The sequence below is a fragment of the Delphinus delphis genome, chromosome 20, assembly GCF_949987515.2.
Source record: "Delphinus delphis chromosome 20, mDelDel1.2, whole genome shotgun sequence".
In the NCBI taxonomy this organism is placed as follows: Eukaryota; Metazoa; Chordata; class Mammalia; order Artiodactyla; family Delphinidae; genus Delphinus; species Delphinus delphis.
The window spans coordinates 8,523,412-8,647,022 of NC_082702.1; the positions used below are offsets into that span (position 1 = coordinate 8,523,412).

The window sequence follows — 123,611 nt, forward strand, 5'->3', positions numbered from 1 at the left end:
AGAGACTTAGGAAATACTTGGTTGAATCATTTATTCAGTAAAATGGCTGAATGTCAAACTTAAAAAAAATTTAATAGCATGGTTGTTGTTGTTCATTGTCAAGGCAAGCACCACCCGATTCTCCTTTAGTGCAATATGGCTGGCAGCTCCCCTCCCCTGCTCCCATCTCTTCAATTCATGTGAATACCCAGATACTCCCATACACAAACCTGTGGGAGAGGAAAAAGCACAGGTCCAGGAGTCAAGATAGCTGCATCTGGCCCTGTTTCTGCCACTGACTTGCTGTGTAACTTTAGGCAAGTCCCTTGCCCTCTCTGGGCCTCAATCTCCTGATCTGCGTATATTGAAAGGGTTGGACCAGATGACATCTCTGGTTCTTTCCAGTTCTACAACCTATTTCACTTTCCTAAATTGAGATGAGTTTTCTCTGGGGGTTTGGGGGGAATTCTGAGACTCCACCGGAGATAATGGGACATGTCTTCAGGGTGGGAGGCCCTGACCCAAGGAGCTGACCCCCTCAGAGTCACACTGCCCCCACCCATGGGAACCAGCATTACCAGAAGAGTGCCTTGCCCTGTGGCCACCAAGTGGCACATTCACTAAGCACCAGAAGGAAAAAGCCTGCTCCAGGAGGCATCCAGGATTCAGGCACAAACACACCTCACTCCCCATCTCCTATAGCATCTTCCAGCACAGCCATACTGGCCAGGCCTTCAAGGTGAGGCCTCAGTACCTTTGCTCCTGCCTTTTTCCCTGCCAGGACTGCCAGCCTCCCTCCTGGCTGTTTAATCATTCACATATGTTCAGCATATGTTATGATTCAGTAAGGGCTTTCTTCCAAGTATTCCCATTTTCTCTTTGTGACCTCCCACGCAGTGGGTCGCTGTCCTCAATCTGTGGGGCAGAAACTGAGGTTCGACTGAGGCCATATAGCTTGTGGGTTAGGCTGGGTTCAAATCCAGGTCTTTGGATCCTGACTCCTCCATTGATTCGGTGAGTGTCTCTGTGCCTCAGTTTACTCATCTGGAAAACGGGGATAAGAATAGTATCTGCCTCATAGGGTGCTTATAAGGATTCAAGTGAGTTCATATATGTAAAAGGCTTCAAACAGTGCCTGGCACATGGCAGGGATGCTGCTGCTGCTGATAAATATTTGATTACAGAGCTCATGCTCCTTCCACCACGGCATGTGGTCTCTGGCAAGAGGTTAGCGTCCCCAGCTCCTAAGCCTGAGCTCACGTCCTACCTCGAAACTCACCCATCAGAGCATCTCCCATGCACCAGGCCCTGCGTTTGGTACCTTCACACACATGTTGCATGAATTCCTTTCATTGTAGAATTAAAATTGTAGAACATCATCTGCAGAAAATGTAATTTAATTATTTAAAATTTAATTTTAATTCACTGTTTACTTTTATTTACTACATTTTAATCAAAATTTAGTAAAAAAGTATAATCTAATCACTAACATTTAAGTTTAGTGTGACTACTGAATTTTAATTTAACTTTCATCAAGAATTTAATTTTTTTTTTTTTTTTTTTGGCTGTGTTGAGTCTTCGTTGCTGCACGCGGACTTTTCTCTAGTTGTAGTGAGCGGGGGCTACTCTTGGTTGTGGCGCACAGGCTTCTCATTGCGGTGGCTTCTCTTGTTGCGGAGCACAGTCTCTAGGTGCGTGGGCTTCAGTAGTTGTGGTGCGTGGGCTCAGTAGTTGTGGCTCGCGGGCTCTAGAGCGCAGGCTCAGTAGTTGTGGCACACGGGCTTAGTTGCTCCGCGGCATGTGGGATCCTCCCAGACCAGGGCTTAAACCCGTGTCCCCTGCATTGAATTTCAGTCTTTAAGATTTCACTAGTTTTTCCACTAATGTCCTTTTTCTGTTCCAGAATCATCCAATCCAAGTTGGGTTTTTTGTTTGTTTTTGTTTATTACAAACCTTGCTGCTTATGACTATTCTTGTGCACATCTCCTAGTGCACATGAGCAAGTTTCTCTACCGTCAATTCCTGGATTGCTGGGGCATGGGACACATCACATCTTTAATTTTATTCAATATATTCAATTTGTACTCCACTGTGATTGTACCAAGTTTACCCATGACCAGTACTGTGAGTTCCCCTTGCTCTGCGTGATAGAAAAAAATGTAAAAATTTGCCAAACTGGTGGGTGTGACCTAATATCTGTGGTTTTAATTTGCATTAAAATCTTGCTATAATTAGGCCCCTTTTCCTATGTTTCCTCTTGTATGAAGGCCTCTTCATATCTTTTATTTGTTTATTGGGCGGTCGCATTAACTTGTAGTCTTCTAAAATAATTTCTGAATGCTACTTCTTTGTGTTATGTGTTGCAAGGATCTTGTCCCTGTCCATAAAGTGATCAGTGTTTGTCAAAGGACAGGAAAATGTCAGTTTCCTTCAGGAGCTTAAGTCCTGTTCTTTGAACTCTCATCTACCCATTGGCCAGGGTCCTCATTTCTTCCACCAAGAGATCGCACTGCTGAAGCTCAGTATTTTTTAGTGTTTGCTATATAAATGAAGAATCCCTCCTAAAACGAAGGCAGGTTTTTAATCCCTGTCTTTGCATAACCTACAAGGCCCTACATAATCTGCCCCTAGTTTATGCTTTCCTTTACTCACGTCGTTCTAACCACACTGGTCACTGCTGTTCAAATGGATCCCACATCTTCCTGCCTCAGGGCCTTTGCACTTGCTCCTCCCCCAGATATTTTTATAGCTCCCTTCCTCATGGCCTTCCAGTCTCTGCTCAGTGTAACTTTGCCAGAGAGGCTTTTATTGCTCTATATAAAGTAGCATCCTCTGACAGTCTCTACCTTCTTTCCTTATATTTTTCAAAAAGGATAACCACATTGCATTCTAAATGTATTTGCCTGTCCCCCACTAAAGGTCTGCTTGCTGTTCAGTACCAAAGCCGTTAGCTGCATTGGGCTATGAAGCCTTTGAAATGTGGCTGGTTTGAACTGAGATGTACTGTAAATGTAAAATATACACCAGATTTTAAAGTCTCCCCCAAAGTAAATTATCTCATTAAAAAATTTTGTACTGATTACCTGTTGAAATGACATTTAGGGTTAAATTGTATTATTAAAGTTAATTTCACCTTTTTTTTTTAACCTTTAAAAAATATGCCTACTAGGAAATGTAAAATTATGTGACTGGCACTTGGGACTTGTATTATATTTCTACTAGACAGTGTTGCTCTAGAACATAAACCAGAGCAGGGATGTTTGACTCATATACTGCGGTATTTCAGAACAAAACGGAAACTCAATAAACAATATTTGTTGAATGAAGGAATCCAAAAGTGTCACGCCAGTCCTTTTCCTCTCCTCTCTGCTCTACCTACCCCAGGGATCAATATTTTAAAACATCAAAACTTTATTGGGGGGCTTCCCTGGTGGCGCAGTGGTTGAGAGTCCGCCAATGCAGGGGACACGGGTTCGTGCCCCGGTCTGGGAAGATCCCACATGCCGCGGGGCGGCTGGGCCCGTGAGCCACGGCTGCTGAGCCTGCGCATCCGGAGCCTGTGCTCCGCAACAGGACAGGCCACAGCGGTGAGAGGCCCGCGCACCGCAAAACAAAACAAAACAAAACAAAAAAAACCCTTTATTGGGATATAATTTACATGAAAGTCACCCATTTTAAGTGTAAAATACAACGATTTTTAGTAAAGTCACCACGTTGTGCAGCCATTGCTACAACCCACTTTCAGAATATTTCCATCACCCCAATCAGTTCCCCTCGAGTTTACTAGTCGATACCCATTCCCACCCCCAGGCAACCACGGATCTGCTATCTCCACAGGTTTTCAGTGCGCAATTTCTAAAGAATGAATTCCCCTTCTAAGTCGTTCCACAGTTCAGACTTCTTGGCCTAACCCCCGCCCCCTTCCACCCCGGGCCATTGCTCCTCCCGGTTTCCTTCTGTCCGGCAGCACAGCTCAGGACATAGCCTGATCCACAGATGGTTCAGGGTTTGCTTAAAGAAAGGCAGCGCAGATCGCGTCCCGCTTCGTGCTTCTGCAGCCCCACATCTTCCCAACCCACTGCCAGGCAGGCCTCGGTGGCCCCTCGGGAGCACAGGGGACTGCCTCGCTGGGCCCCACGATTCTGCGAGGGCGGCCCCTGCTCTCAAGCACCCCCCCCCCCCCATCGCGGGAGGCTGCAGCTCAGAGCGGCCCGCGGGGAGCCGGAGTTCCCCATGCTGCGTCAAAACGACGCTCTCAAGGAACAATGGTCGGAGCTGCCCGACTCTCGGCCTTGGTGTGTGGGTCGTGGGGGGCCGGCCCTTCCCCCCGCCTCTCCTTTCCTGCTGCGCCTTCACACTCTCCCGCCTTCAACCGCCCTCCTCCCAAAATGGCGACCAACCGCCTCCTTTCCCGCTCGCCACTGGTCACCTGACCACGCCAAGCCCCGCCCCCTCGCGTGGCCCCGCCCTTCGGTGGCGGCCTAATAGCCTCAGAGAATGCGCGGCCGGGCGGCACGCGCCGGAAGCCCCGGCTGTGCGAGGCGGCTCGCGGCCACGCACGCGCGCCCGCGCTGCGGGTGCGGGGCGCCCCGGGAGCGGGCCCGGCTGCGCGTGCGCGCCCGGCCGGCCGACGGGCTGCGCGGGGGAGGCGGGGGCCGCTAGGAGGCCCGCAAGGCGCGAGGCCCGGCGCGCGAGCCCCCGGGGGCGGGTAAAACCCGGTTGCTGCTGCCCTTGCCCCGCTCCCCTTCCTTCCTACCCCGTCCTTTCCCTCCCCTTCCTCATTCTTCAGCCCCTCCCCCCTTTTAAAATTTAATTCGTTTATATTTCTTCTTCAGGGGGGCCCAATCTCCCTTTCGAGGGGCGCAGCAGGCGCGGCGGGTGCCCCTCGCACCGCGTCACGCACCCCTCGCACCGCGTCACGCACGCACCTTCTGCATCCCCGCAGCCCCTTCCCCCTTGGAGAAGACTCTCCTCAGAGGCCCCTGGCCGACTTTTCTTTCCTACCCCGTCCCCCCAGGCCCCAACTGCCCCCTCACAGCTCCCCAGCTCGCGCCTCGGGCCCTACCCGACCTCCGCACTTTCTGCATCTCGGCCTTGCATTCGCTCTCCGCTTTCTAGGCCCCTGGTGCTAAAATCTCCTTTCCTCCTGAAGAGACACCACCCCACACACGCCTTTAGGGGACCCAGATTTGTTTCCTTTTAGGATCTTCCAGCAAAACCAAAAAGCCCTCCCAGACTCCTTGATTACGCCCCTCCCCCTCCTTTTAGGAGCTTCCTCTAGCAAAAAAATTATTTTTTCTTTCCCAGATTTCTCCTCCATTGAGGATCACTTTCCAGCAAAAATTGTTTCTTCCCACCAAGAGTCCCCCTGTTTGGAAAATCTTTCCACTGATAACCAACTCAGTCCTTCCATTTTCTCTCTCGTATAATATTTATTTTTCCAACCCTCTTCCCCAACTCACCATCGCAAACCCCTTTTCATCATCAGTTCCACCTCAATTAGGCTTCTACCAGCAAAGCTCTCCAGGTTCCTTCCCAAGGGAGGAAAAATAAGGAAAGAAAGAAAAAAATAACTCCTTTAACAACAAAATCCCTTTTCCTACCTAGATCTCCCCAGTTCAGTATTGCTTTCTTCTTTCTTCCAAAAATTGCCAATCTCCCTCAATTTCACACCTGTGCCCTTGCTTCTTTGGGGACCCAAGTTCTGACTGCCCCTGCCTTTCCACCACCTGCTTTCAGGGCAAAAGAAGTTGGATGAGTGTCCCGAATTTATTATCCAGCATTCCAGGAGGAAATATCTAATGGTCTGTCACCTGAACCCCCTTCCCTGTGGGACCTAAACTGGGCCCTCCTGTTCCCTCGAGATTCTTTCATTCACTCGCACTTCTCCTGGTGAGTTTCCTCCCTTTGCACTTGTCCGAGGACATCCACTTTGTCAGATGGATTCCTTTCTTTCTCAGAAGGGTTTCTCGTCAATCCAAGTGTCTCTGTACCAATCATGAAACCATTAGAAGTTGCTGCTTTGGGAGGTCAGATGAGGAAAAGGGTTATTTATTGTACATGTTGACTGCTCTGTAGGAATGCAGACATTTATTAGATTGGTGTATGTTTTATCATTTATTGCAAAGAAACCCTTTTTTTTCCCTCTAGCTCAGAAACTTACATACCTACAGGGGATGGGCAGGTAAAGGCCCAGACTGTGGCGAACCTAAGATTGTGTTCCCCATCTAAGCGATGGCAGCCAGTGGAAATGGCCAAGTGGAAATGTCAGGGCAGTGTTGCCAGAACTTTTACGTTCTTTTTTTTTTTTTTCCAGAAGAAACCAGAACACTGTCTTTATGTGAAGCTTTTTGATCTTTAAATGTTGACAACCAATTTAATAGGTATTTAAAGACCTTTATTTAAATATAATTAAATATCAGACCTTTATTTAAATATAAGACCTTTATTTAAATATAAGTAAATATAAATATTTAAATTAAATAAATATAAGACCTTTATTTAAATATAAGACCTTTATTTAAATATAAGTAAATATAAATATTTAAAATTTAAATTATTAAAGTATTTAAAGACCTTATTAAAGACCACACCAGGGTGTGAGACCTTGCAAAACATGTTACTGGCCACCAGTTTGGAATTTGGGGTTTAGGTTAGACACATATACACACCTATTTGGGCCCATGCATACATGCTGGACTTTTTCTCTTCAGAGCAGCAGTTCTCAGACTTTTTTATCTTAGGACCCCTTTACACTTAAAAATTATTGAAGACCTCAGGGTATTTTTGTGCATGTGAACTGTATCTGCCGATATTTGCTGTATTAAAAGTTTAAACAAATTTTTAAAAATTAATTCATTTAAAAATAGCAATAGTAAACCCATTATATATTAACATAATTGACATTTTTATTAAAAAACTATATTTCAGAAGGTAAAAATTTAGGAAGAATAGTGGCATCGTTTTACTTTGGGGGGGGCTGCGTTGGGTCTTTGCTGCTGTGCGCGGGCTTTTCTCTAGTTACGGGGGGGCTACTCTTCATTGTAATGAACAGCCTTCTCATTGCAGTGGCTTCTCTTTTTGCAGAGCACGGGCTCTAGGCACATGGGCTTCAGTAGTTGCGGCTCATGGGTTTAATTGCTCTGCGGCATGTGGGATCTTCCCCGACCAGGGCTCGAACCCATGTCCCCTGCATTGTTAGGCGGATTCTTAACCACTGAGCCACCAGGGAAGTCCCGTTTTACATTTTTAGAGTCATCTGGAGTCTTATATCTGCTTCTTCATTCAGCCTTTTGAGATAAGTCCTGTAGCCCCTGGAAAGTTTCACTGAATAGGAAGGGCAGATAACATCTGAATATTGTTATGAAAATAATTTTGACCTCACACACTCCCTGAAAGACTCACAAGGACCCCAGGGGTCCTCTCATTGTCCTCACTACGAAAATGTCTATTCTAGATTTTAACGATTATCTGCATTTTCTGGTAGGAAGAGCTTGTGGAGTGAGAAACTTTGATGTCTCTTTTCCTCGTTTAGTTAATTCTATGTAAGAAGTCTCTCTGGCAAGTGGAATCATAGCCTTCTGATTCCTCTATGTCGTTCTGTTTTCCAGCATAAGCTTTATATCTGCTTTTTAAATGAGCGATCAGAGGAAATGAGTTAAACTTATGGTTAAAATTATATATTGGTTACATGGCTAGAGGAGGAGTTTTCCTTGGTTGTTCAACTGAAGGATGTAAGTGCAGAGTATAGGGCAGGAATCCCAGCATCAAGCGTGGAATCACAGCACAGTGAGTGGTTAAGGGTGAGGGCTTTGAAGTCAGACTTCCCAGGGTTGAATGCTAACCTTGATTTGGGACAAGTTACTTAACTTCTGTGGACTTTATTCACCTCATCCATAAAATAGGGTTAATAATATAGTTTATGCCTCAAAGGGATGTTGTGGGAATTAAATGAAGTGATATATAAGTGATTGCAGTAATGCTTGGAACATGATAAAGCTTTGGTAAATGTCTGCTGCTATTCTTAGTATTATGATGGTGGTTATTATGGGGGCCAGGCTGGAAGTAAGTGGGGACTGTGGGACCTGGAGGCCATTGCCCCATCCAGGGATGGCCGTTGTCCCTCACTCTATCCTATTATTACCTATCCGGGAATATCAAATCTAATCATTTTCAAGGGAAGCCAGAAATTCATATCTCTAGGTGTAATCTCCCCATTAAAAAAAATGTTGGTGACTGATCCAATTTTTTTTTGGGTATTCAGGAAATCTGATCCAATTTTTTTTCTTTTCTTTTTTTTTTTTTTTGATCCAGTTTTTAAAAACACTGTGTAGGTTAAACAAAACAAGCCTGTAGTTTACAACAATGTTTGGAGTGGGAAAATAAGGAAAGAATTGGCATCGGCGGGGTAAAAGCTGCAAGTCTCTCCTACCTCCCAGCTCCCAACAACCTGATGTTACTGAGACATGATCACTGTCTCCCTGGTAACACTGATGCAGAGAGAGGAAGAGAAGGTGGCTCTTGGTGGGGAGGGAGAGGTGGCAAAGCTGACACACCAACAGGTTAGGGCTGCTCAAAGAGGAAGAGGGGTTGCCCAATGGAATCCTGTCACTCATAAGGAAAGAGATGCTGAGAGCCTTCTTTTATCAGAGTTCTGTGACCAGCAAGATGCTATAAGATGTATAAGATGCTATAAGAAGTATAGACACATAAGGCAGAGTCAAAGTCATCCTAGAGCTTATAGTCCGGGGGAAAATAGAAGAACCTGAAAGATAATTAAATTTTGAAGCCATTCAGGATGAGTGTTATGTGGGTTGTCAGACAAGTGCTTATCAGAGTTCAGAGGAGGGGGAAATAATCTCAGACTTAGTTATGTTGGGAGTATTCTCTGCAGTAGAGGGGGCGTTTCAGTCTGATTTGGAAGCGTTTCATTTGGTAAAGCCGAGTAAAGAGAAGGTGGTCAAGGGAAATGGCACAAATCAGTGTCATAAATTCGGATGTCTTGAGGGGCTGGGCAGGGCATATAGATGAGTGGGATGGGCAGGTGTGAGAGGTTAGGGAGTGGTGAGGACTGTGGCAAACTGGAGAGTGCATGCTGTGTCTAAAGGCAGCTGTGGCTTCTCAGCTCTAGCCAGTTGTTGCTTTGTGGACTCAGTGTTGACAGAGCATCAGATATTTTCCCCCAGGTTTTTAAATAGAAGTTGGACAACCTTATTTTCAATGCAGTGTCCCAGGTGGTAGCCACAAGCCACTTGTAGCTAACTTAATTACAATTAAATAAAATAAAGAACTTAGTTTGTCAGTTGCACTAGCTGCATTTCTAGCTGCTCATTAACTGCATGTGCTGAGTGGCTATCATTGGACAATGCAGATTTAGAACATTTCCAGCAGCACAGGAAGTTCTTTTGGACAGTGATACTCTGTCCAAAAAAACTCTGACAGATTTTTCAACTTGATAACTAATTGAAAAATACTGAAATTTACTGCAGGCTGAGTAAAACATTTTTATAGAACAGGTAGATATTGAAATTGTTCTCTCCCTTCCCTCCAAACAAGGCCTCAGTAAATATTATTTACCTAATTGTGGATTTATGGCTGCGGTCTAGGATCTATGGTGGGTTACTTTCCCAAGAGGTTGTAGCATTTCGCGGGAGAATCTGTTTCTCCTCCTACCCCACCAGTCGTGGAATGATAGGCCTTTTTTATTTGTATTTTTAAATTTTTATTATTATTTTTTTTTCTTTTGCAGTACGCGGGCCTCTCACTGCTGTGGCCTCTCCCGTTGCGGAGCACAGGCTCCAGACGCGCAGGCTCAGCGGCCATGGCTCACGGGCCCAGCCGCTCCGTGGCATGTGGGATCCTCCCGGACCAGGGCACGAACCCATGTCCCCTGCATCGGCAGGCGGACTCTCAACCACTGCGCCACCAGGGAAGCCCCGATAGGCCTTTTTTAAAAGAAAAAAAAATTAAAATTGCTTTGGATCCCCAGTGTCGACTTAAATTGTTTTTTAAACTATTAAACAAGGCCTAAATGATGATAAAATGAGGCACAAGTTCCTAAAGCTTACAGCTCTCGTGCCACCATAAAGCCAAAGTCAATTTGCCAATCAGATAGAAACAAAGCAACCAAACTAATGTAACTCAAATTACAAACATTAATTTAATGGGAGGGATGCTATTTTGCTGGAATTTAACTGCTTCCTTGAAACGAATACTTTGCAGTATTTGTTTGCCACACCGGGCCCTTTTGGGTTTAGCAGTCTCTGTGGTATCTCAGATCTCCCATCCCTTTTTTCAGTTTGAACTGCAGCAAAACCTCCACTTGTACCATGATGTCCGCTGTCTTTAGTTGAGCCCAAAAGCATTATCATGAGCTAAATCCACCTGTATCCTCTTCTCATTAGCCTGCAGCAATTAAAGTAGCCCTAGTCAGCGTTGGTGGCATTAGGGCAATTATAAACAAACCCCGGGTATTGAAACCAAATGGTAGTATTACTGGGTTATAAAGTGGTAATCCAATAATCCAGATATACAGATTTTCTTGTTTTAGATTGTTCTCAAAACGAAAGCACAAAATAACAAACTTCTTGTAAAGAGTAGTTGGACGCTTGGGAATGTCTCCAGGGGACCAGAAACCCTGCCCTACAGAGACTAGCGGGGAGCTCTGTGCATAGAAGGTGCTAAAACTTGTTGAATTGAATTTATCTGTTGACAGAACAAGAGCAAGTTCGATATTGGTTGTGGGGGGGGGGTTGCTTTACTATCTGGAAAAGGATGTAAATATCAAAGCCCAGCCTTTGGACTTCTGGCATGCCTGCCTGAGGTTGTAACTGGACCAGTTTGTTCTATGGACTGTAGGAATATGTTGGAAGGAAGGCGATTCAGCATTGGGGAAATCCCGAGGCATAATCCTGTCTCCCACCCTGCCCCCATTGGCACCTTTTGTGTTTTCTAGTATAATTGGTGCAGTGCAATCTACAGATTATAGGGAATCAGTGTTGTGCAGCGGGTAAGAACACAAGCTCTAAAGTCAAAATATCTGGGTTTAAGATCTGGTTCAACTACCTGTTAGGTGCGTGACTGTGGACAAATGATTTACCCTCTCAGAGTCCCTTTTCTTCTCTGCAAAGTGGGAGTAATGATAGAACCGACCTCGGGGTCATTGTGAGGGGTGAGTGAATTAAGGCACGAAGAGCACTTGGCGTGATACCTGACAAGGAGAAAATGCTTACAGTTTTACTTTATAAGATGTTGCTTTATGTTACTTTTAAATAATGGTTTATGTTTTATATTATTTGCTTGTTTTTATAGTTGGGAGGTGAAGGAGATGGGTTCTTTTCCCCTTGGAGTGCTGGGAACACTTTATAGCAGCACTGTAGAAGAAACTTTGGAATTGGCAGAGAAATTCACTTTGCCTTAAAATATAAACTTCTGTCATCCACATTCCCTTGTCTGCAATTTAGAATCCCCGAAAGCTCTGAAAATGCTGAGGTGGCTCAAACCTCTTTGTGGCCATACCTGAACTCACATATTGCTCTTTACTGTCTTTATTTTTTCTGTTCAGTCTGAGTTGTCAGGGTTTCAATGCAGAAAGAATGATTTGGTCACCAGGTGCTGCCCTGGACCCACCGGCGGTTACTTACAGTGTGGCGTATGCATTGATTTACCTTTCTGAATCCCTCAGATTCTGAATTCTGAAACTCACTTGGGTCCCGGAGTTCTGGTACAGGATTTCAGACCTGCACTGAACTTTAATTTGAGCGCCCTCAGTAGGCTACTTACACAGACACACAGGTGGACACATAATGTGACACTCAGACATTGCGCTTGCAGCTAGTCTATTACATTGCAACATGAAAGGTTTAAAAACAATCGAAACCTATGGCCTAGGAAACTAGCCCAAACTCCAGTTATTCTAGGATCCACTCGATTTATCAGTGAGTCGTCAAGCGTTTATTAAATGTCTAGCTATGGACAGAATTACGCGTGATAGCCCAGAATGGAAACAACCCAAATACTCATCAGCAGATGAATGGATGAAGAAAATGTGTTCTATCCACACGGTGGAATAGTGTTCATCCATAAAAGGGAATAAAGTGATGATATGTGTCCCAAGGGGGGGATCAAACTCGAAAATGCTATGCTTCGTGAAAGCAGCGAGACAGCAAAGGCTGCATATTGTTTGATGCCATTTATATGAAATGGATGGCCCTCTCCATACTTGGCATACGTCATAATTTTTTGTTGAAAAACTGGACATTTTGAATATTATAATATGGTAACTCTGGGAATCAGATTCTCCCCTGCATCTCCACCCCAGGCTTTGCTGTTGTCCACTGTGGGTTGTAATTGTTTGTTCGTTTAGTGACTTCTCTAGGCTATTTTTATAAAGATTGTATTTTTTGTCATGCGTGGTCAGTGAAGTCTCTCTTCTGAGATTTGACAGAGATTTCCTTAAGTGTCCAAAGAAAAACAAACAAACAAACCCCACATCAAACAACTCACAGTCTCTGCAGTTGAGATCTGGGTGAGTGTTGGGACAGGCCTTCAACATTCAGCAGGCAGCTTACAGCTTACGTTGGGTCTTCACTGCTGTGCGCAGGCTTTCTCTAGTTGCGGCGAGCGGGGGCTACCCTTCGTTGCGGTGCATGGGCTTCTCATTGCGGTGGCTTCTCTTGTTGCGGAGCGTGGGCTCCAGGCACGCGGGCTTCAGTAGTTGTGGCACGTGGGCTCAGTAGTTGTGGCGCACGGGCTTAGTTGCTCCGCGACATGTGAGATCTTCCCGGACCAGGGATCGAACCCGTGTCCCCTGCATTGGCAGGCGGACTCCTAACCACTGCGCCACCAGGGAAGTCCAATAGCTCTTTGCTTTTTATTGCTGGATAATATCCCATGATATGATGTACCGCAGTTTGTTTATCCATTCTTCTATTGAGAGACATCTTGGTTGCTTCCAGTTTTTGGCAGTTATGAATAAAGCTGCTATAAACATTTGTATGGACATAAGTTTTCAGCTCATTGGGGTGGATACGTAGAAGTGTGATGGCTGGATGGTATGGTAAGGCCCTGTTTATGTTTAGCTTTGTAAGAAAGTGCCAGTGTGGAACCCTTTCAGAGCCCTTGTTCCCCAAAGCATCTCACTCTCCAGCTTTTCTCCCTGGCTTTCAGTGCTGTCTGTTGTCGGCCTCAATTAATATCCTTTGCCCCAGGCTGCAGTGACTGGTTGACTGCCTTGAATGTTTTTGACAAATGCCTTCCCCATGGCCACTCTCTGCTCTGAGCAAGTTCTGAGTTAGACACAACTCAGAAGGCAACTCACAAAGGCAACACCTTTTCATTAGACCTTCAGAAGCTATTTGACAGGTCAGGACAGACAGCCTCAGTTCTTTGAGAACAAGGTCCTGTCTGCTCCCTCCCACACCAGGAACCCACAAGAGAAGATGGGTGCTGTCTTCAGAATCACTGCTGAGCTGGAGTGGGGAAGTGGTGGGGGGCGGTTCCTTCACCTTTCTCTTGATAAGTGTTTGCTTGGTTGCTGTAAACCTTACTATTTTCCACAGTTCAGGCAAGGTAGATTTTTTCACTGTTTCTATGCTGGCATGGATGGGAAGTTTTTAAATTAGTAATTCAAGCTTTTTACCCTTATAGGTCTTTTCAGATAGTCTGTTTCCTCGAGTCAGTTTTGGTAATTTATATCTTTCTAGAAATCTGTCCGTTTTTCTCTGAGTTGCCTAATTTGTTGGCATGCAGTTGTTTATAGTATTCCTTTACAATCCTTTTAATTTTGTAAGATCATGAGTGATGTCCCTTCTTTAATTTCTGATTTTAATATTTTGAATATTTTCTCTCTTTTTCTTTTTAGGATAAATTCTACTAGTTTACATGTTACATAGTTTATTCCTTTTCTCTTGCAGTTACGGTTAGATTCTTTTAGTGTGAATACTTAAAGTATGAAGTTAATCTTCATCTTTCCTTTTGTTTTTACTAAATGATTCAAAACCTGTAGTAGTCTTTGAGCCAAAGTCTACAAGGTACAGTCTTATGGCTTGTCTGGAAAAGTCTGTGTGGACTCTTGAATACTGCTTTTCCTGCGCGTTGAGTTCTGCGCTGACTCCTGCCTTTCCTCAGTCTGCAGGTGGTGGTAGACCTTGTCTTCTAGCCTCGCTTCTGTTGAGAAGTTGTAAATGACCTGCCTCGTCTTCCTGGTAGTCTTTAGGGTTTTCTCTTGGTCTTTAGGGTTCTGCAGTTCTGCTTGTGTGTCGAGGAGTGAATTCATTTTTATTTGTCCTGCTCTGGCCTTGCAGTGCTTGTTCATGATTAACCATATACCTTCAAGAATCATATCTTTAAGTCTGGAGTCCTGTGTTTCCGCAGTTCTGGAAATCCCTCCACCATTCTCTCTAAGATACCATGTCTTCTCCATCCTCTCCTCTTCCCTTTCAGGACCCCTTTTAGGCATATGTTGGACTTTTGCATTTGCTTCTTCATTTGTATTTTCCATTTGTTTCTCTCTCTGCACTGAATTCTGGGGCGGGGAGGAATTATCTTCAGATTGCTCTGCCCGTTCATTATTTGTCTCTTCAGCACTGTTTAATCTGCTGTTTAACCCTCCCAGTGAGTTTTAAATTTAAAAGCCTTTCATTTCTAGAAGTTTCATTTGTTTCTTTTAAAACATGTCCTTGCCCCTTCTGTCCTCTTCTTTTCTCTGCTAGGTTTTGTTGTCTCTCATCCTATTTTTAACTAGTTCTTGTGATGCTTTTCAAGGCTTGTGTGCAGTGTTTTTCTTTCATTTATTTAGTTTTCCTGTGGATGGCTTGGCTCTTCCAGGGTCCCAGGTCTCCCTTTCCTGTGAACTCAAGTCCCTGTTTCCTTTTCCATGTGTTTGTTACAACCTCAGGTCCCAGCCTCCAGGGTAGTGCTCTTTAAGAGAAATGTAATATGAGCCATGTATATAATTTAAAATTTGCAAATAGCCACATTAAAAAATAAAGAAGTAGATGAAATTAATTTTAATAACGTATTACATTTAAGCCAATAGATCCAAAATATTATCATTTAAACATGTAATCAATATGAAAATGAATTATTTGGGGTACTAAGTCTTCCAAATCCAGTGTATTTGACACTCACAGCAGGTCTCAATTTGGGGCCACATTTCAAGTGTGTCATCACCACATGTGACTGGTGGCCGCCATATTGGATGACAGTTCCAGGCCCTGTATTGGAGTCTGACTTTCCCCTTGGGCCAACTTGTGCTCGCACCTGTGGCTTTGAGTTTCCTCATTGTTGCTGGCACTTGGGGTCTTACCTGTCTCTTGAGCTTGACTCTGTATTAAAAATGGTCTTTTCTCATATCTCTGTGTGTTTATAGTTGGAGAAAGAGGTCAGTTTAGTCCACTATGTTGCCAAAATCCTTTCATTTATTCCTTACAACAATCTTTTTTTTCTTCTTTTTTTTTAAATTTTTATTGGAGTATAGTTGATTTACAATGTTGTGTTAGTCTCAGGTGTACAGCAAAGTGACTCAGTTATACATATACATATACCCACTCTTTTTTGAGATTCTTTTCTCATATAGGCCATTACAGAGTATTGAGTAGAGTTCCCTGTACTATACAGTAGGTTCTTATTAGTTATCTGTTTTATATATAGTAGTGTGTATGTCAATCCCAATCTCACAATTTATCCCTCCCCCACACCATCCCCTGGTAACCATAAATTTGTTTTCTACATCCATGATTCTACTTCCATTTTATAAATAAGTTCATTTGTACCCCCCCTTTTTTTTAGATTCCACATATAAGTGATAGCATATGATATTTGTCTTTCTGTTTCTGATTTACTTCACTCAGTATGACAATCTCTAGGTCCATCTATGTTGCTGCAAATGGCATTATTTTGTTCTTTTTTACTGCTGAGTAATATTCCATTGTATATATGTACCACATCTTCTTTATCCATTCCTCCGTTGATGGACATTTAGGTTGCTTTTTCCTTACAACAATCTTATGATGGAGGTACTCTTACGCTCAATTTACAGATGAGGAAACTAGGGCTCATGGAGCTTAAGTGACTTGCCCAAGGTCATGTGGCTGTTAAGTGGCCAAGGAAAAAACCCCCATACAGGTGTGTTTGAATTCCAAGTCCACGCTCTATCCGCCATGCATGTTGCCATCTCATAATTGTGATTCCTCCTCGTTCATTCTCAGGAATTAAACACCACCAAGAGCTCTCTCCTCCTTGACTCCTTACACGGCCTTGCTTGTCTAGAGAGTAGCTCTTGGCCAAGACCTGGTAGTGGAGAGCCATGGACCAGTGCAGCCTGGGGGACAAGGGCACCCTTCCATCTGAGATGCACCTCCCTTCGTTTCCCGAGAGCCAGGCGCTCAAATGCAGTGACACCCTCAACCGGGATCTGGGGCCCGGCTCACGAGACCTGCTATATGACGGCCTGAGCTGCTTGGACCTAGACCCCAGCCTCCCGATGCCCGATGCGCCCAGCGAGGTGCTGGAGGACAACTTGGATGCCCTGTCTGTGTATTCAGGGAAGGACAGTGACTCCATGAAGCTGCTGCAGGAGTATGCAGATCCAGAATCTCAGACTTCCTTACAAGGTGAGGCTGTCCACCCGGGTCCCTGGCCTGGCGGGCTGTTTGAGAGTTCCTGTGGCTGGTGAGGGGTTGAGTGTACCCGGAATGGTTAAGAACATTTTTCTCTTCCACGGGCGAATAGGGAACAGTCACTTTTTTCCTACTTGGAAATTGTTCCCAACTTCCTAGTCAAGGAAACTGAACACTGATCCTGGGGAATAACGTTGAGAAACTTGGATGTTTGGGGGTATCCTAATCTCGTGTGTGGTGTGGGCAGACCTTTGAGTTGATGGGACACTTTCCCATCCATCACCACATCTCAGAGGCTCCTTTCGCCTCTGAGATGTCCAGAATGACCCAGTATCCTGTCCACCTGCTCCTTGGTTGTCTAACCTACCTAAGCCTCATTGTCTCCACCTGTAAAGTGGGGGACAATAATACCCACTCTGCTTCCCCCCCAGAGTGACAGCAGTAAGAAGCAAAAGAAGAAATGAAAGTAAAAGCACTTTGCAGGCTGTGAAGCACTGGACAGATGGTAGTGGTTTTTACCAATACTGTTAGAATACCTTCCGACAGTCCATTGATGCAGTTCTAAGTCTTTCTCTTCCACAGCGGAGGAGCAAAGGGAGAACTAATGGAATAGTCAAAGACCTTGGTTAAATCACCTTTTGGTTTACCTTCAGACTTCCGCCATAGGATAAAGTTGATTTTTGTTTTTAACCCACTTCATGGGTTCTTGGGTAAGTTGCTTAGACGAGTTGACTAAGAGCTCTTTGATATTTATAATCACACCACACGCGTGGAAGGCCACATCCGGAACAGCCCTGCAGAACAAATGTCAATGTTAATTGGGATCAGCAGCTCAAGAAATGTCCTGCATACTCGCTAGAATGAAAAACTACTGAGGCCCGCACTCCACACAATGTAGACAAGCCATTAGCCTTGTCCCCGTGTTGGAACCATGGCTAAATGTGAAATCCTAGAAACCAAGGACATCCTTGGTATCGCAGATGCTGGGCGAGGCCTGGCTACAGTAATTAAGGTTCTCAACCTGAACCACAGAAATTACCTAAAAATGCTGCTAGGGTGAGTACATGTGCGTTTTGCTGGGCAGAGAAACTGTGATTTTTCACCAGATTTTCATATGGGTCTGTGTCCCCCAGCGAATGTTGCAAAACATTAATCTAGTTCAATTTTTCCTAATTTGTTTTAAACTTGAGGATTTTTTTTTTTTGGTTACCTTATTAAAAAAAATCCACTGAACGTTAAATTTTAACTCTTTACACTTCTCTAACTTAAATTCAGATTCATACAAATGGATATGCTTATATTTTTTAATTAGAAAAGTAATACATATTTATATAGAAAACTTAGAAAATAAAGAAAAGTAATAACAAGAAAAATCCCCCCCATGGCTCCCACACGTGGATTTTTAAAAAACGTAGGTGAAGCCACTAGGGTACACATGGTTTTGCAGAGATGTATTAAGTGTCTAATTCATTTGAAGTTTCTAAAACTTACTGTGTCTGCTTTCTTATATGAAGGTAGACTATTCGGTTGTCATTGTGATGGTTATTCCATTGTATTGTCGGACCATATTCTTGCCTGATAGACTGTTATAGTGGATCTGTGAATAACTTTTCCATTGAGTTTTCTCTTGGATGAGTTCTTCGCACATATTCCTCCCTGTAGGCTTGCTGGTCGGAGAACACACACACTTTTAGAGCTTGTGCACATGCTTTCTGGGAAGAGCAAGTGGCTTCCCGGGCCAGTGACTCAGTGTGCCTGTTTTTCAGTGTCCCTGCCAATTTTTTTTTTTTCTTTTTTTGCGGTACGCGGGCCTCTCACTGTTGTGGTCTCTCCCGTTGCGGAGCACAGGCTCCGGACGTGCAGGCTCAGCGGCCATGGCTCACGGGCCCAGCCGCTCCACAGCATGTGGGATCTTCCCGGACCGGGGCACGAACCCGTGTCCCCTGCATCGGCAGGCGGACTCCCAACCACTACGCCACCAGGGAAGCCCCCTGCCAATTTTTTTTAAACCACATTTTGTTCTCTAGTTTAACAGTTGCTTTAATGAGCATTTTATTTATTTATTTATTTTTAGAGAAAAACTTCTGTTTATTTATTAGGCTGCGCAGGGTCTTCGTTGCTGCACACGGGCTTTCTCTATTTGTGGCGAGCGGGGGCTACTCTTTGTTGCGGTGCGCGGGCTCTTCATCGCGGTGACTTCTCGTTGCAGAGCACAGGCTCTAGGTGCATGGGCTTCAGTAATTGTGGCACGTGGGCTCAGTAGTTGTGGCTCGCAGGCTCTAGAGCACAGGCTCAGTAGCTGTGGGGCACGGGCTTAGTTGCTCGGTGGCATGTGGGATCTTCCCGGACCAGGGCTCGAACCCGTGTCCCCTGCATTGGCAGGCGGATTCTTAACCACTGCGCCACCAGGGAAGTCCTAATGAGCATTTTATTTTATTTTTTTAATTTATTTTAAATACTCATCTTTTTTTTTTTAAAGAATTAATTATTTATTTAGTTGCACTGGGTGTTAGTTGCGGCAGGCGGGCTCCTTAGTTGTGGCATGCGAACTCTTAGTTGCCACATGCATATGGGATCTAGTTCCCTGACCAGGGATCAAACCCAGGCCCCCTGCATTGGGAGCGCGGAGTCTTATCCACTGTGCCACCAGGGAAGTCCTCTAATGAGCATTTTAAAAGTAAGTTAGCAAGGCAAGGACTTTCCCACATGAGAGTCCTATTTTCCCTCATTTAAATTGTTAGAATCATTCGACCCCTCGACCCAGCAGTTTTTCATATGAAGAAGATGTAGACCAGGCAGGTTAAGTGACAAATGGCCAGAGACAGAGTTGGGATGAGAGTCGAGGTTCCTTTCTGCTGTGTCTCTCAAGCTACATCTCAGCCACAGAGAATTAGCATTTGGGGTCCTTCGGTGCAATATCCACGCCCTGACCCGTTGGATTCTTGGGGCCAGCCTCTGCTGCGTCCTAGATGAAGGGCAGTTTCTAAACTTGCTGTCGCATGGGGCAGTCTAATCCGTCTTAAGGGGTAGAAAAATCTTCCATGATTCATCCACCCAACAGTTACTGCGTGCCTACAAGTACAAGAATGGGAATCCCAGGAGCTGGGAACACAGCAGCAAGCCTGCAGAGTTCTTAGTTCTTGTATCCACTGTCCTTACGTTTCTAGTGATTTAAAATCAGCTTCCCTATACTTTTCTTTTTGTACCTCTTTTTAATATAAATTTATTTATTTATTTTTGGCTGCGTTTGGTCTTCGTTGCTGCATGTGGGCTTTCTCTAGTTGCAGCAAGCGGGGACTACTCTTCGTTCCGGTTCATGGGCTTCTCATTGAGGTGGCTTCTCTTGTTGTGGAGCACAGGCTCTGGGCGCGTGGGCTTCAGTAGATGCGGCACGCGGGCTCAGTACTTGTGGCGCATGGGCTTAGTTGCTCCGCGGCACGTTGGGAATTTCCTGGACCAGGGCTCGAACCCATGTCCCTTGCATTGGCAGGCGGATTCTTAATCACTGCGCCACCAGGGAAGTCCCTCCCTTTACCTCTTATTCATCAAATCTAGCTCTGCCCCTTGTAGCAAGACAGAAGCAACCTGCTCCCTCCTCCACATCCTGTCCCTTCAGCTACTTGAAGATGTCTCCCTCTCCCACGTGGACATTCCCAGCCCCTTCACCTGTTCCTCTGATGACGTCATTCGTGGAAATACCTTTTATCATTTACCCAAGGAGTACAGAAACATGGAAAATTCAGATATACAGGAAAAGGAAAATTAAGTTGATCCATGATCCTACCAATCAATCCCATTCTGTTTGTTTCTATTCAAATTTATTTTTCCCTTTTAAAGACTAGATCATTCTGTTTTTCAACAGTCCTCTTGTTAGTGGCACAGCACTTAGTGGTACAGCATGAACATCCTTTCACGTCGTCGGATATTTTCCTACAGTTTTATCTTAAATGCCTGCGTCATAGACCATTGAGACCAGAATGCAGTCACCCACCTGCCCTTGTGTCAGTTATTAGGTGGTTTCTCACATTTCACCAGGAAAAACAATGCTGCAGTTAACTCACTTGCAGTTAACTGCAAGATCTCCGTTAATTTGTACAGATCTGCGTTAATTTCCTTAATTAAAAAACCCAGAGTGGAATTGGCTGGGAGAAAGGACTTAAACTTTTCTAAGATTTTGCATTGTACATTTCTGGATTGCACTTGCAAGTGTGCTGTTGATGTTACCGTCATGAAGCCCTGCCCGTCGTGTCACTCTGTCCTGGAAGCGCTCAGACTGTTGCTGTCCCTTCTCTTACCCCCCAAGTGTGGCTTCAAGATTGGGTGCTGCCCTGGAGGGGTGCCCTGACCAGGGTCCCTTCTCCCCCTCACCTGGTGCTAAACCTGGTCGTCTCTGCGAGTGAAGCTGCTGAAGTTGGGGTTCTTGGCCAATTCCCTGAGTTGGACTCAGCTTCTGAAGTTGGTCCGAGGGTGGTAGAGTGCTTCCGCCCGGGCTCCAATGTCCCCGGATATCATAACCTGTGCTTTCTCCCTCTGTCTAGACCTGGGGCTAGGCGTGCTCAAGGTGCCCAAAGAGGCTGACAAAGGAGGCAGGGCCACGTCTGGGAGCACAAGGAAAGGAAAGCGGCAGCACAGTTCCCCTCAGAACCCACTCCTGGACTGCAGCCTCTGTGGGAAGGTGTTCAGCAGTGCCAGTTCTCTCAGCAAGCACTACCTGACGCACAGCCAGGAAAGGAGACACGTGTGCAAAATCTGCAGCAAGGCCTTTAAGCGTCAGGACCACCTGTATGTAGGAGTCTGGTCAGGACGTCTGTTTAGGGGGCTGCTGGGGGCTGGGCGTGTTCCTGGTTCTTTTGCATCCCCTCCCATCCACCTGCACCGCCCCCCACCGTCGGGTGTCCCAGGTGTGTGCGACCTGTGCTCCTCCCACGGCCAGTGTTTGGGGGCGCAGGGCCTACACTGCCCCGGACAGCCCGCCCTCCCCAGCCTCCAAATTCACTCCAGTGAGGAGAGCGCTGCTGCGAGTTGCAGACAGGACTCTGATGCTTTAAAAACACACTCCAGAGGCAATTTTGTCACAGAGAGAGTTGGGCTAACTCTGTAGAGAAATTTTCAGAGTCCCTGGTAGGTGTCTGAGCAGAACAGATATGCACTCCATGAGGAATATATGTTGGGAGAACACCAGGGCGTGAGGGGTTCTGAAATGCCTGTTTCTAGAACATGGCAATGGAGTGTTCACTCTTTCTTTTCCCTTTTTAATTCCCCCTTTTTTTAACTCGATTTTTTTTTTTAACTTGACTTTAAAAGGCAATCTCAGTATAAGAGTTAGGAGCAGAATTCTGTTTGTTCTTCATGTCTTAGAAATGATAAGCTTTTCTTGCTGCTGAGGGAAGAGAGACAGACTTTCAAACCAAGAGACTTGTAAGTGGGAGAGGACGATCCCTTGCATTTTTACAGCTCGCCCAGCCTTTACTGAGGGCTTCGATGAATCCCGCTTTCATTTCATCCTCTCCCCTCTCCCCATTAAGAATGGGAAATAATTTACTCCTGTCACAAGCTGGTAACAGTTAGGGCTAGAAAGCGGGTCTCCGGATCCCCTCTCTGCTGCTTCCCTCAGATGGAGGCCAACGGTCCACATTTGGGAAAGGGTTTTATTATTTATTGGGCCACGTTGATTAGAACCATCCGGAGTAGGATTGTTGGGAACCCAGAGGGTGATTTACCCATTTGTTTATATTTATAATATATTAATGTAGATATAAGTATGATGTAAATATAATACATACTTGCATTCTTTTATATTTGCAGAAATTATAGGCAAATTTGGTGGGTTTTTTTTGTTTTTTTTTTTTTTGCTGTGGGGCTCCCAGGTAGCTGTCTAGAGGAATCCTATGGGAAGGCAAAGACTCCTTTGTTCAAGGAAGGATCATCCCCAAGTTAGCATTTCCTCAAGTGTGTTCTCAGAACTCTGGTTCTCTGGTTCTTGGGGATGCTAAAAGGGGCTATTTAAAAAAATGGTTTTGTGGGCAAATGAGTTTGAGAGACATGGAAATTTAAACAGATATCTCTTTATCTACTCTGTGGCTTTTCAGTTGGCTACTATGAACCTACAAGAAGTAAACAGTGTTTTTTCAAAACTTATTTGCCAGCTGAGCCCAAGTCCTCAGGGAGCAACTCTGGAGACTAGTGTTCCTTAGGAACCCACTTTGGGGAACTCCGACTTGGCTCCCACTGATTTTTTTAATCTCAGATTAGGGGTTTGCTTAAGGGTGAGGGAAAGAGCTCCCCCTTCCAGATGGCTTTGACTGTAGCAGGGGTCTTTCCTCATAGGGTCTGAGCACAGTTTCTGAGTTGCGATGCTGCTGCCCCCTGGGGACACGCCTGGGTTCCTGCAGTGGGTGACCCACGCCGAGACACCCGCTAACTTCCTCCTCATGTGATTCCAGGACGGGGCACATGCTCACCCACCAGAAGACCAAGCCCTTTGTGTGCACTGAGCAGGGCTGCAGCAAGAGCTACTGCGACTACCGCTCCCTGCGCCGGCACTACGAGGTCCAGCACGGCCTGTGCATCCTCAAGGAGGCCCCCCCGGAGGAGGAGGCCTGCAGGAACTCACCCCACGCGCACGAGGTGGCCAGCCAGCCCGCACCCGCAAGCCTGTGGTCCCTGGTGCCCCCGGAAACCCCATCCCCCAGCTCCCTGTTGCCCAACCGAGACCTCCTGCGCTGTATCATGAACAGCATCGTCCAGCAGAAGATCCCTCTTTCCGGGCCAGCCCCGGGAGGGCCTTCAGACAGCGGCGAAGGGAGTAACACGGCCTGTTCCTGCCTGCCCTCGTCAGGGTCCTCCTTCTGCGGCCCAGCCAGCACCCCGGCGGCCCCAGGAGCCCTGGGCACTGAGGTTCCCGAGGAGCCCTGGCCCCCACGGAAGGAGCCTGCGACGGACGTGTTAACAGCCGTCCACTCGCGGGCAGCGGAGAACAGCGGCCCTGACCCAGCCGAACCGGAGCTGCCGCTGCTCCAGCCCCCATCATCCCTGGAGGGCTGGCCCGAGGGCGCTCCCCTGCCCACCTGCCTGCCTCTGTTCCGTGGCCAGACTGTCCCCACCAGTTCCCAGCCATTAAGCCACAGTTTCCAGTGGCTCCGAAACCTGTCGGGCTGCCCTAAGAGCAAAGGAAACAGTATGTTTGTTGTCCACAAGCCCTCTGCAGTGCCGTCCCGGGAGGGCTCCGAGCCTGGCCCCGGGCTCAGCAGCGACTCCCCTGCGGGGGAGCCCTCACCCAGCCGGGGCACCAGTCTGGAGGACACGCCGCCCTTCCCTCCCACGCTCCTGAAGGCACCGGAGGAAGCCTCGGGTGACCCCAGATATGCCGGCACCAGCGGGGAAGACGACTCCTCGGCTTCCAAGAAGAGCAAGTTTGACTGCAACTCCTTCTCGTGGCAGAACCCTGGTGAGTCTGGCCCCCAGGACGGCCTGAAGCCCAGCGGCCTCCCGTCGGATGCCACGCCGCTCTTGCGGCAGCTGTTCCTGAAGTCTCAGGAGTCTCTGGTGAGCCACGAGCAGATGCAGGTGTTCCAGATGATCACCAAGTCCCAGCGGATCTTCTCCCACACCCAGGTGACCGCCGCCTCCTCCAAGCTTCCCACGCCCGACGGCAAGCAAGTTGCCCTGAAGTCACTGCAGGGGCTGTGGCCACAGCAGCCCCCGCCTATGGCGCCCACTGTTGACTCTCTCCATGCTGGCCCCATGAACCCTGAGCCAGAGGGATCCCTAGCCTGCAGGAGAAAATCCACACCCGCTTTCCCCACAGAGGCCTCCCCCAGCAGCGTGAGCCAGGATACAAAGGGAAGACCAAAAGTGGCTGCCGCTCCACCTGCCCTCACAGCGTCATCCCTGGACCCGCCTGGGAACCCAGACATCTCCTCTCTGGCCAAGCAATTGAGATCCTCGAAAGGGACCTTGGACCTGGGGGACATCTTCTCCCCCGGGGGCCTGCGTCAGACCCAGCTAGGAGGGGAGGAGCCATCCAGAGCCCGCCTCCCAGGGAAGCAGGCCCAGGCTGAGAGTGGCATGGCTTCCGGGGCCACGAAAGGTGAAAAGGGCCCAGCCTGCTCCCGGGGCGGAGGCTACAGGCTCTCCTCTGGCAACTCCAGGGCCCAGCGCTTTTCAGGCTTCCGGAAGGAGAAGGTGAAAATGGATATGCGCTGTGCGGCTTCTCCAAGCCAGGTAGCCATGGCTTCCTTCTCGTCATCGGTCGGGCCTCCAGCGGATCGCCCCTGGGACTCCAAGTCCAAGCTGACGATATTCAACAGGAGCCAGGTACCAGGGCCCTCTCACGGGACCTGACCGTGCAGGAGGCAGAGTCTCGTCCTTACCTGTTTCCGTGTTTCTAACTTGTCCAGGCACTGTATTTGACCTCAGCAAATCCTCAGATGCAGTTTGTTTACAGAGGGGGGAATGAAGGTCCAGAGAAGTGATGGTTCCTCCCATCACCCTCAGCCCTGCAACACACACACACACAAAACAGAACAGGGTTTTAGAGTTGTCAGAGACACTTTGTGTCATGCTTCTTCACTAAACTTTTTCTATTTGCTTCCTTTCTGCCTTTCGCTTCCTTTTGGATTTGCCTCCTTCACTTCTTCAGAGAATGTAAAGGCAGAGCTCCTTTGCCCTTGACATTCATACGTGAAATGCTATGTCTTTTCTGGCTGTGAATCACAGGTCCACAAGTCCGACTTGGCCCCTGCTGCAGGCCTGGCGCCAGTCTGTCCTTGTGGAGCAGCTTGGGTCCTCCCACATCGTGCCCACGAGGTCCTGGGCGCAGAGAGCTTGGCCACTTCTCTTCGTGATGTTCCGAGGTCCAGCATCCTTCCTGTTACACCACAGCTACCTCTTCCTCTTTTTTTTTTTTTTAACAGCTTTAATATTCACGTACCATCTAATTCACCACTTTGAAGTGTACCATCCAGTGGTTTTTAGTATGTTTACAAGGTCATGCCCCCATCGCCACTCTTTGCCAAAACCCTTTCATCACCGCAAAAAGAAACCCCACACCTTTGGTTGTCACCTGCAATCTCTCCATCCCTCCCAGCCCCTGGCAAGCATGCATCTACCTTCCGTCTCCATGGATTTGCCTCTTCCGGACACTTCACGTGATTGGAATCATAACGCTACATGGCCTTTTGTGTCTTTTGCTTCTTTCACTTAACAGGATGTTCTCAAAGTTCATCTGTGTTGAAGCATGGATCAGAACTTCATTCCTTTTTATTGCTAAGTAATTTGTCCATTGTATGGATACACCGTATTTTATTTATCCATTCATCAGCTGATAGATATTTGGGTTGTTTTCACTTCTTGTCCATTGTGATAACGCTGCTATGAACATTTGTGTACAGATTATTGTTTAGACATATGTTTTCATTTCTCTTGGGAAATACCTAGGAGGGGAATTGCTGGGCTATAGGGTAATTCTATTTGAGGGAGTGCCAGACTTTTCCAAAAAGCTGTGCTGTTTTATATTCCTACCCAGAGTGTATGAGGCCTCCAGTTTCTCTGCATCCTCACCAACACTTGTTATTGTCCAGTTGGTTCTTTTTATTACAGCCACCTTAGTGGGTGGGAAATGATAATCTTATTATGGTTTAATTTGCATTTCCCCGATGGCTAATAATCCTGAGCACCTTTTAATTTGTTTATTGGCCATTTGTGTATCCTCTTTGGATAAGTGTCTATTCAGAGTCTTTGCCCATTTTTAAATTGGGTTGTGTTTTTATTATTGAGCTGTGAGAGTTCATTATGTATTATAGATACATAAATATACATAGTCCCTTATCAGATACATGATTTGCAACTTTTTTCTCTTATTCTGTCTTTTCACTTCTTGATGATGTCCTTTGAAGCACAGAAGTTGTAAGTTTTGATGAAGTCCAATACGTTCTGTCTTTTGTTTGGTTTTGGAGTCATCCAAGAAACCACTGCCTACTCCAGGGTCACCAAGAATTACACCTGTGTTTTCTTCCAAGTCTTATAGTTTTCACTCTTGCATCTCATTTCTGATATGTTGACTCAGATGTATTTTCGTCTTCAGGGTGGAAATATCTACCGGCTCCCCGACCCGATGAAGGAGGAGAACATGGCAGGTGGCTGGTAAGTTCAGAAGCCCCTCGGGAGTCCTCTGGTGGCTTTGATGTGCTGGCTGTGGGGGAGCGAGCTCTGGATGCTTCACTCCTGAAGGGGCGAGCACCAGGCCACGGAGAACCGGGGGCATCATCTCCATTTCTTAGGGTTCGTCCAGAGCTGTCAGAGGATCAGTGTTTGGGGACAGAGTCCCATTCTCCCTTTTTTCCCCACAGTAACCAGCACAATGGCGGTCCCACAGACTGGGCAGAGCCAAGGAGCACTTACGTCTGCAAGAATTGCAGCCAGATGTTTTATACAGAGAAAGGGCTGAGCAGCCACATGTGTTTTCACAGCGACCAGTGGCCGTCACCTCGAGGGAAGCAGGAGCCGCAGGTGAAGGGGCGCGAAGCTGCCATTCATCTCAGGATGGAGCCGTCCTCCTGCGGGGAGCCTGGCTGGGGGCCAGGAGTCAGGGCTCTGCTGCTCTGGAGGGGCCCCTTGCTCCCTACCTATTGTGTCTCTTAAAGGGCTGGCTCTTCTCTGTGTGTAGGTGTGTGGCATGGAGTTTTGCAAGCCACCAAGACAGGTGCTGAGGCCGGAGGGCGACAGGCAGAGTCCCCCGGGAGCCAGGAAGTCCTTGGACAACATGACCGCAGCCCCTTTGGTGGTCCCTGTGTCGGTGCCTGTGGCTCCAGCGAACCATCCCCCGGGGAGCAAGGTGGGTGCACTTCCTTCCAGCTGCTTTCCACCTGCCAGTGGGAGCTGTGAGAAAAGCCCCCAAATCCTGACTCCAGAAGAGCTTGGTTTGCGTGTTCATTCATCCATTCAACCTGCAGTGAACTTCCTTTGTGTCTGGCCCTGTGCTGGGCAGGGCTGGGGACACTGCAGCGACCACAACAGGCCTGCCCCCGTCTCCTGGGGCTTCCAGCCCAGCGGAGTAGATAGACCCATCCCCGGACACTGACGACCCAGAACGGGCCGGGCTGGGAGAGGGAGCTGTGGGAGCCCCGGGGGCACCAGAGACCCTGCCTGAGGAAGCGGGTGTTGCAGCTGAGAGCTGGAGGATGAGGAGGGGTAAGATGGGCAGAGAGGAGGGGAGATTGCGTGGAGGTAAGAGAGAGTGTAGCAAGCTCAAGCCATCGTCTCTTCAGCCTGTGCTGGAAGACCCCACCTGGAGAAGTTCATGCTGGACTCGGGGACGGGGTGCATGGAGCCCACTGTTGGTCTCGCAGGAGCTGCTGTCATTTTGAGGAGAACAGGTTTTCCTTTTGTCATGCTGTTGCACCCGTCTGGCCCCCACACTTTAAGTGCCAGTCACTTCAACAACGGACATGAGTTTCCAAAATGGTCTGAGTGAGGGCCTCTCCTTGGGGGGTGTGGGTGCCTGAGAAGGCTCCAGCGTCAGAGGTCGCCCGGCTTAGGGTCTGGAGTCTGGCTCAGGCGTGGTGGCCCTGCCCGGCTTCCTGCGCTGAGGACTCTGCTGGGTGTGCGTCTGGCTGGTCAGTACCCTTTCCCACTCTCAGGCCATCTTGAGGACTGCGCTGTGGGGCCGGTGGCCTCAGGTGACCCCCGTGGTTCTGAAGTCTCTTCTTCTCCAGGGACAGGAGAAGGACGGGGAAGAGAGAGACAGCAAGGAGAGCAGGCAACACAGGAAGCGGAAGAAGCTCCCCCGGCCCAAGGCACTGCTCATCCCTCCTCCGCCCTCCATGTCTGGGGAGCCGGGCCCGGGAGGATGCCGCCAGAGCTGCCTGCGCTCGCCCGTGTTCCTGGTGGACTGCCTCCTGAAGGGACTGTCCCAGTGCCCTCCCTACACGCCGCCCCCAATGCTCAGCCCCATCCGGGAGGGCTCTGGGCTGTATTTCAACACTCTCTGTTCCACATCTGCTCAGGCCCGTCCCGACAGGCTCATCAGCGCCATGCTTGGTGAGTGAGGTTGATCACCCCACGACGGGCCTGCGGGGGGCCAGACCCCCGCCCCCTGTAGAATTTGGTCCAGGCATTCTTTCTGGCCTACGCCTGGGTCTGGTCTGGGGGTCCCGTTGCTGTTCAGAACTATCCCAGGACCATCTGGGACCAGCAGCCTTCTAGGTGCTTATAATTTTGTAGCCAGAAAGAAAATAGACGCCATTTAGCCTAACCACCCTTCTGCCTGCCCTTTCGAGTAATTTTTTAAACAGCTTTATTGAGATATAATTCACACGCCATATGAATCACCCATTTAAAGTGTACAGTGTTTTTTTTAGTGTATTCTTAGGATTGTACACCCATCCCACAATCTAATTCTAGAGCATTTTCATCACCCCAGAAGATTATGTCCACGAGCGGTTACACACAGGCCCTGTAGCCCCCAACTCCTCAGCCCTGGGCAACCACCCGTCTACCAACCTGCTTTTTCTATGGGTCTCCCTGTTCTGGACATTTCATATAATTGGAATCATACAATATGTGATATTCTGTGTCTAGTTTGTTCACTTAGAATAATGTTTTCAAGGTTCATCCATGTTGTAGTATGCATCAGTGCTTCATTTCTTTTCATGGATGAATGATATTCCATTCTCTGGATAGACGACATTTTATTTATCCATTCATCAGTTGACGAGCATTTGGGTTGTTTTCATCCCTTGGCTATTGCAAATAGTGCTGTCAAGAACATTTATGTATAAGTTTTTGTTGGACATAAGTCCTCATTTCTCTTGGGTATATACCTCAGAGTGGGATTGCTGGGTCGAAGGGTAACTATGTTTAACCGTTTAAGGAACTGCCAGACTGTTTTCCAAAATGGCCGGGTCATTTTAAATTTCCACCAGCGTTGTATGAAAGTTCCAGTTTCTCCACATCCTTGCTAACACTTCTTATCTGTCTTTTTTATTATAACCATCCTAGTGGGTGTAAAGTGGTAGCTCATTGTGGGGTTTTATTTTGTTTGTTTGTTTGTTTGTTTTGCGGTACGCGGGCCTCTCACTGTTGTGGCCTCTCCCGTTGCGGAGCACAGGCTCCGGACGCGCAGGCTCAGCGGCCATGGCTCACGGGCCCAGCCGCTCCGCGGCATGTGGGATCCTCCCGGACCGGGGCACAAACCTGTGTCCCCTGCATCGGCAGGCGGACTCTCAACCACTGCACCACCAGGGAAGCCCTGTCTTGGTACCTTTATGGAAAATCAGTTGACCATAAATGATTTGAGACTTTTCTTCTTTTTTAATACAGACATTTTACAGCTATAGATTTCCTTCTGAACATTGCTTTAGCTACATTTTGTAAGTTTTAGTATGTTGTGTTTTTATATTCATTCAGCTAAAGTATTTTCTAATTTATCATTCCACTTCTTGTTTAATACACTGATTATTAAGGAATGTATTGCTTAATTTTCACATATTTGTGAATTTTCCAAATTGCTGCCTTTTATTGATTTGTAATCTAATTCTCTTGTGGTCAGAGAACATACTTTGTTTCTTTTTAAATTTAATTTATTCAATTTATTTTTATTTTTTTGGCTGTGCTGTGCGGTTTGCAGGATTTTAGTTCCCCCACCAGGGATCAAACCCATGCCCCCTGCAGTGGAAGCGTGGAGTCCTAACGACTGGACCGCCAGGGAATTCCCTTAAATTTATTTTAAAATTTAAAATTTATTGAGGCATGTTATATGGGCTAGAATACGGTCTGTCTTGAAGAATGTTCCATGTGAATTTGAGAAGAATGTATTCTACTGATGTTTGGTGGAATGCTGTATTTTGTCTGTTTTGTCTAGTTAGTTTCAATTTCCTTGTTCATCTTCTGCCTAGTTGCCCTATCCACTGTTGAAAGTATTGAAATCTCCAACTATTATTTTTTAATGTTTTATTTCATCCTTCAGTTCTGTCGTTTGTTGCTTTGTGTATTTTGGGGCTCTGTTTTTAGGTGTGTATATGTTTGTAATTGTCACATCTTCCTCATGGCTTGACCTTTTATCATTATGATGTGATTGTGATATCATTTGTCATTATTACAATAATTTTATCATTATCTCTAGTAATATTTTTTGTTTTAAAGTCTAATGTGCCTGACATTAGTATAGCCATTCCATTCTCTTTTATGGTTGTTGTTTGCTTGGTATGTATTTTTCTCTTCTTTTACTTTCAGCCTATTTGTGTCTTTGAAAATAAAGCATGTTACCTATAGACACCATTAGTTGGATCATGTGTTTTTTTTATCCAGTCTTACAAACTCTGCCTTTTGATTGGTTTGTTTAATCCATTCTTGTTTAATGTTATATTGATATGGTTGGATTTACATCTGCCATTTTGCTTTTTATTTTCTATATGTTACATGTCTTTTTCTCCCTCTGTTCCTCCTTTCCTGCTTTCTTTTGTATTAAGTATTTTCTAGTGTAACATTTTAATTCCTTAATTTTTCACTTTTTCTTAGTCATTTCTTAGTGGTTGCTCTAGGACTTAAAATATATGTCTTATCAGAATCTGTTAGGTTGTGTAATAACTCATTAACAATGAAATATAGAAACACTGCCCCTATCTAGCTCTATTCCTTCTAACTCTTTTGCTATTATATGTGAGAGACCCAGTAATACCTTACTGGTCATGTTTACTGCTTTATATAATTTTATTTCGTGTAAAAAACCTGAGAGAATAAAGGAAAGCAAGCATGATTTATAGAGGTTGTTGTATTAACCTTCTTATTTACCATTTCTGATCTCTTCATTTATTCTTGTGGATTTGAGTTACTGTCTGAGGTGATATTCCTTTACTCCAATGCAGCTGTGCTCCTTGTGCAGTTACTGTCACATATATCATATTTCTATATGTTACAGGCCCACAATACATATTGTTTTATGCAGTTGTTTTTTAAGGCACTTAAGAAAAGAAATATGCAATCATACTGAGTTTTATAGTTACCCAGATTTACTAGTGCTTCGCTTTTTTTTTTTTTTTTTGGTTTGAATTCAAGTTACCATCTGATGTCATTTGCTTTCAATCTGAAGAACTTTCTCTAGTATTTATTTTTATTAGGGATATATAATTCACATACCATACAATTCATCCCTTTAAAGTATATAATTTAATGGTTTTTAGTATATTCACAGAGCTGTGCAACCATCACTACCATCAGTTTTCAGAAATTTTCATCATCCCCAAAAGAAGCCCTGTACTTATCAGCAGTCCCTCCTTTCCATCCTCCCCACCCCCAGCCGTGGGTAACGACTAATCTACTTTGTCTCTATCGATTTGGCTATTCTGCATATTTCATGTGAGTGGAATCATACAGTATGTGGTCCTTTATGAACGCCTCCTTTTAGTTAGCATGATGTTTTTAGGTTTCATCCATGTTGCAGTATGTATCAGTATTTTGTTCCTTTTTGCGGCTGAATAATATTTCACCTTTAATATTTCTTGTAAGACAGGTTTGCCAGCAACAGATATTCTCAGTTTTTATTTCTCTGGGACTGTCTTTATTTTACCTTCATTTTTGAAAGACAATTTGCTGAATATAAGATACTTGGTTGACCCTTTTTTACTTTCAGTAATTTGAATATATTATCCCATTGCCTTGTGACCTACATCGTTTCTGTTAAGAAGTTAGCTGTTAATCTTACTGTAGTGCTCTTGTATGTAACAAATTGTTTTTCCCTTTTTGCTTTCAAGATCTTATCTTTATTTTTGCTTTCAACATTTTGCCTATGTTATGTCTGGATGTAGAGCTCTTTGTGTTTAACCTTTCTTGGAGTTTATAGAGTTTGCTGGATATACATATTGTTTTTCATCAAATTTGGGAAATTTTCAGCCATTAATACTTTAAATATTCTGTCCCTTTCTCCCCTCTTTCTGGTACTCCCACTACATATATATTGTTGCATTTAATGACATCTCACATTTCTCTGAGGCTCTCTTCACTTGCCTACATTTTTTTCTCTCTGTTCTTCAGATTTCATAGTCTCCATTGTTCTATCTTCAGGTTTGCTGATCGTTTCTTCTGCCAGCTCAGATCTACTGTTGAGCCTTATTTTGATTATTGTAGTTTTTTAACCCCAGAATTATTTCCATTTGGTTCTTTTTTTTTTTTGGCTGCATCGCACAGCATGCAGAATCTTAGTTCCTCAACTAGGGATCGAACCCGTGCCCCCTGCAGTGGAAGCACGGAGCCTTAACCACTGGACTGCCAGGGAAGTCCACATTTGTTTCTTTTTAAAAAATAATCTCCATCTCTTAATGGCATTTTCTCTTTGATGAGAAATTTTTATTTTATCCTACTTTAATCCTTTAAGCATGGGAGCCGGGGGAAGAAGCAGCCCCCATCTCCTTGGCTGCACCTACCTGGGTAGAGCTTCCATTACAAAGAGCTGGGGGCTAGGTGGGTAAGGGAGTGAGCCATGGCTCCAGTGCCACAGACTCTCACTGTTCTTACCAAGGTTTAGTAGATTTTCCTAAATGAGTATTTCTTAAAATGCTGTATGCCTTTAGGACAACTTGCAGAGACTTTAGCTTACTGTTCTTTTTTTTTTTAAATTATTTTTATCAGTAAATTTGTTGTTTTGCCGAGTTCCTTACTCTACTTTTTCAGAAGTCTTATCCCCCTTCCATGCAATCTTTTTATTTTATTGTGATGTGAACAGTTAATCTGTGATCTACCCTTTTAACAAATATTTAAGTGTGCAATACAGTATTGTTGACTATAGGTACAATGTTATACAGCAGATTTCTAGAGCTTGCTTAATTGAAACTTTATGCCCATTGATGAGTAACCTCCCATTTCCCACTCCCCCAACCCCTGGTTACCCCTATTCCACTCTTTGATTATATTGATGTGAATTCAACCACTTTAGATACGTTATATAAGTGGAGTCATGCAGTATTTCTCTTTCTGTGACTGGCTTGTTTCCCTTAGTATAATGTCCTCAGTGGTCATCCATGTTGTTGCATATTGCAGAATTTCCTTTTTTTAAGGCTAAATGGTATTTCATTGTATGTTTATATCACATTTCCTTTACGGGCTCATCTGTCAATGGACATTTAGGTTGTCTCCACATCTTGGCTATTGTGAATAGTGCTGGAGTGAACATGGGAGTGCAGATATCCTTTTGAGGTCTTGACTGTGGTTCTCTTGGATGAATACCCAGAAGTGGGTTTGCTGCAGGATATGGTGGTTCTACTTTTAACTTTTTTTTTTTAACATCTTTATTGGGGTATAATTGCTTTACAATGGTGTGTTAGTTTCTGCTTTATAACAAAGTGAATCAGTCATACATAAACATATGTTCCCATATGTCTTCCCTCTTGCGTCTCCCTCCCTCCCACCCTCCCTACTACTTTTAACTTTTGAGGAAACTCCATACCATGCAATCGTTTTTTTCCTAATTTTTAATTTTATATTGGAGTATAGTTGATTTACAATGTTGTGTTAGTTTCAGGTATACAGCAAAGTGATTTCGTTATACATAGTCACATATCTATTCTTTTTTAGATTCTTTTCCCATATAGGTTCTTACAGAGCATAGAGTATAGTTCCCTGTGCTATACAGTAGGTCCTTGTTGATGATCTATTTTATATACAGCAGTATGTGTATACCATGCCATCTTGAAGAGCCTGCCTTTAGCTGCTCTGGAAAGGCAGGCAGAAAGGGCCTCGCGGGGCAGTTCTAGCCAGTCCTCTTGAGGCTCTTCTTTGGGTGTTTTCCAGATCACGTGGACGGCTCTTTTGGCATCTGTGTGGTGAAGGACAACACCAAGATCAGCACTGAACCGTGAGTTGGGACAGACTTAGAACCTGAGGGTCCTTCCAAAGTGGGGATGTTTTTACCCTCCGTGCATTCCAGTGTCGGTTTTTCCCAAGGGAGCCTTCATCCCGGGAAAGTCAGGTCTACATCCAGAGCCTCTCTAGGAGAGAAGTGGTGGATTTTTCCAGGTGTTTCTCCAATATTCCTTCTGTCCAGACATACCATAGTTGGATCTCTGTGGACAGAATGCCCAGCACCCTGGGGTTCTAGGTAGAATTGGTGATGCCACAATGAGACACTCTTTTATAGCCATGGGCTGTGGCTAGATGGATGTTACCTTGGATGTGGAAGCATACCAGGTATCAGCACATAACTCCTCTGTCCTACCCCAAACGCCTGAGGCCAGAAATCTGGCTATGAAGCGAACTGGAGGAAGGAAGAGAGTATCCCGCAAGAGGTCTGTGGAATACGTGCACGTGTCTATTGGGGTGATGGGCACTCCCGGTGTCTGAGAGATGGCCGAAGGGTTCCACAGAGCAGGGCTGTGGCCTGAGAGCAGGGCTCACCGCACATCTCTCTTTTATTTCCCATCTTGGTCACACACATATGTCTTGTATGTCCGTGTGTGTGGCCTCATTTCAGACACATCAACATAGGAAGCCGGTTTCAGGCTGAGATCCCAGAGCTCCAGGACAGATCACTGGCTGGAAGTGACGAGCATGCAGCTTCTCTGGTCTGGAAGCCATGGGGAGATGTGATGACCAACCCGGAAACGCAGGATAGAGGTGGCTGAGACTTTGGGGCCGGGTTCCCAAGGGCCCTCCTCCATCTCCAAGGGGTTTCTCCTCCCAGTTCTCACCTTGACCAAGAAGCAGTGACCCCCGGGCGGGGGTGGGGTGGGCAGAGCTGGCCTTCGGCGCAGTACTGCTTTGCTGTGCTGCAGTCCCTTGCGCCACCTCTCCTCTCACCCAGTAGCTGGCCAGGCCATCGAGAGCAGGTGCCAGGAGCAGGGTTTCTGCCCGTCCTCCTTGTCCTTCCCTTCCCTCAGCCTGCTTTTAACAGAGAGGTGAGGGAGATGGTGGCAGGAGCCCCCCGCCCCACCTGTGCTGTCGGGGAGGTTTCCTCTCTGGCACTTGCTGACCCTCTGTGCCTCCTCTCCTTCCCGTTGCCGGGCTGCCTGCTGGAAACAGTGACCGAGCTCTGCAACGTGGCCTGCTCCAGCGTGATGCCGGGCGGGGGCACCAACCTGGAGCTCGCTCTGCACTGCCTGCATGAAGCCCAGGGCAACATCCAGGTGAGGTGCAGGCGAGGGTGGGCTCAGAGGAGCTGTGAGAAGCTCCCTGCTCTCTTACGGCCAGGGGCTCTAGGCGCAAGACACGTGCCTTCTACTTGGGGCTTTGCAGCTCACGAGAACCAAAGGCTGGCCACCCACCCTTCTCCCTGGTCGCTTTGGGACTGGTGGTGTCCTTGTGAATGTAGGGGAAATGCACACATACGGGGTCAATCAGTTATTTATCTGGGGTGACAGCAGAGCACCAGGGTTCCTCCAGCGTTACCTCATCTCAGCGGCACTGGGGAGGGGGTGCCTAGCAGAAGCAACTCAGGGCCTGCATTAATCTGGTTTATTTACTGAACTTTAACTTTTTGATTAAAAATGGTGTGTGAAAACCTCTGATGCAACAGAAATGCCTCTGCCTCCTCCAAGGACCCTCCTCACAATCCTGAAGTTTAGCAAAGAAAGAAGTCCAACTCTGTGTAGTGGGAGAAGAAGTCACGTCACCCGAGTTGGAGACCCAAGAGTCAGGGCTATATGGTGCTTTTTCTCAAGCTGAGATGCAGTGGCTGGCACGTGGTGGGTGCTCAGCAGAGTAATCAGCACGTATTTACTGGGTCCTCCTGATACCTGGTGATGTCATGATATCAGGCTGGGGCCAGCTCAGGGGCCCATTCTTGGTTTAATGCTCTGCTGCCACCATCTTGAAATTCTTAACAGTTTTTGAACACAGGGCCCCGTGATTCCATTTTGTGCTGGGTGCTGCAAATTGCATAGCTAGTCCTGACCGAGGTTACACTGTTGAGCAAGACAGATGCCCTCTCTTTGCAGGGCTTACATTTTAGGAGAGTGAACACATGAAATACATTTTTTAAAAGTGATAGATAATGATCAGTGCTATGAGGACCATAAAATGGGGTAGGGCAGGGGCAGCGCCACTCCAAATGCTGCTCCTTGAAGAAATAAGGAGCTTGTGCCAGAATAAGCCCACACACTGTTTCCTTCAAGTAAATCTTGCTATGAAAAAGGTAACGTCAGCTGCACTCAACAGTACGCTTAGTGCTGTAGGCAATGTGTCCCAAGTGGTTCACAGCTGGTGGCCAGTCCACAGACCGACCACACTTTGAGTCGCCCTGGGGTAGGGGTGGCTTTGGGGAGGGCTGCACATATTTTCTGAATGAATGAAAGAATGAAGGCGGGCCTCTACCTCACCTTCCCTCCCTCAGAGAGTTGCCCGCCACTCCTCTCATTCCAGGTTGCCCTGGAGACCCTCTTACTGAAAGGACCCCAGAAGCCACCGACTCACCCTCTCGCCAACTATCACTACACAGGTAACTGGAGCGTGGCTGCCCGCGTGGTTTTGGCCTGGCTGAGGCCCCTGTGAGCCAGTCAGTTTCCATGGCAAGCTCTGCCTCCAGGAGTTCTCTTGGGGCCTGCATCTGCCCTCCCAGAAGGGCCCATCCTCTCTGGGGGACTCAGTGGGTGCTGTTCTCTAGTTGGATCCAACCTTCCCCTTTCCACTGGTTCCCTCATGAGCTCTGCCTGGCCAGAAGGGGGGTGCCAGGTTGGGGCGGGCTCAGGTTCCGCAGCTGAGCACGCCAGCCCTGGAGTCAGGCAACCTGGGGCCCGTGCCTGCACTTGGCAAGTCTCTTAACCAGCGGAAGCCTCAAGTTGCTGCACCCGTCAAGTGGGGAAGGTCATAGCCCCTACCTGCTACGGTTTTTGTGAGGATTGTGTGAGGTAAAGCAAGTAAGGGGCTTAGCAGAAATCTTGGCATATAATTGGCGCTCGGTGGCCTGAAAAAGGAGGGGAGTCTGCACTTCAGCCGTGGCTGCGGTCCCAGAAGGAGAAACATCCTTCCTCCTCTTGGCTGTTTCTCCAATAGGTTCAGACATCTGGACCTCTACGGAGAAGAGGCTCTTTAAGAAGGCGTTCTGTGCCCACAAGAAGGACTTCTACTTGATACACAAGACGGTAAGGCAAACATGGCAGGCTGGTGTAGACAAGGCTCCCTCACACGGCCGAGGCGCTAAAACTGCAGGGCCTGTCAGGGGCGATACTCTGCTCATGCTGTGAACAGTTGACAACTAAAATGCCATTGCTTTGAACAACCCCAAACAGTGCAGAAATGAATCCCATGTTCAAAATAAAGCCCTCCAGGCCCCTCCCCACAATCCTACTTCTAATTGATAACCTGACAGGCATTTACTGCCCATATGGATTTTACACACCTGTATGCACTTTCTCAAAAAAGGATGAGATCATATATTTAATATCCTGCTGATTATTTTGCTCTTTTTTTAACTTGATGTACGCAAAATTGCACATAATCAAAGTGTAAGATTTAATGTTTTTGACATATTTATACACTTGTAAGACCATCACCATGATCAAGATAATGAAAATATCTGTCACCCCCAAAAGTTCCCTCCTGCCCCTTTGCAACCCTTCCTTCCTGCCACCCGGGTCCCTAGTCAACTCTTGTCTACTTTCTGTCACTATAAATTAGTTTGCATTTTCTAGAGGTTTATATAAATGCAGTAATCATACAGCATGTGATCTTCTTTGTCTGGCTTCTCAACATAATGATTTTGAGATTCATCCATGTTGTCGTGTATACCCATAGTTCATTGCTGAGGAGTATACCATTGTATGGACGGACCACCGTTCATTTAACCATCCACCTGTTGGCGGTTTCCAGTTACTGATGACTACAGATAAAGCTGCTCTGAACACTCACGTACAAGTCTTTGTACGGACATGTACTGGGTTCTTTTTTTTTTTTGCGGGGATGGGGGTGGGATTATAAATACCTAGGAGGGGAATGAGGGTAAGTTATAGTAGATGTATGTTTAACTTTTTAAGAAACTGACAAACTGTTTTCCAAAGTGGCTGTACCACTTCCCATTCCCACCAGCAGGTTGTGAAAGGTTCAGTTGCTCCACACCCTCGTCAACACTTGGTATGCTCAGTCTCTTTAATTTTAGCCATTCTAATGAGTGTACAGTAGCATCTGACTCCATTTTTCTAATGACTAATGATGCTGAGCATCTTTGTGTTTTTTTGCTATATGTGCACCTTCTCTGGTGAGCTGTGTGTTCATATCTTTTGCCTATGTTTTTATTGGAGTGACTGTGTTTTTATTGAGTTGTAGGAGTTCTTATTTTGTTCTGAACACCAGTCCTTTATCCAGATATATGCTTTGGAAATATTTTCTCCCAATATGCAATTTGTCAGTGTCCTAACAGTGTCTTTTGAAGAAAAGTTTTTAATTTTGATTAAGCATAACTTAGTAGTTTCTCTTTTATAGACTGTGCTTTTCGTGTTGTATCTAAGAAATCTTTGCCTAACCCAAAGTCACAAAGATTTTCCCCTGTGTTTTCTTCTGGAGGTTTTATAGTTTTAGGTTTTATTTCTAGATTTATGGTCCATTTTCAGTTTATTTTTGTATGGGGTACGAGGTGAGTTCATTTTTTGCGTATGGATATTTATTGTTCCAGTACCTTTTGTTGGAAAGATCATACTTCCTCCACTCAGTTGCTTTTGTACCTTTGTTAAATATCAGTTGGCCATATATATATGCATCTACCTCTGGGCTCTGTATTCTGTTCCATTGATCTGTTTGTCTTTTATTAAGCTCTTCCCATACTGTCTTTATTACTGTAGCTTTATTCTAAGTCTTGAAATCAGAAAATGTTAGTCCTTCAACTTTGTTATTCTTTTTCAAAGTTATTTTTTGTATTCTAGATCCTTTTTATTTCCCTATGAATTTTAGAAATAACTTGTCAATTTCAAAATTAAAATTCCTGCTAGGAGCTTGATTGGTACTGTTTTTGACTCTATAGGTCAACTGGGGAGAGTTGTTATCTTAACAATATTGAGTCTTCTGACTCGTGAACACGGTATATCTCTCTATTTAAATCTTTAATTTTTCAGCAATGTTTTAAAGTTTTTAGTGTACAGTTGTTGCATATTTTTTGTCAGATTTATTCCTAAGTACTTCTGTTTTTTGTGATGTTATAAAGAGTTCTTTTTTATTTCAGTTTCCAATGGTTTGTTGCTAGTATGTATAGAAATAAAATTGATTTTTATATTGATCTTGTGTTCTGAAGTGTTGCCAAACTAACTTACTAGTTTTGGTAACTTTTTTGTGGATTCCACTGGATTTTCTACATAGACAGTCATATCATCTGCAAATAAAGACACTTTTATTTCTTTCTTTCCAACCTGAATGCCTTTACTTTTTTTCTTGCCTTGCTGCACTCTAGAACCACCAGTACAGTATTGAGTAGAAGTGGTAAGAGTGGAAATCCTTGTCTTGTTCATGATATTTGAGGGAAAACCACTCCACCGTTAGCTGTAGGGATTTTGTAGGTATCATTTATCAGGTTGAAGAGAAGTTCCTTCTATTCCTATTTTGCTGAGAGTTTACATCAGCAATGGACATTGCATTGTATCAAATGCTTTTTCTGCACCTGTCAAGATGCTCATATGATTTCTCTTTTTTAAGTTTAATATGATGAATTACATTGGTTTTAGATTGTTAAACCAACCTCACATTTCTGGGATGAGCTCCACTTAGTCATGGTATATTGTCCTTTATATATATAGAGAGAGAGAGAGAGTTGGATTCTATTCGCTAAAGTTTTGTTTAAAATTTTTCATCTATGTTCATGAGGGACATTGGTCTGTAGCTTTCTTTCCTTGTAATATCTTTGTCTGGCTTTGGTGTCAGAGAAATGTTGAACTTATGGAATGAGTTGCGAAGTATTCCTTCCTCTTCAGTTTTTTGGAGGGCTCTGCCTAGCTGTCGCGTAAGGCTGTGAGGTATCCACCACGTAAGGACACTCTGCTTTAATTAGTCCCAGTCGGTAGACATGTGGCTCCACGTGATGTCACAGTGAGCGTCCTCGCGTGTACCTTTGTGTGCGTTTTCCTGGAGAGAAGCGCTCCTGGGCTAGCCTTGTTGCTCAGAGCGTGCAGAGCTTAGATGGTGTTGACTCTGGTGGCTTCTCTCTGAACTCCTTCATCCCCGGGAGGACTTTGTGATTCTCTGTCCCCTGTAGCAGAGGAGCATACCAAGCTGTAGGGGAGAGACGTTTCAGGAGGGCTTTCAAAACGTGGCAGCTGGCCCCATGGGGAGGGGATTTAGGGCGTCAAGGCCATACTCACTGCTGCTCCTGAGGCACTGTCCTTAGCCGGCTTCTGTCTTCCTCCACTAGGTCCAGACAAAAACTGTAGCCCAGTGCGTTGAGTATTACTACATCTGGAAAAAAACGATGAAGTCTGACTGCGGCCGAGCCCCAGTGCCGGAAAAGAGGGCCAAGAGAGAGCCGGATGAAGCAGACAGGACCAAAGCGAAGGTAGAGGGTCTCGGGGTAGGGCTTCTGGAGTTGAGTGCGGATCTGGATGCCCAGTGCCCAGCCAAGATGGGCGGGGGTGGGGGGGGTTGCACCCCACGACGTTTGTGCTCTGGACACCTGCTTCTCCCTTAGAAGGGCGGCAGGGCGGTCAGCACCCTTTCATCATCTCTGCCACCTCTGCAGGTCACTCGTAGCCCTCGGGATAGACCCAGCCACCGTCCAATCCCCGAATTAAAGAGAAAGACTGACAGGAGGGAGTCCACCCTCAACTCCAGCCCAAATGCCAGCTCGAAGCGGACCCCTGAACTGCCGGGGAGCAGGGAGGGCCAAGGCTTCTTTCCCTGCCGGGAGTGTGAGAGGTACCACCCTTTCCCTGGATGCTCCCACGCCACCTGCCCTCAGCCCCCTGGGGTCCCCCCCTCAGGGCTACCCGCCTCCCCCTGCTCTGACCCCTGTGTCCTCTGGTGCCTCCTCAGGGTGTTTGACAAGATCAAGAGTCGAAATGCCCACATGAAGCGGCACCGGCTTCAGGACCACGTGGAGCCCATCGTCAGGGCAAGGTGGCCCGTGGAGCCCTTCCAGCTGGAGGAGGAGGAGGAGGGCGAGCTAGGAGCTGGCATCAGCCCTCTGCAGCGGTGAAATCTGCACGGGCAGCCAGTTGGGACGGGCACCTCCAGGCCTGTCACGTCTCCTTTAGCCACTCCAAGGCACCCCTCTGCCTCCCTGGCCCCGTCACTGTCCCCACCGGGCAGCCCAGCTTGCAGACATGAAAGCCATTAGGCCACGAGCAGGCAGGGGACGCACAGTCATCTGACCGCTGTGAAGGCCCTGTCAGCTGTGCCAGAGGCTCTGTTCTCTTTAGGTTAATAGCCTCTCACCTTCTTTCAGTTCCACTCCTTCCAGAGCAGAGAGGCTTGGGGAGGGAAAGGTTAGATCTGGGTAGTTCTTCAATCTTAGCCTCAGTTTCGGGCTTTGGTTACATTTGTTAGATAAGGCCACGATGTAGAGAATCAGTGGGAAATACCTTCAGATCTCCACCGTGTTGGGGCCCCTTACCGGGGGTTTCTCTGCCTTCGAATTCTGTCCCTAGTCTTGCCATGACTTATACATTGTTTTTTTTGTACTGTCGACTTGTAAATCTTATTAAATTGGGTTCTTAAGCAGCTGTCTTACGGCTTCCCTGCCTGTTGATCCAGCAAAGGCTTTTGAGCCCCTGCCCCTCCCAGAAGCCACAGTGACGAGTAAACTGAGTCCCTGCCCTGGAGGAGCCTCAAACATTAACGCAGCCAGCATTTATCAAGCACCTACTGTAGCTATGCCAGGCAACGCCCAGTCCGCGTGATGGGGACACAGTGATGGAGGGACAAGGCCCCTCCCCTCACAGAGCAGGAAGGGAGCAGTGATAAATCAGCAAAAAGGCGACTTTAGATATCTATAGTGTGTATGCTTTTGGCCGTAATAACAGAGTCGTCAGCGTAGGTTTAAGCTCTCAGGACACGTGGTGGTGCCAGCGGCTCCACGGTGAAGTCAAGGCCTGCCAGCAGTGGCCAGCGTCAGCAAGTTGGCTGTAGCAGCAGCAAGAATCCCCTCTTCTACGCCGAGCACCCAAACCTTCAGAGGGTGCAGGGCAGAGAGCAGCTCCCTCCCTTCCTTGTTCCCCTTTTTAAGAGTGAGGAAAGCTTGTAGCAGCGCCCAACAGAACGCCCCTCACGTCTCCTCAGCCAGAACTGTAGCCCATGCTCTTTCTAAACTGATCCCTGGCAGTGGAAAGGGAAGTGGCCACCGTTATCCCGGACCTTCAAGATTTGTCTCCAGGACAAAAGCACAAGCTGTGTCCCCCCCTGGTTCTCCCCAGTTCCAGGACTGGGGAGAACCAGTGTGTTCCCTCAAATTTGTTGTCACCCGATCAAAACTGGAATCCCATTTGCCAGGAAAAGAAGAGGAATCAGAAATAGCCACTGGGGAGTCAGACCTTGTGTCCACCACAAAGCGACATGAGGAAAGTACAGCAGGGGGCCAAGTTCAAGGGAATGACAGGGAGTGGCAGACACTGGTAGGTGGATGGCGCGGGGGTGGGAAGCCACACTGAGGAGGCTGCTGAAGCTGAGACCCGCTTCCAGGCCACGGTGTGGCAAAGCGCAGACTCTGCCACGGGAACCAGGGGAGGCTGTTCAAAGCTCTAGCTGCTGTGTGGGGGCCGTGGGCGGTGAGACGGGAAGCCTGGAGAGTAGCTGGAAGGCTCTCAGCGGAGACGGTGGCCTGGGCTGGAGTAGCAGTGAAGAGGCCAGAAGCGCAAGGATTAGGGATCACGTTAGAAGTAGATTCAGACTTGCTGATGGGTCACACGTCACAGGGAGAGCTGGTAAGGAAAAGGACGGATCGAGGTTGGCATGGCAGGTTGGGGTTTGAGCAACTGAGTAGATGCTATTAACTGAGATGAGGAAGAGGGACACATCAGAGGATTGATGGCTTAAAGGCGTGATTGTGTCTATAACTGTGTGCTGCCTTCGGAGGGACTGGCTAGGGGAGCAGGGTAAACGGTGGTGTCAGGAGGCTTCACAGAAGGGCCAGCTTTCAGCTCAGTAAATCTGAAAAGACGGGGAGGGAGGAGCAGAGGAGGAAGTTGAGTTTGAAGTGGTGCGGGCATTGTGGTTGGGGAAAGGACTCTGGCATCAGATGAACCAGAATTTACGGCCTGGCTCTTCCTTCTTTGCCACCTTGGTCAAGTCATTTTCCCTGTTTGAGTCTCAGTTTTCTCATCCTGTAACTGGGATGGAAAACGCCTACCCCCATATATCTGTCTTGTTTTATTTTTTTAATGCCTTTAACTTTTTTTATTTTTTTAATTTTTGCTGTGTTGGGTCTTCGTTTCTGTGCGAGGGCTTTCTCTAGTTGCGGCGAGCGGGGACCACTCTTCATTGCGGTGCGCGGGCCTCTTACTGTCGCGGCCTCTCTTGTTGCGGAGCACAAGCTCCAGATGCGCAGGCTCAGTCGTTGTGGCTCACGGGCCCAGTTGCTCCGTGGCATGCGGGATCTTCCCAGACCAGGGCTCGAACCCGTGTCCCCTGCATTGGCAGGCAGATTCTCAACCACTGCGCCACCAGGGAAGCCCCCCATATATCTGTTGATGAGAAAAATGTAAATCGGATATTGGCAGGTGCCCCGTATGACCTGAGCACTCATTCTGTTGAGCCACTTAACAAGCACTCATGCTGTTGCTGTCACTGTGTGGGTCCCGCCCTCCATAACAAGTGAAGCCCGAGACACTGGAAATGAAAGTCTCTGGCTTCATGGTCGGGTGGTATATTAGTTATCTATTGCTGCGTAACAAATTAAGCTGAAACTTAACAGCTTTAAACAAATGGAAACTTTTACAATAGTGCTGCTTAGAGGGGCAGGGAACCCAAACTGTTCGTGGTTATCCAAACTCACCCCCATCTTATCTGCGGTCAGAATACAGTGGCAACCACAAGTGGGTGGTCCAGAAGAATCTCTGAAGGTAAGAAGAGAGTTGGGCAAAGGTTTCTTGTGAATTACCTCCCCCCAGCCAAACTCCACCCCCAGAAAACAGTGTTTTCTCAACCCCAAATTATCTGCATCCTAATCATCTAGAGGTCCTGTAAAAAATGCAAATTCCTGTACCCCACCACAGACTTTCCTAATCTGAATTATTGGAGGTAGGGCCCTGGAACTTAAATTTTTTTAAAGAAACTTTCTTAGAAGAATAGTTTATAGATATGCATAAAAGTTGGGAAGATGGTATAGAGAATTTCCATATACCCCACACTCAGTTTCCCCTATTATTATCTTACATTAGTATGGTACATTTGTTACAATTAATGAACAAATATTGCCATATTATTATTAACTAAAGTCCATCCTTCATTCAGATTTCATTAATTTTTACCTCATGTCCCTCTTCTGTGCCAGGATCCTCCCAGGACACCACATTACATTTAGTTGTCACATCTCCTTAGGCTCCTCGTGGCTGTGACAGTTTCTCAGACTTTCCTTGTTTTTGATGACAGTTATGAGAAGTCGTGGTCAGGTATTTTGGAGAATGTGCCTCAACTGGGGTTTGTCTTATGTTTCTCATGATCAGAGGGTGAGGAAGACCGCAGAAGTGAAGTGCCACTGTCATCACATGTTATTAAGGGGACACAGTATCAGTGTGACTTATCACTGTTGATGTTAAACTCCACCACCTGGCTGACAATGTTTGTCATGTTTCTGCACTGTAAACTTAGTCCCCGCCCACAATCCTCTCATCTGTGGAAGGAAGTCACTGTGCACAGTTCATGCGTAAGGTGTGAAGAGTCATGCTTCAACTTCTTGAGGGCAGAATAGCCACATAAATTATTTGGAATTATGCACGGCCATTTATTTACTTGTTCAGTCATTCATTTACATCAGCATGGCCTCATGGAGATTTTATAGACTGGGTTATTATCCAGTGCTACTTTGTTGCTCAAATTGTTCCAGCTTTGACTATTGGGAGCTCTTTCAGTTGGCTCTTGTGTCTCTTTGACATACCCCATTTGTGTGTATGCGTGTGTATGAGAGAGAGAGAGAGAGAGAGAGACAACGAGATGGAGGCTGAGAGACTTCTGTTCTGGAACTACAAGATGCTCTAAGCACATCCTGTATAATTTCCTGCCCAGTCCTAGAACCAGCCATTTTTCCAAGGAGCCCTGGTTACTTTTATTGGAGAATTGTATTAAAAACTAAGATCTGGGCACTAGGTGTGTTTGAACCTGAATTTTTAACACAGTCTCACCAGCTATTTCTTATTGAAACCAGAGTTAGAGAACCTCTGCTCTCAGTTTTGACTCCCGTCACTCAAATATCAGCATACCTCAGAGGTACTGCAGGTCCGGTTCCAGATCACCACAATAAGGCCAGTCATAGGAGTTTTGTTTGTTTCTTTCCCAGTGCACATAAGTTATGTTTACACTATACTATAGTCTATTCAGTGTGGGGTAGCATTATGTGTAAAAAAAAAAAAAGTACATATCTTAATTTGATAATACTTTATTGCAGACTTCCCTGGTGGCGCAGTGATTAAGAATCCGCCTGTCAATGCGGGGGACACAGGTTCGAGCTCTGGTCCAGGAAGCTCCCACATGCCGCGGAGCAACTAAGCTCATGCGCCTCAACTACTGAGCCAGCGCTCTAGAGCCCGCAAGCCACAAGTACTGAGCCCGCGTGCCACAAGTACTGAAGCCCGCGAGCCTAGAGCCCATGCTCCGCAATAAGAGAAACCACTGCAATGAGAAGCCCACGCACCGCAACAAAGAGTAGACCCCACTGGCCACAACTAGAGAAAGCCCGCGCAGCAATGAAGACCCAATGCAGCCAAAAAGAAATAACTAAATAAAAGAAATAAGAGAAAAAAGTCTCCAAATATTTGGAAACTAAATAACACTCTTCTAAATAACTCATGGGTCAAAGAAAAAAATCAAAAATGAAATTATAGGGGCTTCCCTGGTGGCGCAGTGGTTGAGAGTCCGCCTGCCGATGCAGGGGACACGGGTTCGTGCCCCGGTCAAGGAGGATCCCGCATGCCGCGGAGCGGCTGGGCCCGTGAGCCATGGCCGCTGAGCCTGCGCGTCCGGAGCCTGTGCTCTGCAGCGGGAGAGGCCACAGCAGTGAGAGGCCCACGTACCGCAAAAAAAAAAAAAAAAAAAAAAAACTGCTAAAAAAATGCTAACCATCATCTGATCCTTTAGCCAGTCGTAACAGTAACATCAAAGGTCACCGATCACAGGTCACCCTAACAAATATAGTAATAAAAAACTTTAAAGTATTGCAAGAATTACCAAAACGTGACAGTGAGACATTAAGTGAGCCGACGCTGTTTGGGAAATGGCGCAGCTTGGACAGACTTGCTCAACACAAGGTTGCCACAAACCTTCAATTTGTGAAAACCGTAATTTCTGCGAAAGGCAAGAAAGCAAAGCACGATAAAATAATGTTCGCCTACTTCCCTGGCCTTCCCAAACCAATTTCAGCGTAGGTCGACAGAGGGCGCAGGAAAACGGATACCATTTTCCGTCTTACCACTTACGCCTTTCCAAGTGAAGGAGAACGTCAGGAGGTAAAGAGCGAAGGCGGGGACTAAACTCTGCGCAAGGGAACTGTCAAACCCAGGCGTGGATTGGCCGTGTCTTCCGGCATGGAGCTGTCACGTGAGGATCAATGGTCAGCTGACTACGGTCCAAATTCCGCCGGGAAGTGCAGACGGAGCCAAGAGCTGATGTTGATTGGTGGAGGAGGATCCAGAAAGGTAGCACCTCAAGGCGGGTCCTTGGCGGTGAGGACTACGATTGGCTTACGCGGAGTCACGTGGTCTGTCCCGGTAGCACCAGGAAGAGAGTAGGGTGCCGTACGCGGATGCATACGCATGCGTTAAAGCATCGGGTCGCCAATTGGAGGCCGTGAGTCACGGGGCGGTGCGCGGCGGCTGGCGGGGGCGTGGCCGACGGGGCGCGCGCCGCGCTACGACGCCGCTGGTTGGCCAGTGCGAATCACGTGGTTCTGGGCCGCATTGAGGCGCGCGCCGGTGCGACGTCAACGCAGACCACTAAGCTGTCCTGACCTGTGTACCGCCGCCCGGCCGCAGCTGAGTCCTCCGAGGGCCCGGGTCGGGCGGTTTGTTGAGTACCTTTGCGGCCGCCATGGACAACTCCGGGAAGGAAGCGGAGGCGATGGCGCTGCTGGCCGAGGCGGAGCGCAAAGTGAAGAACTCACAGTCCTTCTTCTCGGGCCTCTTTGGGTAAGAACCGCGCCGAGGGGTCCGGCCGGGACCTAGACTGAGAGGACAGAGGAGTCATAGACTGGGGCGGCGATAGAGACGAAGGGCTCGAACCTAGAGGACGGGGTGGGGGCGGCTTGCGGGGTTACGTGACATGGTCTAAGGCAGCAGAGGTGACACCGGCCGAGGGCCAGGGTGCCCGGGTTGTGGCATTGGCAGAATAGTTTGAGGAGAGTCTGTCCCAGATGGTAGAAGGACCCTGGGCTGAGGACACCCAGGCCGAGGCGACACCATCTGGAGGCAGGAAGGGGACCCAGGTTGAAGATGGGCCAAGGGGCTGGTGGAGAACCTGGGCCGAGGGAGTATGGTCTCAGGCCTTGAAGGGGACCTGGCCTGCCGGGACTGAGGGAACCTGGGAGGGCAACCAGGTCAAGAAGCCTTTTGGAGCTCTAGGAGAACCTATTTGAAGGATCCCAGACGGGCGTCTTGGGTCCCTGGAACTGAGGACCCCTGCCCGAGGGCTTCACCTTTCCAAGGCCTGGGGCGGTGGATTTGTGTGAACGCAGGCTCAGGGCGCAGGGCTAAGGTGATCCTGGGATGATGAGCCCAAGTCTGAGATGTGTGAGGTGTCTGGGATGGGTATGGCCTTGGTCACGGCTGAGTAGTGTAAGGGGACCTGACACCCTGAGATCTGAGCAGAGGAATCCCTGGGGTGATGGAGTTACGGCTTCTGAAGAAGCCTGGACTGGGAGGCTGGAGACTAAGGTGGGGTGAGGCTTGATTTAGGAACTGGAGGGTTAAAAGGGAGAGATGAGGGAGATGAGTAAACCAAAAGGGGCCGAAGGCCTGCTGTGTGATCCTTGAGTAAGGATTGGGTGGGCATTGTGAGTAGGATGAGAGTGGCGTGCCCAGGATACCGCTGAAGGGGTCTGGGAGACAGAACCAACACCTGCAGTGCGGCAGACATTTCACATAAAGTTCATGTTGGCTCGTAAAAGTTGTTTGGCTGGCCATCCTTTGAGGCATTTTAGTGGCTTAGGAGTGTCAACAGCCATTTCCTGACCTTGGGTAAGCTGTTTAATTTCCCTGTTACAGGGGAGCTTAGTGAAATCTATCTCAGGGTTGTTCCTAGTATAGAATAAGAATGCAAGTAAAGTGCTTAGAATTGCGCCTGGGACGTGGTTATCATTCTGAGAGTGCTAGCTACCATTAGTGTTACTTCCAGGAAGGAAACAGGTGTGGAGCCTGTACGGGGCTGGTGGGGATCAAGGTAGGGGTCTGATGGGAGAAGTGGGGATGGGGGGGTCAGAGCAGGGAGAAACGGTGTGATGAGAGAGGAGATGAAAGAGGTTGGGAACGGAACTCCGGGCCATGGAGATTTAATAGGGTGAGGGGAGGGGGCTTGAGGCCCCGGGTGGAGGGAGAAGAAGGCCGCGGAGGACTGAGGAGCGTTGTGTTGCTCATCGGCCTGGGAGGAGAGCTGCAGTAGGCCGGGTGAGTTCGTAGTGAGTTAGGAAGAACTGTGAGGAGGGGGCCTCATGGAGCCTGGCAGCAGAGACAGGCAGAGGTTGGGGAGGGCTGTGAGGCTGGGAGAGTCATCCAGAAGGCTGGGGAAGGGGCTTGCGGGGAGGACCAGGGATTGGGAGACATGGTGTTAGGAGGTTGGTAAGAAATGAAGTGGGGGAGGGTTCTTTCCAGGAAAGGAGATGGGAGCCGCTCGTTGTTATTTGAGGGTGGATTATGTTTAGTGAAAGAACTTGAGTAACCTGGCTGAGAATTGCCTGGTGTGGAGAAACATCCGGGGCTGATGGCCTGTATTGATTAGGTGAGAAATGTTTTATTTTGGAGGCTAAGAGTGGGGAGAGGGTATGTGTGTTTCTGCTTCCTTCACAAGGGGAGAAATAAAAGTGCAGTGTTCTGGGGTGGGGCTAAGAGCTCAGTTTTCGGTAATGGTTTTCCTGGGTGGCTTTTGGTGTCTGGTCCCTTTGGACTGGGGGTTAGTGTACTGTTGGGCCGTGCTTGGAGGGAGCAGCTGAGTGAGACCCTGAAACACCTGCCACCTGGTTGGGAAGGCAAGATGAACGCTTGCTAAAACACTAGTAAAGCAAAATTGTCAAATGTGACTAAGGGCTAGATTCTGTCGTTTGTGGGAGGTTCCTGACCTGAGAGGAAGCTGCATGAGCTGAAGGAAGGTTCTGGTGAGGTGTGAGCTGGGCCCCAAGGAACCCTAGGTCATGCTAAGGGAGTGGGGGCTGGGGAAGGTGTTCTAGGCAGAGGGAATTGTGTGAACAGAGGTCTAGTGTGAGGGGAGGTTCTGCCCGAAATGATGGGGAACCAAGATCTAAATGGAACAGGGATGGCTCCCCAGAGGAGAGACCTCCATCTGGGAGGATGAACAGGAGTTCCAGGGGTACCCTCTGGCGGGGGAGCACTGCTTCAGGCAGAGGATACAGTTTGAGCAAGGCCCAGATGAAGGTTTAATGCAGGGGCTTCCGTGTTAGCCCATAAACGTAGAATGGGCAGAAGGGGGTGAGACTGAACAAGAACCAGGCCCAGTCCTGGAGGGTCTTCTGACAAAGGGCTTGGATTTGAGGAGGTGTTGGAGAGTATTGAGGATTTTAATGGGGGCCTGTCTTAGCCTGTTCAGGCTGCTGTAACAAAATACCATAGGCTCGGTGGCTGACAACCAACAGAAATTTATTTCTCATGGTTCTGGAGGCTGAGAAGTTCAAGATTATGGTGCTGACAGATTTGGTGTCTGATGAAGACCTGCTTCCTCATAGACAGCTATTGTTTCACTGTGTTCTCACATTGTGGAAAGGGCGGTGGGAGGGGTGAACTAGTTCTCTGGGGTCTCTTTAATAAGGGCACTAATCCCAATCATGAGGGCTCCACCCTCATGACCTAATCTCCTCACAAAGGCCCCATCTCCTCATACCATCACCTTGGAGGTTAAGGTTTCAACACATGAATTTTGGTGGGGGACCCAAGCATTCAATCCATAGTAGGGCCAGTGCTGGAGGGTTCCCATTTGCCTTGTAGAAAGGACTGCAGCAGCTGGTGTTGGGGAGAGTGAAGACGGTGACAGTAATAATAGCTGATAACGTTTATTAAGTGCTCACTCTGAGTCTGAGTCCGGCCTGGGCCAGGCGCTTTACCTGTGTCCTCACATGTAGTCCTCACGACATCCCCGTGGAGGTGGACAAATGGGGGCTTAGAGATATTGGTATATTTGCCCAGTCCTCTGGTGAGTGGGAGATCGTGTTCACACACTGTCCTGTCTGATCCCAAAGCCCTCTTGCTGCCACACAAAGTTTGTCCTTGATGCTCGGGCCCATTTCAGGGCACTCCGTTTAGGGAGGATGTTGGCTAACTAGGCGTCTTAGGGAGCTTTCCTTCCTCTGATTCCCCCATCTTCCCCACCCACGTGACAGTTTTCTCCAAACATCTGAAAGAAAGAGCAGGTGCATTCATCCCAGACCCTTCAGCTCCAAGAGCGGTTGCCATGGTGCAAGGCTAGCGCACAGGACAGGGATGCAGACAGAGACCGAGACCCCCCTGACCAAAGCCTGTCTGCCGGAGGGGCCAGCCCGAGAGGACTTGCCTCATGGGCGGGAACCACTCCTGACACCTTCCCTCTGGAACCGGGGTTGCTGGGGTTCAGCGTTTCACAACCCGCTGTGGCTTCCGAGGACTGGAGCGGGGAGTGTCAGGGCTCAGCTTGTCCCTCTTGCTCCTCCTTCCCCTTTCAGGAACCTCAGCGATGACAGCAGCCCAAACTGAGAGGTCTCTGCTCATGTCAAAAGGGCCAAGGAGGGTTGCTCCCGCCTGGGATCGGGGGCAGCCCCGTCACCTTAGCTGTTAAGGCCTTCTTTGCTCTTCGTTGTTTCTGGGCTGCCAGACACTAGGGGGCTTTGGTGCACCAGCAGCCTGGGAGGGAGGCTGTACCAGCCGGCTCACAGATCCGAGCTGCTTCTGTACCTTCCCTCCCCTCCTCAGCTCCCCAGCCAGGGCTCAGGAGATGGGAGAGCAGCCCAGACTTCTGCTCTGGAAGCAGAAAGGTGGCGATTTCCCAAAGACGATGCAGTTGTGGAAAAGGAGAGGGGAGATGCAAGATGCGCTTTTTCTTCCTTCCTGCTGCCTGTCTCCCGAGGGATCCAGACTTCTCGCTGTACCCCTTTGGGATTGCGCAGATTCCAAACAGTGGTTCTGTTCCTGGTGCTTTTTCTCGTCCCTGACATCTCCCCGTGACCCCTTCCCCCAAATCCAAAATAAAAACTTCTTTCCACTCAGATACCAGTGTGTTTAGCTAAGTTTCTTCTTCTTTGAACTGAAGATCATAGTAATACCTACTTCGTAGGATTGTCCTAAGGAGAGAATGAGGTTATGCATGTGAAGCGCTGCGAGCATGGTGCCTGACCCTGGTGAGTGCTTATTAAGTGCTTACTATTATCAACAGTATTAGTATTGGGTATTGTGATTGGAAGTTGAGCCCGAGGCGCTGGAGAACTAGAGATAACGGGGTGCTTTCTGTGCACAGACAGCAGCCTGCAGATCAAATGTTGACACAGTTCCTGCTTGAACCGCTCTTGGGCACCAGCAACCCCTGGGAGCCCTGGAGGCTGGCTTTCCTGAGGCAGAGACTGCGGCCAAGGTCCTCTGGGTAGGTGTCCCCCATCCAGGACCCCCCTGGGCCCTTGGCTGAGGAGTGCCGGCTTCCAGACCACCCTCCACCTGCAGAGCACGCAGGACCCCAGGGTGCCGGTGAGCTGGGCACCGAGGTGACTCGCTGTCCCCTGCCAGCTGCCAAGATCCACAACTTCAAACGCAGCCTCTCTTGCCTGGGCTCAGAGTGGAGGCTTTCCTGAGGGGACACAAGGCTTCCAGGGGAGCCGGCTGTCATTTCCCTGCAGTCTGAGGGTTCTGCCTCTCTTGATGGATGGGACCCTGCTGTCTGCTCACACAGAGGTTTCGACACTCCTGTTTGGAGTGGGGCTACTGAGAGGCAAGGGTCTTTCCAAAACATCTTTTAAGAATAGGAACCATTGGGCGCTCTGGCTGGGATGAAGGAATCCTGTTGGGTTGCAGAGGGCATCCGTATAAGAACCATGGGAAGGCCTGCTGGGCTGTGTGGGAGGCGTGGCCGCTGCCTTTGAGCTCACGGGCAGGAGGGCGATGGCCCGGGAACCAGCCCCATCAGTGTGGTGTTCAGTGGGTGGGGTAGGTGGGAGGCCCCCGGCTCTGTGGAAGCCAGGGGAGGGGCGCCGCTTAGCTAATCTGGAGGTAAGGCGATGAAGCCCACACTGCGATGCGAAAGGAGAACATTTCCAGAAGCTGCTCTCTCCGCCAGCCTGAAGCGAGTGATGCTCTCGTTGGCTGAGCACCTGCTGTGTGGCAGGCGCTCTCCTGGCTGCTGCCTGCGGGGGCAGGGGGTGTTCCTTGTGCCTCCAGCAGGCCTGCCGGCTGTGGTGTCTTAGCCCCACTTACAGCTGAGGAAGCAGAGGCCGGGGCACCACGAGCCAGCACCGGAGCCCAGGCCTGCCTGACTGTGGTCCTCGATTTTTCCACCCACCCTGAGCGACTCTAGAATTCCCATTGCCGGGCGGCCGGCAGCCCTTGGGGTGTATTTCTCCTCCTTCATATAATAGCAGCTGTTTGAGCGCCTGCTCCGGGCCTCACTGTGCTGTGTGCCAGGTACTGCGCCTTCTCATCCTCACGAGACGCCTCCCAGGTCAGGCTCATTGTCTCTGTGTTACAGATAAAGAAACCAAGGCTCAGGGATCACTAGCCCAAGGCCACATAGCTAGCAAAGTGCCCAAGGCTGACCTCAGCCCAGGTCTCTCGGCCCCCAAGTGCATTCTCTCTCTCCCCATTGCCCGTCCAGGCATTTCACAGCTGGGCAGTTAGTGTGTAATACTGGATTCTTCCGTCGTTCCTGGGGCCCTTCGGGAGCTCGATGCACCGCAGAGCCAGAGGGGCAGCAAGGGGCTTAGCGCTCATGGGCGATGGAGGAGGAGAGGCCGAGAGATGCCCAGAGACCCCGCGGCTCTGGCTCTGCCAGCCCCGGTGCAGTCGGCAGGGGGGCGAGGCTGGGGGGGGCCGCTGCTCCCGGTGCCAGGGGCCTGTTTTCTGATGTACCTTCAGCCTGCCACTCCGTGAGGTGGGCTAGGGCTCAGCGGGGGGCTGGCTTAATGACTCCCTCGGGGCCTCGAGGCTGCTCAGGCTGGCTCCCGCTGAGAGCAGCATCTCCTCCTCAGATGAGGGAAACCTGAGCAGTGCTGGCTGTTTCATCGACCGACCGGAGAGGCCGGAGCAGGCAGGGAGCTTGTGCGCCCCCTCCTTTTCCAGAAGACTCTTGGACACAGGGAAGGAAGCTTCCTGGATCACAGGGTGAGCAAGAGGCAGGGCAGGTTCCCCGGCCCTGCCGCTTCCCGGCAGCATCGGCTTGGGCCAGCCCCTTCACCACTGTGAGCCCCAGCTTCCTCCTCTGTAAGCCAGGGTCATACCTAGAGGGTGACTGTGAGGTTCTCTGTACTGCTTCAGGTGGCACCTGGCAGGCCACTGTAATGAGTCGTGAGGATGCACAGCAAAGGAGAGGAGGTCGGGGCCGGACCGGCCCTTGGGTCCATTCTTCCCGGGGACCTTCAGGCTGAGGAGGGGGCTGAGGGCAGGTGTCTATGGCGCCGCAGAAGGACAGGGGTTTAGGGAGTGTCGGGGACCTAACATGGGAGTTACTCCACCTGCCTTGCCTTCTGAGGCCCTCAGGAGACTGCAGGTTGGGTGGGTGGCTTGTTTCTGGGAGCCGGGAAGTGCCCAGGGGATGGAGAAAGGAAGGAGGGAGGCTGAGACTCTGCCCTGCGGACCCCCTGGCCCGGGTCCCACCGGGCTATCTGTGCATGCCTGGCACCGCCCCCTTCCCTCCATATGGCAGCCACTGGAGGATGGTGGCTGTGCCTGGGAGACCTGAGACTGCTTCCTCCGCCTTGCGGAGGGGAGAAAGCAAAGCTGAGTGGGGTAATTATAGACAGCCCTGCACCAGCCCGGCCCAAACCAGTTCCCTCTATTCCCAGTGTGGCTCAGAGCTGTGTGATGGGAAGGACGGAGCAGAGGCAGCTTGGGGGGATCGGTGGAGGGAGGGACAGTCAGCTGTCACAGGCACTGCCACCTGGGCTCTTGAGAAGATGCAGGGCCAGCTAGCCCCTCTGGCCCTTGTGCAGGGGTCCGAGGGAGGCCTGGTTTCTTTCCCTCAGCGAGTTTGTGGGTTTTGTCGGGGAGGCCACTCTTAGATAAGTGACCTGAAGTGACCTGACCAAGGAGAGAAATCCTGTAGTAAACAATGCAGGTGTATCACATGCAGAGACAGCTTGGAAAAGCAGAGGAGCTGGGCTCTTCTTCCTTCTGCCCGTTCTTTCCTTGCAGAACGCTCCTTATTATAGGGCCTAAACCCTTGTCCTTGCTTCCAGCATGGGGTCCCCCGTCCACCTCTCCAGCCTCAATGCCTGCCACTCCCTGGACCATAGCCATCCTGGTCCCCTTCTCTTCCTTGAACTAGCCAAGTTTGTTTCTGTCTCAGGGCCTTTGCACGTGCTGTGACTGCTGCCTAGAATGTGCTTCCCGCTTCACATGGATGGCTCCTTCGTCATCTCTGGGGACTAAGCTTAAATCTCACATAGTCACAGCAGCTTGCCCTGACCTGCCCATTCAGAGAAGCCCCTCATCCCCCGGTCCCTCTGCAGTTGTCTTGCTGATGTCCTGTTCACTGAGGGTCAGGCCCTTCTCCTTTGTTTGCTACTGTTACCTGCAGTGCTTGGCACATAATAAATGCTCAGATATTTGCTCCCCAGTTGAATAAATGGCTATGTGAATGGTTTCTCAGGATTCGCCAGGGACCCGAGCCATATTACTTTCCCCTTTGATGACTCCACTTCCATCTCTAAAGCAAGAGGCTAGAGCTCCAGAGATTCTCCTGTCATCGCCTGGTCATGGGAGTGGCCAGGACCCAAGCTTTGAGGGGAAGGAGAAGGCAGGCCTGGAGGCCTGAGGAGATGTTAATCCCTCTGGCTTTTCCACCCGCAGTTAGAATCAGTGAGCCAGCACGGGGTTGGCCCAGCTTAGTCTGGGATCATAGAATTTCAGCCCAGCAGCTGACAGGCCTTGTGTTCTGAGTCTGCCCCGTCCCACTGAGCTGCGACAAGCCAGCTGGGGCTGACTCTGCTCATTGTTATCACCGGGCTTTGGGCCTCTCCGTGGTGGGACGGGCCATTTCTGCTCCTCCGGGAACCTGAGCTTTTTCAGAGAATGTCTGGGTCTGGAGAGGACTTAATTGCACCCACAAGGAAGGGAAGGATGCGCTAGGGGACCCATGGGGTGGGCAGATCTGGGGTTCGGCCTGTGAGTGCACCTGACTCCTTTCAGAGAACCTTCCAGAGAAGATCCCCCAGGGGGTTTTGTAGCCTGGCCCCCAGGGACCCTTCTGAAATCTCTTCTGCCCAAAACTTGTGAAAGTTCCTCACCTCTCCAGGGCCGGGAGTGGGTTCACTCCAAATAGGGGCCCCAGGCCCAAGGCGTCTAGTGCAGCTGTGGTGGGAAGATGGGGGAACCCAGCAGGGTGGAGTGTGGGAGGTGTGTGTCACCACATCCCTCAGGGCTGCTTTCTGGGGACAGCAGAGGGTGCGTGCAGTGTCAGCACAGCCCCAGAAGGCAGAGGGGAGACTTTTCATCTAAAGCAGCTTACCTGGTGCGATTTGGATTCAGGAAGCCAGGATTCCAGTCCCAGCCACCCTGCCAGCCCGCCCTGGGGGTATTGCCTTCCGATGTTACCTGACATGGGACAAGTCACTGGTGGCTGCTTCCCAAGAGGTCAGTCTAGGTCAGCTTTTTCCCTCCCAGATTCGCCTGATCATCTGAATCATCTGAGGCCATTGTTACAGATCTTGATGGCAGGCCCCACCCAGACCTGCTGAGTGAGATCTCCAGGGAGGGTGACTCCGGGGCTCTGGTTTGATTATTATAACAAACATCTGATGTGCATCCAAAGCATGGGCACGCTGGCCCTGCCTCACCAGCAGTGCAGAGGGCAGGGGTGCTCCCCATACTGCGTCCAGAATTATGTCGGAGGCCCTCACCCTCTGTGGCTGGTGTCGGCAAGGTTCCAGGGCCAGTTGACACAGCGCTGAGGGCTAGGACAGTGAAGATGATGTATTTGTGTGGCTTTATTTTTTTTGTGGGGGGGGTGGCCGGTGGGCAGCCTCACAGCTTGTGGGATCTTAGTTCCCCAACCTGGGTTGAACCTGGGCCCCGGCAGTGAAAGCGCCGAGTCCTAACCACTGGACCACCAGGGAATTCCCATTACTTTGCCATTTTAAATAATCTTGTGCTGAACATCCTTGTAGCTTCTCTGCTTAGTTTCTTTGTTTTTTCTTTCTTTTTTTTTTTTTAGTTTATTTATATATTTTTATTTTTGGCCGCGTTGGGTCTTCGTTGATGCGCGTGGGCTTCTCTTTGTTGCAGAGCACAGGCTCTAGGTGTGCAGGCTCAGTAGTTGTGGCACACGGGCTTAGTTGCTCCGCGGCATGTGGGATCTTCCCGGACCAGGGCTCGAACCTGTGTCCCCTGCATTGGCAGGCGGATTCTTAACCACTGTGCCACCAGGGAAGTCCCTCTGCTTAGTTTCTTAGGATAAATTGCTAGGAATGTAATTCATTGCTGGATCACAGAACCCAACGTAAATGCTAATATTTAAAATATATACATATCTTTTTTCTCGAATAGGAAATATGCAGACGATTTTAAAATCCAGACAGTCCTAGCGAGGGATATGAGTCTGTCTCCCACACCTGGCACCCAGTCCTACAGACCCCACCTTAGAGAAGAATACTCTATTTTTTGTGTGTGTATTTTTCCAAAAATCTTCTATGTTTACATGTATGTTTCTGTTTTCACCCTCTTTTTCTGTTTTGTTTTAACACAAATGGGAACTTTCGGTGTACATATTTAAAAACAGTATTTCTTTATATGTCTGTATCATTATATATCTGCCTAGTCGTGAATTGGCAGCAACACGCTTTTAGGGTTGAGACGTCTTCATTGGACAGCTGCAGTGTGCAAGGGACAGGGTTAGGGCATTGAGGAAAGGACAAGGTGTCCAAGGATGGACTCTTCCCCCAGAATGCTTTGCAGTCTCATGGGGAAAAGGGATTTGCAGAGAGCCTGGGATCCAGTGGTCAGCACTGAGCATCTGAGCAGAAAGTGGAGGAGACTGTCAGAGGCAGGGCTCCTGGGGGTGGTTGGGAAGGGCCCCCCCCCCCACAATGAGGGTCCAGCCCAGACCTGCCCAGCGAGGGCCTAGCCAGCCTTTGCATGGGGGCTGGGGGCCACCAGCTCCATCTCCCTTGAGCCCGGGCAGAGGCCTGAGCTGTAGCTGGACTTGGGAAGCTGGCTTCACGGGGACATGCTGGGGTGGGGCCACCATCCAGCGGGCGATGTTAAGGACACATCTCCACTGTCGCTGGGGCAGAAGGCTTGCTTTTTCCTTCTCTGGGGGGGCCTCACTGTGCAGCATGTGGGATCTTAGTTCCCTGACCAGGGATCGAACCAGTGCCCCCTGTATTGGAAGCTCAGTCTTAGTGAACCGCCAGACCCCCAGGGAAGCCCTGGCTTGCTTTCTCTTTGATACCAGATCAGATCTTTCTCTTACCTGTTTTTCCTTTCCCTTTTCCCAGAGGCTCATCCAAAATAGAGGAAGCATGTGAAATCTACGCCAGAGCAGCAAACATGTTCAAGATGGCCAAAAACTGGAGTGGTATGTGATCCCTGCTAGAGCGCCTCCATGGCTCTTTCTCCTCTTTCCCCTCAGCTTCCAGTCCCAGAGGCCTGGCTGAGGCCTCAGCCTTGCAGCTCCCCCACCAATGCCATCTCCAGCTTTACAAATCCACTGGCCTGCCATCTGGTCATTCCGAGCCCACTGGGTTATTTTACAACCAGGGCCTTGGAATGAGAACTTAGAGGATAAGGATAAATAGATTATTGAATTCAGATAGACCCATGTAGATTATGAGCTCTTTGAGGGGTTTCTCCTTAAATTCAGAATTTCAGGTTTCCAACAAGGACCTACTACTATATAGCACAGGGAACTGTATTCAATATCTTGTAATAACCTATAATGGAAAAGAATGGGAAAAAAGAATATATATATATGTAAAATTGAATCACTGTGCTGTACACCTGAAACTAACACAATATTGTAAATCACCTATACTTCTACTAAAAAAAAAGAAAGAAAGAATCTCAAGTTTCCGTGGAAGCAGTTCCCTAATACTTCCATCAGAGTCTGAATTCTGGGCTGGGGATGATTCAAGTGGTTCCGATAATAACATTAATCATGGCTCCATTTATTGAGCACTCTCCTAAGCACCAAGCTTGCATTATTTAACTGAATCATCACAGCAACACCATGAGCGTCAGTACCATTAACATCCCCATTTCACAGATTTGGAAACTGAGGCTTGGCCCAGCCCTTTGCCCAACACGCCACGACTAGTGAGTGACTGAAGCAGAATTCAGAAACCAGAACTCTGACTCTGGAGCTGGAGGGCTCAACCTGCCCCATGTGGCTTCCTGACCTTTGGAGCCAGAGTGACTTGGATCTGTGTCACAGCTCAGGCTGGCCACGTGACCCCAGGGAGGTTACCTGGCCTCTCCAAAACTGTTTCCTCCTTAGCATGGCAACAGGGAAAGGAACGGTCCTGACCCTGCGGGGCTGTCATGTGGGTTCATTGAGATCAGTCGTCCCCACGCAGAGCAGTCAGCCCAGCACAGTGGCAGCTGCGAGCTCCATTTCCCACTCCTATTAGCAGCACCCCTCCCTCTAGAGTGGGAGGGGAAGCCCTTAGAGAACTCCAGTCAACAGACTGGCAGACTTCAGGAGCACTTACAAGGTCCCCAGCCATCTGTGTGCTCTCACTCCAGTTGGGGCAAGACACACATACACAGTATCATAGTATACTGGAAGGGCCTCTTCCCGGAAGAGGGCATCCCAGGTCACGTGCCTCCTGAGACTCTCACAGGCTGTGTTGGTGGGCGGAGTGGCCCTTCTGACTTGGCCAGGAGGGTTATGGTCAGACCCTGGCAAGGCTGGAGCTTGGGTGGCGTCCGCCAAGGAGAGGTGGGTGGGCAGGGAGGGGCTCTTTTTTCAATCTTTTGGCCACACGGTGCGGTATGCGGGATCTCAGTTCCCAGACCAGGGATTGAACCTGTGCCCCCTGCAGTGGAAGCTCAGAGTCTTAACCACTGGACCGCCAGGGAAGTCCAGGGAGGAGCTCCTGGAGGTCCAAGGGGCCAAAGATCTGTTTGGGAGCTACCTGCAGGCCTGGAAGAGAGGTTCAAAAAGCCAGCGCTCGAGCCCTTTGGGGGCTGACTTCATAACATGGCTTCAGACATCAGCAAGATTGGATCAAGAATATCAAGCAAAGACAGTGTTGAAACCCAGGGAGGAACTTTCCGACTACAAAGGAAACGAAACCTGGGATGGGGCTGTGAAGGCGGGGTGTGGAGGCACAGGGCAGAATGGACTGTCGTTTTCTGAGAATATTTTTGGTGTCCTGAAAATTAGAAGAGCTTTTTCCTAAGCTTTTATAGCATGTATTATGCCTAGAGCCAGATCCTATGTGTATTTTTATATGCTCCTAAGGTAACAATACCATTAGAGAAAGAATATTTCTTTTTCAATCGCATAGATGGTGCTTCTCTCCTAAAATTTGTCACCTCCCTCCTTCCCCCAAATATTCAAACAAAAGTCTTAGGCCTTTTTTTTTTTTTTAACTTTTCCCCCAATGATACTACTTCTCTGGAAATTCTGCACTCAAGTTTGGAGCCCTTAAAAACAAGAAAGAAATCATGCATAGTGAAAACCTGGGTGGCTTTGTCTAGCCTCCTGCTCTATAGGTACAGGATGGGGGCCAGGCCCTCTTGTCCTCTTCCAGCTCAGGAATTCTGTGATTCGGACTCAGCTGGAGGAGGACGAAGGGCAGGGGCCTCAGGACTGAGCTGGCATTGGCCATTGGAGCTCCCAGTTAGCACAGCCCCTACCCTTTGAGGAGAAGGGGTCCCGCTGTCTCCCACAAGTCAGATAGGTTAGGAGCCGGAGACGTGGGAACAGGATGGCTTGGGGCGCCTGGAAGGTGGCAGTTCGCAGCTGAGTACAGGACAGCCTGGGCTTCAGGTGTGGTCTCCGCCTCCCTGCACCCATGGGCATTGGTCCCCATGCTCTCAAGTTCGTGGCATCTCGTCCTGTTTCCCTTTCTGGACGTGAAGCCCCTGGGGGAGTGGACATTGTGAGGCCTCCTTGCCACTCAACCTGCCGCGACTCTGGACGAGGGACCGGCATGTGGACAGAGGCAGGGGAGCCGGAGAGTTAGATTGAAAGGGCTGGGGGCCGTGCGGGGAGAAGTCAGTCTTGGAAGGGGAGAAGCAGTGGGGGGTCTGGGGTAGCTGTATCCTGATTGCCACTCTCTTCCCCAGCACCCCCGAGCAGCCCCATCCCACGGTTCAGCCGGCACTCTGCCGGGGATGCTGTTTCCAGGCTTCCCTGGGCCGGGGGTGCGGGCAGCAGCTCTGGGGTCAGGAGGCCCGAGGTCGAGGCCCGAGGTCTAGGCCTGCACCTCGGCTCACCCTGGCCAGGCTCTTCCTCTCTCGGCGACTCTGCCTGCCCCTGGAGAGCTCGACCACCTCCCTGGGCCCTGTCTGAGCAACCTAAAACGTGGAGCACCCCCCTAAGACGGGGATCCCCCTTTTCTGTTCCAGCTGCCGGAAACGCCTTCTGCCAGGCAGCCCAGCTGCACCTGCAGCTCCAGAGCAAGCACGACGCGGCCACCTGCTTTGTGGACGCCGGCAACGCGTTCAAGAAAGCCGACCCCCAAGGTGAGGGCCTCTGTGGGCTGCTGGAGCTGGCAGCCCAGAGCGCCAGCTGAGCCCCAACCCAGAGGAGGCCTCAGGTTTCCGACCCAAGATAGTAGGCAATAGGCTGGCCCGGAGGCGCTGGCGCTCTAACTTCAGAATTGGCTCCCTTCCGGCTGGCGTTGGCATCGCGCTCCAAGCCTCCGCCTCCCCTTCTGCTCTGTGCCTGCAGCTGATCGCTCCCCTCCCCTCCTGGAGCCTGGGAGCATTTGGGAGTGGGAGTTACATTTCAGACCCACCGCATGCCAGGAGAGAGGAAAGTCTGTTCTGTTGTCAGAATTAACATGCGAGAGGGGGTGGGAGGGGGTTCAGAGACCAGCCAGGTAGGAGTTGCTGCCGAAAAAGGAGCGGAAATTATCCTAACCTGGCTTCCCTACCCCCTGGGGGGTGGGGATGGGGTCAGAGAGAACCGATCCCAAAGATGTAGCTGCAGAGAACAAGTTCCTTAAAATGAGAGCGTGCTGGGGACAGAAGCCCAGTTTGGGACTGACTCAGTGTGAGGAAACCGTTTTTGTCCCCCTGGGCTCATTCGGAAGTAGAAGCGCAACCCAGTGGGTACCAGACTTCTGGATTTCGTGGAGCTGGAATTTTATTTATTTTTTTTGTGGTACGCGGGCCTTTCACTGTTGTGGCCTCTCCTGTTGCGGAGCACAGGCTCCGGACGCACAGGCTCAGCGGCCATGGCTCACGGGCCCAGCTGCTCCACGGCATGTGGGATGTTCCCGGACGGGGGCACGAACCCATGTCCCCTGCATCGGCAGGCGGACTCTCAACCACTGTGCCACCAGGGAAGCCCGGAATTTTATTTTATTTTATTTTCATTTATTTATTTATTTATTTATTTCCCGCTTGCGTCTCCCCGGAATTTTATTTTTTAATCATGGTGCCAGACATTGGTTGCCAACTTTTAATTTTAACAAGCTCATTTTTTTTTTTTGCGGTACGCGGGCCTCTCACTGCTGTGGCCTCTCCCGTTGCGGAGCACAGGCTCCGGACGCGCAGGCTCAGCGGCCATGGCTCACGGGCCCAGCCGCTCCGCGGCACGTGGGATCTTCCCGGACTGGGGCGTGAACCCGTGTCCCCTGCATCGGCAGGTGGACTCTCAACCACTGCACCACCAGGGAAGCCCAACAATCTTATTTTTTTAAATGACCATCTACTATCACTATTCACTCATAAGAGAATGGGAAATATATGAATATTAATTTTTTTAAAAGAAAGGAGATGCATCACCTTGGGATAAAGGCCTATCCTTCCCAAGAAAGGGCAGTTGTCACCAGTGCCCAGGGGTCTCTCCAAGGATCTGTGAGCACTGGTTCACACACCAGCACTGGGGAATTGGTGGTGGATTCGTTATCGCCATCGGGACATCTAGTTCCCAGTGGAGGATTTGGCGTCTGTGTGGACCAAGTAGCTGTTCTCTGTTCCCAGACTTGACGGGTGGTTCCTGTGTAGCCGGGTGTCTCACACGTGTGAGCTCAGGCTCAGCAAGAACCGAGGGGAGGCCTTGTGACTGGGTAGGCCGCCGTCGCTCCGCACAAAGCTAAGTGCACCTGGCTGGCAGCGCTGGGCCACAGGGCCATGTGGTGATGTGATGATGACCCAGGGTGACCTTGGGTTTGTTTTCAGCTCAAATCACCCAGGGAAGTCTGTGCGTCCCCCGCAGAGGGCCCCCACCCCCAGCCTGCCTTCTCTCTGGGAAACTGGTCGACCTGCAGACGCTGCCCTAGCATCTGTGGCGTTCAGCTGCTGGTCCAAAGTGACTGGAAGGACTGATGTCTGGGGCGGGAGCTGAGGCCAGGCTTCATGGCATGTGCACAGCGCCACTTGCTCTTCGAACAAGCCCCTGTGCTTCCGGGGGACAGGCCCCACCTGGCACCGTGATGTCGCGTCCTTCCCCAGCTTTTGACCTGAGCCTTTTCAGCTAGCAGCAATGCTCTGCAGGGTGTGTGGGGGGTGCTAGGGCCCAGGTCTGGGGTGTGGCCCGGTGCCTAGCCTCTGGAAGCGTGGAGAGTGGCTGAGGCGTCGGTGGGAAGGCAGCAGTGGTTAGGTGTGGTGACGTGCCCATCTTGGGGCTCAGAGGCCAACTTGGTTTCTCTAGGGATCAGATCAGCGAGCCTGGTTCTCTGCCCTGGATGCTGAGGTGGGAAGGGGTGGATTTGGTGCTGGCGGTGGCTCTCAGGGAACAGGAGGCGCTGTGGCACAGGGGAGAGCCTAGTGTGGGCAGAGCCGGGAGCAGTGCCGGCTGGGGCTCCAGCTTTTGGTGCTGAGCCGGGAGCGGTGTTGGAGCAGCAGCGTCCCCGCACCACCGCGTCTCGACTGCCCACCCCAGTCAAGGAGGGTGGGGCTCACTGTGGTCTCTGAGGCCCGGGGGAGCCTGCTCCCCTGTGACCTCGGGGAGACACCTAATCTTTTGAGTCTCCATTTCCTGGTCTGGTAAAGCAGAGACCACACGTGAGATAAAGCACAGACGTGCCCAGCACAGCCCCTTGAGTGTGATAAACGTCCAGTAAGGGGCAGCCCTCGGCTCCCGTCAGATGGGAGCCTGGCCTGGACACCCCCTGCCTCCACCCCTCGCTGCTTGCCGTGTGAAGCAGAGCCGGAGGGCCCATGTGGATCACTGCCGCGTTTCCCCAAGCAGGTGGCCAGCTCCCCGGGGCCTCGCTGCTTGCCTCACCTGCCTCAGAGGCCTCGCCCTGTGTCAGCACTTCGTATGGGAGTCCTGGAAACGCCCCCCTCCCCACCACCGACAGGCAGCTGAGCCTGTGCCTGGGACTGCCAGGGTGGAAGGAAGCGATTAGGCGCCTGTCACTGCTCTCCCTCTGCGAGTCTGCCCTGAGTGTGGGCCGAGGGTGGCCTGCTGCCTCCTCGGTGGCTGAGGGCAGAGGGGGGAGGTGATGACCACAGCTGTCATTGGTTCTCAGCCACTGCCGGCTGCTATGGGTAGACCCAGGCCAGGGAGCTGGGCCCAGGGGTGCGTGTGTGCGCACACGTGCACCCAGGGCAGGGCAGTGGCCAGACCCCCACTTGCCCTCCCCCATGTGCTCCCCCAACCTCACTGCCAGCCTCACTGGGTACCTGCTGTGTACCAGACATGTGGCGTCCTCCTTCTACCCATTCTACTTCTTCGTGGGGTTCTGCGATTTGCCCCCTTGTACTGAGGAGACCTGTCTCCCTAAGCCAGCGCCTTCCCCTCTCTGGGCCTCAGCCCTCCCTGCCGACCTTCTGGGGCTGGATCACTCCCAGAGCCCCTTTCTGGCTCCCGGTTTCTGCAGGTGGCTGGTCGGGGGCAGGTGTGCCGGGGTGCGCGGGCTGTTCGCCCCCGGGGTCCTGGTGACCGGAGATAAGCTGGTTTAGCCAGTAAGTTAGCAGGTAATCCGCTAGTGCTCTGGCTGGGGTGGCAGCTGGCAGCCTGCCGCTTTCAGAGACAGCTGTCCTGGAGCGAGGGGACTCAACCTTGTGAATCCATGCTGCTGCCTGCGGGTAAGCCTTCTTCCCCTATTGCCACCGCAAGGGCCGTCTTGCTGACGACACTCCAGGCCAGTGCCAGCAGGCCCGGGGCGGCCGCTGCAGGGGAGCCTGTCCTGCCAGGGGAGCTTCCGGCCTCCCCCTCCAGGGCTGCTAACCTCACCCAGGCAACCTTTGCCACTCTGCCCGTAGGTGCCTGCTTGTGCTCCCCATCGTTCCAGGAGAGGGAGCCTGTGAGTCGCTTGCAGGGGGGACCTGCTGGCCGCATCCAGCCCCCTGGGTGGAGAATGGAGCAGGGTGGGGTGTGCACAGCTCCCGCACTGCAGCCCTACCCCTGGTTCCTTATCCTCCTTACCACTGGGTTGCCAGCTCGTCAGTTACTTCCAGAAATGCTCTGTCACAAAATCTGTGTGTGTGTTTTAAAGTAACACTGCTTCAGGTTGTATTTGTTTGTGGTGTTCTCTCCCTTTTCTCCTTCTCTGCCCCTTTTTGCTTCTTTCTCTCTTCCCTGCTGCCTCAGGCTTCCCCCATCAGCCTCAGAACCTTGACCCAGTGGTGTACGCTCTCTGAATATTTTAGGGGTCCCGAGGGGGCTTTCAGAATTGGACCCGACCTACCAATCCTCCCTCCCCCAGAGTAGTGCTCACAGACACCCCCTTTTGGCCTGTAAATTTGGGGAGGGCGCTTGTGGACTCCCTGAAGGGCCAGCCACAGGTCTGGGCCTAAGAGCCTCTGTTCACATGTCTCCCTGCGTGACGAAACCATTAGCCCCTTGAGAGCAGACACCGGGCCTGCAGTTTCTTTGCAGCATCTCAGCCCAGTGGGCCCTGCTGACTTTGGAGACCCCAGCGGCAGACCAGGGGGCTTACAAATGCTGGACTGTGGGGTGAATTTTCAACCTTGCCCCAGCTCAGAGCCCACCTGCTGTGGTCTGTCCAGGTTCTCTGTCCGTCTCCCTCCATCTCCCCCAACACCCTTTCCTCCTGAGATGCATTAAAATGGTGTTAAAAAAATATCCACCCGAGAGCTCATCTCTATCTGCTAGAAAATGCCACCCACTCATGCTTCCCTCTATCCTCCAAATAACTTGTCAAAAAAAAAAAAATGCCTTTCCCAAATTTAAAAACTTGCAAAAGGTGGTACAACAAAGGTACCCCAATTCTTCCTCCCAGGTGCCACCCCAGTGTGTGTGTTTTGTCGGTGAAACCTGTGGCTTGAGGAGCCAGCAGGCAGCAGTGCCAGGTGGAGAAGGGTGCAGAGGGCTCTGCTGCAGGGTGGGATGTGGGCAGAATAGTGGAGACCCCAACCGCAGGGGCCTCAGCATCACAGCACCCAGCCGCCTCCTGCCGCAGACGGAGGCCAGGGGATGCAGCTGGTTCAGGGTCCCACCGTGAAAGGGTGGCAGAGCCCAGGTGGGACCTGGCCGTTCCTCCGATGTCAGCCTTTGCCGCCTCTGCCGGCAGCTCATCCTCAAGGGCAGGGCCTTGGCAGGTCTGGCCCAAAACACCCACGGGAGTCTGGCCACCAGCTGGCTATGCCCTGTCCCAGGGGTTGCTGGGATGGTGGTGGCGTCGTGTTGGCCCGGGGGAGAGGGCAGCTGTATCAGCAGGGCTCCCCTGAAAGCATGTGCCCGGCAAGTCACAGCAGAATAAATTAGCCTGACCAGGTTTCCTGCATCTCGGGGATCCCCTCACCTTCCCTCCCTGCTCAGGTGCGTAGCCCTGGCCTCTCCCAGTGCAGCCCTGCACCTTCCTCCTCTCCTCGGCCTCTGCTGAAATGACTTCACCTTCTCATTTCTCCTCCCTGCCTTCCTTTTTCTCTCCCCAGAGGCCATTAACTGCTTGATGAGAGCAATTGAGATATACACAGACATGGTAAGGGTCACTGCGTGTCCTGTCCACCCCGTTCCAAGTCCTACCATATTGCCCCAGCCTCCCCCCTCCTCCTCCGGCCCTGAGAGCAGGTGGGAGACTGGCAGGGTGAGGGGTGTCACCGGAGCCGGGCTGGGCTGGCTGGGTCCTCACGCAGCTCCTCACCAGCCTGGCTCCTGGTGGCAGCTCCCAGCACGTCACAGGGGCTGGCGGCCCCTCCCCAGGTCCTGCCTCTGGCCCCCCACAGGCCGTCGTTGTCCTCACTCGTAGACGTCACTGCTGTTGGGGTCCTCGCGTATCCGGTGCGTTTCCCTTTACCCAGACACCCGCCGCCAGCGTCCCATTTGATTTGGGGAGGGTAGGCAGGGCCCAGAGTCAGCTCAGCCCCTGCCCTGCCCCAGGGAGCATCCCCATCGACAGATGAGGTCCAGAGAGGCGGCTGCTGGCCTGATGCCAGGGAGCCAGGACAGTGGACCAAAGCCAGGCCCTGGCTCCTGTCAACTCCACTTTTTGCCCCTTCGCACTCTACCTTTGTCAGACCCCTCCCTTGGGCAGGAGCGTGGGCCCTGCCTCCTGCCGGGTCCAGGGCCATGCTGTAGTAGTGTCGTTACAGCGGTGGTAGCGGCTGCCATGTATTGAAGCAGATGCTCTGAGCTGGGTGGTTTAGTCTCCCCTACAGCAGCCCCGTGAGGTGGGCACTGTTGTCATCCCGTTTGACAGTCAGGAAAGAGGGTCCCAGACAAGAGACGTGACTCGCTCAGGGCCCCACACCTACCAACAGGAGTCGCTGAGACCCAAAACTAGTCCTGGCTGAGCCCAGGGCCTTGCCCCTTCCTGCTACCCTCAGCAAGGAGGTAGCCATGGACCAGGCTCGTGTGTGAGTGGCGGGCCAGGCATCTGGACCCCCACCGGGTGGAGGCAGGTAGGAGGTGCTCAGCCCCTCTGGGAGCTGGAAGGCATCCTTGGGGAAAGCCCTGGGTGCCTGCAGGGGAAGCTGGAGCAGGGGTTGACCTGTGAGAAGGGCTGTGTGGCCACACGGGACAGGGAGGCCGGGAGGGAGGCTGTCTCTTAGGCAGCGGGGAGCCTGTACCAGGTGACTCTGGGTTGGTCCTTCCGCCTCTCTGGACCATCTGTCACATGCCTCCTTGGGCCAGAGCTTCTGGCAAGTCCCTGTGCAAACGTTACCTCGGTGTTGCTCCATCTGCCTGTGTCCCCTGGAGACTCTGTGGAGGGACATGCCCACTGTCACCCAGTCAGGGCAGCACTCGGACCCAGGCCGCTCATGCTAGAGCCTCCCTTTTAAGCCCCGTGCCCCTCTGTCTCTTGGGACCTTCTTCTGCACACCTCCCCTCCCAGGGGCGGCTGAGGATCCAGCTTCGGGGACCCGGAGGGGTGTGGTTGAGCTGGGACGGGGCACTCAGGACGCCCTTCGTCCTGAGGGCTCCTTCCCACGTCTCACCCAGGGCCGGTTCACCATCGCGGCCAAGCACCACATCTCCATTGCTGAGATCTACGAGACGGAGCTGGTGGACATCGAGAAGGTCAGTGGCAGGTGGGGCCAGGCCAGTGGCCGGGGAGGGCTGCCTAGGCCAGTCCTCTGAGACCAGGACAGGAGCACGGGGCACCGGCAGAGCCTGGGTAAAGGGCTCCGGTGAGTCCCGGGCCATATTGCGCCCAAAGGTGATGAAGCCTGCATTGGCCCCTCGCCCTCCCCCCACCGCCCATGTCTCCCCAGGCCATCGCCCACTATGAGCAGTCTGCAGACTACTACAAAGGCGAGGAGTCCAACAGGTACCCCTCCTGCCCGCCCCAGCCCCTCGGTGAGGGCCCCAGACCCTGCTACCACCCACCTCCCTCCCCTCTCTCTGCCCCATTCAGCTCTGCCAACAAGTGTCTGCTGAAGGTGGCTGGTTACGCGGCGCAGCTGGAGCAGTATCAGAAGGCCATTGACATCTACGAACAGGTGGGGGCAGGCGGGGCGGGCATGGCGCCCCATCCTGCCTGCCAGTGCCCCTCGTCCTGTCTCTCATCCTCTCCAGTGCCCTGCCCTCCCCCCCCCATTCTCTGCACTTCCCTCGGTCATCCCCACGCCCTCACCCTGTGCTCCACCTGGCTGAACACTCTCTCCACCCACGACCCCATGCGGTGTCACCGCCCTCTTCCTAGACGGGCCCTTCCCACACTCCTCACAGGGCGCTTCCCAGGCGGCCCCAGAGTGAGGCCAACTCTGAAGAACCAGAGTCAGGGAGAGAGTGGGAAGAGTTGCGAGGCCCGGGGTAGCCAGAGGCAGCTGAGGAGCCTGCTAGAAGGGGCCCGGGAGGGGGTGTCCCCTGGGTATGCAGGCTCCCCTCTGCTGGGCGGGGAGGACTGGGGTGGGGGGGGGGCCGGCCGCCCTGGTGGGCTCAGCCTGGCCAGGAGAAAGGCAGGCAGCTGGCCTCGGAGGAGAGCGGGGCGGGCGCCGCCTCTCATGTTCCCGCAGCCTGCCACCCCTCTGCCCACCGATGTGCCAGCCTCCTGTCGGGCCTGACAGCAGGGCCGCCTCTCCTTCCACCATCGCGGGCGCCTTGGGAAGCCCACGGACACCTGGCCTCAGCCCTGTGGCCACACCCCCACTCCCCATCATACCCTGGTCCTCGGTCACTCACAGACTGGTTGCTGACTTCCCCAGGGCCGGTCTCTCTTCTCCCTGCCCTCAGGGTCCTGGGTTAACAGGGCCCCACTGGGGAACAAACCCACTTCCCAGCTGGCCCCCAAGTGCCTGGCAGTGACCCTGGCCCTCTGGCTGCCCGCCTCCTCGTGCCTGCAGGTGGGGACCAATGCCATGGACAGCCCACTGCTCAAGTACAGCGCCAAGGACTACTTCTTCAAGGCGGCTCTCTGCCACTTCTGCATCGACATGCTCAACGCCAAGGTGAGCCCAGGCCCAGGGGCCCACCCAGAGCTTACCCCACCCCCCCACACACAGGGTGACTGCCCTTGGAGCACAGTGTCTGTCACTAGGCCGAGTCACCTCTTTCCCCTTCAGAGGGTAAGCCCCTCACTCACGTCTGGCCCCTGGCATTCGGCCTTTGAGCAGGAAATGCTTGTTTCTATCCCTGATTTCACTCGCTCAGTCCCTGTAGCCTTTGAGTTTCCAACTCCCGACTTGCTCAGTGCCAGGCTTTTTCTATTGTGGGAGCACTTTTTGAGTCCTTACCGCACCCCATGAGGTTGATACCATGGTTGCCCCATTTTACAGTTGAAGACACTGAGGCTGAAACCAGAGTCCCTTGTTCAAAGCACATGGCTAGTAAACTGCAGCCCCAGGATTCCAGATCTTTCTGACTCCCAGTGTCATGATTTGAACCAGAGCCTAAATGCCAGACCCGCTTGTTCTCAGGGCTTCTTAGCAAGAGAGGGGTCCGGGCTGGGTGAGGGGTTGGAGAATGGCCAGGGAGAGGAGCTGGGTTCTCCTGGCATCTGGGATTTCTTGGCGTCTCCAGCTGCCCCATCCTCAGCCACGTGGTGTGTCTGAGCCCCACCCTTGCTCCCTTTGCCGGCATCCGGCAGGGCAGGTGAGAGCTTGGGCTTTGGGGTCAGGCCAGTTCAGATCTCCAACACGTCCCCTGTGCCCTGAGGTCACTACCATCTCTGGATCTGTTTTCTACTTTCAAAATAGGGTCACCATCGTTCGACCCTCCCCGGGTCCTCGTGAGGGTTAAACGTGAGAAGTGCCCGGCGTCAGGCCTGACACATAGGATGGGCTGTTATGAGGCAGTACCAGGCAGCTGTTGCCATTGCCCCTACCCTGGGTGGATCGGGTGCAGGAGAGGCACTGAGCACCGGCCTGGGGAACCCTCCTCCCTCCCCCAGGCCCCCGCCGCCCCCCGTCCCCTGCAGCTGTCTCTGCAGCCAGGCTTGCACTGAGCTCAGCTCCGTGAAGCACAGAGCCCAGTGTCACTGGAGGCTGGGGGGTGGCGCAGACAGCTGACTCGGGGCCAGAGCGGCCCCCGATCCCCTCGGCTGCCGGGCCAGCTGCTCCGAGGGCCCTTCTTTATTAACTTGTCCCCTTCGACCTCCCCTCCACCCTCGCCGACACTCAGCTCGCTGTCCAGAAGTATGAGGAGCTATTCCCTGCGTTCTCCGACTCCCGGGAGTGCAAGCTGATGAAAGTGAGTGCCGGGGGCTCAGGCCAGCGCTTTCCTGCGTCTGCGCTTGGAGCGGGGCGTGTGGATGGGAGTCTGGAGGCTTGGCTCTGGTTAGCACGATCACCGAGATTTGTACAGTACTTTTCAAGGGTCTTTTGTTTCCCCCTCGTCTGCCATTTGGGTCACCAGTTTCTGGATGAGACAAGTAAAATTCAGTCAACGATGGAGCTGGGGGCAGAGCTGGGAGGCTGCGGGATCTCACACGCACACGGGCACGCGTGCACACGTGATGTTCTGTGTTAGTGATGCGGAGGGCAGGGCTGGAACACAGCCCCTTTCTTCCTGTCAGCATGGGAGTCCCCCGGACTTTCACTCACCCAGATAGTGTGCGTGTGAATCTCATCCAGGTCAGGCCTCAGGCCAGCCTGGGCCCCTGAGCCCCACCTGCCATTCTCTTGCAGAAATTGTTAGACGCCCACGAGGAACAGAACGTGGACAGCTACACCGAGGCGGTGAGTGGCTGGCAGGGGTGGCTGCCCTTGTCAGATGTGGTCCCATGAATTTCACTTTTTTTTTTTTTTTTTTTTTTTTTGCCGTACGCGGGCCTCTCACTGTTGTGGCCTCTCCCGTTGCGGAGCACAGGCTCCAGACGTGCAGGCTCAGTGGCCATGGCTCATGGGCCCAGCCTCTCCGCGGCATGTGGGATCTTCCCGGACCGGGGTACGAACCCGTGTCCCCTAGCATCGGCAGGTGGACTCTCGACCACTGCGCCACCAGGGAAGCCCAATTTCACCCGTTTTTATCTCCAGTCCCAGCCCCTGGCCATGAACTCCTTTCTCCAGTCGCTGCAGAATCCTCACAAGTAGCCCCAAGAGGTGCGGGGAGTGTTCTCCGCTTTTTAGAGATGATGGCACTGAGGCCTCTCGGGGCCAGAGCTGGGGTTGGAGCCCATATCTGTCTGCTCCTGAAGGCCAGGGTCTTTGCACCACTCAGAGTCCCCCTGGGTGAGCAGTTCAGGCTGTCTCACATCAGGCACTTCGGGTGGTCCTGGATGTGCAGGGAGGGAGGGAATGAGTCGCATCATTCCCTCTCCCCTCCCCGACAGCAGGAGGGAGGAGGAGCAAAGGGTGCCGGAGAGGCAGCATTGGGAGGGTCCCCCTTTCCAGCAGCTTCCCCGATAGAACCATCCCATGGAGATGTTTCTCCCTTTCCTTACCCTGTTCTGAGCTTTCTGGAACTCAGTTACATCCAGCTTAGGCCCACGTTATGTCTTCCAGACTGTATCTGTCAAGCATGTCTCTCCCTGGGTGCCCATCACCAATCGTAGGCCTCTGAATGATGACAGAGACGAAACTTGTCAGGTCCATCCCGCCGCTTCGTCATGTCTCCAGGCCTCAATTTCCCATCCGTAAAACAAGAAAACTGGACTTTTTTTTTCAACCATAAAATCTTTCTTCCCCCCAAGGGAAGCCTCACGCCCAGGCCAGTAAAGACACAGAAGGGAGCCGCCCCGGCTTGGGTCGGGGCCCACGCCTCCCCTTGCTCCTCCTCGGGGACTGAGGCTGACAGGGACACGCCTGGAGGCTCTTGGGAACAGAGACCATGGGCTAGGATTGGTGACAGGGCGGGAGCCAGGCGCGGGGTGGGCCGCCCCTCCTGACACCGGTCCCCCGGCGCACACAGGTGAAGGAGTACGACGCCATCTCCCGGCTGGACCAGTGGCTCACCACCATGCTGCTGCGCATCAAGAAGACGATCCAGGGCGACGAGGAGGACCTGCGCTAGGCCCGCCTGGCCCCCTGGCACCCATCTCCCTGCCCCGTCCGCTCTCCCCCAGCCTGGCCCTCCAGTGAGGATCGCGAAGAGCCCAGAGAGGTGGGGCCCGAGACGTTGGCTGCGAGACCTTCCCTCCTCCCCGCCAAGGAGTCTCGCAAGCCACGGCGCAGGCTCCGCACTGCTTCGGGGGCCCCTGAGGCTAGGCCCGCTGGCCAGACGGTCATACTCTGTTCCCGCCGCATCCCTTGCCCCCTGTCCCTTTATTTAAGCCCCCAGAGGTACCCTTCTCCCCCCCGACACGCAGAGTCATTGATGCAGACCTATTTGCTGTGGGTGCTGCCAGGGGTCAGGGTCAGCATCTGGCCCCCGATCTCCCAACCAGCTGAGTCGTGAGGTTGGTGTCTGTCTCTCTACCTTTGTCCCCCAGCCGAGCTCTGAGCCCACGTAGCCGCCGTGATTTGCTGTCACTGCTGGGGGTGGGTTCCTCCCCCAGCCAGCACGGGAGCCTCCCAGCCTCCTGCAGCCCTCACCTCTCAGGGTAGTCCCAGGCCCTGGAGCTCCGAGGGTCATCCCCATGCCCACCCCTCCATCTCCACCCTGCGCTTCGAGGTGTTGTTGGTGGGAAGCTGCAGCTGCCTGAGGAAGGAAATAAAAGACAACACTTGTGCATGAGTCTCTTCCTCCTCACCTCTGCTCCCTCCTCACCCTTCAGGGCCTGTGTCCCCTCTCCCTGGCCCTCCCACCTTGGGCTCTGGGTGTGCTTCCTGGGAAAGAAGAGGGCAGGTTTAACCAGGAGGATGGGCTGGGTCAGAACCTAGAGAAGGGAGGCCCAGGGCTGGTGGGTTTGGGAGCCATGGGCTTGGGATCTTTGAGCTCTGGGCTTTCTGGTCCTTGGTTTCCTCAGCTGGGATGATGGGTGCCAGTGCCCCTCCCCCAGAGCTGGCGGGAGGATGGATGCATCACCGGTGATAAGAAGGGTTGGAGGAGGCCCACCAAGTCTTCCAGCCTCACACCCCACGTCCGTATTTCCCTGCAGGGAGGGCTGAAAGCCCCAGTGGCACTGTTCCATCTGTTGAAGGGGGGCAGGGAGCGGCTTTGGCGGGCGGAGTACAAGGAGGACCGAGTGGGTATGGTGAGTGGGAGAGGAAACAGCGGGAGCCCTTTGCCCAGGAAAGGAGGGCAAGAATCAGCCACCTCCTCCACACTCCAGCATGTGGGCCTGCCTGTCAGGTGGACAGTCTGATGTGCCTGTGCTTCCACCCGGCACTGGGCTGGGCAGGGCGCTCCCCACTTTGGAGTAGGGGAACAGCTGGAGGAGGGTCAGTGCCCAGTTGCAGACTCAGTGTCACAGTATGTGGCATGATGTCAGGAAGTGAACAGGGGCTGCAGAGGAGGTGCTGCCTGGGAAACCAGGGCAAGCTCCTCTGAGAGCTGCTCCAGCCTAGAGCCTGGAAGGAATTCAGGAAAGGTTCAGGCTCAGTGTGTGTCAAGAGTGGCCTCTCTATGACACCCTGTCCTGCCCCTCTGTCCCCTTCAGCTTTTCCCACAGCTCTAATCGATTGATAATGGCTGCCTAGAGCTCAGTTAAGACTCCTGAGATCTCAGTTTGATTACCAGTGTCTGCCTTGGCACAGGCTGAAGAGTTAAGTAGTGTGAGAATCTGTTTGTGCCACCCATGACCTAAATAGTGATTCTCAACCCTGGCTGTGCTTTAAAATCATATTAAAAGTGCTCAAGCTTGGGTTGCGCTCTGATAAATTGTGATTTGATTGAAGTTCCCCACCCTTTTGGTTTTGGAGAGTTTTTTTCCATAGGTGATCCAAATGTGTACTTAGGGTTGGAAACCACTGAACAGGACAGTTCTTTCCTTTCCAACCCATTTGTTTATTCATTCACTCAAATATGAAGGGAATGTGGTTTCGCGGTTACCAAGGGAGGTAGAAGAAGCCTGAAGAAAACATTGTTCAGAAGCAGCAGAACCAGACCCCACCCCCATTTACTCAGCAAGTATCTACTCAGCACCTACCGTGTGCCATGCCCTAGCTCAAACCCTGGGATTACAGCACTAAATAGCATAACCAGATCTGGAGTGGACACGAACTCCTTTCTTTTCACCACCCTCCAGATCCAGTCTGCCTTTGAGAACTCTCCTCTCAGGGCTCTTATGCAACAGTGTCCCAGGTGCTTGGCAAAGGGCCTGGTACATAGTTTTGGGTTCTTAACATACTTACTAAATGCTCGTTCCATGTCAGGCCTTGTGGGCCAGGCGTCGGGGATTTAACTGTGACCAAGGGAGATCCAGTCACTGCCTTCACAGATCTTGCAGTGTGTGTGTGTGCGTGTGTGTGTGTGTTTTCTTTCTGCATGGAAGGGGGTGACAGAAGATTACTCAAGGTGGCCAGGACAGCTGGCCAACTCATGTCTTCTGGAAATAACATACAGGTATACATAGAGTCCCCAAACCCTTGATGCCCTTCTGGAGACAAAAAAGTATATACAGGAATCCCAGAAGACCTCATCCTGTCTCCACCACTTACTATCATATCAGTCAAGGGACTTATTCTCCCCGAGCCTCAGTTTCATTCTCCAGAAACTGGGATAATAACCCTCTTTCCAAAGTTGTTGCAACAGTTTATGGAGATAAATTCATACAGTGGTCAATAAATGCTGAATAAATGAACGCGGGGTAACCAGAGCAGGGTAGTTGTGAAGATTCAATGAGCTAATCAGCCAACATGACTGATAAAGTAGGCTTTCAGTAAAGAAGGTGGTGGTGATTAGCCAGGATAGATAGCTAGAACTGATCCTTGGGGTAAGAAGAATGCATTTCACCATTTTAAAGGTGATGTGATTAAAACAAACTATGGAGCTTTTGTGTTTGGGTTCCAATACTGACTGCTGCTTCTAGCTGTGTGATCTTAGACAAATTACCTGTCTGTGCCTCAGTTTTTTCATCGGTAAAACATCATAGTACCTACCTCAAGCCTGCCTGTGAGTTTTAACTAAAAATTGATAGATGTAAAGGCTTAGAACAGTTCCTGGCACGTAAGGGCTATATTGAGCATTAAGGTTCTTCTTATTCCGTCTTCCGCGCCGCCCACAGCAGGGGCCACCACCTCTCATCTTCAGGCCTTAATCAGTGGGCGGCAGTCACCTCGGCCCTGAAAAGGACCAGGAAGGAGCGCGCAGGCGCTTTGAGGCAAAGTCTGGTGGGAAGCACAAGCGGCCCGGCTGGCAGCCATCTTGGTAAAGGGCAGCGTCGACAGCTTCTCTACGTAATCAGTCTGCGCGACCGGCCGGCGCCCGGCGGTCCGTGGCGTAGAGTGGGCAGCCGCGGGGGCTACGGGGACCAGGGTTTGAGGGGCGTGATGGGGGAGGCGGCTGTGGCCGCGGGGCCTTGTCCGCTGCGCGAGGACAGCTTCACACGCTTCTCGTCTCAGAGCAATGTGTACGGGCTGGCGGGCGGCGCGGGTGGGCGCGGGGAGCTGCTGGCCGCCACCCTTAAAGGCAAGGTGCTAGGCTTCCGCTACCAAGACCTCCGACAGAAAATCCGGCCCGTGGCCAAGGAGCTGCAGTTCAATTACATTCCCGGTGCGTGGCGCCATGGGGCTGGGGGGCTTGGAATGTAGTGCTGAGAAGGCTTCTGAGGCTCTGTCTGAGCCAGGTCACCAGGATGGGAGGATGGGATCAGGGTGATGGTGATTGAAGGGGGTCAAGGCTGGTAATCTGGAGGCACTGGGGTCAGAGGACAGGGCTAATAGGGGCCTGAAGTAGTTAGGGTTCAGGATTCCTCAGACTCAGAAACCAGGATCCCTCCTACCATGGTGATGGTGATGGTGATCAGGACTCACACCGTCCCAGAGGTCATGATAATTTGTGCTGGTCAGAGATGACTGAGTCCTAGAGGTCAGGGCTCACTGTTGATTGGGAATATTGGGATCACGGGTCTGCCTGAAACGTGAACTTTGAACTGTCCTCTCCCAGTGGACGCAGAGATTGTCTCCATCGACACCTTCAACAAGTCACCCCCAAAGCAGGGCCTGGTGGTGGGGATCACGTTCATCAAGGTACCCAGAGCCCTCCACCTACCCATTTTCTCCTCCTTACTGAGTCTGACCCATATCCCTCTTGCTGCCCCTGCTCTCCCCTGAGGCCAGTTTCCTCTCCCAGGATTCAGGGGACAAGGGCAGCCCCTTCCTTAACATCTACTGTGACTACGAGCCTGGCTCTGAGTACAACCTGGACTCCATTGCCCGTAAGTGTGGCCTGGAGGGAAGGAGGGATGAGGAAGGGGGTTGGGGGGGTGCTGTCAGGTCCCCTGTGCCCATCTGCCTGTACTCCCCCTGCAGAGAGCTGCCTGAACCTGGAGCTCCAGTTCACTCCTTTCCAACTGTGCCACGCAGAGTAAGTAAGCCACAGGTGTGATACAATAGGGAGTGTGTGTGTGTGTGTGTGTGTGTGTGTGTGTGTGTGTATGTGTGTTGGGAGGGCGGAGGCTGTAGCAAACTGGAGACCACAAACCTGCCTATAGACAATCAGACTAGTTTGTTTTTTAGAGCATCGTGCATTTAAGGTAGCCACGGACCAGACTTGGCTGACGGGCTACCATTTTGTTATCCCTGAACTAGATAATTTGAGAGTGAATGAGCTCCTGTGCTCCAGATGTGTAGAATTCTCAAGTTCTAACGATCTAGATTTGGGCATTCCAAGACCCAGAAATGCCAATTTTTCTAGAGTTGTGAGCTCTGGGTTTCCAAGATTTGAAAGTTCTACAGTTTGATGATTCTGAGATTCTGTAATATTAAAACCCTAACATTGTCATATTCCAAGGAGATAGAATACAGACCGTCTAGAATACTGATGTTCTAGAATCCCAGAGTATAAGAATTCCATTCTAGAGCTCTGAATTCCAAAACACCAGTGTTCTAGCAGAGGGGTTGGCAAACTTTTTCTTTTAAGGTGCAGCTTTGGGGTCAAATAATCTCTATCACAACTACTCAAGTTGGCCACTGTAGCAAGAAGGCAGCCATTGACACTGTGTAAATGAATGGGTGTGGCTGTGTTCCAATAAAACTTTATTCACAAAACAGGCCGTGGGTTTTGGATTTGCCCTGCAGGTCATAATTTGCCAACCTCTGGTCTAGCAGATGAGAGTTCTAGAAACTGAAGCTTCTAAAGTACTAATGTTCTGGGTTCTACGATCTGGGTATTCTACCAATTCTGTAAATCTGAATATCCATGAGGGCAATTTCCAGAAGCTCTAGCATTTCAAAGGAGACAGAAAACAGAACTTCTAGAACACTGGGGTTCTAGGGTAAAAGAGGTGCTAGTGTTCTGAGGTTCTGCAGCCCATTCTAGAGCTCCATGTTCATTCCTGAATCCACATCCAGAATGAAGATTCTAGCAAGTGAGGGCTCTAGAAACAGAAGGTTCGAAAATGCTGAGTTTCTGTGATTCTGAGACTGGAAAGTTCTAAAATCTGAGATTCTGTGAGGGCTAGTTTCTAGAATTCTACATCCTGAGATACTAGCTCTGGATCCAGTGTCTAGAACCCAGAATGTTAGGGTTCTCGCAGGCAAGAGTTTCTGCAAGAGGAGAATTTTAAAACACACGGACTCTACCACACTGGCATTCTAGATTTTTCTGCTTTCAGGGTCCAGGTTGGGGATCAACTGGAGACCGTGTTTCTCCTGAGTGGGAATGACCCGGCCATTCATCTCTACAAGGAGGTGAGGCAGGGCGAGGCTTGGTGGGCAGAGCCCTGCCGGGGCCACCATGGGCTGGCACGGGGCACAGTGTGTGAGGCTGGCCACTGACTCCAAGCTCGTGGCGGGTCTTGGTTCCCCCAGAACGAGGGGCTGCATCAGTTTGAAGAACAGCCCGTGGAAAACCTCTTCCCAGAGCTCACGAACCTGACCAGTAGGTAGGAGAGGCCCTGACAGAGGCCAGTGGGAACCGGGGCAGGCAGCCTCAGAGAAATCAGGTGGTGGGAATTGACCCCTAAAGAGTCAGGCCCCGCGGAGGCCCAAGGCTCTACCGGAGGTGGGGTGGGGTGGATGCTTCTAGGGAGGTGGAGGTGGGGGCTGGGGCCTGGCGACGGCCCTCAGGCCCCTCTGTCCACCCGTCCACCCCCAGTGTCCTCTGGCTTGACGTGCACAACCTGCCCGGCACGTCCCGGCGGCTCTCAGCTCTCGGCTGTCAGAGCGGTTATGTCCGTGTCGCCCACGTAGACCAGCAGAGTCGAGGTGATGGCTGGGGCGGGGGCCCAGACACGGGGTGTGGGGCGAGGCCGGACTCGGGCGGGGGTGCTCGGGACGGGGCCCTGAGTCCTCGCCCTCCACACAGAGGTTCTGCAGACTTGGACGATCCTGCAGGATGGCCCCATCTCCCGAGTGATCGTGTTCAGCCTCTCGGCCCCTGAGGGTGAGCTCCGGGCAGGGGGAGGTCAGGCCGCGGGCTCGGCTCCTCCACCCGCATTTGTACCCCTCTCCCCACATGCCCAGCTCCCCACCGTCCCTCCCGCCCCGCTGTGTGCCCCACTCCAGCCCGGGAGCCACAGTGTGCCCATTCCCTCCCCACGACGCTCCTGAATTTCAGATCCAGCTACTTGCCCCTGTGGTGGTCTGATTTGAGCTTTCACCCTGGAGCTGAACTTCTGCCTTTCCCTTGGTGGTCTGACCTTCACCGCTCACACTGTGGCTTCCTCGGACCCCCCATCTGTGGCCTCTTCACTCTGTCTCTTGCTGCCATCCAAGTCCAGGCTTTTCTCACGGACTCAGCGCCGTCCCCCCACTCGGCGTCTCTCCTTTCGCCCCACATGTTGATCTGTTCCTCTTACTGCGGTCTGTCCTTCTCTGGCGTTTCTCTTGGCCTCACCTCTGTGGTCTTTCTTCTGCCGCTTCCACTGTGGTTTATCCCCTGATGCTCTCACTGTGGTCTAACCACGGACTTCTGTGCTGTCACCTAACCTTTGTCTCTTCTAACCTGGTGGTTTAACCTTGGACTTTTTAAACTGTCATCCAACACCTCTCCCTCCTCCTGGCATCTGACCTCCATCATTCGCTCGTGGTCTAACCTCTAACCCTCCCCCTGTGGCCCAACCTCAGGGGTCTAACGCGTGTTCCTCTCAGGAATGGACGGGTGGGGAGGAGGGAGGAGGAGCCTGGAACCTGGCCCCTCACGCCTCCCCCGCCGTTCACGTTCCTTCTCCAGAGACCGAAGACAGACCACAGCGGGAGGAGTACAGCGTGCTGGTGGCCAGCATGTTGGAACCAGCGGTGGTGTATCGGTGAGGGCCACGGGGCACGTGCGTGTGGGCTGACCCCATGCCTTTGCACGGTGATCTAGCCTTGTCATTCTCCACAGAGAGTAAAGCTTTGGGTGTAGTGGTTCAGGGCTGGGCAGGTAAAGGTGTCTGTGTCCCAGAGAGAAGAGCACGAGTGTTTAAGTCTAGAACTTGTAGGGCATGTGCTGAGGCCTCGGGTGGGAACCGAGATGTCCAGTCCCCCTGGGGTAGGTGGACAGAGCACGCTGGCAAGTGTTTAATCACAGGCTCCATGTGGGAGAAAGCCCTGGCTTATAGGATCTGCCCGTTTCCGTGGTGTCAACACTCCCGCCTCAGTGGATTGTGAGCCACCAGCGTGACGCCAAGCCGCTCACAAAGTTTCTGAAAATTTCCCGGTCGGCTCCCGTGAGCCAGTGCGAGCCAGCTGTGGCTGGGGCTGAGCGCTGAGCCTTCAGGGGGCCTCGTGGGTGTCCAGACTGGAGACAAGGGGCTCACAAGAAGGAACGGTGTGGGTTTCCATTTGGGAGCGAGACGGTCCCACCTCCAGGGGACAGTGTGGGTGTCCAGATCAGAGACAGTTTGAGCTCCCCTTGGTGGATATGAGGATGTCTAACTTGGAGACGAGGGCGTCCAGGCTTCAGGAGGAACAGCACATCCAGACCTGACCCGTGAGGGTCTGGTGCTAAGGGTGGCGGGCACCGCGGTCGACCTCAGTCTCCCCACCGTGGTCTGACCCTCAGGGACCTGCTGAGCCGGGGCCTCGAGGACCAGCTTCTCCTGCCTGGCAGCGACCAGTTCGACAGCGTCCTCTGTGGCCTGGTCACTGACATCGATTTGGATGGGCGGCCGGAGGTCCTGGTGGCCACCTACGGACAGGTGGGACCGGAGGGATGGGGCTGCCGTGGCCTGTGTCCTCTGCCTCCTGCCTCTTCCCGTGTGACCCCAGTCCCCTGCCCCTGCAGGAGCTGCTCTGTTACAAGTACTGCAGCCCAGAGCGCGGGCTCCCCGGGGCCCAGCGTGGCTTCCACTTGCTGTGGCAGCGGAGCTTCTCTAGCCCCCTGCTGGCCATGGCGCACGTGGACCTGACCGGGGACGGGCTGCGCGAGCTCGCTGTGGTCTCCCTGAAGGGCGTGCACATCCTGCAGGTAGCCAGGGGCCCCTGGGATGGGGCCTTAACACCCGCCTTATTGAGGGCACGTTCTCACGGGAGAGGGGCAGTCGGGCCTTGGCCCGATCCCTCTGGAAACTGGAGCCTGGCCCCCCCTTCGGGCAAGGGGGTCATTGGCTGCAGGCCCCCTCTTGGGGGAGGCAGGCGGTTCCTATTGGTCAAGGAGAAGGGAGGTGCTGGGGGCACTCACAGCCAGGGGTGAAGGGCGCTCAGCCGCAGCATCCGTCACCCCCGGCCCCATGGCCTCCCTCAGCCTCCCGAATGTCTCTACTGTGTTCCACCTGCTTTGACCGTGTCCCTTCCCTGCGGCCCAGCCTGGATCTGCCCCCGGGACCTGACCTGCACTCTTCCACTGCGCCCTAACCTTGGCCCTCCTACTGCAGCCACCCTTTCTTCCACCTGTGTGACCGGCTTCGTTCTGCCTGTGGTCTGACCTTCAGCCTCCTTCTCCAGCTTTTTGCCATAGTCCAACCTCAAACCTTCCCCTTTGGTCTAACCACTGAACTTTCTACTGTGGTCACGCCCACAACCTGTGGTCTAATGTCCAGCCTTCTCCCGTACTTTGACCTCTCACCCTCCAACAGCAGCTTAACCGCCCTTACGGTTTAATATCCAACCATTCCAATGGCCCACCGTCCAGCCTGGAGCCTTCCGTTGCTGTTTAACCTCCAACTAATATGTCTGACCTCTGACCTTTTCACTACGGCCCGGCCCCAGCCCTTCAGCTATGATGTACCTCTGTTTCCTGATCTGGTGTTTGCCCACCCCTTCCCTTTGGTCTGACTCCAGGCTCCTTTCCCATGTGGTCTAACCTGGGTTCTTTCTACTGGAGTCTAACCTTACTGTCTCCGCTGCAGGCTTTGCTGGGGCCTTTTCCTTCAGTCTAGTCATCAGCGGAATGGTCCAGGTTAGACCTCATAGAGGTAGAGGTTGGACCCCAGTGGAAAAGTCTGAGGTTGAACCACAGTACGTGGGACAAAAGTTAGACCCTCGAGTAAAACGGAATGAGGAGAGGTCTGAGGTTAGACCGCAGTGGACAGGGCTGTGGTCCATCTGTGGGAGAAGGGGCTTCCCTTCTGCTGTGGTCTCAGCCTCCCAGCATCCCTCATTGTGATCTCTTTCAAGCCATTCCACTGTGATCTCCCTTCCTTCCCTTCTGTCAGGGGCTAACTTCAGACCCTCCAACCAGGGTCTGGCTCCGTCCCTTGTGTGGTGACTTATTCCTCTCTTTTCCACTTTGGTGTGCTCTTTCTCTGTCTTGTGGGCCTAACCTTTTCCGCCAGTGTCTCACCTTTGTTCCCCCTGCTGTGGACTAACCTCAGCCTCTCTCGGGTGGTCAAGCCTCACCCCCATGTAATGCGAGCTCTCTTTTATGTTTTTTTGTTTGTTTGTTGGGGTATAGTTGTTTTACTGTTGTGTTATCTCCGGTATGTTTTGATCCATCCCCGTCCCCTCCACTGAGTTCTAACCTCAGACCCACACATCTGGGGCTGGGCTTTGTCTCTTCCACCGGAAATTCACTGAAGGCCGTCCCCCTGGGTCTGACCTTCACCCCATCACAGAGACCCATTCTAAGCCCACACACAGACCTCCCACCGCGGCTGCACTCTCAGCCTCTGGGGGTTGCGGGGGGGCGTGTAACCTGCACCTTCCAGCTCTGCCTCAGCCCTGTCGTCCTCTCTCATTCCCCACAGCACAGCCTGATCCAGGCCTCGGAGCTGGTTCTGACGCGGCTTCGGCACCAAGTGGAGCAGAGGAGACGTCAACCACAGAGGCTGGGGGATAGGGTGGGTGCCGGGCCTGCTGAGACCCCGGCCTCCTGAGTACCCACCCGCTGCCCACCCCAGGTTCCTTGGGGTGCCCGCCTCCAGCTCTTCATGGCGGGGGAAGCATCCTGAAGGAGGCACTGGTCTCCCCAGACACCCCAGGGTGGTGGAGCGGTGGGTCCTGCTCTGGCTCTGCCCCAGCATGCCCTGTGACCCCCACTCCCCTCTCTGTGTCCCCATTTGAAAATGGGATGATCCCACCCCACCCCGCCTCTGTCCCCTTGAGACTCGGTCCGTGGTGATTATTTCTGTGTCCAGAGGAACCAAACTTGCACTCGTCTCCATTCTTTTGTTCGGCACACGTTTGATGAGGAACAATTGTTGCCAGGCTTTGTGTCGGGAGCTGGACTCACCCGGAAGAATGGAGGGAGGGGACTTTGGGGATTGGGGATCCAAGGTCAGACCCAGCCGCCGGACTGAAGTGGGACTGTAGTGTAGATTTCAGAGGAAAGAAGGGAAGTTGGGCACTGTAGGAGGTTAAACCTCCACAGGAAAGACTGTAGAGTATAAGGGAAAGGTTTGTAGGGTTAGACCTCCGCAAGTGAACTGAGGTTAGACCCCAGTGGAGAGCTCCGCATCTGAGGTCAGGGCTCAGTGGGAAGATAAGGAAATTGAGCCTCAGAGGAGAGGATGTGGGCGGAAAGAACTGTCGTGGGGAAGCCATGGTCAAATTGTAGCAGGGAGTCTGAGGCCAGACCCCCTGTGAATAATACTGAAGTTGGACCCTAGCAAAAATTACTAGGGTTACACCTTGCGCCGAGAGCCAAGGTTAACACCCAGCAGAAGTGATCAATTTAGATCTCAACTAGGGAGTCCTGAGATGAGCCCCAGGCTACACTGTCCTGGAAAGGGCTAAGGGTAGGCCTAGTTGAAAAGCCCAGGGGATTGGGGGACCAGGAAGTGGGAGACAAGGCTAATTCCCTGCCCTGTGGCTGTAGTGATTGCCCCTCCTGTGGCCACTTCCGTGGCACCAGGAGAAGGCATTGAGGCCTACATCACAGGGACCAGTGGAGGGCAGGGACAACAGAACAAATCTTGCCAGGAATAGAATCGGGTCGGGAGGGTGGGGGAGCAATTCCTGAGTAGAGTCCAGGCTGGCTGTGGGACCTTGCTGCTGCAGGGTTTGGGTGGGACCCCTGCTTCCTGGGGGGGGAGGGCAGGCACCATGGTCGTTCTAGCCATCTGTCTACCTCCTGCCATGGAAGTCCACCTGTCAGTCTGACCATCTGCACCAACAGTGAAGACTAAGCTACCAGTGCCCCACAGTGGGTCTTCAGGAGGCTGGAGCCCACCAGTTCTTGGCCACCCCTGTCTTCACCTCACCTCCCAGAACCCAAGCGTGGGAAATCGCAGGGAGCCAGAGCTGGGTCGTCTCCCTCCTCTCCTGGCAGTGGGCCCGGGGGTGTCCAGCCAGGACTGGCGATGGGCATGGGCCATGGGCAGCATCAGGGTCTCTCTCCTGCTGCCCGTCTGCAGAGGCTGAGTGTTCCATCGCCTCTGTCCTGGACAGGAGTGGGGCCCTAGGGTGGGATCTGGGGCATTTAAGTAGTGATGTTCTGGGTCTGTGAAGTGTGTGCACGTGTGTGTGTGTTCACCATTTCAGGACTCGTGAGTTTGTGTTCCCGGCGCCTGCCCGGTCCTTCGCAGCTCGCTGCCTAACTTCTTGCCAGCCCCTCAGTCTGGGACAGTGTGTAGTGTAGCAGTTAAGGGTAGAACCTGAAGGCACACTTCACCACTCTGTGCCTCAGTTTCCCCATCTGTAAAATGGGGCTGGTAGCGTTTACCTCACAGGGTTTTTAGGAGGGTCAGTTGTGTCAACGTGTGTCAAGCACTTTTTTAAAGTGTAACAATGCCTGGCACGTAGTAAGGGCTGGAAGCCCCTTGTGAAAGGCAACTGTTGTTATTATTATTAATGGGTGCCTCTGTGGTTGTTTCTGGCTGGCTTTGTCAGCAGGCACAGCATGTGAATTTGCATCTGACTCTGGCTAAAAACATTCTTGCCCTCCCCCCAGTTCTGGGAGCCTGTGACTATTTGTAGCTGTTTTGCCTCGTTGGCCCTTGTATGGATCAGCGAGTGTGTGTGTGTGTGTGTGTGTGTGTGTGTGTGTGTGTGTGCGCGCGCGCGCGCGCGCGCTCTCCGCCACTGTCCCTTGCCTGTGGTGCTGAACCCAGAGGGTGGGTGGGAGGCTTGGGCTGCTTCGTCTCCCCCCACCCCACCCCCCGCCCCTCCTCTCTCCAGGCCCCGCCCCGGCTCCCCGCGCCGGCCTCCCCTCCTCCCTCTCTAAACGACTCCCCCTCCCCCGAATCCCTCCCCCCTCCTCCTCTCCTCTCCTCCCTCTATCCCCTCTCCCTCCCCTCCTCCCTAGCTCTCCCTCTCAGTCCCCAGCTCATCCCTCTCTCTCTCTCCCTCTCTCTCTCCCTCTGTCGGGCGGAGTCGCCCACCACTGCCAATACAGTGCTGAGGGAACCTGCTCTAGGCTGTAGCTGCAGGTAAGAGACCCCCAGTTAGGGGGGGCTTGGGGGAAGGATGGTGTTACCCCAGGTGGGTGGAGGGGGGCATTTGAGGAGCCCGGAGCCGCTTCTCGCTGAGCTCCGTTATAGGGGATGGGGGGCTGCATATCCCGGGGCGCGGGTACCAGGGCCCTAACGTGCGGTAGGGGCGCCACCAGCCGTCAACATCCTCAACCCCTCCGGCGCTTCAGGGAGCATGGCGGGCTGGGGAGGGGGTGCCTCCTGGGCACTGTGGGGGTAAGAACACCCCACCCTGTCTGGGGCAGCACCCGCACTCCCGTTCTCCGCTTCCACCTCCGCCCCCGCTTCCCGGTGTCGGTCTCGTCTTTCTGTGTCTCCACATCTCTCAGGGGTCTCTGTCCTGCGGAGTCTGGACGCCTCTCCGAGTCCCTTTCCCTGTCTCCCTCAGTCTCACTCTTGTCTGTCTCTCTCTGTGTCTGGGTCTGTTCCGGCTTTCTGTCTCTAAGTCCTTGGTTCCTCTCTGCTTTCCTCTTTCGCCATCTCTGTGTGTTTCCCTCTGTCTCTGTCTCTACTGTCTCAGCTTTCCCGTGTCTCTGTCTCTGTCCATCTCCGCGTGTATCTTCCTCAGTCTTCCCTGCTTCTCATTCCATCTCCGTCTCTAGGACCTGGTCTCTGTGTCTCTCTCTTTCCTCTCTGCTTCCTCTCCCTGGTTAACTGCCTCCTACACACCTTTGTCTCCGCCCCTGGCAAGGGGAGACCTGGGGGAAGAAGACCCGCCCCGCCCCCTGCCGCCGCCGCAGAGTGGGCTCCCCCAGGAGGCACGGAGTCCCCCAGACTCCTCTCCCTTCCTCAGCCGAGCTCCCCCCATCCTCCCGGCTGGCATCCGCCCGTCCCTCCCCTGAGGATAGAGCTCCTCTGCTCTCCCCTGCCTTATTTCTGGCATCCTGAGGCCAGTCCTTCTTGCAGTCTAACCTGTACCCTTTGTAGAGGAGACTGAACCAGTCCTGCCTGCAATCTAACCCCCCATTCCTCTGCATACTGACCGGACCAGTCCCTGCTGCAGTCTAACTTCCATACCTCTTTTGCCGCTTGTCCGTTTCTTGACTCATTCATTCTTTTGACAGTTACTGAGCACCTTTCCTGCTCCAGGCACAGCTCTAGGTACTGGGCCAGGCCAGTCCTTCCTGCAGTCTCGCCTCCATCATCTCATGGTGTGGCAGCCCCAGACCTGTCTCCCAGTCGGGCTGGAGCTCAAAAGCTTCTCCACCGCGCCTTGGGGGCTCTGAGAGGGCCCTTCTGAGTCTAGAGTTCCCAGGCCAATACAGCCTCTTCTTTTCTGTTGGGAAGGGGGCCCCAGAGAAGGCGGGAGAGATGAGAGGTGTGGGACTGAGTCTGTAGCCCACGCTGTGATGGGGTGAGGTCCCCGAGTGCCCACGTGGGATTCCAGGTGGGTTAAAACAAGCACCAGCTTAGGAGTCCCACACCTTGAGTTCCATCTCTTCTCTGCCCCTGACTTGAAGTTGCATGACTTGGCCAAGCTGTTTGCCCCTCCAGACCTCAGTTTACCCATCGGCGTACCGTAGCCTGAACACTGAGACTGTGTGTGTCTGTGTGTGATCCCCAGGCTGGGACACTGTGGGCAGGCGGGAGAGGCTGGCTTACCCCGGAGCAGTAAGCGTGCGTGTTTAGAAGGCCGTGTCCCCACCGAGAGCAGGCGGCGGGCACCCCCCGCGCCCAGGCTGAGCGCAGTCAGGAACCATCACCCCCCTTACCGATATGAGAGACTTGAAGGAGGGGGTCCCACCTGGCCTGCCAGACTGACTGCCCCACCCCGCTCAAGCGTGCAGTCCCACCCTACAGATGAGGTCTCCGAGGCCCCGAGAGGTGGGTGAGGCAGAGCCGGGGCACTCACCACTGACCCAGCTGGCCACCGGCCCACGAGGGAGGGGAGAGATGGCCCCAGGAGATGGTGCCCGCCATCTGCCCTCCAGAGTCCCACCCTGGCCTCCACCTGATGCTTTCGCCCCTGGATTCTAAACCCAGATTAGGTTTCAGGGCTGCTCATGGAGCGAGAGAGGCAGAGGCAGGAGCCTCGAGAAGAGGGAACCCAGCTGTCCCCAGTGACAGGGCTCAGACCTCATGGTGGTTCCTTTAACAGATATTTATCTAGTGCTTTCTCTCCCTGACTCCCTTCTTCCCTAAGGCCCCAGGGAGAGGAAACCAGGTTTTGCAGGAAAAGGCACTAAGCCAGGCTTGAGGACGGAGGCGGGAGGGACAGGTGGTTGGACTTGAGGGAGGACTTCCCAGGCCATGGCCCTTCCCTGAGAGAGGGAGTGAGATGCTATAGATGAATTCTTGACTCCCAGGTCGACCTGGTTTCTCCTGAAAGCTGGGGGGAGGGGAGGGAGAGAGAAGAGAGCGTGAGTCTTTGCCTTGGATCCTGGTGGGTTTGTAATTATGCCTAAGTCGTTGCTAATTAGGGGGCTGCTAATTAGATATATCATTAGGGGCCTTGCCGAGGGGGCTAATTGTGTGGTGGCCCTTTAAGAATCACCCCGCCCCCTGCCCCCCTACACACACACACACACACACACACACACACACACACACAGACACACACACTCTTCAGGGAAGTTCTGCCAACATTTTGCCTCCCTCCCCCAAAGGAACCAGCTCCCAATCTGTGAGCACATGGGTGTATGTTGGGGGCAGGCTGTGGGTTAGACCGTGAGAAGAACTTTTCAGACAGAAATGGACGTTACCGGGAGAACTGAGGCTGGTGGCCAGGAGAGGGGTCGGGGAGGGTGGAGGCCCTGAGGACCCCTGCCTTCCTCTCTCAGTTCCATTTTATAGCTACGGGGTTACCATGACAACACAAGGGTGGGGCAGGGGAGCTGGAAGTCAGGACCACTCTAGGAGAGAGAAACTGGGAGCTGCAGAATGGGTGCTGGGGGACGTTGGGCAAGTTATTTCGCCTCTCTGAGCCCTGGTCTTCTCATCTGTGAAATGGCTGGGGACTCCCCAAAGTGGGATGGTGTCATTACAGACAGAGCGGCCACGGAAGGTGACATCTGAGTGGAGAGCTGAAGGAGAAGAGGGAGCGGATATGTGGGGAACAGTGTCCCAGGAAGGGGGAACAGCAGATGCAAAGGCCCTGAAGCAAGAACTTGCCCGAGGAACAGCAAGGAGGTGGTGTAGCTGGGGCCAAGTGAAGGAGGGAGAGAGAGAGAGAGAGAGATGAGGCCAGAGAGGGAATGAGGGGGCCAGATTGTGCGAGACCTTATGAAGCGGGGAGGGGACTTTGGTGTCTGAGTGAGACCAGGGCCATGGAGGGTTCTGATCAGAGGGGAGAATGTGAACTGATTGGCATTTTTAAAGGAGACCTAGGTACAGAAATAGCCACTCGAACCCACGACCAGAGGCAGGAAGAGAAGTATTCACCCCACACCCACAGTGTGGGGTCCAAAAGCCCAACCTAGGACCTCATGTCACAGCTTCTAAGGAATCCTGCACCTGCCAGAGACCCGGGGATGCTGGAGACAGAAACCTGCCAGCATTGCGGGGAAGGATGTGAGTGAGAGACCCTCCAGCAGCCCCTCCCCAGCCCTACCTGAGACAGACAGGCAAACACCCCAGCACCTTCCACAGCCCAAATCCCAAGCAGGAGCCCTCCGACGCCAAGTTGGAAACCATAGGAATCACAAAATGAGTTGAGGGCCCCCCAGCCCCTTGCCTCTCCCACTAACTTATTCAGTCTGTGTTCTCTTGCGCCTGACTTCACTCTTCCACGGCATGTCTGTGAGATTCATCTGCATTGTTGGGTGTATCAGTTGCCTGCTCCCTTTTCAGTGCTGCATAATATTCCACCGCGTGCCTATTCCGCCGTGTACTTCTCCATGTTCTTGCTGATAGGCATCTGGGTTGTTTCAAGAGGGGGGCCATTATAAATGAAGCTGCTGTGAACATTTGTGTATGTGTCTTTTTTTTTTTTTTTTGTATGTGTCTTTGACTTGACTTATTTCTCTTGGGTACATACCTGGGAGTGGAATTGCTGAGTCCTACGATGCTTGATGTTCAGCTATAGTTTCCTGCAGTGGTTTGACTCCCATCAGCAGTGCATGATGTCTTTATCTTTCTGTGTCTTTCTCTCTTGGTCTCTGCCTGGCGCTCTCTGTGTCTCTTTGTGACCCTGTCTCTTTGAATCACTGTCTCTCTTTGGCTCCCCCAGTCTCTCTCCTCCCTCTGTTAGTCCTCAGCTTCTCCCCTATTCTCCGACCCCAATGAACCTTGACTCCTGAGCAACAGGGAGGGGTTTGCTCCCCTCACCCAGACTTCCTCCTCCCCCACAGGACCCTGACCCCTTCCATGGCTACCCTGGCCTTGGTGGGGTTTGCACTCCTCCTGGGGACTCCCCCATGCTCAGGGGCAGCCACCCCGACCCCCTCCCTGCCGCCTCCCCCAGCCAACGACAGCGATGCCAGCAGCATGGGGGGCTGCCAGGGCTCCAACCGCTGCCAGCCAGGGGTCCTGCTGCCCGTTTGGGAGCCCGATGACCCGTCGCTGGGGGACAAAGCAGCGCGGGCCGTGGTCTACTTTGTGGCCATGGTCTACATGTTCCTGGGTGTATCCATCATTGCCGACCGCTTCATGGCATCCATCGAGGTCATCACGTCCAAGGAGAAAGAGATCACTATCACTAAGTCCAACGGCGAGACCAGCGTGGGCACCGTCCGCATCTGGAATGAGACTGTGTCCAACCTCACACTCATGGCCCTGGGCTCCTCGGCCCCTGAGATCCTGCTGTCTGTTATTGAGGTCTGCGGCCACAACTTCCAGGCGGGCGAGCTGGGTCCGGGCACCATCGTGGGCAGCGCCGCCTTCAACATGTTTGTGGTCATTGCCGTGTGCATCTACGTCATCCCGGCCGGTGAGAGCCGCAAGATCAAGCACCTGAGAGTCTTCTTCGTCACCGCTTCCTGGAGTATCTTCGCCTATGTCTGGCTTTATCTCATACTTGCCGTCTTCTCCCCGGGTGTGGTCCAGGTGAGCAAGGACCCACAGACATCTCCCTGGTGCATGTATGTCAGCAAAATCCAGAGGGGTGGCTCCCCGGGCTTGGAGAGTCAATGCCTGTATTTGCAGAAATGCATGCTCACGTTTGAGAGGGCCGCCGGGTATGGTTGTACAGGTCACGCACTGCACAAAGGCATTGGGCCGGAGAGGGCAAGTTGGGACTGGAGCCCAGCGGGTGCTCCCAAGCCAGATCTGGATGGTGCTGCAGGTCCTGGAAAGGGCTCATCTGCACAGTATGGGGCGCCATTTTGCAATATGCCCATCCAGAACTCTCACAGGGGGGCCATATGTGCTAGCAGAGTCCTAGTGATCTGTGTAATGCATACGACAGTCTAGCCAGGTATTTGCCAGGTATGGTCACACATGTTTTCCTATACTCCCTGCCTTTTGCATAATTTATTTCCACTTTGGCAGTAAGACATCCCCCACCTGCATAATTCACGTTACACTTGCATAATCCAGCCTTGTGTCTTCTGACAGTGCTAACTAGGGTAACTTGGTGTAACTCGGTGCAACTTGGTGCAATTTGCATAGTTTACCCGTGGACTTCGCATAGATCCATGCCCACATCTGCGTAATCTAGCTCTGTATTTGCCAGATATGCAGTCGTGGTTTGCATAATTCATTCATTATTAATAATTGATTTCTGATGTTAGGATAATTTATGCCACTTCACTGTAATTCATACTCACATCCAATCCAACCTAGGTATAAACCCAGCCCACTGCAAAGACCACTTTGCATAATTTATTCTAATAGTGAGACAAAACGTAGACCCACAGATGCATAATTTACACCCACATTCACATAATCATTTGCCTCTCATTTACCCAGTGTCTTAACGGGCATACTGCTTAGTCTTCCTTTAAAACATCTGCCCAATTTATTTCCCACAGCCCCCATGACCACCACCTACATTTGCATAATGTATTCATGGGCCTGGCTTAATTCGCTCACGCACGTGCATAATTTATTTGAGCCTAACCAGGATTCCTTCACACATGCGTATAATATACTCATGCATATCTGTCATGTTCTGCCAGTTATAGTTTCTTTCCAGGAAGGATCTAAAGTTAGAGCTATAAAAATTCTTTGCAGATGATATCAAGGCAGATCTGAGGGATTAGAAACCACAGTGAGGAAAAGGGGAGATGGTAGCACCAGAAAACTGGGATAAGAAAGGGAGAGAGACAGTTACTGTGACTGACTCACTACTGTAACGCTGAGTTTCCTGGCTGCCATGGCAAAAATTACAGAACGACGCTTCACACGATTCTCAGGCACTATTAAAAAAGGATGCTATTCTGACTCGGGTTCTCAAAGTGATCCCTGACAAGGATTTACACGGAAACTGTGAAAGGAATTTTAGACACCATGGGTGGGAGGTGGGATAGGGATGGGATAGGGAGAGGGAGAGATTTCCCCTGAGAAGGAGCTGGCTCAGACATAGAGAAGACAGTGTAAAATGCCACAGCTCTGGGTAGAGAAGTGGCTACGGAGGATCCCTTCAGGAGTAAATGGAGACCAGACTTTTGGGATGTTTTCATGACATAATCGAAAGAACGGGCACGAGCTAAAGATGATGCCCGTCCCTCCTAGAGGCGATGACCTGGAGGAGTGAGAGATGGGTCTGGCTCTGGGTTTTCTCCAGAAATGATGTGTGACATCAGGCAAAGCCCGTACCCTCTGGACCTCCGTTTACACATCTGAACCATAGAAGGGGTTGAAGTAGACCATTGGTTCTTGACCCTTCATATCCAATCCTCCCTTTTTATAACAATTTTTTTAATATCCCCTTTATTCTGCTGGTGTGAAATTCTTAGCTAATAGGAGAGAGGTTTTCTAGCCTCGGAGTTTGGTGTCTGGACTCTTGAACCTGAGGCCTGTGTTCAAATCCCATCTCTGTTGTTTCCTAGCTGTATGACCTTGGGCGGGTTCCTTACCTGCTCTGTGCCTCAGTTTCCCCACCTGTAATCAGGGGGTCATCCTAGTACCAGCTTCAGAGGACTGCATGAGGATCAGTTGAATTGCTACATGTGGAAGGGCTTAGAACAGCGAGCCTGGGACAGGGTAAATGTGAGCTCGTCTTCCCGTTAACAAACTTCCCTACAGGGGTTGGCTTCCCAGAAGTCAGTATATTGCCCAGACCCTGATATAAAGGAAAGTAATATCTAATAGAACCATCTGCATTTCTACATGTAAACGCTTGGGCATGACCACCTTCAAAGGCATGACGAAGAGCCAGATGGTGGCATCTACTTACATATAATGAACAAGTTGGGGTTTAAGAGAAAAAAAAAATCAGAAACCATTCCCATGCACGGAGACCAGCAGAGGAGCGGGTAGCCATGAGATAGAAATCAGGCATATTCAGCGTACATTAAACCGTACAGGAAAATACTTCATACAGACATAAAACAGAATGGAGTGTAGACTCCAATTATCATAAGCAGGGTTTTCGCTGACGTGAACGTCCAGTGGGAGGTTCTGAAGTCAGGCAGGACGTGGGACAATTCTGCATTGTGTGGGACTGTCCCATGGGTCGCTGGATGTCACCAGGCTGGGACCATATCCCCCTCCCCAATTATGGTGGCAACCCATAAATATCCCTAGATCTGTGACAACCCCTCTTGGGGGCGTTCTATCCACTGAGACCTGAAGGGGTGTCTCGCTCCCCTCCCAGGGTGGGCAAGCCCGTGAGCCCCTTTGCAGGGGACGCCCTAGAAAGCAGATGTGAGTCTATCAGAATCACCTTTTGTTTACCTGCAGGGAAGAAAGCTGATCTCAGGTATTTGAGATCTCTCTTCTGATTAAGAGAGAATCGCCCACAGCATATACAGTGGCCAGTTCAATGAGCACAAGGCAAGAGTTCATTTTACGGCTTGCGTGGAAAATTCAGTTTCTTTTCACAAACCTGCTTGGTGGCTTTGTGTGGTACCATTTCCAAGTCCTGCCTTTCCCCTGAACCATCAGTAAACACAGCGACAAGGGCCTGTGGCAGTCGGAGCTTAAAGATCGTTCCTTCCCCTACCGGGCTCATTTTAAATATAACTCTGGGGCCATCTGATTTGTAAATACTCTTTAATCTTTTCTTCCTTATCTTTAATGAGAAAGGTAACATAGGAGTCTTTACATGAATATTTCAAGGCGAACTGTCAGGTGTTTCCTGTACGTGCCTGGACCTGTGCCAGACCACAGGCAGACTGAGTCCCAGACCTCAATGAGCCCAAGATAATAGCGCTAGTAATAATAATAATGGTAATGGTCATTTCATGTTTTGTGTATTCTCCATGTGTCAATAACCAACAAAGCTAAGTGCTAGGGGTACATAAGCTCATTCAATCTTGGGGATGTCCCCATTTTACAGACAAGAGGCTGGGCCAGGCATTCCTCTTCTAGAACCAGGATCTAAACTCAGCATTGCCTTGTCCCTCTGGGGCGGTAGCATGTAAATATGGGAACTCGCTTTATGAGGCTGTCAGACAACGAGCCTAACTTGGGCTTCTTTTAGAGTCAGAGTCCTGTCCCTAAGGGCCAAACAAAACCTAAGGAAGGAGAATCTGGCAAGGGCTGTACTCACTGGTGGGGGGCGTGGGGGGGAGGGAATACGACAGTTTGGGGAGGTGACCAGAGGGCAGACCCTGGGTGATGGGTAGGCTTTGGAGAAGTGAAGGCATCCCGGGTGAGGAGGGGCAGAGGGGAAATGGAGCAGGGAGAGAAAAGATAGAGGGAGAGAGAGGCAAGAAGAGACACCAGCTCTGCCCCTGGACAGGGGCTGGGACCACACGGTGGGGACGTGTCTCTGGCTTGGTGGTGGCTTAGGATGTCTGGGTTCCCGGCACTGGGGCAGCTAAGTGTGGTTCTCAGTGTGACAAAAGGTGGATGGATGGATGGATGGATGGATGAGACCAGGAGAGAGACAGGAAGGGCGGGGAAAGGGGGGGGAACATAAAGAGGGAAGAAGGGTGGGGTGGGAAACTGTGAAGAATTTCATGAGGGAGAGAGGTAGGTATCTACAAAAGATATGAAAGAGAGACAAGGAGACAGCGGCAACAAGAAAGGAAGACACAGAGGGAGAAAGATAAAAAACCAACTGACATAGAGGATGAGACAGAGGCAGAAAGAGAAAGAGACAACGACCTAGAGAAACAGAGAGAGCGAGATATGGGGAGAGGCAGGCAGGAGCAGAGACAAGAGCCAGAGAGAGAGAGAGAGAGACAGAGATGGAGGGAGATAAGGGAAAAGGGGTGAGACAGAGACACGAAGAGAAAGGCGGAGAGGCAGAGATGAAGAGAGACAGGAGAGAGGCAGAGACAGAAGGCCAGATGCGGACAGATGCAGGAGAGAGACGCGGGGAGCGCCGGGTGGTGGCCGGGACGGGGCTCTGGGAAGAGAGGCGCCGGGAGGCGGCGGGCCGGCTGCGAACGCGCCCCCTCCCGGCGCGGCGGTCCTGACCCGCGGCGCCGCCCGCAGGTGTGGGAGGCGCTGCTGACCCTCGTCTTCTTCCCGGTGTGCGTGGTGTTCGCCTGGATGGCTGACAAGCGGCTGCTCTTCTACAAGTACGTGTACAAGCGCTACCGCACCGACCCGCGCAGCGGCATCATCATCGGCGCCGAGGGCGACCCCCCCAAGAGCATCGAGCTGGACGGCACGTTCTTGGGCGCCGAGGCGCCGGGCGAGGTGGGCGGCCTGGGCCCGGGGCCCGCCGAGGCCCGCGAGCTGGACGCCAGCCGCCGCGAGGTCATCCAGATCCTCAAGGACCTCAAGCAGAAGCACCCGGACAAGGACCTGGAGCAGCTGGTGGGCATTGCCAACTACTACGCGCTGCTGCACCAGCAGAAGAGCCGCGCCTTCTACCGCATCCAGGCCACGCGGCTTATGACGGGCGCGGGCAACGTGCTGCGGCGACACGCGGTGGACGCTTCGCGCAGGGCCACCTCGGCCGAGGGCCCCGGCGAGGACGAGGACGACGGCGCCAGCCGCATCTTCTTTGAGCCCAGCCTCTACCACTGCCTGGAGAACTGTGGCTCCGTGCTGCTGTCCGTCACCTGCCAAGGCGGCGAGGGCAACAGCACCTTCTACGTGGACTACCGCACGGAGGACGGCTCCGCCAAGGCCGGCTCCGACTATGAGTACAGGTGGGTCCCGGGCAGTGCTCCCCGGCCCGCCTGGAGTGGGTGGGCAGGGAGGGCTGGCTGTTGGAAGGTCATAGGTTCCGCCATCCAGCGGCCTCCAGGCTCCCCAGTCTCCTGGCTACCTCTGGCGTCCATCCTTACTTTGCTATGGGCAGACCTGCAGTATTCATGCATTCATTCACTCTTGAGAGTTTACTTTGTACCAGGCACTGTTCTAGGCATTTGGCAAACGCTGCTGGACAAGGCAGACAGCGGTGGCTGTCCATCTACCACAGGCTGCTCCTCCCATGTCCATGCTCTACCCGTGCATTCTTGTGCCTGACACTCCACTGTGTTCATTATTATAACTCCATTATATGTATCATACCTGGTAAAACAAGTACCCTCCCACACACCATTATTAAAGTAAAAACGTTTATTGAGCACCTACTATATGCCAGGTGTATACCCCGGTGAACAAGAGAGCTAAGGTCCCTACCCTCAAGTTGCAATAAGGTTATAAACTATGAAACACATAAAAACATCAGGTGATGGGGGAAAATGAAGTGGGATAAGAAGACAGACAGTGTCCAAATTGTCTTTGGGTCTTTGGTTCCACCATAAAGCTACCCACTCTTTGCACCCTCCTGTGTCTCACTGCCCCAGTCCCTCTCCTCACCCCTCTTTGAGCAGAACTGTGATCTTGTTCACAACTCCTACTGCACGCCTACTAGGTGCCAGATGCTTTTTTAAAAAAAATTATTGAAATATAGTTGATTTGCAATGTTGTGTTAACTTCTGCTGTACAGCAAAGTGACTCAGTTATATATACGTATACATTGTTTTTCATATTCTTTTCCATTATGGCTTATCACAGGATATTGAATATAGTTCCCTGTGCTATACAGTAAGACCTTGTTGTTTATCCATCTGACAGATGCTTTTTTAAGAGGCTCGACAGAGAACAGTAAAGAAGATAGATAACTGCTGTGTTCTCATGGGACCACAAAATTCTTTATGTATTTGTAGTTCTGTCCATACCACACTCTTTCAGGAATTATAGGTTTACAGTATGTTTTGTTATGTTAACTGATGTGCAAGTCTCCCATGATTTCCTATAATAATAGCATTTATTGTGTGTCTTCTATGTGCCAGAAATGAATCTGGGCAATGGAGACCAGCAGTAAATGAAAGACATAAAAGTCCCTGCCCCGATGCAGCTGACATTCTCATGGGAAAGACAGGCCATTAGAAAGTATAATTCAATACATTAAAATATCAGGGAGTGGTAAGAACAGTGAAGAAAAATAAAGCAGAATACGGGAGAGAGTGTTGATGGCCGAGCTTTTCATGGGTTCCACCTGCTAAGTTGAAGCTGAACCGTTCACAGATCTTTGGTTCTGCCATCATGCAGCAGCCAGCCCCTCATCCGCGAACTCTTCTCTTTCTGGGATTGAGGTCCCTGTTTCACAGATCTTTAGTTCCACCACTGTGCCTCAGCAAAGACCTTTGGTAGCCCAGGCTCCCCTCTGCCCCATCATATCTACATATCTTTCCACTGCTTTGGACATTTGTAGGTCATTCCCTCCACCTCAGTCAGTCCAGGATCCTTTAGCCTGCCCATCCTCATCCACCTCTCCTACCCTGCCCCTCCGCAGCCTTCCCTGAGTGGAGCACAACTGTTCACGGATCTTTGTTCCATCATCCTGTAGCATGGGATCCCTTTGGTCACCCATGACCTCCTGCCTCCATCCTCTCTGCCCATCCTACATCTCCAGCCTCCTTCGACTGAAGAAAAGGTATCCACTACTTGGGGGCTTGCTGTGACTCAGTCTATCCACCATTCCCCTCCTACCCACACCTCTGGGTCTGCATTGCCCCCATCAAAGCCCCAAGCCTTTGCAGAAGGAAGTGAGTACACGTGTCACCTGCTGGGATCAGAGGCTGCCTTCTCACCTGCCAATGACGTCATGAAGATGTTTGAAGTGAAGGAGTAAATGCTGTTCAGTGGTGGAACCAAAGAGCCAGGAAGAGTTGACACCTTCCTACCCATCCCTGTTCTCCCAACGCAGTTGATATTCACAGGTCTGGCATCGTTTATCAAGGCAGCTTAGGTCCAGGACTGGGAGGGAGGACACCTGGGCTCCAGTACAAGCTTAGCCCTGCCCCCTGTTCCTTGTGTAAGTTCCTGCCTCAGTCTGAGCAGACAGGGCTGTCACGTACAGTTGTTGAGGTTGTGCACTGCACAAGAGCAGCACATCTAAGAAAGCGCTATTTGTATAGTGGACATTGTAGATTTCTATGTCTATTATGACAATTTCCAGATTCATGGAAATAGTGTCTTGAAGAAGGGGAGCCGTTTTCTAATTTGCCCACAGGTATCACTAGGCTATGGTGGTCCTGTGGGGTCTTAGTTTCTCCAAATTAATAATGATCTCTGAGGCCCCCAAACCGCACAGCTCTTCCAAGACTCTGAGATTTAAGCCCCTATAATCCTAACATGCTAAGGGTCTAAAATTCTAAGATTCCAGGTTTCCCACATTTTGATATTCTAATCTGTACCCCAACCAGTCTCTGATCTGATGGTTCTAAGATTTTCATTTTCTCAGATTTTGTGCACCCAGTATTGGAATATGAGTCCTGTGAACCTAGCCTTCTATGATTCAGATATCTGGTTTCTAAAATCCACATGTTCTTTTTCTCCCCAACTTTCTTTTTTCTTCATTTACTTATTTATTTATTGGCTGCATTGGGTCTTCGTTGCCGTGCGCGGGCTTTCTCTAGTTGCGGCAAGCGGGGCTACTCTTCGTTGCAGCGCGCGGGCTTCTCGTTGCGGTGGCTTCTCTTGTTGTGGAGCACGGGCTTAGTTGCTTCGCGGCATGTGGGATCTTCCCGGACCGGGGCTCGAATCCGTGTCCCCTGCATTGGCAGGCGGATTCTCCCCAACTTTTTATTTTGAAAAATTTCACACCTACAGAAGGGCTGCAAATATAGTCTGGCGAGCCCTCATGTAACCTCCACCCAGATTCACCAATTGTTCCTATTTTGTCCTGTGTGCGTTCACTCTCTCTAATATATAATAATATGTTTATTGAGATGCTACTCTATTTTTTAATTTTTATTTTATATTGGAGTATAGTTGATTTACAATGTTGTGTTAGTTTTGGGTGTACAGCAAAGTGATTCAGTTATACATATACATATATCCATTCTTTTTCAGATTCTTTTCCTATATAGGTGATGACAGAATATTGAGTTTCCTGTGCTATACAGTAGGTCCTTGTTGATTATCTGTTTTATATATAGTAGTGTATATTAATCCCAAACTCCTAATTTGTCCTTCCCCCCCACCCTTCCCCTTTGGTAACCATAAGTTTGTTTTAGAAAAATATATAATAATATTAATAACTGTGGCATCTTATTAGAGTTGCAGGCAGCATGGCCATTAACCCATAAACATAAGTGTGCATCTGCTAAGAATAATGATATTCTCCTCCATCATCACAGTACGATGATCACACTTAGGACATTTGATACTGAATCAATATTATGATCCCATCTACAGTCTATGTTTGCATTTCCCCGGTTGCCCCTATCTCACCCTTCATGGCTGTGTCTTCACTCCCTCTCTTCCCATCCAATCTGGAACCACAAGGTGCATTTGGTCGTCATGTCTCTTTCACCTTCTTCAGTCTGGATCGATCCCTCAGCCTTTGCATGACTTTCATGACCCTCACACTTTTGAAGACGTTAGACCGCTTACTAGAACAAGCCTCAATTTGGGTTCACCTAATTATTTTCTCATGGTTAGATTCAGGTGATGCACTTTGGCAGGACTCCGTGGAGGTGATGCTGTGCCCTCCTCGGTGCATGGTGCCGGGAGGCACATGACGCCCACGTGTCCCATTACTGGTGATGTCCAGGTTAACCGTTTCGTAAAGATGGTGGTAAAAGCCCAACATTCTACTATCCCTTAAGTGTCCACTTCTAACATGCCATTACTTTAGGATTCACTAGTTTGCTAGTGCAAATATCACTAGCTAACTTTTGTTGAGTGTTTCCCCTGTATTAACTCAATCCTTGTAACACTACCATGAGGTAGACAGGGTTATTACCTCCATTTTACAGATGAGGAAACCGAGGCTTAGAGGGTTGCAGAATCCTAACTGCCTGGAGATCCCACAGCTGGCACAGGTCAGCCCACCCAGCCGGGTGCCTTAGCCACCATGGATAGCGCCCCTAGGCTGACGGCTGCCCCAACAGGGAGGCCTTGTTCCCTCCATCCAGATCTTGTCATCCAGTTCTACCTCTGCCAGAATCTTGGGGTCCCTCTTCCCCTCCCACAGAGGGATGTGGGGGGATATTATAGACTTTTGACATCTGTTAACATCCCAGAGTCATTTTGATGTCTGCAGCCCTGCCAGGAGGAGCCCACTCATTCCCTGTTCCCTCAAAGTTTCACCCTGTCTCAGGCCCTGCCTCGTTCCCTCCCCCACCCCATAATAGAACATCTTGCATGTGCTTTAGAGAGTCACACAACTGACGCTCTTTTAAACCTAAGCCAGTTCACGTCCCTCCTCTGCTCGGAGGCCTCCCATGGTTCCCATCTCACTTGGAGTAAAGGCCAAAGTCCTCACCATGGCCCACCAAGGCCCCATGACATCTGCCCCTGTTCCCCCTGCTCCCTCAGCTGCAGCCACACTGGCCTCCCTGGTGTTCCTCAAACACTCCAGGCTCACTCCTGCCTCAGGACATTTGCACTGGCTGTTCCCTTTACAGGAATACTCTTCCCCAGATATCCTCCACGTGGCTCCCTCCCTCAGGCCTCTGCTCAGATGTCACCTCCTCAGAAAAGCTTTCCCTGACCACGCTAACACAGCCCCTTCTCCTCACTCTCTACCCTCCTTCCTCTATTTTCTCCAGAGCATCATCACCACCTGACATTATATGTTTTATTATTCATCTCCTGCACTGGAACAGAAGCTCCACCAGGGCAAGGATTTTTCTCTGATCTGGTTTGCTGCTGTTTCCCCAACACTAAGAACAGTGCCTGGTGTTTGTTGGATGAATGAACTGTAATTAAGTCCCTAGATGTGTAATTGTCGCTGTGATATGGCTCTGCCGTGGGGCTGTTCCCATGTTCCCAGCATTGCCCAGCAGTTACTCTGGGAGTGTATGTTGAATGACTGAATGATGCCAAGTTAAGGAGTGTGGACTTTATCTTGGGGATACCTGGGAGCACAGAATGTTTTTTATGAGAAGCATGGCAAGGTCAATTCTGGGCCTTATGTCCCTGCTACTGAAAGCGTGGTCCATGTACCAGAACCATTCACATCCCTTGGGCGCTAAGTAAAACTGCAGAGTCTTGAAACCCTGGTGCTACTGAACCAGAATCTGCATTTTAACAAGATGCCCCAGGGAATTCGTGTGCATCTGGAGGTTGGAGAAGCATGGCTGTGGACCACTCAGGCTCCCTCTCCACCCTGGGACTTTGCATGTGCTGTTCCCTCTGCCTGGAGCTCTCCTGCCCACTAAATCTTCTCCCATGAAGCCTGCCCTGATCTAACCTTCATCATTAGATGATGATGTTGGGAGGGACCAACTCTGTCTTGTTCTCCCTCTGCATCTCCTGCCCCGGAGAAGCCCACCCTCATTCCCCCTCAGTATTACTTGTTTAATGCCTGTCCACCATTATATTTGTAAGTTCTTCCGTGGTGCGGCCCCCTCCTCTAGGAGGCCCCCCTGACTCCTCCCACCTCCCCCACAGCCTTTGAGCGACCTTCACCCCTTTCTTTCCCCTCTCCTCCACCGCAGCGAGGGCACGCTGGTGTTCAAGCCGGGCGAGACACTGAAGGAGCTGCGTATCGGCATCATCGACGACGACATCTTCGAGGAGGACGAGCACTTCTTCGTGCGGCTGCTGAACCTGCGCGTGGGCGACGCGCAGGGCATGTTCGAGCCCGACGGCGGCGGGCGGCCCAAGGGGCGGCTGGTGGCGCCTCTGCTGGCCACCGTCACCATCCTGGACGACGACCACGCGGGCATCTTCTCCTTCCAGGACCGCCTGCTGCACGTGAGCGAGTGCATGGGCACCGTGGACGTGCGCGTCGTGCGCAGCTCGGGCGCGCGCGGCACCGTGCGCCTCCCCTACCGCACAGTGGACGGGACGGCGCGCGGCGGCGGCGTGCACTACGAGGACGCGTGCGGCGAGCTCGAGTTCGGCGACGACGAGACCATGTGAGCGCGCCGGTCCGGCAGTCAGCCGGCCAGGGCAGACCGAGCGCGGCCCGCGAGAGGGGCGGGACCAGGATGGGACTGTGCCCGGGCGGGGCGGGGCCTGGATGGGCGAGGTCGAGAAGTGGGTGGACCTAGGAGAGGCGTGGTCTTGGAAAGGGGTGGGGCCTTGATGGAGCCTTGCTCTTGAAACGGAGAGGTCAGGGCAAGTGGGGCAGGGCCCAGGGAAGAGGTGAGACAGGGGAGAGGAGGGAGGAGACTGGAGTGACGGGGCGTGGCCAAGGTGTTGGGACTGGATGTGGGCGGGGCTTGGGAGAACTGGGCAGGTTTGGGGAGAGGAGAGTGGGACACCAGGAAGAAAGGCCAAGTGAGGAGAGAGGAGAGGAAATAGGATGGGGCCTGGGGAGAGGAATGTGGAAGGCTTAATTTGTAGAATGGAGGAGTGTGGCCTGAGGTTCCTTTCGAGGTGGGAAGGTGTCTGTGGAAATGGAGGGCGAGTGGGGTCTGGGTAGGGACTCAGGGAAAAGGACAAGGACGTTAGGGGGGGGGGGTCTAAGGAGATGGGGCAGAGACTGAGGAGGTGGATGGGGGAAGGGGTGAAGCTATTGGGTAGGCGGAAGAACCTGGGGAAATAGCAGGAGACCTAAGAGGAATGTGGGAGAGGCTTTGGGAAGAGGCCGAGTAGGAATTTGGGGGCCTAGGAAGACACACGGGAAACTGGAGGGCTGGGATTTGGGAGGGTGGGGTGGAATCTTGGGAGGTGAGCTGGATACACAGGAATAAGTATGTAGACACACAGACACAACCAACACGCACACCGGCACATACGGACACACAAAGTCAAAGACACAGAGTCAGGGCTGTTCTCACGCCCAGACACCCGGCCACCCCTTACACAGATGCCCGAGTTCTCCCTATGTGTGCCTGCAGCCTCACATCCCCTCCCCCTCCTCCTCCCCCCCGCCCCCCACCCCCCGCCTGCCTGGGATGCAGAAGGTGTCTCCCTTCCTTTGCCCGCTCCCTTCCGCCCCCGCACGCCAGTCTGTCTCTCTCCTCCTGCCGCCCACGCTCCTCCCACCTAGCAGAGCCCCCACCGCGCTCCCCTTCCCTCTCCCTCCCCACTTCTGTGGCTAGGCCTCCCGCTCAGCTTCTCACTGCTCTATCTCTCCATCTCTCCGTTTGCGTCCCTGCGTCTCTCGCTCCTGGCACCTCCCCTCTGGGTTTCTGTTAGTCTCTAGATCTCTGTCCCCAGTATCTAGCTAGCTCTCTGACTCGGGTTGTATTTCAGTCACGAACTCTCCATACCTTTCCATCTCTCTCTCTGTCTGACTTGGGTTGAGAACTTAGCTTGGGGGCTGAGGGCACCATTCCAGGCCCCATGTCTCACACCCAAGAGGCCGAGGGGATGGAGGGCGTTATCTTTCTACTTGTTCCAGTCCTTCTTGTAGTCTATCGCTTCCAACCAACTTCCCGCCTGCCACCACAAACCCACAAGCCCTCTCCTCCCCCGCATGGCTTCCCCAGGCTGGGACACCCTCTGTCCCCCACCCCCGCCCAAGCTTCCAGCTGTGGCTTCAGGAGAGGGAGAACAGGAAATTAGCGTTTAGGGAAACACATCCTTCCTCTGACGGGCAGGCGCTAATTAGAGATGCTTCCAAGAAGCTGGGCTGGAGGGCTGGCCCCAGGCAGGATCAACACAGAGGTGGAAGAGAGACACCCAGAGATGGGGTGTCGGGGAGATATGCAAGAGAGAGAGACAGACAGAGAGGCACCCAGAGACAGAAGAGACCTAGCGAAAGAGAGACAGAGCCAGAGTAAGGGAGTGTCAGAGAGAGAAACAGAGAAGAGAGAGAGAGCACGAGAGAGACAGAAAGACACAAACTTAGAGATGGATACCAAGGAAGCCAGAAACTGAGTGACAGAGACCCATCAAGAGAGGGAACACGGGATTGGGAGACTGGGATGGAGGAAGAGTAAAAGGAAGAGAGACGCAGGGGAGATAAAGAGAGACGTTCTTCTCACTGAGAGGAACTCAGTGGGACTCAGGGAAGGAAAGGTCCTTCTGATGCTACAGAGGGAAAAGAGTTTGGGTCAGCAAGAGAGGATGGGAGACGGGATAAGAAAGAGACTGGGTCTGAAATTAGAGTGGAGTGCCCAGGAAACGAGGAGGGCAGGCGTGAGGACGACAAAATGTCAGGCTGGGGAGGAAGGCTGTTTCCTTTTTAAAAAATAATTAATTTGTTTTTATTTGAACTATAGTCGTTAGTTTCAGATGTACAGCTAAGTGATTCAGGTCCATGTATATGTATATATATGTATTCTTTCTCAGATTCTTTTCCATTATAGATTATTACAGGATATTGAATATAGTTCCTTGTGCTCTACAGTAAATCCTTGTTGTTTATCTATGTTATATATTAATGGTGTGTATCCGTTAATCCCATACTCCTAAGGCTGCTTCCTTTGATCTCAGGAGGTCCTGCCCTTGTGTAGCTCGAGTCCCTCTTGCTGTTCGTTGCTAGTTGGGTTTCTCCTCCTTTTGGGCCCCATGAGGGCACACTTGTCTGGGCGCCAGTTGGCGCGTGTGTCACTGCGTGTCAGAGGATCACGGCGTGTCTGCGAGAGAGTGAGCGTCGGAGGCGTGTGTGTATCACCCTGTCAGTGTGTCAACGTGTCAATAGCTGTCTGTGTGTCAGGAGACCCCCTCCTTGCTCTGGTGTTTCAGCACCGCGGACAGCTCCCAGCCCACTCCTGAGGTGGGGGGCACCCATGTTTTCCACCCACAGAAAATTTTAAATATCTTGAGACTGGGAGTGGGTGAAGGTGGAAGTAGGCGTATGTCTCCACGTGACCGTCTTGTGTGCGTCTGTCTTTGCATGGGTGTCACTGTGTCCTGTGCGTGCGTGTGTTGAGATAGGTCTGTTGATTGAGTCCCCTTTGCTTAGATGGTGTTGACTTTGGCTATCCCATTGTGTTCCATTCAGTCTCTCTGACACTGACAGACGGAGATGGGAAGAGGAGGACAGAGAAAGAAAGGCAGAGAGCTGGGGAGAGACTGAGACAGAGAAGATCAGAGAGATGGAGAGAGAGACACAGAGAGGCTGACAGATGGGCAGAGAGACAAAGGAAGATTGAGAGACTGTGATGCAGAGAGAGAAGTTGAAGGGAATAAACAGACACCAAGAGGCATAAAGAGTGAGATGTAAGGAAGGAGAATCTACATGGAACCACAGCAGGGGTCTCACACGTTGGTGATGTCACCCAGGCTGCGGAGGGGGTGTCGTGCTAGTTGGCATCTGGTCCATGTGATTTTGCCACTGCATAGGGAATGGCTGCGGGGTATGATGGTGCGTGGGTGTGGGCGGTGTGACCGGCTGTGCTTCCTCTGCTGGGTGACTGCGTGGGCTGGGTGTTTGTGTTTCTGGGTTCTGGGGCCAGGCCTTGTGGTTCCTACAGCTGAAAGAGCTGCTAGTGGCAGAGCTGTGGGCTTTGGGGGGTTGTGGGTCTTCGTAATCGAGGCGGGGTCGGTTGTGTGCCTGAAAGGGATGGATAACTTTTGGCTGTTTCTCCCCCGCCCACCATCCTGGTTACCATGGCAGCAGGGATGCAGAGAAAAGCAATTAGCCCTCTGTTGCACCTCCGAATGTGGTCAGGACAGGGAACAGGAAGCCAAGGGTCTCCCGGACTGAAAATTTTGAGCGAACAACTGTTTAGGGAGGGCACACTATATGCCAGGCCCTGTTCTAGGTGTTGGGGATACAGCAAAGAACATAAATGAACAAAAATCACTGCCCTGGTGGAACTTACATTTTAATGTGAAGAGGCAAATGGCAAACAATAAACAAAATAAACACATTAGACGGTGTGTTAGAAGATAATCTGGAACAAGGAAGACATAGAGCAGGGGAAGGGGGCCAAGCGTGCTGGTGTAGGGGTAGGGATGGATTTCAATATTAAAGAATGCGGTGGGAGTGGGTCTCATTGAGAAAGAAGGTAAAGTTTGAACAGAGAGCTGGAGGAGCTGAGGGAGTGAGCATGGGGAAACCGAGTGAACAGCCGGTGCAAAGGCCCTGAGGCACAAGCAGGCCTGGTAGGTTCAAGGAACGGCGAGGAGGCCAGCGTTGCTGGAGGGAGTGAGCGAGGGCGAGAGGGCTGGGAGGCCAGAAAGGGCACAAGGGCCGGATGGCAGGGGTTCTTGGGGGCCATTCTTGGGTCTTTGGCTCTTATCCTGGGTGAAATGAGAGCCAGGTGAACGTTCCGAGCAGAGGAAGCACCCAATCTAACCTAGGTTTTATCGGGATCCCTCAGCTTGATACTGAATACAAACGCAGCTTCGTCAGATGCTTCTGAGCTCGTTTCTGTAAAATGGGGATAATAAGAGAGCCTTCCCCCCAAGGGTTGTTGTGAACATTGAATGAGATTCCAGAGCCTGAGATGGAGCGAGTGCTCAAGAAACCGGGTGGCTAACGTGCGAGTTATTGGTGATTCAGGGGGAGGGAGTCTTACGCTGCGTGCTCTCCCTCTCTGCTCAGGAAAACTCTTCAGGTGAAGATAGTTGATGATGAGGAATATGAGAAGAAGGATAATTTCTTCATCGAGCTGGGCCAGCCGCAGTGGCTTAAGCGAGGGATTTCAGGTAAGGGGCGACGGGTGGGCTGTGGGAGAGGTAAGGGCTCCAGGGCGGGGGGACCCCTGGAGGCTCAGTTGTGGGCAATCCTTCAAGCTCGTGGACCTGAGCTTCCCAGGGAAGATCTCACCCTCTCCCTGTCTCTGTCTCTCCCCAGCTCTGCTACTCAGTCAAGGTGAGTGGAGTTACTTCCAGACTTTGGCGGGGGGGGGGGGGGGCACTGGAGGGAGGGTCTTGGGGGTGGGTCAGTGCCTTAAGTTCCCCTCAAGGTCAGGTTTGAGGCAGGTTGCAGGTGCGATAAATTTGGTGGAACATGTGTGAATGGGGGGTGACAGAAGTTTAAAGGCCCAGATCATGTTTTGGTTGTAGTTAAGATGGTGGGGGGCAGCAAGTCCCCAGCTTGGGTTTCTGGTAGGGTCTGAGGGAATCAGGTTTGAGGTTGGTTAGGACTGGGTTGAGGTTGGGATTTGGGGTCAGTATTAGGAACTGGGTCAAAGCTAGCATTAAGACGGAGATTGGCTTCTGGGTTTGTGGTGGGATCTGATTAGAACTGGGGTCAGATTTAGGTCAAAGCTAAGGTTGGAATTTGAGGTGAGTTTGAGGAATTTGAGGGTAGAGTTGGGGCCAAGGTCAGAGATTGGGGTGAGAGTTGGGACTAGGGTCAGGGGCTTGGAGATAGTGACAGAGTGGTTTTGGAGCTGAGATCAGAATTGGGGTTTGGGGTTAAGATTAAGGATAGACTGAAGATTATATTAGTCAAGGTAAGTGATACAAGCTACTATAACAAATAGGTCCCTAAATCTCAGTAGCTTAACACAATAAAAGTCATTTCTCACTCAGGCGTAGTTTTCTGAGACTGTTCCTGGTTGGCGGGTGGCTTTCTTATGAGAGTTAGGATTGGGTTGTTGCCGGGCTTGGAGCAAAGGATCAACATACTTTGGGGAGGTCAATGAGCCCAGAGCCAACTGTAGATGGTTCTGGGTCCAAGATTTGTACCAAAATCGGGAATCCCCCTCTCTCCTCACCACCTCAGACACACTCTAGGATGTTTTCAGAGCTTGGATATAAAGACCAGGCCTCTTCCACAGGGTGGCGATAGTAATGATAATAATATGATAATGATAATAATAAAGTAACACTTTTGGTTATTGTGAGCCAGGCCCTCTTCTAAGCACTTCACATGAATTAACTCCTTTAACTAGGAGTTAATAGGAAACCACCCTATGACGTAGGTACTGTTATTGTGCCCATTTTACAGATATGAACTCGGAGGCACAGAGAGACTAAGGTATTGTCTTAGGTCACACAGCCCCCACCACATGAACCTCAGAGCCCACCAACTGAACTTCGTGGACCAGCCCATGGGAGCTGGCTCTCAAGTTGGGGAAAGACAGGGTTTTCTTTAATCAGTGGGAACAGGCAGTAAAGGCATCGCAGGCCCAGGTAGGTAGGTCTCCTTGGAGTCTAACTCCCATCTCTCATGCTGCAGGGGATGGGGACAGGAAACTGACGGCTGAGGAGGAAGAGGCTCGGAGGATAGCAGAAATGGGCAAGCCGGTTCTTGGGGAAAACTGTCGACTGGAGGTCATCATTGAGGAGTCGTATGATTTTAAGGTGATTTTCTGGGACCTCACCTTCCTGGAGTCTTGCCTGGGTCATTTCCTTGGGGAGAGTCCAGGAGGGGATCGACCATGAGGGTCACAAGGGAAGGGCAAGCAAGGTCCGAGGCCACGTCTGTGTCCCTCCGTTAGCACCATGGACAGCACACGCTTCCCTTGTCCCTTCTTGCTAGAACTGGGATATGGAAGGTTGAGGACCCCTGAGCATGGGGTGTGAGCCCGCATCCCCAGTACCCCTCATGGAGCTGCCCTGGGGTGATCATGGGCCATGGTCTCTCCCCACCCTCTCATCCCCAGAACACAGTGGATAAACTCATCAAGAAAACGAACTTGGCTTTGGTGATTGGGACCCATTCGTGGAGAGAGCAGTTTTTAGAGGCAATTACGGTGAGCGCAGGTAAGTGGGAAGGGAGGAGAGAGGAAGAAAGAAGAGAGGGATGGAGAGACAAAGAGACAGAGGAAGAGAACTGAAAGGGAGAGGGAAAGAGTGACGTGGAGAAAAGGACAGAGAGCAATAGAGAAGAGAAAGAAGACAGGAAAGGCACAGAGATACTCAAAGAAAAAGACTAAGAAACAGATACAGAAAGACAAAGGAAAAGATAGGGAAGGTGTACAAATAGGAGAGAGAGGCACACAGAATCCCAGAGAAGGACAGAGACGCGGAGAAAGCATGAAGGGTGTAGAAAATGAAGACGCAGAGGGCCAGAGAGAGAGAGATGCAGGTAGACACAGAGACGCAGAAAGTTGGTGGAGACAGGGGCGGAGGTGGAGAGCTGTGAAGCGGTGGGATCCCAGCCCGGGCTTTCTCCTGGCCTCAGGTAATTGGAGGGTGGAAACAGGTTAAATGGCATGGCCTCTCCACACAGCCTGGGTTCCTCTGTTGCTACGGAGACAGTCTCCAGGGCACCTAGCTCTCCCACCTGAGCGGGTTCTCACCCCCTTAGGCCTCAGACAGGCTCACACTGCCCCCCTGTGGCCAGATATATGATGACATGGATTCACAGACAATCTTGGAGGTCAACACTGGCCATCTGTGATAGGAATTGGGGAAACTGAGGCCAAGAGACATGAGAGGGACTGGCCTGAAGTCCCTCAGGGAATCCAGAAAGGACCAGGGTGGAACTCAGGACTTCTGTCCCTTGAATAACATCAGGTTTCCTTCAGGGAGGCCAAGCTGGTGGGAACTGAAAACACACGAGGAATTGTGGGTGGAAAGAAACTGGTCGGTGGGATCAAAAGAAACCAGGCATCAGGGATGGAAGAGTACCTGGTAGCAGGCCTAGAGACACCAGATTGTAGGCCTAATAGAAATGGAGTGGCATCTCCCTCTGAAGCCACATTCTTCCAACATCTACTTCTGAAGGATCCTCTGGACCCGGTCCTATACAGGGCCATTGCTGGGGACAAAGAAATGATCATGACAGCTCGGGACCTGTCCTGACAGAGCTCACTGTCCGGTGGGGGAAACAACCTGTCACAAGAGAGTGACAACCCAGATTGGGCAGGACTGGGACGGGGTCCCCAGGGAGCTATGGGAGACCACATCGGGTGTCTGACCCAACATGAAGGTCAGGGAGGGCTTCCTGGAGGAGGAGTCTTCTGATCTGAGTCTTCAAATAGGAATAAGAGTTAGCCAGGAGGAGGGAGCCAGGCAGAGGGAAAACCAGAGTCTGGAAATGTGCAAGATTATGGCACATTTAGGGAGGGCGATTGGTTTCAGGCATGAAGAAAAGGCATGGGATGAGGCATGAGAGATGAGCAGGGTTCAGGCCCCAAAGGCCTTAGAGGCCAGAGGAGAGGGCTTGGGTGTCATTTTATGTGCAGCAGGGAGCCATGGAGCTTTTTTCTTTTCTTTGTTTTCCTCATGGAGTGTGTTTTGAATGAGGGGGACTCCTGGAAGTGGAGACAGCCTGTGGAAGGAAGAGGGAGAGGGTGGGATGGGGTGTGAGTTGGGGCTGTCAAAACTGGCAGGAGATGGGTCATGCAGGGTCTGAGAGGATGTGGTGAGGAATTTGAGCTTCAAGAACAGTGGGGAGCCAGAGAGGTCCCTCTAGGGGCTTAGTGAGGGTAAGAGGGTTGCATGAAACTGCAACTGTGGGTGTGAGATGGTGGTCGTGGAGGCCATGGGTCTATAGAAAGCAAGCGATTAGATCAGAGGAAGTAGTAGAGGAAGGATAAAACCATTATGGTAATAATAACAGTAATAATAATCACGATGATGACAGCGATGAAGACAGATTGAGTGTCAGGCAGCTTTGAAGTCCATTTCCTGTACTAACTCATTTAATGAACGTATCCCGAGTATCTGGGTTGGGGCTTGGTCATTTTGTACTTTGTTCCTTTTGGGTCCTCACGTGAGCACAAAGCTTTCTGAGGTGCTGAAGAAGGGTGGTTCTCGCTTCCTTAGGGGTTGAATCATGTCCCATCTTGCACTTAGAGGTGATTTTGTATTTCCTTTACCTCCCGATGGAAAGTTCTTTGCAGGCTGGACTTGGTTTCAGGCATCTTTGAATCCCCCCCACCCCCAGGCACCGGAATGGGCCTGCAACAATGACAGTCACAGTGGAGATATTCCAGGCCCCATAGAGAGCACATTATATGGCCTGACTCGTGTAGTCATCACAGCCCTCTCTTGAGGCAGGTCTGATGATTATTCCCATTTCTCAAATAGACATTCAGAGGCTCAGACAGGTTAGGACACTGATTCAAGATCACACAGGGTTTGACACCAAAGAGTCGGCTCCAGAACCACAGGCATACCCGTGAGGCTCCCTCTAGATGGGAGAGGCTGGAGAAGTCAGCAGAGGCCAGAGCCTGTGGGTACTGGAATGCCAAGCTCAGGAGTGTGGGCCTGGATCTGAGGGCAGTGGGAGCCAAGGCAGGATTTGGAGCAGGGCAGGGAGAAGCCCCAAGAGACGGAGTGATAGCAGCCCCCTCCCTCCCAAGAGTGTGTGCTCCCTGCTCTGACCTCCGCCATGTCTCAGTATGGTCAATCAGGGATGCGTTCAGTGGCAAACAACAGAAAACTTGACCGTAAGTGGCTTAAGCACACCAGACTTTATTTTTTCTCACGGAACAAAAAAGTCTGTAGGAGGCAATCAAGAGTTAGCAGCAGCTCAGTAGTGTCATTAAAGGCCCAGGCCCCTTCTTTATTTCTCTTTCCCATTCCCGGGTGTTGTCCTCATGGTTGCAGGACGGCTGCTGTACCTCCAGGTGTCCATATTCCAGGCAGGAAGAAAGGAAGCAGGGAAGCAGGAAGGGGCAGAGTGCCTGTTGCATTTGAGTTTCCAGTTCTAGTTTCCAACTGCATTTTACTTGGGGTCGCAGCAAAAACATTTTCTTTGTGATGCAACGTGCAGAACCGAGAAGCCTCACAAACCACTTAGTTAAGCATTTACAAATTCAGCCATTTATTTCTTTAAGAAGCCAAGTGGCTAAGTGAGCTAGAAAAGTGGGAAAGGGATGTATGACCCGAATCCCCAAATCCGTCAGTCTCTCTCTGCCTCCACTGTCACCAGCTGTCCTATGCTCCCTGACATTCCAGGGAACCGTTGGGTGGGACCATGGAAAGTGGCTTCAGGATTTGGTGGCTGGCCTGGCTCTTATTTCCTGACTTGCTGTGAGCAGCTGGTCAGGGGTGACAATGTTTCTAATCAGCATCCTTCCGGATGTAATTCGCGGCACACGCAAGTGTGTTCATTGCTTCTCATTCCTTGCTTTCTGCTTATGAGTTTCAGGTGAGGTAGGAAGACATTTCATTTGCACTTTCCCATTACACAAGTCACTGCAGGTCAGAAGTGGGTCAAATTCGGCCACAGTAGGTGACACAATCAGCTCTAAGGATGACGCATCCTTTACAAATCTCAGAAAACACATCTATAACAGTACCCCTATCAGGAAAGCTAGAGCTTTCCAGAAACCCTCTGTTTATGTCTCATGGCCAGACTGGATCACACGACCACTGCTGCAAGGTATTCTGGGAAACCACGTATTTAGCGGAGGACCTGACTGCTGTTGGCTGCATGGAATTCTGGGAAAGTGAATATTTTTATCTGAGGACAGTGCTGTTGCTAGCCTCAGGGGGTTCTGGGAAAGTGAGCACCTTTAGCTGAGCATGTGGCTACTGTCAGCTGCAATGAATCAGAGGAACTGAATATTTCTAGCTGCAGACCTGGCTGTCAGTAGCTGTGAAGGCTTCTGGGAAAGGCATATCTTTAGCTAGGGACATGGCCACCCCTAGCAGAAGGGATCCTGGGAAACTGCATATTTTTATCTGGGCACATGGCCTCCTCTAGCTTCAAATGATTCTGAGAAAATGAATATTTTTACCTGGGCCCGTACATTCTCTTAGCTGCAAGGGATTCTGGGAAAGCAATTCATTGGGGACTGGCTGCCTAGAAGTTGAACAAAAGGGGGGCTCTGTAGGCGAGGAAGGAGGCATGGGTGTGTGCCCCAGCTGGGTCGTGTGCCCACAGGGGACGAGGAGGAGGAGGAGGACGGGTCCCGGGAGGAGCGACTGCCGTCATGCTTTGACTACGTCATGCACTTCCTGACGGTGTTCTGGAAGGTTCTGTTCGCCTGCGTGCCCCCTACCGAGTACTGCCACGGCTGGGCCTGCTTCGGTGTCTGCATCCTGGTCATCGGGCTGCTCACCGCCCTCATTGGGGACCTCGCCTCCCACTTTGGCTGCACCGTTGGCCTCAAGGACTCTGTCAACGCTGTCGTCTTCGTGGCCCTGGGCACCTCCATCCCCGGTAACCCCTCAGGAGACCCCTTGTTGGGGGAGTGTCTCAGAGAAGCCAGGCAGGTGGACCCTAAGAGAAAGGCCCTGCAGAAATAAGGTGGTGGAATCATACAGAACCCATATGGTGGGGTCCCTTGGAAATAGGCAGGTGGGTATGATAGGAACTAGGCGGAGGGAACCCATGGATTCAACATGTGAATTGAATCCTCCCCAAAGCAAGCAGGTGGAATGTCCCATAGAATTAAGATGGTGGGAAATGGTAGAAACCAGACGATGGATTCCAGGGAAAGAAAGTGGCAGGACATTGAAGAGACAGGTGTTGGAAGGAGGGTCCCATAGAAATAAGGTGGGAACTTCATAGAAACCATGCAGTGAGTTCCACAGAAACAAGATATTCATTTTCCCTTTCCTCCCCCTGCCAAGCAACCAGATGAAAGATTCCATAGACCTTTGTTGCTGGGCATGATAGGAACCAGGCCAATGAATCTCAAAGCTTTAACTAAGAGGAGAGTCAGAGTAGAAACCACATGTTGGAGGAGATGCCATGGAAATAAGATAGTGAGGCCTCAGAGACTACAGTGTACGTGACCCCCTCTTTCCCCCAAATCTGAGGGAGGGTCCCTTAGAAACCAGGTGGAGGAGACTGAAATTCCTGTAGGAGGGAGGAGACCACGCGTGGAGGCAGACACCTTGCTTTTCCACATCAATGTGTTCACCAGCCAGGTGGTGGCGCTGTAGGCCCAGACAGCAGGTGATGGGTCCTGTAGAAAGCAACCATTGGTGAATGGGTCTGTGAAGCCTGCCCTCCGCAACAGAGACTTGCAGTCTTGGCAAGATGTTCAGGAATGGGTGGAGGCCAGAGAAGCGAAGCCGTATGCTTGACAGAAGCCAAGTGGGGAACTGATGGGCGGGCAAGGGGTGCCACGTGGCTGGGGCCTAACATTTATTTTGTCCACCCAGGTGGCAATGGGATAATTGCGCCTGTAGAAACACAGGCAGTGGGTTCATGGGAAACAGCTAGTGATTCCCAGCAAAAGCAGGCAGCAAACCCCATAGAATAGAGTGGATTCCACAAAAATCAGGTGGGGTGTGTGTCCCACAGAAAGCAGACTGAGTCCCACAGAAAGCGGGCAGCAAGTCTTGTAGAGGGCAAGCAGCAGACCCCATAGAACATAGGCAATGGTGGGGAATAATAGAAACTAGGCAGGGGGGCCCATAGATTCAACATGTCAACTGAATCCTCCCCCGAAGCAACAAATGGGATGTCCCATAGAACTAAGGCGGTGGGAAGTGGTAGAAACCAGACGATGGATTCCATAGAAAGAAGGTGGCAGGGCATTGAAGAGACAGGTGATGGGTTAGGGGTCTCATAGAAATAAGGTGAGGACTTGATAGAAACCATGTAGTGGGTCCCATAGAAAGCAGGCAGCAGGTCCCATTGAGGGAGGCGGTGAGTTCCAGAGAGTAGGTAGTGGATCCCATCGGACGCAGACAAATTCCGTAGAAAGCAGGCAGTGGGTTCCCTAGAAAGTAGACAGCAGATCCCAAAGAAAGCAGGCAGGGGGTCCCATAGAGAGGCGCTGAGTTCCAGAGAGTAGGTAGTGGATCCCAGTGGATGTAGACACGTTCTATAGAAAGCAGGCAGCGGGGCCTGTAGCCAGCAGGCACAGAGATGGCGATCGACTTTGCCCCCTGGGTGGGGTCAAGGGCACAGAACTCCAGGAGTGGGAGGCTAGACCCGCGCGACACTGGGGTGAGGAGTCTGGATCCTTGGGCCAGCGGGGTGCTGGTGGGTCTCTGGGGAGCAAGTGACTGACGAAGCCAGGCGGATGCTCGTGGGGGGCCCACGGAGCCCCCCCTGACCCGCGGTGTCTCTGCCCCTGCAGACACGTTCGCCAGCAAGGTGGCGGCGCTGCAGGACCAGTGCGCCGACGCATCCATCGGCAACGTGACGGGCTCCAACGCCGTGAACGTGTTCCTGGGCCTGGGCGTGGCCTGGTCGGTGGCCGCCGTGTACTGGGCGGTGCAGGGCCGCCCCTTCGAGGTGCGCACCGGCACGCTGGCTTTCTCCGTCACGCTCTTCACCGTCTTCGCCTTCGTGGGGATCGCCGTGCTGCTGTACCGGCGCCGGCCGCACATCGGCGGCGAGCTGGGCGGCCCGCGCGGCCCCAAGCTCGCCACCACCGCGCTCTTCCTGGGCCTCTGGTTCCTCTACATCCTCTTCGCCAGCCTGGAGGCTTACTGCCACATCCGGGGCTTCTAGGGTCCTCCCCAGGGACTCGGCCTGCCCCTCGAGACCACCGCCTCCGTGCTGGACTGGCTCTCCTCTGCCCTCCAGAGATTCGCCTCCTCTCCTGGGACTCGGCCTCCCTTCCTCCTGGGAAGCCATCTACCCCTCTCCTCGGTCCCCACTTACAGCCTCCTCCCTTCCCCTCGGGAGCCTCCCCAGGTCCTCCTGCGAAGAACAGCCCCCTCAGTTACGTGCATCTCCAGCCAGTCCGTCCCTGTTCGTTACTGGCTTTGTAACTGGAGCAATTTCCACCTCGAGGCCCCTCCCCAGAGAACCCTCCCTCATCCGTAATCCCCTACAGAGTCTCCCATGTGTCTCCCTAGACACCCAGCCTTGCTCCATGCCGTAAGTCCCCCTTCCTCTAGGGGACCCCCTCACCACTTCCGCGGACCTGTGCCCCAGGGCCTCAGAACTCAGCCCTGCGGGGGCGGGGGGGGCTTGAAGGGGGCTGATCCATCCCAGGAGGTCACTGATCTCAGCCCTTTCCCCCACCCTCAGGGAGCTCTGTGGGCCTCGGGGGATGGGGGAGGAACAGATGGGTATGTGCACAGGGGCGCACACCTTCCCTGATTTCTCCACTCAGGCCCTTGGGAGGACACTAATTCTCAAGGCTTGGAGAAGGGAGGGGAAAGTTTGGGGTTCCAGAGCTGGAGGGGGCACATTTTGGACCTGTAACTTCTCACCTTCCAGCACCCTCACTTGCCTCCAGTACCTCTGAGAGCCCAGCCACGCCTTGGAGGGGGGTGGGGCTGTGTGTGTACATAGTGTGTTTGGGGGAGGGGGGACGTGGGAGGGTGCATGACTTGGGGAAAGGGTGACAGACTTTTCCCCTGAGAGGGCAGCAGACTCCCCCAGCCGTGAGAATTGGCTTTGGGGAGGAGGCCAGGAATCCAAGGGAGTGCAGCCAATCTCCCCTGACTATCTAGAAGGCTCATTTTGCCCTCAGTGCCAGCCAATCCGGGCAGGACCCTCGAAGAGGAGACCGAGGGTCCCAGAGGACCAATGCTACAAGCCAGCAAATGCTGCCACATCTCTGCCTGATGGGGAGCAGGGGTGGGTGGGAGGGTGGGACTGGGGCCGGGGGGTCTGGGTGGGCATTTTTAACTTTGGAGGCCACCTATCTGTTGGTAGGCCATGTGCATTTTCTTACTGTTGATGTTTCCTGCCCAAAGGACACACTTGGGGTGTGAGGAGTGCTGCCCACTTCTTGGGACCCTGAGGATGACCCCGCAACCCCCGTAGCACTCTTCTTCCCACAGGTTTTTAGCGTCCTATCGTCCTGCTGTGCATCAGCCCCAGCGTCCCAGACCTGTTGCCCACTTGCCTTCTCTACTCCTAGCTCATCAGCACCGGTCGCTGTCTCTTTCCTTTGTGATTTCTGTAAAAGTTGCCATAAAACTTTGAAATTCTGCCTGGAAAAACAGCCTCCCCGTGGGAAGTTGGGATTCACGAGGGGAGGGCTAATGAAGTCTTCGATGGAGATTTGGGCAACTGTGAAATACACCAAATAATCTGGGTTTTTCCATGCTCCCCTCTCCCCTCATCTGCCAGGACACACCGGCAGGCACCAGCCACTCTGAAGATAAGCGCAAAGTTCCCCCTAGCCACACCCCCACTCATTACCCACGAGCTGCACTAGCTCGTGCACTCGTGAAGCTACTCGTGAAGCTACCATCACCCAGTAGCTTCCCTAGCCACGCCCCCATTCCCTCAGCCACGTCATAGGGTATCCTGGGAACGCAGAAGAGAAGGACCTGAGTCGCCTGAGTAGGAGAGCCGGGGTTGATGCGGGTTTCCTAAAGAAAGCAGGTAACTGTCTCAGAGGAGGGATGTGTGTGTGTGTGTGTCCAGATAAAGGGAACAGCCTATGTAAAGGTGTGCAGCCTTGTGAGTTAATGACTTTTTCATAGTCTTACAAGTGGTTGAATCCTGCAAGCAAGAATGGAGTGTGGGCACGTGGGGAGTGGGGAGTGGATCTGGGAGGGGGTGGACAGTTTCCAGCCCAGAGAGTGAGGTCTCCCCAGGTCTTGGGGGACCAAGTTGGGGGCAAGTAGAAAGAACAGGTTTGAAGGATATGCTGGATTCAGGTGAGTACACGCCGAACGTGAGATGCCTGGGGGACATCCAGAGGAGATGTCAGGGTGGGGAGACAGCCAGGGGACACCTGGAGCTCAGTAGAGGAGGCTGCACTTGAGAGAGATTTGGGATTTGTTGGCAGTGAGGTGTCATCGAGCCACAGGAGGGGTTGGGCTGCCCGGGGCGTGGGTAGTGTGAGAAGAAAGCAGTGCCTTGAGGAGCCCCAATATCTAAGGGGCACGTGGAAGGTGGGAGACCTGTCGATGGAGAAGGAGCCAGAGAAGTAGGTGGGAAGGCAGGAGACTGGGGCACCTGAAGCCGAGAGAAGTTTCCAGAATGAAGGTGTGGTCAACAGGACCCAAGGCCATGGAGAGGTGGAGGAAGATGAGAACTTAGAGTCTACCCTTGGGTTTAGGTTTTGATGTAAGCAGTTAGGGGGAGGGTGTGGGGGTAGAAGTCAGGCTGATATAGAGTGAGGAGGGGGTGGAAGTTGGGGAAACTGAGTCAGAGCACGTAGACCTCGCTTTGGAGAATCTTGAGAGAAAGGGAGGAAGCTACGGGACCTGAGAGGGCTTTTCCTGCAAGGTGGGGAGACGTGTGAAGCAGGAGGGCACTGAATGCAAGGGGGCTGAAGCAGTTAGGGAGCACCCACGATGCCGGCACTGTGCTGGGCTTCCCAGGGCACAGCCTCGTCCAGTCCCCTGCCAGTCCCCGGAGTACCCCCCTTCTACCAGTGAGGAAACTGAGGCTCAGAGAGGCGAAGCAACTTGCCCCGAGTCTCACAGTGAGGAAGGACAGAGATGGAAGAGGATGACATCCAGGGTGCAGAACGGGACCAGGACACTTGTATTTTACCAGACGTGAACAGGGAAAGGTGTGAGTCTGGGGACAGGGAGAGGAGTGAGGTCTCAGCTTCCAAGAGGGGCGTCTCCAGAGCTTGGGATGTGGACAAGACAAGGAACCGTACAAATGCCCCTTCATCCCACCCCAGATGCCATGATCTTCACCGGGATGCAAGGCGATCCAGGGGGCAGCTTGGGAGTGATTTGAATTATTTGTCATGGGATGCAGCATAACGTAAAGATTTACTTTCTGGGTGCTTCAGTTCCCTCATCTGGAAAATGGGGATAATAGGAACTAATAGTACCTGTTTCACAGGATTGTTCTATTAAATATATACATATATATTTTTAGAATAACACCTGGCACATAGAAAGAGCTTAACAGAGGGAATAGTTATATTTTCCAAGTATTTCCCCCTTACTTACTTACACACACACTCCTGGAACAGACAGCCTCAGAAGGACAGAGAAATGCAGATTCCCCATGAACTGCTTTGCCACCTGAGTCCCAGTTGCTAAGTCATCAAACCCAGGGGACAAGAATTAGCCAAGGGGGAGTATTCCTTCCTCTCTCTCCAGACCTTGGGTTTCTTTAATTCACTTTTCCATTGGGTGCCCGCCCTGTGTCTGGCGCTGTGCTGGGGACACTGCAGTGACCACAATGTCTCTGGGCCCTGTTCTCCCAAGGCTTACACAGTAGTGGCGGGACATACGCCAGGGTGCCAGAGGTGGTGATCACAGTGGGACTGGTGAGGGCAAGAACTCTGTAGCAAGGCACAGCAGGACACTCATGGCACTGAACTGGGTGACTTAGGCAAGTGTAAAAGGGGATATTAACGAGGCTGTGCAGAGTGCAGGGAAACAGACAAGGGATGGTGGGGCACCCTGGGGCTAGCAGAGGTGGGAGCGGAGCTATTACTCCCCCTAGCCTGCTGGGCAATAGAAGGGGGGTGATTTCCAGAACCGGAAGAGGGTGGGTGTAGGTAAGTCCTCGTAAGAGCTTCCTAATCAGATTTTTATTAATAGCAGTTAGATATGGGTTTAGATGTGAATAACAAGGATCCAAAATAATAGTGATTGAAATAAGATAAGAGTTTATTTCTTATGCAACAGTTCACGTCTGGCATAGCACCCCTATTTCAGGGGGGCAGTACAGAACCTGCTTCTACCTTGTTGTTCTGACGTAGCTAGAATATGACCCTCATCTGTTTAGTCCAGGATGGTGCACCTCCATGTCATCATCCTCCAACCAGAAGGATGGAGAGGGAAGGACAGGTCCCGGATCCACCGTCCTCTGTAAGGCTTTGACCCAGGAGTTCCACTTAATGATTCCTGCTACGTCTCAGTGTCCAGACCTGAATCATCTGGCCACACTGAGCCGCAAGAAGAGCTGGAGAAAAAGTAGTTTTAATTCTGAATCATTATGCTAAAAATCATAGAGAATTTTTAAGGAAACGTGGGGAATTGGAGGTTATCAGGCAATGAACAGTCTCTTCTGCAAAAAGGTTTGAGGGAACTCACAGAGCTGGTGCTCCAAAGACCAATCAGATTGTGGGTACTGGATGAAACCACCACTGAAATGGATGCAAAGGGGCCCTAGATCCTCTGTTCTGGGATCCAGGCCTGAGCCTCTAACCTTCCCCAAATTCTGATATGCACATTTCCTCTGCTTCATCTTTCTCACAGTTTCCCAAGTTCTTAATCGATTTCCTCCAACTAAATCTTCAGCTTAAAACCTCCCCCGATTTCCTCGCCTGCCTTTCTGTGACACTCCATGCATCCTGTTCTGGGTATCTGTTGCTACAAAGCAACCATCCAAAACTTGGTGGCTTAAAATGACAAGTTATTGTCTCTCATGGTTATGTGGTTGGCTCCAGTTGACTTAGGCTCTACGGGTTGACTTGGGGTCTCTCACGATTGCAATCAGCTGTCGGATGAGCCTAGTTATCTGAAGGCAACTCACTAACTCGTGAGATAACTCACTCACATGGCTGACAGTTGATGCTGGCTGTCAGCTGAAAGCTTAGCCGGGGCTGACAGGAGCCCGTGTCTTTCTTTTTTCTTTTTTCTTTTTCTTTAGCCCCTGTCTTTCTTGACAATTTCTGTTTCTCTCTTTCTTTACATCTTGTCTGTGCGCTGCTGTCCCCTGACCCGTCTCTTTCCAGAGGTCTCTGTCTCTTTTTGACCCTTCCACCTCTGTTTCTCTGCTTTGCTTCCTTGATCTGTATCTTCCGCCCCCCACACCTTATCTCTCCGTTTCCAGATGTCAGTGGCCCCTGCCCACCGCCCCTGTGTCTGTGTGTCTGTGTGTTTATCAGTTATCTAGTTCTGAGTAACAAACCACCCTGAAACCTGGTGGCTTAAAACAATGATTTTAACGATTCTCTATGTTGATGGTGGTGTTGGCTGACGTCATCGTGTGGCTGCATTCATCCTGGGGCTTGGCTGGGGCTCAGATGTGCAAGGTGCCCTCGTTCATGGCTGGCAGTGGGCGCTGTCTGTGGGCTGGGCCACCTCACTTCTCCCTGGAGCCCCCCTTCCTCCCCTAGTTGTCTAGACCAACTTCTTTGCAGCACGGTGGCTGGGTTCCAAGAGAGCCACCGTGGAAGCTGTAAGGCCACGTCTGCCATATTCTGTGGGTCAAAGCAAGTCACAAGATTCAAGGGGCAGGGTAGTAGACACCACCTCTTGGTGGGTGGAGAGGGCACCCTAGAAGGAGGGGAGGAATAGTTGGTGGCCCTTCATGGTAGGCTGAATAATAGCCCCCCAAAGATATCCACATCCTAATTCCCAGAAACTGTGAATGTGTTCCTTTATATGACAAAACAGGATTTTGCAGGTGTGATTACATTAATGATCTTGAGATGGGGAGATGATCCTGGATCACATGGAACCTTAGAAGAGGGAGGCAAAGAGGAGATCATACTACACACAGAGGAGGAGGCCATGGGAAGACGGGGCAGAGATTTGAGGATGCTGGCCTTGAAGATTGGAGCAATGTGGCTACAAGCCAAGGAATGCCACAGCCCCCAGAAGCCGGAAGAGGCAAGGAACTGATTCTCCCCTAGTGCCTCTGGAGGGATTGCAGCCCTGCGGACACCTTGATTTTGGCCAACTGGGACTGATTTGGGACTTTCAGCTTCCAGAACCGTGAGAGAATAAATTTGTGTTAAGTCACTGAGACTGCACTAATTTGTTACAATCGCAGCAGGAAATTAACACACCATCTCTAGAGCTAATTCACCACCGCCTCTTGTCTCGAGTTTCTATGGATCGCTACATCTTGAACTCTTTTTTTTAATTGCGGTAAAATAGACATAACATAAAATGTACCATGTTAACCATTTTCAAGGGCACAATTCAGAGGCACTTAGTACCACCACGATGTGGCGCAACCATCATCACTATCTAGTTCCAGACCTTTTTCATCTCCCCTAAAGGAAACCCCGTACCCGTTAGGAGCTACGCCCCATTCGCACCCCACCCCACCCCCAGGCAGCCACTAACCTACTTCCTGTCTCTATGGTTTTGCCCATTCTGGACGTTTCACATAACGGGCATCCTACAACGTGTGGTATTTTTTGACTGGCTTCTTTCACTCAGCATGACTAATGTTTTCAAGGTCCATCCATGCGGTAGCATGGAGCAGAACTTCATTCCTTTTTATGGAGGAATAATATTCCACTGGAGGAAAATACCACATTTTGCTTATCCATTCATCTGCTGAAGGATGCTACATCTTTTTTCTTTCTTTCTTTGGCTGCGTTGGGTCTCCATTGCTGCACGCGGGCTTTCCCTATTTGTGGTGAGTGGGGGCTACTCTTCGTTGCGGTGCGCGGGCTTCTCGTTCGGTGGCTTCTCTTGCTGTGGAGCACGGGCTCTGGGCGCGTGGGCTTCAGTAGTTGTGGCACTTGGGCTCAGTAGTTGTGGCTCACGGGCTGTAGAGCTCAAGCTCAGTAGTTGTGGCGCACGGGCTTAGTTGCTCCGCGGCATGTGGGATCTTCCCAGACCAGGGCTCGAACCCGTGTCCCCTGCATTGGCAGATGGATTCTTAACCACTGCGCCACCAGGGAAGCCCCGAAGGGTGCTACATCTTGAACCCTTATGTTCTTTTTATTTCTTTGTCATGCCTCACATGCTCATAGCAATTTAGATTTTGGAAGTATATTAGTAAGGGTTCCCCAGAGAAATGAAACCAATAGGATGTATAGATAGTTAGATAGGTAGATAGACAGATAGTAAAGGATTTATTTTAAAGAATTGGCTTATGTGATTGTGGGGTCTGGCAAGTCCAAAACTGGGAACCCAGGGAAGCACTGAGGTTGCAGCTCAAATCTGAAGGCAGGGCTTCCCTGGTGGCGCGGTGGTTGAGAGTCCGCCTGCCGATGCAGGGGACATGGGTTCGTGACCGGGTCTGGGAAGATCCCACATGCCGCGGAGCAGCTGGGCTGGTGAGCCATGGCCGCTGAACCTGCGTGTCCGAGCCTGTGCTCCGCAACGGGAGAGGCCACAACAGTGAGAGGCCCGCGTACCGCAAAAAAAAAAAAAAAATCTGAAGGCAGTCTGGAAGCAGAATTCCCTTTCTCAAAGAACCTCAGTCTTTTCCTTTTAAGACCTTCAACTGATTGGGTGAGGCCCACCCACATTATGGAGGTTAACCTGCTTTACTCAAAGTCAACTGATTTCAGTGTGAATCTCATCTGCAAAATACCTTCACAGCAACATCTAGGCTGGTGTTTGACCAAACAACTGGGTACCATAGCCTAGCCAAGTGGACATATACAATTAACCATCACGGGGGGGGGGGCATCTCTTCTCACCTTGCCCCCCTTTCTGCCCATCCTCCATGTCCCTGGCTGGCCGCCGTCTCAGGCTGGGCTCCAGAGAAGTCAGCCCAAAGCAAGTGGCTTGTTTGGAAGGCGATTCCAGGAAACACTGGAGGGGAGACAGGGAAGGAAACCATTAAGGGGTGTGTTGACACACAGGTCACCCCCTGTAGACAATGAGGTCTGCTGGGGACTCTGTAGAACCCTCTTTGGGGGCCCAACCCGGGGTGAAGAAATTGGGGCGTTTATTTACTAACCCCCGGCCGCTTCATTCAGTGGGGGGCGTCCCAGGCGGCGGCGTGGGGACTGCTATTGGGTCAGAGGGGTGTGAATGGGGCATCCCTGTTCCCGTGGGAAAATCTGTGGGCACCAAGGAACGAGGGGAGGCACAACGGTGCCCAGGTCTCCCCCTCC

The 123,611-nt window shown here is 51.8% G+C and overlaps 4 protein-coding genes and 1 long non-coding RNA gene across 5 annotated transcripts; 4 read left to right on the top strand and 1 right to left on the bottom strand.

The window, feature by feature from the left end:
- The first annotated feature begins 16,285 nt into the window (after positions 1-16,285).
- ZNF541 (zinc finger protein 541) lies at positions 16,286-41,691 on the top strand. Its single transcript, XM_059999605.1, has 15 exons — positions 16,286-16,592; positions 21,137-21,380; positions 23,042-24,914; positions 26,683-26,741; positions 26,948-27,107; positions 27,265-27,432; positions 28,313-28,637; positions 34,380-34,443; positions 35,059-35,201; positions 35,607-35,710; positions 36,945-37,020; positions 37,575-37,663; positions 40,912-41,052; positions 41,236-41,411; positions 41,529-41,691. Exons 1-15 carry the CDS (start codon positions 16,286-16,288, stop codon positions 41,689-41,691), a joined length of 4,092 nt encoding a protein of 1,363 aa, XP_059855588.1.
- LOC132416273 (uncharacterized) lies at positions 40,570-47,162 on the bottom strand. Its single transcript, XR_009517527.1, has 3 exons — positions 47,113-47,162; positions 40,862-40,955; positions 40,570-40,772 (listed from the first exon to the last, which is right to left on the bottom strand). It is a non-coding gene; the product is annotated as an uncharacterized lncRNA (long non-coding RNA).
- A 430-nt stretch (positions 47,163-47,592) lies between these two features.
- Positions 47,593-73,668, top strand: NAPA (NSF attachment protein alpha). The gene is made up of 11 exons (XM_060000913.1): positions 47,593-47,827; positions 58,528-58,607; positions 61,607-61,723; positions 67,055-67,101; positions 68,562-68,639; positions 68,834-68,889; positions 68,977-69,061; positions 69,905-70,009; positions 71,181-71,249; positions 71,687-71,737; positions 72,909-73,668. Exons 1-11 carry the CDS (start codon positions 47,730-47,732, stop codon positions 73,008-73,010), a joined length of 888 nt encoding a protein of 295 aa, XP_059856896.1. The 5' UTR covers positions 47,593-47,729; the 3' UTR covers positions 73,011-73,668.
- Positions 73,669-76,310: 2,642 nt separating this feature from the next.
- Positions 76,311-83,410, top strand: KPTN (kaptin, actin binding protein). The gene is made up of 12 exons (XM_060000612.1): positions 76,311-76,592; positions 76,986-77,068; positions 77,172-77,256; positions 77,351-77,405; positions 78,655-78,730; positions 78,851-78,924; positions 79,137-79,246; positions 79,347-79,424; positions 80,214-80,289; positions 81,027-81,162; positions 81,249-81,431; positions 83,149-83,410. The coding sequence occupies exons 1-12, from the start codon at positions 76,370-76,372 to the stop codon at positions 83,275-83,277; spliced, it is 1,308 nt and encodes a 435-aa protein (XP_059856595.1). The 5' UTR covers positions 76,311-76,369; the 3' UTR covers positions 83,278-83,410.
- Positions 83,411-85,678: 2,268 nt separating this feature from the next.
- On the top strand, positions 85,679-115,558 carry SLC8A2 (solute carrier family 8 member A2). Its single transcript, XM_060000374.1, has 10 exons — positions 85,679-85,770; positions 90,102-90,795; positions 95,299-95,963; positions 101,754-102,176; positions 106,706-106,809; positions 106,958-106,975; positions 108,290-108,414; positions 108,717-108,816; positions 112,895-113,173; positions 115,050-115,558. The coding sequence occupies exons 2-10, from the start codon at positions 90,118-90,120 to the stop codon at positions 115,424-115,426; spliced, it is 2,769 nt and encodes a 922-aa protein (XP_059856357.1). The 5' UTR covers positions 85,679-85,770; positions 90,102-90,117; the 3' UTR covers positions 115,427-115,558.
- The last annotated feature ends 8,053 nt before the right edge of the window (positions 115,559-123,611 follow it).

Bases quoted from the DNA above. Each gene is read 5' to 3' on its own strand.
- ZNF541 (XM_059999605.1), top strand. From the start codon at position 16,286: ATGGACCAGTGCAGCCTGGGGGACAAGGGCACCCTTCCATCTGAGATG. The intron at 28,638-34,379 runs GTGAGTGAGGTT...GGTGTTTTCCAG, and splicing joins GCTCATCAGCGCCATGCTTG to ATCACGTGGACGGCTCTTTT. The intron at 35,202-35,606 runs GTGGCTGAGACT...TGCTGGAAACAG, and splicing joins CCCGGAAACGCAGGATAGAG to TGACCGAGCTCTGCAACGTG.
- NAPA (XM_060000913.1), top strand. From the start codon at position 47,730: ATGGACAACTCCGGGAAGGAAGCGGAGGCGATGGCGCTGCTGGCCGAG. The intron at 58,608-61,606 runs GTATGTGATCCC...TTTCTGTTCCAG, and splicing joins GATGGCCAAAAACTGGAGTG to CTGCCGGAAACGCCTTCTGC. The intron at 71,250-71,686 runs GTGAGTGCCGGG...ATTCTCTTGCAG, and splicing joins GGGAGTGCAAGCTGATGAAA to AAATTGTTAGACGCCCACGA.
- KPTN (XM_060000612.1), top strand. From the start codon at position 76,370: ATGGGGGAGGCGGCTGTGGCCGCGGGGCCTTGTCCGCTGCGCGAGGAC. The intron at 77,069-77,171 runs GTACCCAGAGCC...TTCCTCTCCCAG, and splicing joins TGGGGATCACGTTCATCAAG to GATTCAGGGGACAAGGGCAG. The intron at 77,406-78,654 runs GTAAGTAAGCCA...TTCTGCTTTCAG, and splicing joins TTCCAACTGTGCCACGCAGA to GGTCCAGGTTGGGGATCAAC.
- SLC8A2 (XM_060000374.1), top strand. From the start codon at position 90,118: ATGGCTACCCTGGCCTTGGTGGGGTTTGCACTCCTCCTGGGGACTCCC. The intron at 102,177-106,705 runs GTGAGCGCGCCG...CTCTCTGCTCAG, and splicing joins TTCGGCGACGACGAGACCAT to GAAAACTCTTCAGGTGAAGA. The intron at 108,817-112,894 runs GTAAGTGGGAAG...GTGTGCCCACAG, and splicing joins GGCAATTACGGTGAGCGCAG to GGGACGAGGAGGAGGAGGAG.